This window comes from Bos javanicus, chromosome 19 (genome assembly GCF_032452875.1).
Source record: "Bos javanicus breed banteng chromosome 19, ARS-OSU_banteng_1.0, whole genome shotgun sequence".
NCBI lineage: Eukaryota > Metazoa > Chordata > Mammalia > Artiodactyla > Bovidae > Bos > Bos javanicus.
In genome coordinates, this window is record NC_083886.1 from 52,795,530 (window position 1) to 52,932,461 (window position 136,932).

The window sequence follows — 136,932 nt, forward strand, 5'->3', positions numbered from 1 at the left end:
CATCCCCCGCGGAGGAAATGAGAAAGGGGAACAGGGCATGATCAGGGCTGGCCCGGGGCAGCCCCAGAATGGATGGGCTGGCAGCGTGTGCGTGCCCCTGTGTGAATGGCTCGCAGCTCCTGACAACCCTGGGGTCACAGCCCCACTACCCACACTTCTCTGCCCTGACCTGAGCTCCCCTCATTGGGGTCCCAGTCTCAGCTGAAGGGGTCCTCCCCAGGAGGTCTTAGAGGTGGAGGGAAAACAGCGCCCCCCTAGCTAGGGTTCCTGGGGGGCCCTCAGGGCTGCAGCCTCACTGAGCAGAGCTCTCTGGAAGGGGGGCTCACACTGAGATGTACCCCTGCCCAGCATCCCCCAGGCCCTGATGGGGGCCAACCATCCATTGAACAATCAGGACTGCTGTTTGAGTGTAAGTGCTGCATAGCTGAAAATATTTGTCAAATGAGTAAATTCATGCCTTCTGTGAGGAGACAGCGTCTGCTGTCCGGTCTGCCCAGACCCCTCCCCTCCACTTTGGGGACCACCTTTTCTCCCATGCCTGTACCTTCCCCTCCTCCCTTCCAGAGGCACCCGGCCTGGCCACATGTTCAGGCTGGACATCTGACCCACCTTGGGAGAGATCTATCAAGAGAGGGACCCTTGTCCTGGCAGGGGGGTGCGTCTCAAAGCCAAGGTCACTCCAAAGCCATTTTGGTCGCATGTGTCTCTCGAAGGCCCAGCCCCCCAATTCTAGGCTGTGCTAGGCTGCTGCAGGGTAGGCCTGCCGTTGCCCTAGTCCCTTGTCTGCTGAGACCCCGGCCTCTGGGGCCTCCAGGGAGTCCCTTTGGAACACACACATTGGACACTGGGGTGCAGTTAGGATTCTGGACCACTGAAAACCTGTACAATAGTTTATATATTTATTCTTAAGCAAGTTATCAATAAAAAATTTAATACTAAAATGCCTTTACATAGAGTTTGCTGTTCATAAAACCTTTGCATTTTTTTTTGTTTGTTTGTTTTTAGTGTTTACATTGAAAAAAAAAATCAACCATCCTCTTAGTTTACACATTTACATGAGTCGTGCTTTTGCCAGGTTTAACCACGGGGCGGGGCTGCGCTGTCCGTGCGCACACGGACAGAGGGGATGGGAAAAGAAAGCAAAGGACAGAAATCCACAGACGAGGGAGAAGAACCAATGGGAAGGCGGGAGGGCCAAGAAAAGGCTGCCTGTTTTGTTCCTTCCTGCCTTGCAGACTGGGGTTGGAAGTAGCCTCAGGTTCTGGTTTCCGCGGCTGGACCTTCCCCACATGCGCCTTGGCAACTGGCCGTGTCCTCTCCAAGGCATCTTTCCACTTCCCCAGCCGCCAGCAGGACCTTGGCCGCCGTCTCCAGGACGACCACCAGGAATGAAATATTGCACTCGAGCCGAGACAAAGGGGAGAGTTGGGGTGGGAGAGGATAGCTGGGGTGCAGGGGAACCCCTCCCTGTCCCTGTACTTTCCTTGGAACCGCCAGGGCAGGGGAGGGGCCCTCTGGGTGGGCGGGGTGATTTCCTGGTTGCAAAGAAAAGGGGGCCCAGGCACCCGCCGACTTGTTTCCCAGGTACCTGGTGTGGGTCTGTGGGTCACACAAGAGCCCGTGCGAAGGAGCAGTGGCTAACTTGGGGGGCCTTCCTGGGGCTCTCAGTGAGGCCAGGGGACCCTCAGTGTGACATGGGAGCATGGAGCCCTCAGTGCGTTTCTTGTGGGGGAGGGAAGGGCTGTTGGGTCATGGGCCTGGCTTGCCCTGCCTGTCCCTCTTGGCCTCAGGAGAAGCGAAGGGTGACGTGTTCTCCGGGGTTACTGGGGTGGTGCTGAGGGTCTGGGACACCCATGCAGCACAACAGTAGTTACGGCGCTGGGCAGAGCAGCGCTCCTTGTACCCGAGGCTGGGGTGTGGGCAGGAGGAACCCTGCTCTGGGCCCCAAGCACTAGCCTGCCAGGCCATCAGCCCTGCCAAGTGGCTGCAGAAAAGGCCCGCAAACCTCCACGTGAGCTGGGGAGGGCCAGTTCCTTTCCTGCTCAGGGTGGAAGCTGGGCAAGCTGATCATTGAAACGGAAATCAGAAATTACTTGGAATATTCAGGAAATAAAATCAAAACATCACCCTTTCATATTGATAGTTTGAAACATTTGTTCATTTTTGCTTTGTTATAAACAGAGGTAAGATACATATGGCTGCAGTCACACTTTTGGGCTGGGGAGCCTGCTCCTGGCTTCCCTTCTACCCGCCGAGGGACCCTTATCATCAACCTCCCCCAATACTTTTTTCCCAGGAGATGAATTAAAAGGAAATAAACTCGAGTGTGACTTCCATCTTAGACAGTCCCCCCAAGAGGTCAGCAGGTATAATCTAGGGTTCTGTCTGATCCCTCCTGTGGCCTCTGGCCCCTTAGACCACGCCCCAGCTGCCTCTGTCGTCACAGACGCCCCAGTTGGAACTCAGCTAGGCTGAGGAAAACAGTGCATTTTCAAAGAAAACCCCCCAGAACAAAATCTCTACACACACACATACACAGACACACACACACACTCACCCACACACACCCTTGTCACGCGTGTGGGGAAAAAAAAATCCTTTTCCACTTTTTTCCATAAAACTTCCCCGCAAGGAATACAATATTTACATAGAGAAATAAATAGACAACACACCTGATTTCTGCTTTCCCTGGTGGGAGACAGTCGGAGGTACTAGGGAAAATATGGCTTGGATTCTAATCTCTCGTGAACTGCCGATGCGGGAAAACAGAGAGGGCCGGCGGGTCCCAGTTGGGGGCACGGCTGACCCTCCGCAGCAGACGGATGGGACTGGGTTCCGACGCCTAAAAGCTCTCTCGCTTTCCAGGGAAAATAATAATAATAAAAAAAAGCCTGGATCTTGCCTTGGTGGGTTTGCATATTTGCTCAGACTCGCCCCTCCGAGGTGTGGGCCAGCCTCCTACTCAGAAGCGTGGGGCTGCGTCCTCTTGTGCCTGTGGCTTGCACGCCGGGCACCGCTGGGTGGGTGGGTCACCTGTGGCCATCCGCGCAGAGTCAGCACAGAATGGGCACGCCGTCAGCTGTCACCAGGCGCCCCGTGGTGGGGTCGTAGGTGCCCGCCAGGTAGTAGAGGTCCCGTCGGTCCTGGTACTTGCGGCTCCGTGTCATCTGCTCATACTGCTCGCGCCCTACGACCTGGCACTTGTGGGAGATGGTCTGCACGTCGTTCTCGTCCTCATGGCAGGACTGGTATAGCGCGTTCTGCCGGGGAGCGGGGTAAGGAGCGCCCGGGGTCAGGTCTGGCCTGGGACAGCACACCCCACCCAACCCCAGGACCCTCAGTTCTGGATAGGATTGTAACCGTGTGGCGCGGGAGCCAGCGCCTGGAGCCCCAGCAGGCGGGCAGAGTGGGAGAAACACTTTTTTCCGCACCATCTGCAAACACGGTTCTCAGGGAAGACAGGACAGCGTGCTGGGGGTGTTTAGGGTCTTAGGTTGATTTGGGCAGGCAGGGACCAGAAGGTCTGCTGTAGGGGGCACTGCTGAGGGCAGGACCTGCTTGGTGCTACGTGCTGCCGTGGGTCACAGCCCCCCACGAGGTGAAACTGTCACCCACTCCACTAGGAGTCATAGAAGCAGTCGGGGAGGGATCCAGGTGGCCTGGCTCTAGGCCTGAGCCCTCAGCCATGTTACTCCCTGTGGGGCTCGTGTGACCCTTGGCGCCTTGAGGTGTGGGGACAGGGAGGGGGGATGTTCATTCCCCTTCTTCCCACTGGTGCTAGTTTGCTAAGATACCTCTTCCCAAGGCCCCCCACTCTGAGCCTGCCCAGACCCCCAGGACCCCAGCCCCCACCAGGCGGCCCCACCTTCCCGTCGCTCTGCCGCTTCCCCAGTTTGGTCTCCTCCGGATGGTAGAACCACTTGACCTTCACCACCATGTTGCTGCCCCACGACTCCCACATGCTCTCGATGCGGCCGATGTAGGGCAGGTTGGGCCGCCCGGCCGACAGGAAGACCGCGCAGTCCCCGATGCGAAGCGTCTCCTTGCCCCGGACGATAGCCTTGTAGAACAGCTTCCTGGCCTTCCCCTTCATGCCACGCCTCTGCAGGAGACAGCCAGGGGCACAGGGTGGGCAGGGGACACAGGCCGGAATGACAGAGAGACAGTGTGCAGGAGAGACAGATGGCATATCTTGAGGGCGCTTGCGCAGGCCAGGCCCACCTACCTGCGTGGGGTTCCCCGACCACTTCCAGAGCTGCCGGGCGGGCAGGAAGGCTGAAATCTTTGGCCGGTTTTCCACGGAGGGCAGCCGCTGCCTCCGGGACAGCTCTTTGGCTTTGGAGAAGCTCAGGGCCTCCTTGCGCTTGAGCCGGGGTCTGTTGCCGCTGGGGCCCGCGCCCGCTCCCCCACTGGCCACGGCAGCCCTGGACAGGAAGCAGCGCTGGGCATGCGGGTGAGGGCCGCCCCCCTTGGAGCGCAGGGCCTCGGGCTGGGCCAGGAGGGCGGGCACTGGGTGGGTGAGGCATGTCTGCAGCAGCAGGGTGGGGTCCTCCTCATCCGAGGTGTAGGAAGAGCCCTCGTCGTCCGAGGAGCAGAGGCTGGAGGTGGACAGGGAGCCCGAGGAGGAGGAGGTGGATGAACCCGAGGACGAGGAGGACACGGACAGGCGGGCGAGGAAGCGGGAGGGCACGCCGGGTGCCAGGCCAGGCCCGTCCTCCTCCTCGTCTGAGTAGGAGCTGTGGCAGTCGCTGTCGCAGGGCAGCGGGTACTCAGCCTGGCCTGCGAACTTGCGCAGCGCCAGCCCCATGGACAGCGGGTGGACGGGCGCCCGCCCCTTCCTGTCCTTGCCCATGAGGGCCGGGTGCCCGTAGCTGGGGCTGGGCAGGGACCTCCCTGGCCTGGGTCCCGAGTCCTTGTCGCCAGCATGTAGCGCCTTGCAGTTCTTGCTCTTGGGGGAGGTCACGCCCTCGTGGTCCAGCTTGACCAGGAACTCGCTGCCCGCCCGCCGCCGCCCGCCCTTCTCAGCCTCGGCCTTCTTGGCCCGCAACAGTTTGTGGGCACCCCCGGGCAGGCCAGGCCCAGCCCCGCCAACGAAGGGCGCGTAGGAGCTGGCCAGGCTGCTGAAGGAGTCAGCGCGGAAGCCGTTGCCGAACACGGGTGGCGCCACACTGTGCATGGGGAACAGGGCCTCGCGGGCCCGCAGCTTCTTGGCGCTGCCGTTGAGCTGGAAGAGGTTCTGCAGCATGCCCGGCCCCTTGCTGCCTGCTGCGGCCACTGCCTTCCGCTTGGTCTGCGCCACCGCTGACCAGCTCAGCAGGGGGCTGCCCCGGCGGCCCAAGAAGTGGTCTGAGGCACCGGCGGGGGGCTTGGCACCAGAGGTCAGGAGCTCTGCTTTGCCTGGGGAGAGGCCAGGTAGAGTCAGAGAAACCACCCGCCCACCCTTCCTCCCCCGCCCCCACTCCTGAGGGAGTTCCCCACCCGAGGTCCTGTGAGTACCAGCTTTGTCTTTGCCTGTGGATTTCTTCCCGGAGGTCTTTGAGGCTTCGGACCCGTCATGAGCCTTAGGAGACAGGCTGGGAGCAGTGGCCTCACTGGGCGGGGGCGCCTCACAGGAAGATTTCTTGGTCCTCCGGCAGCTGCTGGACACCAGCAGGGCTGGCGAGGGCTCCGTGCCTGCAGGGTGGACCAGGGGCCTCAGTGCTGTGCTGCTGGGGCGACCTCTTCCCCGTGAGTCTCCTCTTGGGAGACCAGGGAGCCTATGTCTGGACCCAGAAGAAGCCCGCCGAACTCCAGCTGTATGGGCTGACCCAGGAAGGAAGAACGCCACCCTAGAGGGCCCCGGGGCTCACACTGGATCTTGAAGTCCGGAGGCAACAGCCTGATGTTGGAGACGGCGATGTGGCCAGTGTCCCCATCATCAAACTCCACCACCACGGAGTCCAGGTCCTCTTCCTCATCACTGGAGGCACCTGGAGACAGAGCCCACCTAAGCATACTGCCCTCCGCTCCGTGCCCAAGAGGCTCTCCCAGGTGGCCGGGTGGCCGGGACAGGAGAATGATGGGATGGGCTCCAGAGCGCCTGACAAATGATGCTGGGACATTCTGCTCCCTGATCACATCTGACCTTGGAGCTGCCGTGGCAGCCAGGAGCAGCCCGCCTCCCCTCCTGAAGTGCCGCAGAGAGGCAATATTACCGCCATCCATCACCGGCATCCCCGGGCACACGCGCAGGGACACAGGGCCCCGACCTCCCCCTGTGCACAGGCTTACGGATGCAGACACATGCCTGGCTGAGGCCTGCCAGCCGATTTGCCCACCCACCTGTCCGACCCCAGGGTCCCCACATCCTGTGCCAGGGGAGCAGGGAGCGGAAGGATTCACCCCAGTGCCCAGGTGACCAGTTCATAACCCTCAGGTCCGGGGCTCTGGGGCCCCTCTCTGCTAGGCCTTCTGGTCAGCCAGAAGCTCCACCCTGTCCCTACCTAGGCAGCCCCTCGCCTTTTCCTGTTGACCAAGGAGCTGAGGTTATCATCTGTCTTATCCGACCCGCTTCGGCCTGGGAAGCAGGGCTGGTAGGAAGCCTTGCTTGAGAGACAGGGTTCCCCCGCCCCGGCACCCTAGGGGTCTTGGAGGGGCCTCTGGTCTGTAGCTTTGCCTGAGGGGAGGAGTTGATGGGCCTCGGTGGGGGTCCCCGGGTGGCGCTCACCTCGCACTACATTGCCTGGATACAGGCAGCGGGACTTCTGGCTCCAGTAGGCACAGACCCTTGTGCCAGGCGGGAGGTACCGGCTGGACTGTGGTCGGACATCCAGAACCTGCGGGAACAGTAGTTCGGCAGCCGTGAGCGGGCTGGCCAAGGGGTGCCCAGGAGGGGCTGGGTGCCGTCAGGCCCACCTCCCTGGGGTGGTGAGCCGAGCAGGGGCTGTCCCCTCACCGCCTCCTGCAGCAGCTGCTCCAGAGAGTAGATCCTTTGCCGGTTGCCTCTCTCTCCCTCAATGACGATGCTGTAGCTGGGGGTGGGGGGGTGCATGGCAAGAGGTGCATGAGACAGGCTTGCAGACCCCTCTGCCCACAGCCCTCCCTGCACACACGCTGGGGCCTCACATGTCGGGGGGCTGCAGGGTCCTGACGCTGCCTGCGTACAGCAGACTGTCCTCCTTGGGGATGAGCACAGGCAGCCCGTCCTGCAGGTCCTCCTTATGAATGGTGCACGAGCGTGCTGGGGAGACCAGGGCGTCAGTGCCCGGCCCCCCGCCTGCCTACCACCGCCCCTCCCTGATGCTCTGTGCCCGCTCCTGGCCGCTCACCCAGGGCGGCGCTCTGCTCGGCGCTCAGGGGGCCACTGGCCTCCTCCTCTTCCTCGTCCTCCGAGAGGCAGCTGCTGTCCTCAAACTCAAAGTCGTCCTCCACGGCAAAGCTCTCCAGCAGCCGACTTACCGCCCGGCCCTTGCCCTGGGGGCCAGAGGGGTCAGCTCCCTTGGGACGGGTTGGGGGGTGGGGGGATCAAGGCCGGTCGGTCTCCTGGGGTTGGGGCAGGGATGCTACCTGTTTGCCAACGGCCTTGGTTTTCACCTTGCCCGCCTTCCGGCCCCTCCCCAGGATGGCCTTGGCGTTGCGGGGCGACAGGGCGATGGACAGGGCCCCGTTCTTCCGCTGTTGGAGGAGAGGGGTGAGGTGAGGGTGGTACAAACCTCCTTGCCCCCAGTGTGCCCGTGGAGTGACACAGACAGACCCCGAGTATGAGTCCCAGGGTGTGACTTGGTGTAGCAAGTAGAGGAGAGTGGGGTGAGGGTCCCCAAAGGCTTTCCACATCCAGCACCCACCGCCGAGCCCAGGACCCTGGGGCGCCCGCCGGCCCTCACCCGCAGCCCCGGCTGGAGCACGGTGCTCTTGCGCGTGGCTCTCTTGAGGCGCTCGCTGGCCAGCCTGCTGCCCTCCTCGTGGCAGGTGAAGGCCCGGGCGGGGCCGCAGAGGGCTTCCCTGCCAGGCGCAGCCCCCGGCTCTGCCCGCAGGCCACCCTTGGCCTTGGGCCTCTTCTTGCCGGGCCCACCTGGGGGCCTGCGTCCCGGGGCCCGCTCCAGCTTGCTGCCCACCTTGGTCTTCACTGTCCTCCGCTTGACCTTGACCTCACTCTCGGGGCTGGACAGGCGGCAGGCCCCTGGGGAGGCGGGGAGAGCAGGCGTCGCAGGAGCCCCAGCTGCCTTCCAGGGCCCCTACCGGCCCGGCCTGCCCCAGTCCACCCCGGCCCCCTGGGTACCTAGCAAGCTCTGCCTCTCCTTCTTCTTCTTGGCCTTCTGGTTGGCCTCCATCTTGACCACGGAGGAGGGCGAGGGCCCCAGCACGGCCATGCGGGCCCCAGCGTGTAGCACCAACCCGGGCTCCTTGGGGGGTTCTTCTGTCTCCAGCAGACCATCACAGTTTTCACTGTCCGAGCCGCTGTCTGTGGGGAGGTGGATGGTCCAGGTGACTTGGCATCAGAGCAGCGCCATTTTGGGGTACGGCTAGGGGAGTGGATGGTTCATGTGTGCGGATGTGTCAGGGGCCGAGTAGATTCCGTCACTGTCCCATGGGGGCTGCTTTGGGGCAGACACCCGGGCCAGGTGTCCAGGTGAGGGTGTTTGGACCAGGAAGGAGAAGGGACGGCCTCTCTGACCTCCCTCTCTCTGTCTCAATCTCCCTTTCTTACGCCCTGGACAGTGGGGCACCCACCTTGCAGGGCTGAGGGTCCGCATCCCCGGGGGCAGCCCCTTTCCCTCCCTCGTCCTCCTGCCAGATGCCCTCTGGCTTCCTGCTTCCTCTTCCTTCCCTTTGTTCTTTCCCAGGCGGGACCTGGAGGAGGGGGCAGGGGCTGGCAGAGAGGAAGGATCTATTTTTCCAGGCCCCTGTCTCTGAACATGTGTGTCTGCTGGGGGCCAGATAACCTCTCCAGGTCACCCGGCGGGACATGGCAGGAAGGCCGGCTGGAGCAGGCAGAAGGGCTATTTTTAACCCCTCCTTCCAGGATGCATCCAGCTGTCTGCTTCCTCCCCATGGCCCCCTGCGTGGGGGTGGGACACAGAGAATCCATCCTAGGCCAGCAAGAGGGTCTCCCTGGGTCTGGCACACTCCAAGAGCTCCTGACCACCCCCTGCCCCAGCCCCTAGTGAGCGCGGAGGTCCTGGTCGCATTGCTTGGACCAACAACTTGCCTGCCTCACGAGCTGCGGCCACCGCCGGCTGGGCTGGGAACTTAGGTGCCTCCCTGCCGCCAATGCCGCCATCCGGCTGTGGGTGCCGGGCCGCCCCAGATGCCTTGGCATTCTTGGCTCGTGACAGCTTCTTCCGGATGCGACCCCCTGAAGTGGCCTCCTTCCGCCGGAAGGGGCTGAGGCCAGTGGGCAGCCCCTTGCTCTTGACCTTCGGCTTCAGCTGGGCCACCTTGTGGGCCACAGCAGATGCCAGGTCGCCCTGACTGCTGCTCTTCTTGCACCGAACCTTCTCCTGTGAACAGGCAGGTGGAGGCTGCAGTCACTGGGGACCCCGACCCTGAGCCATGGCCCTGCAACCTCCGGCCACCCTTCTACCAGTGGTAGGTAGGCTTGAGAGGTGGCCTGGCCCTCTCAAAATGACTGAGAGGGCTCTGGCCTCCCAGTGGAGTCTAAACTTGGGCCTGTCTATCCCCCATTTCACTGCCTCTCCAGGCGCCCAACCTACTCAGGTTTGGGGAGGGAGGCCAAGGACCCAAGTGCCTGTCCTGGAGACAGGGACCAGCCTCCTGCTAGGGGAGGGTCAGGCAAGGTGACAACAGGCTCAGACCCTCCTCTCGCCTGTCCCTCCCAGGACCCTATAATAGGAGTGGGGTAGGATGTATCCACTGCACTGAGAAGGAATGGGGGGCCTGGCACCCGGGGGGAGCCCGTCCCAAGGGAGGAACAGCTGTCCTTGGCCCACCCTCTACACCAGGTACGCAGCAGGTATGCATCGTCCACCTGTGACCAGGGCAGCGTGTCCTGTGACCCGCGACACCTACGCGCTCTTTTCCTCTCGCTGGAGCGAGCAGAGGAGGCGGGTGTCGTGGAGCACAACCAGCTCCTCTCATACCTTCAGGAGCCCGCCTCTGTGTGAGGCGTACGAAGCTCGCTGGGCTTCATCTGCTCATCCGAGCAAAGGGACTCCAGCTGGGTGGTGGCTAGGGGTGCGGCGGGGCGGGCGTGTTCAGCCTGGGGCTGGCCTTCTGCCTGCCCCCTGTCCTGTTTGTCTGACGTCCTGCACCTGGTCCAAGGGGAAGGCTGCAGCGGGGACTCACCACAGACGCGGGCTGCAGACCCACGTAGGTGCCCTTCTCCAGCCGGCCTCGCTTCTTCGAAGGCTCATCATCGCCGCCCCGCAGCTCAGCACACAGCAGGCTCAGGCTAGACCGCACTGCCCTGGGAGCACGGGGGCGGAGGTCACACCTGGGCACCTGGGCCTCGTGCCCATGACAGGCCCTGGGGTGGCAGCCAGGGCAGGGTGTGCGGTGCAGCTCTAAGGCTGAAGACCCACTTCTCCCTGTGAGGGCCCTGCCTCTTTCCTGGCCAAGGCTGTGTCCCTGGGCCAGGCTCCTCCAAGCACCCAGAACTGCTGGGGCGGGGGGAGCCAAGCCAGTGCTGAGCCCCTGGGGCACCTGCTACCCAGTCGGCCCCCTCTGCCCGCTGCTCAGGGGCCACGGCCCTGCAGCCAGCTGGGCCACTGTGTGACCTGGCCTGTGGCCTCCTGGGCTGTAGCCTCAGTCTTTCTACCTGGAAAGTGAGGGTGCCTTTCACTGTGCCTTTTTACAAGGTAGGGGTGGGATCGTGCCGGTCCCCGGCCTGGCCCTTAAAGAGTCCAAAGGCCAGCAGCTACTGCAATTAGGAAAAAAGAGGGAGTGAGGAAAGTCTGCTGAGAATGGGGTCCACGTGAAGCATCTCTACCACGGTCAGGAAAAGGATGGGGGGGCAGTGGCCAGAGAAACTCGTGCCCAGGCTCTGCCTCCTAGCCCCTGGGACTCCCACTGCTGGGCTCAGACCCCTCAGAACTTTGTCCCTGCCTTCAATTCCTGATCTCAAAGGAGGGACTCTGAATCTCCCCCAACCCGGCTCCCGAGCCCTGGGAGCTGCTGACTCTGAGCCTGGTTCCCTGTGTCCCACAGGTATAACGCTGAGAGCTCTGCTCTGTCCTTGGCCAAACAGGGGCTGGGGGCTGGGCCTCTCACCTGCGCTCTCCCTCCCCACATAGCATTAATGAAAATGAGTCCCAGATGGAGGCCGAGGGCCCTGACCCAGCCCTGGCCTTGTGTGGCCAGAAGTCAACTTTTACCTTCCTGCCCGGAGAGGCCAGCCAGGAAGCCGGCCCGCAGCCACGCGTGGCCCCCAGGCGTTGGCCCTCCCACTTCCTGCCTGGGCCCAACTGTCGGCAGCTACTGCAGGGTAGGGGCCCAGAAGAGGGATGGAAAGTGGAGAGGAGCCCGAGATGGGGAGAGGTGGGAGGGAACCCCAGTCCTTAGGAAGGGAGGGCCCTGGCTTTGGTTTCCTTCCCCCGCCAACCAGGGCCTGCTTTCTCAGGTCAGAGGGGAAAGTGGCCAGACGCAAGCACCAGGACCTGGCTTCCAGGCTCGGGCTGGCGCTTGGTGCCAGGTGGGTCTGAGACAAGTGTGGGGCAGCCTTGACAAGAGGATCCCTGACAGGGCCCCCTGCCAGGCCCTGGCCTTAGCCAGCAGCCCCCACAGTTCTGGCTAGTCCTCAAAGGGAGCCCCCTGGAGCCCCCTCCGGGTGACACCTGGGCAGGGTGGAGGGACAGCGCCGGGAGGCTCCCCCCAGCCATATGGTGCGTCCCCTCCCCCGCCCGCAGCCGAGGCGAATTCCCCTCCCTGTAACCTTCTCGGCATTTGCTAATGTTTTGTGACATAAAGCCCTGAGATTAATTTTTTGCCTCTGTCTTAATTGAAGGAACCATTTAGTGCCGATTTAACTATTATTACCAAATCATCAGGATTGATGCAGTGCGCACACGCCGCGCCAATCGTGTTTGGAGGAACTCGAGGATTTATGCAAATGGGCCTGCCGGGAGAGGCAATTTGTAGCCGAGAAGGACAATTATACCAGGCCCGGGAGTGCGCCAACGACTGCGCCGGGCGGGTAATGGATAATAACCGCGTGCCGGCAGCCGTGCGCAGCACCGCAGCGTGACCAACGACTCTATACGGTGCAGATAAAGAGGCTTTTACGCAACGCCGCCTCGCACTCGTGGGACCGGGCGGGGGCTGGGGCCAGGCAGGGGGTATGCCACCGCCCTGGCCATGGCCAGGTGCGTGGGGCTGGTGTGGCCACGTGCCAGGCCCAGGGGGTGGGGCTTGTATGAACTGAGCTCAGGACCCTGGACACCGCAGCACTCACCACCACGGCTGGCCTGGGGTTCTGGGTCTTCAGGAGAAGCTGTGAGGGGGGGGCTCTTGCAGCCCCGGGAGCCAGAGAGGAGCCCAGCCCCACTGGTCAGGCCTTAAGGGCACCTGGGCCAGCCCAGCCTCATTGAGTAACCTCAGCCCTAGGCACCCCACGGGACCCCTGCACCCAGGACTCACTTGACTTTCTTGCTGTCACTGGGGCGCAGGGCAGGCAGCAAACTGGAGTATTTGCGCTTCCGTGGCCGGCCAGGCCCTCGCCTGGCAGGGCTCCTCGAGCTCTCGTCTCTCCTGGGGACCGCAGGAAGGGTGGTCAGAGGTTGATGCCCTTCCTGGCTCCCTAACAAGTGTCCAGCAGAGGTCACCGCCCTTGGGGGTATGGTGGGAGCTAGCTGTCCCAAGACTGGGCCTGGGGAGCCTGGCCGCCCGTGGAGGGCATGGCTGAGCCAGGGTCCTACCATCCCTGCTTCCCAGTTCCAGCCGTCCTGTACACACCAGTCACGTAAGCTGCCACCACTGCCATGACAAATTTGGAATTTCCTCTGCCCCTCCAAGCCCAATCCTGCCCTGGCCCCTCTCTACCCTCACCCTTTGCCCCACTACCCAAGGACCAGCCTCTGTCCTGCACGAGCCTCTGCTGCGTAATTCTTCCACCCCACACTGTACCGCACCTTGGATTCTCTACTGGGTGACTGCCTCATGGTTCCACTGCCTCTGGAGACCTTCCCAGGCCCCCCGCCTTCTGGCCCCCGCTCAGCCCATCACACACAGGTTTACCCCCGGCCACAAGGCGATGGCCCTGGGCTGGGCCGTGCCCACCTCTGCCCTGAACTGGCGGCGTCTCCACAAGCCACACTCCCACCCTCTCCACCCCACTGCCAGCCTGGGCCATACTCATGGTCGTGCCTGCGCTGCAGCCGGGCCAGCTCCCGCTGCTTCTCCTTGTAGCGCCTTTGCAGCTCCGCCAGCTGCACGCGCATCTCCACCTCCTGCGTGTCCAGCCGATCGATGGCAGCCTTCAGTGGGCACACCTAGTGGGCAGGGGCACAGGGGCCTGTGAGCCCAGCTAGGGGACCACGATGGGGTGTGCGGGCAGCCAGCCTGGGCACTCGAGGCCCCGCCCACCGTCACGGCAGTGGGCAATGGGGGCGACCAGGGACCCCTACCACTCACAGGCTTGGTCTTGGGGGTCCAGGTGTCCTTGCGCCGCAGGATCTGCATGCGGGGGGTGAGGGTGGGAGCCCTGCAGGGGTCAGCAGTGGGGGGCTGGGCCGAGGAGGCGGGGCTGTCCAGGTTAGCGGCTTCGACCAGGGACCAGGCTGAGGCCAGAGTGGCCAGGCGCTGCAGGTTGAAGGCCAGCACCTCCTCCTCCTCTGCAGGGGACAGGAGGGTCAGTGTGATGACAGCAGGCCACACACTGTCCCTCAAAGAGTCTCTTGACGTCACCTTGCATCTCAGCGCAGCCCAGGCTGCCCCTCACCCCCAGCCTGCATCATGCTCCCACCCCATACCACCACCTCACCCATAGGCTGTCCGGCTCCCTGAGACACGCAGGCCAAGGACGAGGGTGAGGCGGCCGGGAACAATGAGACGGTCCCTGGTCAGACACCTAGCCCTCGCTTCAGCTCTGGGTGAGGGAGATGTCACCCTCGGCTACCGCGGGCCAGGCCAGTTGGAATGGCACAAGTCCTCAGGACAGTGACCAAACGATTTCGTTAAGGCATAGGGCTCATTGCGCTTCTAACAGCAACTGCCTTGCATTTTTGCTTTCTTCCAGATTCATGAAAACGTGGAGTGTCACAGCCCTGGTGGGTGGGGAGGGACAGCCCAGTGTGGGGTCACAGCCCGGCCAGTGGAGGGCAGTATCCATTCATGAGACAGGCCTGGAGTGAAGACTGGGGGCTGAATACAACCATGAGGAGGGGCTGGGGGCAGAGACGGGGGTGGGGGTAGGGCACACGCAGGTGGGCAGATCCTATGAGCAACAGCTGGGGAGGGACCGGCCAGGATGAGCCCTATGGGGTCAGATAGTGTCCCTAGGGCTAGAGGTGTATAGTGGGTAGTCGTGACGTCTAGAACACACAGCCAGTTCTGCCCCTGAAGAAGACCTGAGAGCCCAAACACCCCAGTGCTAATGAGCACACCTACACCCTGAACGTGGCTTCTAATATCCTCTGAAAAAAGGCATCAGCCTTCTTGGGGACATTGCCCAAGAGGGTTTGGGTATGAGCTGGGAACACAGGATGTGCTCAGAGAACGATCCAGCTGAAGGGGCCAAACCTGAGACAATTCAATCACCAGATTAAATGGTGACAGTGACACATTATAATAGATTGAAGTGAATAAATATCCGCAAGTTACACTGATATAAATAATGAGTGAATCCAACGTTTGAAAAGGAACGCGATATCACATCATTTCAAAGACACTTCCCACTGAATAACTACAATAGAGGAGGTGCCCGGTCAAAGCCTTGATGGAGCCATCAGGGTGACCCAGTCTCAGTGATAGGACAAAGCACAGGCGGACACCGGAAGTTCAACCCTCTGGATGCAGTGCTGGGCCAAGGCCAGAGGTGGGGTGCTGGGTCAAAGGTGCCCTGGGAAGACAGTGGAGGGGCTGCGGGAGCTTTCTTCTCCTACCTCAGGCTGGGGCACTGGTATCTGCAAATTCCACTTCAGCTAAAAGTTCCACAGGGTCTCCCTGTCCCTTGAGGTCACTGTAACTGCTAGGAAGCCTCCCTGTTCCTCCCTGCCTCTCACTTACTCCTCAGGCTAAGCCTGCTAAGATGGCAAAGTTTTGCAGGTGAGCTCTGGGGGGGGGCAGGTATGGGGGGCTCAAGGAGATGGCAGGGGTGCTGGTGGTGCTGGGCTCTTCTCTGGGCTCCAAACGAGACCTTGCCTTGCTCTCCAGTTCAGGGAGCTGCCTGGGCAGACAACAATAGTCCTACCTGCCAAGCCTCCAGGTCTACACCCCGTGTCCCAGGAGGGATGTGGGGCTGGGCTCTCCAGGCAGGTTGAGGCTCCACAGGTACAGAAAAGGCCCAAGACTTGGGTTTCCTCCCAACCAGCCAGGCCGGTAGAGGCTCTTGGGGCCAGGAGCAGGTGGGAGGAGGGAGTGTAGCAGATCAAAAGGGATCAAAAGGGGGGGTCTCAGCTCATCATGTAAACTGGGCGGGTCACTCAGGAAAGAAGGGGCAACCATACTCTGGGACGGGGCCTGGGCTTCACAAAATCCCTGGGTAGATGGGAAGCGCAGTGGGCACCATGGCCCCTGGTGGCCACTCCAAGTGCAGAGTGGGGCATTCTGGGCGCCTCGGGGATGGGCCCCTGCAGGCAGGCCTAAAAATCCATGGTCAGACAAGCGAATGGCCAGAGGTGTCCGACTTCCTCAACCTCAGGACTCTGTCTGGGGCCTGAGTTCCTGTCCCAGCTGGAATGGAGGTCTGTGGGCTGGGCAGCCTGCCCACTGAGCTCCCTGGACTTGAGCCCAGATGGGGGATAAGCCAGGGTCCTGGGCCAAGTCCTACTGGTGGGAGCAGTGAGGGTTCTGGAGGCCCACGCTGTTGAGAGTGGAGCTGGTTCCAGCGTGGGAGCGAACGGCCTGGGGCCCGGCTATGGAGCCGGGGGCCACGTCACCTTTCTCAGCCTGGTTGCCACCTCACTCACTTCTCAGGGGTCCCCGTCTGGCCTTTCAGCAGCTCTCCCCAGCCTGGGATGTACTTCAAGGGGATGTACTCAAGGACAAGAGGGCGAGAGGCCCTGCCGACTCTCTGGGATCTTTTCCCTCCCTCTCCCCTCCGCATCCCAGCCTGTTCCCAGGATGTTCTTCTCCCATCTTCTCCTGTGAGTCCTGCCTTTTGCTCCGAAAACAAGCTGATTTCCTAATTAATTTCAGGCAAGGCAGTCACTGAGCTTGTAAGGAACAGCTCCAGAGCAGAGAGGCTGTGCAGACCGGCCAATTAACTGGGACAGTGGGAAGGGGCGGGCCTGGGAGCGGCAGAAGGGGAGGGTGAAGTCCCGAGGGCTCTAAGAAGGGAGGGTGGGGGGCTTGGGAGAAACAAGAGGGGAGAGTGGGGGCTTGCAGGTTCCAGAAGGGGAAGGTGGGGTGGAGACCCAGCAGTGGCGGCAGGGCCTGGCCTGGACTGGCAGCTGCAACGCCCACAATGGGACACACGTGGTCTACACGTGAGCTTTCATTCAATGAATGGGCACAGGTCCAGCAGGCATTCACAGGCACAGACCGGGTGGCCATACACATGGTGCTTGGCATCGGCTCAGTGCACCCTCACGCCAGCCACACTCACAAGGTGACTTGGGCAGGAGAGCCCCCTGCCCAGGGCCACCCCACCCCACCTTTCCAGGGGTCATGACCAGCAAGGGCTCACTGGCTCACTCTCCTCACCAGGACAGTGGTGGCCCCTCTGGTCAGACAGCAGGAGGAGGGAGTGACACAGAGGCCTTCAGGGAAATTAACAAGAACTTTCGCTTATCTCCACGCAGCACAAGAGGTGCTGGCGGCTGGCTGTGGGCTGTGAGAGCTTCATTATGGTGAGAAGACGGGCAGGCCAGCTGAGGATGTTGTTGGGTTCTTTCTATAAATGTCGACTGGGTACAGTGCCTGGCTGGGGGTGCTTCCCCTTGCCCCCCTGGGGTTCCAGCTGGGAGAGCCTGGGGGGAGTCTCGGGGGGGGAACCTAAGGGCTAGAGAGGCCTAAGCAGAGGCCTGACCCTTGGGTGGGATGCAGGGAGCCCAGGAGCAACTTGCCCAGCAGGTCAGTTCTGGGGGCCTGGTGAGGCTTAGGGGGCCTCACCTCCCCAGGGCCCCTCCTCCCAGGGCCTGGGAGGCGAGGGTCACTGTGTCTTTAGCTGGACCCCATGCAGGTATCAGGTTCGGGAGCTGCAGAACCCAAGGTGGAGATAGCTTGCAGAGAGAGCGCCATCTCTCCTTCCCTTTCCTGGCTGTGAGATCATCGTAAGTGACCTGGGCCCCCCACCCCCCGACCTGTGGGCCTTGGCATCCTTGTGCATAAAATGGGGACAACCTTGAGCACACCCCCTGCCTCCCAGGGCATCGTGAGAATCCCAGGGGTCTTCCTGACACCACCATCGGGGCCACAGGCCTGGCCCTGAGGCCTTGCCCCCATGGCCCAACCTGCAGGTGGGGCTGGACGTGATGCTGGAGGTGTGGGCGCACCTGCCTGGTTTCCTGACCCAGGGACACACTGTGGGGACAACTGAGTGGGGCTGAAGGTTGACCCTGAGTCTGTGCCTGAGGGTCCAGCTCCCGGGGCTCTGGAGGGATAGGGCTCACCTTGCAGGGCTGGCTCAGTCCTCTGCTGCTGGATCTCCAGGTCGGCCAGCTCGCTGAGCAGGGCAATTCCATGAATCCCTGAGCTACGGGGCAGGGGAGCTGTTCTGGGTGGCCCAGGGACAGCGGGGGGCGGAGAGTCCAGTGGGCCGATGCCAGGCAGGTCCCCCAGGTTGATGGTGGCTGCCACCAGAGCGTCCAGCCCGGGCAGCTCCCTGGGCAGCTGGCTGTTGTCAGGAGTTGAACCCCAGTCCTGCTCCTCTTCCTCCTCTTCTAGCTCGGCTTCCTCGAACTCGGCCACCTCCTCCGCCTCTGCTTCTGTAGGGGCTTGCTGTTTGCCCGGCTCGGCCTGATCCAGGGCGCCCAGGCTCCTCGCCGGCTGCTCCACGGCCTGGGGACCGGCCCCCAACGAGGGCCCCAGCTCTCCCTCCTCCCGCCCCTCCTCCGTGGTCCTTGCCTCTTGGGCCCCTCCTCCCTGAGTAGAATCAGCCTGGCCAGAGGCCTCAGGGCCCCCTCCCTCGAGGAGAGCCCCGCACCGCAGTTCTCGCAGCCCCTCCAGTGGACTGGGGTCTGCTGCCTTCCCCGGGGGTCCCCGCTCGGCAGGGTGGGGCGTGGTGGCAAGGTCCTGGGTGGCCTCCCTGGTCCCTGAGGGCAGCCCAGGCTCCTCCAGTTTCTGGGGGCTGCGGAGGCAGAGCTCCCCAGGCGGGAACGTCCTGGCCAGCTCAGGCTGGGGCCCCAGGGGGGCGGTTTGCATAGTTTCGGGGTCCGAGAGGTCAGATGAGTGCACGCTGCGGGGCAGGGAGAAGCCCGAGCTGGCCGCCGCGGGGCACGTGTATCCGGGAGGCAGGTCTGCAAGAGAGGAGCGCGGTCAGGAGAGCAGCTGGGGACAAGGGTGGCCTCCAATGCCCCAGTTCCACTGGTGGGGAGGGTCCCCAGCCAACCCTCTGCCTGTGAAACGTGCCAGGCAGGAATGGGGACACGGTGTGTTGAAAGGGGCAGAAGAAGAGCACCGGGGGCAGGAGGGGCGATTTCCCAGGCCCCCCTCCTCGATCAGGATGGTTGTGAGCTCCCCAGTTCCTGCCGCAGCCTTGGCGGGATGGGGGGATTCCTGGGGGGGTCCCTAGAGGCCACCTCTGGCATGTGTGGTGTGGCTAACCAGAAAAGGGGGGATTTTAAAACAAGATACTTGAATCAGAGTTTTCCCTGAACCAGAACGAGCTGGCAGCCTGTCGGAGGCATTACGCCCCATTAACTACAATAAAAAAAAAGAAAGCAAAAAAGTCTAAAACACACACACACACACACACACACACACACACAACCACCTCGGCTGGCTCAGCCTCCTTATTGTGGAACTGGGACGGGTTTTATGTTTGCCACATGGGCTTCCACTGTAAACTCTTAGCCTAATTCAGAGAGAATCAAATAGCTGTGGGGAGTTGGCGGGCAGTGGGTGGGAGGGCAGTTGCAGAGGCCGGGCTGGGCCTGGACCCTTCACCGCAGGCTGCTGCTCCTTGCCTCGGGCCCAAGCCGTGGCATTTCGGGCCCCCACAGTGAGAATGAGCTCCATGTTGCCCAGCTTCATGGCTGCTGCCCCGTGGTCCTGCCACCATCCCCGGCAGGCCAGGCGCTTTCTCATCCTTGAGGCTCCAGTGCAGGCTGCCTGGGCCTGACCTTCACCCTGCCCCATCTGCCAGGGGCAGGGACCCTAAGTGCTTTCCCTATGGGTCCCTCAGAAGGACACGGAGAGGGAGGAAGGGAAAGAGCAGGGGGACAGGCCACCTTGTCCCAGGCCCCATCAGGGGGACAGGGAAGGTGAGGCCAGCCCTGCAGGGGCCAAGCCAGGTAGCCTGGTCCCCACTCAGCTCAGCCCACCAGGCAGGTGACAGGCCTGAGTGGAGGGGGGCAGGCCAAGGCCAGCCTAGTGCGCCCGCACTCACCTGGTTCCAACGTGTTGAGGTCGGCTCTGGGGCGCTGGCCCTCCCCACTCTTGTCTTCGGTGCCGGGCAGCTTGGAGCCTAGCCCAGAGCTGCCAGTGGGGCAGACGGATAAAGTGCACGGGGCGCCAGGATGCGGTGGTGGTGTAGGGCAGCTGGCAGGGGGGGGCTTCGGGGCGGGAGAGTGGCAGCAGGGTGACAGCTTGGCAGGGCCTGCGGTGGCGGGTGAGGGGGTGCCCTTGGCCGTGGGGGTTAAGGCAACTGGCTTGTGGGTGGACTTCAAGGCCTTCTCCTGGGCGGGCTCCTCCAGCTCCAGGTGGTGGTCCTCAGGCTTCTGCTGTTGGGGTGGGGCAGAGGCTCAGCCCAGCCGGGGTCCCCAATGCTCAGGGCATTGTGGTGCAGGGCAGAGGCGGGGGGGGTGGTGGGCAGTGGGGACTCCTGGACTGGACCAGGTTGAAGCACAGAGGGAGCCGGTGGTGCCCTGGATCCTGGCTGGGCATGGCCAGGGGGTGGGTACCTGGAATTGGCTGGCCCGCTGCAGCTCCAGGGCCTGAGTGGCCCGCTGCTGCTGCTGCTGCTGTTGTTGCTGCTGCAGGGCATACAGCTCCTGTTGCCGCAGGAACTGGGACCGCGAGTAGACGGGGAGCTGGCCCGGGTGCTGCATGTGGGAGGCGGGGCCCCGACCCCCGTACATGGGGGGCCACAGCGAAGCCTGGTCCATGACATCAGCTGTAGGCAGGGCCAGAAGAGTGGTCAGCTTCGGTGGAGACAGGATGACCGGGCCACATCCCAGCCACCGAGCGGGCCTCCTCCAGCCCTCGCTTCTCACCTCACACCTGTCTCTCGGACCCTGGCTGGGTGCCTGCCTCGCTGCCCGTTCCCCAGCACCCAAGGGGGCTGCTCCCTTCCTCATACCCACTTCTGATCCCCCCCAAAACATGCAAATAGCCTGGCCCGAGAGGCCCTTACCAAGCGCATGGGGGGCCGTGTGGGGTGTGGGCTCAGAGGGCAGGATGACTAGTTGTGTGGGGGTTTCCTGGGAGAGGGGGAAGACGGGGGGCATGGAGCCGGGCACGGATGCAGGGAAGCCGGGGGGCAGATTCTGGTGCAGGGCAGGGTGCCCAAGGCCTGTGGAGACACGGCACTGAGGTCAGACAGAGCAGAGCAGGAAACAGGGCCCTGGGCCGGCACTGACCACCACGCCCACCAGGATTCTTGTCCTGCCCCGTGCCCTACCTGCCCTCAGACACTGACCGTAGGAATGTCCTCCCATCCACAAGGAGGGGCTGCGGGTGCGGGGCAGCCAGGGAGGGTGGGCAGGGTGGGGATGGGGGGCCGGGTCCCCGGCCAGCTGGCTGCTCTGCAGGGAGGATCCCCCGGTGATCATGAGATGGGGGGCCAGGTCCCCGGGACAGCCGCCTGATGGGTGGATCCGGGCGAATTCCACAAGGTCCTTGTTGTCCCTGTCCATCATGGGGGTGGGTTAAGGCTCCGCATAACCAGCCACCCCAGCCCAGCTCTTCCACCCCACCCTGTGGGGTCACGCTCAGTACCAGCACTGGTCCCCTAGCCAAGGGGAAGTTAGCAGAACTCCCTTCAAAGTGGGCAGAAACCCCAGCACAGCCTGGGGGTGGGTGCACAGCTGTGCCCGGAGACAAGTCACAAAACCTGACATTGTGGCCACTTAATCCCATGTGGCACCACTGGGCACCCCCAGGGCCGTGGCCCAGTCCCCAGCCCAAAGGTGCAGCCTGATTCTTACTGCAGCAGCAGTTCACGGCCGGCGAGCCCCAGGCGGTCCTCACACAGGCGGGCCCTCTCCTCCTCGGCCTCCAGGTCCAGCGGGTGGGCGGAGCGGGGCCCACCGCCAGCTGCACGGGTGGGAGATGGCAGAAGGGGTGAGGGTTGGGTCGGCTGGGGAGCCACAGCTAAAGCAAGCAGGAACCCCACTTCGAGCCAGGAGACTGATGAACTGAGGGGGTCTCCTGCCCTGTGAGCCTCACGGGAAAGGTGCAGGGCAGGTCAGCTCAGCCCTAGGGAAAACTGCAGATGTGGGGAGGTGATGGGCGTGAAAGCCTGGGGTCTAGCCCTGGGAGCCCTAGGTGAGTGGACTGGGGCAAGTCAGTGACACCCCCACCCCCTGCCTCCCTCTCCGTGGAGGGTCCGTACCTTTGAAGGTGGGGGCTGCCCGGCCCTGCCGCCCTGTGTTGGCACCGTAGGCTGACTCCGACCGGCTCACCGTGTCCTTCTGCCTGGCCAAGGCTACCGCAATGCCCACGGGCGGCTGCCGCACCTCCCCATCACTGTGGGTGGCATCATGCTCCCGGCTTCGGGCACAGTCAGGCCTTTCCACCTCGCCCGGGGCCTGGCCTGCACCCTTGGAGGCTGGGAACTTCCCGTCCTGCTGGGCACAGCTGGCCTTCAGGCCCCCGAGGCCCACGAAGGGCGCCTTCTGGCCAATGACCAGAGCTTGGTTGCTGTACTTGAGCAGGTTCTTCATGGCCGAGACCTCGTCGGGCGGGGTGGGCAGGTCCTGTGGCAGGAGGGCAGCCTGCTGCAGGGTGCCACCAAAGGGGTCCAGATAGGTGCCTGCCTTGCGCTCCTCGCCAATGGCCATGGTGGCCCCCTGGCCTGACTGGACATTCCACGGGGGCGGGGGCGGCCCGCCATAGCCCAGAGACGCCAGCTCCAGAGACTTGCGCTTGGCCTCAGCCCCGCTGCCCCCCGGTTCTACCTCAGGGGCCACCAAGTGCTGCTGATGCCGGATGCGAGCCACCTTCTGGGCCCCGGGGGCACCCACAGGAGTCTCCTTGCTGGCAGCCTTGTCTAAAGTGCAGCAGGCCTGGGTGACCTTCCCGCCCAGTGGGTCCTGGTGATTAGGCCGGGCGCAGTCTTGCGAGGGAGCAGGCAACTCAAAGTAGCCGCTTTTGTCCAGACCCGCTTTGGGGAGCCCGGGGAAGGGGGCCTCGGGGCCGGCACTATCCAGGTACTCCAGGCCCTTCAGTCGGGGGTTGAGGGCTGCCTCGAAGCTCCCGGACCGCCGCTCACCCTTGCCCTCGGCCTTCAGGTGGGCATAGGAGACCCCGTAAGGCGCAGCATGGTCAGGTGCGGCAGCCACCTCCAGGTGCCGGTCCTTGCTCTCACCCACCACGGCACAGGCCTCGGCCGCCTGAAAGGGGCGGCTCTTGTCGGCCAGGTGTCCCACGGAAGGCACGAAGGTGGGCCCGCTGGCCTTCAGGTCCCGGGGGACTTTGTCCTGCAAGGGGCAGAGCCCATCCGGGCCCCCATGCAGCTGCAGGCAGGGGAAGGGGCCGGCTGCGGCCGTGCTGAGGGGAGGGGGCGGCCCTGCGGGCAGGCCGGACGGCACTGTGTACGACACGGCGTGGTGCAGCATCTGCCTCCGCTCCAGGCACTCGCTGAAGGCTGGCCCGGGCTCTGCGGGGCCCGCCGCCTCCTTGGCGCAGCGTCCAGAGGCCGGCACGCCCACACCCGGCCGCCCCAGCACGGCCCCCGCGCAGCTGGCCAGCGCAGATCGGCCCAGCTCGCCGTCGAGCACCTTGGTGTTGAGAAGGCAGGAGGCCAGGTGCTTGGGGCGGCCTTCACAAGCTCCCCGGGCCATGCTGCCCTCCTTGCAATGAGAGTCCCCTGGCACGGGCAGCACCAGCTTGTGCCGCCCCCGGGCGACGTCCTCCTCCGCTGCCGGCCGCTCCTTGCCCTCCACCGCCTTGCCGGCTTTCTCTTTGCCCATGAGGAAGCGGTCAAACTCCTTGGTGCCCTTCTGCAGGTGGCTGGCCTCGCCCCGGTCGCGGCTGCAGGAGCCGATGGGGTGGCCGGGGGCAGCCCGGGCCACACTGGGGAAGTTGTGGTTGGCGGGCAGAAGCGTGGGCTGGGGGGGCAGGTTGCGCAGGTAGAAGTTATCTGCGTGCCAAGAGAGCTGAGGTCAACAGGAAGCCCAAGGCAGGGGCCAGAGGGCTTAGTGCCCCCAAGACACTGCTCCAGGTGCCTCCCCACCATCACCAGCTGACCCTGACCCACTGGCACTTTCCGGGGAAGGTTTATAACTGTCGAAAACATGTTAACATAAACATCACCACTTTAGCCATTTTAAAGCTTGCCATTCAGTGGCTACTGTGCTCATGGTGTGCAACCTTCGGCCCTATCCATTTCCGGAATTTTTCATCGTCCCAATCTGAAGCTCTCTGTCCCCGTTCAATACCGACTCCCCATGCCCCAGAGGTTCTGACTTACGTTCACCCCTAGGAGATGAACGCTGAAAAGAGCACAGCTCCCATGCCCAGCTGGACCCTGTGGACTAGGGGAGGAAGGGCGGGAGCGGGTGGCAGTGTGTCCTCGCTGGACTCAGCGGGGTGGAGTCTGGGGCTGCAGCATCTCCCCCAGCCCCACACGATGCTGGAGGAGTGCAAACTGATCAGGTCTTTACCAACAGCCATCAGAACCCTAAAGGCTAAGGAGGCTGTGGGCTTATAGTTGTATGCTTAGTCGCTCAGTCGTGTCTGACTCTTTGCGACCCCATGGACTGTAGCCCACCAGACTCCTCTGTCCGTGGGATTTTCCCAGGCAAGAATACTGGAGTGGGTTTCCATTTCTTTCTCCAGGGGCTTATAGTTGGGGGATGGCTAAAAGTGGACAGCATGTGCTATGATGTGGCCACTACACAGCTCAGGATGCCCAGCCACATGGGGAGTTATCTGAGGCAGGCCCCTGAAAGCAGGATAGCACACTGTGGACAGCAAAATGGATGGCCTTTAGTAGCCCCCTGTAAGTGCCAAGATACCCCCGCCCAGGAGGAAGTAAGGCCCTGGGCGGACGTGCATCTGAGAAGGGGCCAGGAGTGAAGGACCCAGCCTACCTACTTTCTGAATACTCTGAGAGGCCCCCAACCCTTGTGCACCAGGGGCTAGGGTGATCCTTTAAGGAAGGAAGAAAGGAGAATGGTCCAGACGGCCACCCCTACCTAGTCCATTCTGGGCTCTCGATGTCTCTGCAGCTCTGGCCCATCCTGCGTGAGTGGCTGGGGGGTGTTCCCCCAGCTCCCTGTATGGGGCCAGCCTGGGGCCCCCCTAACCTGGGGTGCCTTGCTCTCTACCTGGGTCCCTGGCCAGCCCTGCAGACACCCACTGCTCCCTAAGCTGGGGCTGGGTTACTGGGGACCTGGACGGGCTGCCCCTCTCTACACCCAGCTGGGGTGGCGGATGGGCAGCCTGGATGGCCTGGAGCCTAGAGAGGGAACAAAAGAAACATTTGGAACTTGTAAAACTGTCCTCAGTCGTGTAAATTCCTTGTCAATTTCCTGCTAATTAAAGCAAGGGGGAAGAGGGTAGCCTGGGCTAAACCTAATTAGCTCAATTTCCAAAACCAAAGTGTTCTTGGGTGAGGCTCGGCCACAACACTGTGAGAGCCAAGGAGGCCGCCAGAGCTCCTGGAAGCCAGCGGCCCACACCCTGGAGGGGGTCCCTAGCTCTGGGTCGGATTTATGGGGCTGGGACCACCTGCCTGCTCTTGACAAGCGCTGTCAAAACAGCAGCACATGCGGGGGCTGATGTGGGAGGTGGAGGGACTCAGGCCACGGCCTGTGCGGGGTTCTCCTCTGGGCAAGAGCACCTGGGCTCCAACCCCGAGGAGACTGGCTCCCTGGGCATCCAGTGTCTGTCTGAACCCTTCATGGGGCCGGGGAGTGCTCCTGGCCCGTCTGCAGGCAGGGTCTCATCCACCCCGACCCAACCTGGCCAGCTCTGGGCTGGGCCAAGTGAGAGTAAGGCCTTCCACAACCTCAGCTGCCCCGCCTGGACAAAGATGCCAGGTGGGCTCCAGGACACAGACACCCCAATGTCACAGAGTGGGAGGCTGTGAGGAAACGAGGGGACGGTGGCGGGAGGGCAGGAGGACTGGCCACAGGGCCCACCCCCAACCTGCCTCATGGGGTCACCACTCTGGGGTCCCCTTCCTTCTCTGAGACCCTTCAGGACTCTCTCCTCCTTAGCTGCTGCTGCTTGAAGCCTGCCAGGTACGTTGTGGGCCCCTCCCCTGCCCCCACTCAGAGCCCCACTCTTAGGGTTCCCTGGAGCTGGATCTGTCCTTATTTACACTCTTCACCCGGGTGGCCCCTCTCCTTGAGCCAGATCAATCTTTCAACCCACCCTTCTGGCACTGACCTGCACCATGAGTGTGCAGTCACCCCCTGGGAAGGTGGCCCCACCCCCCAGCCCCTCAGCATGGAAGCTGAACTCACCCCTCCCCTCTGAACTGCTCCTCTGCAGGTACACCCCTTCCTGTAGCCTGGGCCATAAATGGGGGTCATCTGGGGCCCCCTGACCCTTGTGCTCCATCCAGGCTCCGCATGGGATCCCATGGTCCAGTTCAAGTCCAGATCACTTGTCATCTAAACACGGTAAGCAACCCCAGCCTCCTGGGCTTCACCCCTGGAAGATCTTTCTAAAATGCAGATGAAGTGTCACCCCACCCAAGAAAAATCCTGGACACCGGGCATCAAGGTCTCAGGCCACCCCCTACACCTGTCTCCTCTCCAGGTGGCTACATCTCCCATGGGCTCCCTGATGGGATCTGCGCCCTGAAGGCTGGGCCTTACACACACACGTGTGCGTGTGCATGTGGTATGAACACACTCTCCTTACGGAATGCCCTCCTGACCCCACCAGCCCTATGCTCCTATCAGCAAAGCTCCAACCTCAGCGTACCCACTCCAGCGACATCTCCTGCCAATGGGGTAGGAGTCCCTCCATCTGCTAGGGGCACACCGTTGCCCCTGTCCCCTGCTGCTGCCTCCACCCCCTACCCCCCACCTCTGACCCCTCTGACCTCAAGCCCTGGTGTGGGTTGGGGCCTGGGCCTTGTGCTGTCTAGCTCGATGAGGCAAGAGGTATAGGCTTCTGGGGGGCTCCCCTACCCCCATCAGATGGTATTCTCCCCTCCACTGCCCCTGGGACCCCTGAGCTGCTTGGGTGGGTCGGGGCGGAGGTGCCACAGGGTAAGGCCAGGTGCTGAGGGAGCTGGGTGCCTCTCCTTCAGGGCCGTGGTTGTTTGAGATGCTTCCACTTGGGTGATGAGAGCTCATGGAGCATGGCTGTGTTTTCAGCATGCTCCCCTGACCCCGGCATGCAACCAGCTGCTTGGCCGTGGTCCTGGGCCCCGCACTTTAAATTCTCTGGGGGCCTGAGAAGCACGCCCATCCTCTTCCAGCCCCTGTCCCTACAGTGTGGCCTGAGACCTGGAGAGAAGGGTTCATCCAGGCTGGCCACCTTCATCTGGCACCCCAAAAGCCCCCGGCCCTGCCCTCCACCCCTCCAGGATTCACTGTGTCCCAGGCCCCATGCAATCCCTCACAGACCCACGCCAGCACTTGCCTTTTTGGGTTCCATAGAAACGATGTTGCCCATAGAGAACATTGCTGTTTCCATGGTGATCCAAGTGGCTCATGGGTAGGAAGGTGGATGCCAGACTCCCCGAAAATCTGGGGTACCCTGGAGCTAGAGAAGCAAGGAGACTGTGGTAGAGGCGCCTCTGGGCCACAGGCTTGCACCTGCCCTGACCCCAGCGAGGTGAGAAGCCGGCGGGTGGCCCAGGAGTGACGCCCCGCGGAGCCCGGCGTGCAGCCCGCCGGTGGGAAATCAACCCATCAATACATCATATTAACTCTGACTCGACTAATACCATCCCTCCGGTGTGGCACAAATTGAATTGCTGATGGGCTGGGGAGAGAGGGGAGGATGGAGGAGGGAGGCTTTGATTTCTCTCCCAGCAGCACTTAGCAGTGCGCGAGCTTCAAGGCAGGCCAACAAAAGGGGCTCTGGAGAGGTGTCTGGGGAGGAGGGAGATGTGGCGGTCACATGCAGTGGACAGGGAGGCCCTCACAGCTCAGGCCAAGAGGAGAGAGGCGGGGCCGGACACCACCTTGGCCTGTACCATCCATAGCTGCCAGGTAAGCAAGCCACTCTGGGCTCAGTGACCCGCACCCTGAGGCTGACTTGGTTGGGTGTGGCCAGCTTCTGCCTGGCTGGAGGCCATGGGCACCGGGCTCTCCACTGGCTGGGCCTCCTCAGTGCTCTGAGATCTGCAAAATGAGCTGGTCCCCAGCCATGACGGCATCGCCCCCAGAAGAGTTTCCTGCGTTGGTCTCCAGCCCCAGACCCTCACTGGAGCCTCCAAGTCAGATCAAGCAGGCCCCTCTCTGTCCCTTTGAGGGGCCTGGACTGTCTTCTTGGACTGGCCCTGCCCAGCAGAGGACCACCAGCTACACCCCGGACTTCGTTCTGGCCACCTGGGACACACACCCTGCCTCCCAGAAGTGATGAAGAGCGAAACATTTGGCCAAGGAGGCCCCTTAGGCACTGGCACCTTGAGACCAGGCACAGCCGTGGCAGGCGTGTCTGTTGGATGCCCAGAGCCACCAGCCACCTGCAATGTGGCTCCTCACAGCTGGTCCTTCCCCACCAGGCCCAGCGGCGAGGGGGCGGGGGCGGGTGGAGGCCTGCAGCTGGGATGGCTGAGCCGGCTGGGCTGGGCTGGACAGGATGCTGTCTTGCTCCAAAATTCCTGCTTTGAGCTAATGCTCTTAACATTTTCCCCATGGAAAATGAGTCCCAGAGGAGCTTCTCCTGGGGACCCCATGGCTGTCCCAAGAGTGAATGGCTGCTGGGAACAGCTTCCCACCTGACTTCTGAGGCGCCTGGGCTGTGACAAGGGAGTGGGAAGGAATCCCAGGGTCTCCCCAGGGAGCAGTGGCCACGCTGGCTCAGGGTCCCGAGGCATCGGGCCCTGAGGGGAGGGTGGCGGGTCCCAGGGCGAGTGTTCCAGCCAGGTCATAGCCGTGCCTTGATACAAGGGAGCTGTGAGCCCCACTTCCTGGGGATCAGGGGTGCCAACTTCTGTCTCAGTGCATCACAACAAAGTTCAGACAAGTCTGAAGCAGGTAGCTAGCTCCGTGTGACCTGCTCGTTTACTGTTTTCTAAATTCCTCTTAGGACAGAAGCCCTTTGCTGTTTCATTGGAACTCCTGTGGCAACTCATGGCCGCATGCTCCTTGGAACACATGAGACCAACACCTTTCCAGAAGGAGGGGCTCAGAGCTACAGGACAGGCCTCCAGGCCCCAGGTCCTCAGAGGCCCTGAGGCTGGCCTGCCTGGGTGCTGAGGCTGTTGAGATGGAGGGTGGAGGCTGGCTTGATCTCTGGGTGCACGGGGGTAAGCCCTGGAATACCTGGAGCTTGCTGTGAGTATGAGGGGCCCAGGAGCAGCCCCTTGGCAGGCCTGAGGTTGGGGAGCGGGGAGCCATGCCAGTGTGGGTCGGGCTGTGGAACCCAGCTAAGAGGTAGGGATGGACAAGGAGCATTGAGAGAATGGGAAACACATGGGCATCAAATACTCTGGGAGCCCCCAGGGTCAAGGCCCCCAGTCCAAAGGGTGCACCCTGCACCCTGGTCCTGGTGGCCCCCTCGACATAGCGACCATCCTGCCCCTAATGATGCAGGAGAATGGTCTCTGGATCAGGAGATCTGAGGTCAAGCCGTGGCACCCATTCTCAAGAGGAGCTCCCCGCAGAACGCTCCCATACCAGTCCCGTTTGGAGGTTCCCCTTGAGCACATGTGTTGCAAAAGCTCTGAGAAGTCCCTGGGCGTCTCCCCACGGAGGGGCTCACATCCCTGGGCCCGTGGGAGGACACAGGGGAGGTGCCCACTGCCCCCCAGGCCTATCCCTCTGCAGCGCCCTCCTGCTGAGGGCACGGCTGAGTCTGGGGAGCCTGGCCGCCTCGCCTGGTTTGTGAGTGGAGACACATCTGGAGCAGATGTTTCCAAGATGAAATGCAGCTCCTAGAAGACCTGACAAAAGCTGGGCGAGCCCGACAGGGGTGGGGGCGGGCCAGGGCAGGGGAGGGCAGAGGCCTGTGTGTGTAGTAGGGGGAGCGGTTAAAGCGCCACAGCTGTCCCCCTTTAATTGGCTGCTGTTAAATGTTTTACGGGGCCTCGTTTTGGTAAACAGAAGTCTGTAAATTCCTCCTTCCCAGACGCCCGTTTCCCAGGCACAGACCCCCCTGTGACCCCTCGGGAGGTCTGGGCCTCCTGCCCACCCGCCCTCGGCCTTCAGCTGGCCGAGTGGTGGGCTCCTTCCTGCCGCACCCTTCGGGGGACAGTGGGAGGGTGATGGCCATGCCTGTCCCTCCACTTCTGACCCTGAGCTGGTGGCCAGGGATCAGGGGACAGGAATCTATGGGGGCTCCTCCCCCCATCTCCAGTTTGCATAAAGTCCCACCCTCTGGGACCCCAGAAGGGGAGTTAGGACTGGGGGAGTAAGGATGGGGAGATGGAAGAAGAAACGGAGTAGGCAAGGGCCGGAGCTGAGTGGGGTGGCCAGGGAGGGGGAGTGTGAAGAGCGGGTGGGCATCTGGGGTGGGGGGCAGAGAGGGAGGAAGGAGAAAAGTCCTCCCAGTTCAGCCACAGAAAGGACCCTTTCTTCTTCCCAACAAGACCCTACTCTCTGAATTGAAGAGGAAAATAAAAAATGATTTTTATGAATCAGAGCAGCTGTTCTGTGACCAGAAGCCAGGGCTGCTGTAGCTGGTCTGGGAAATGCCTCAGGTCCTCAAAGGGGCTTCTGCAGAGGAGAATGTGGTGGTGGTGGGCTCTGAAGAGGGCTCCGGGAGCCGAGGATGGGGGTCGGATACCTTGGAACCCAGGGCCAGAGACCCTCGACCCTGCACTCCTTCGGGGTGGCGTGGTCCAGAACCCCAGGCTCTCACACCCCCCGAGGTTGGCTACTGCGATTGCCCCAGTTGACAGGTGAGCCCACGCTGTGTCCTTGGGCCCCCGCTGCCCCCAGAGCCCTGGAAGCCCCTGCTGAGTTCTAGGGAGAAGCCCTGGGCCTCAGCCACCACCCCACTGAAATTCCCCCCATTCTGGCCCCACGCTCTGTGTTGCCAGGAGACTTAACCCCACCCTGTGACGTGAGCGTTAACAGGGTCAAAAAGGTGACACCATCAGCACCTAATGGGGTTCAGTGACATGGAGGCAGTCTCAAGCTGGGCGGGGGCAGCAGACCAGGTCCTTGGTATCCTGGGACACCCAGCCCCTGCCAGCATCCCCCGGGGCCCTTGCTGGCCACATCCAGGAAGGTCAGGGGTGTTTGTGGGGAGTGTGCTAAGTGGGCTAAGGAGGAGAGAAGCCAGCGGGCAGCCCACCCCTGGTGGGGGCTGCCCAGAGGGCAAGGTCTGAAGATGGAAGAGTGAGAGGGAGGGTGGGGACACTTTACAGGGGAAATAAGTGAGGGGTGCCATGGGGTAGGAGAAGACAATGGCACCCCACTCCAGTACTCTTGCCTGGAAAATCCCATGGACGGAGGAGCCTGGTGGGCTGCAGTCCAGGGGGTCGCTAAGAGTCGGACACGACTGAGCGACTTCACTTTCACTTTTTACTTTCATGCACTGGAGAAGGAAATGGCAACCCACTCCAGTGTTCTTGCCTGGAGAATCCCAGGGACGGGGAGCCTGGTGGGCTGCCGTCTGTGGGGTCGCACAGAGTCGGACACGACTGAAGCGACTCAGCAGCCGCCATGGGGTAGGAGGCTCCTCTTGTCACCCCACCAGAGAAGGTGCCTGGGAGGACCCCAGGCCTGCTGCCAGGTCTCTCAGCTGGAGAGGAAAGAGGGGTAGCCCTGGCCCCCCACATGTGCCCTCCTTGCCTGGTGGGGTCAGTTCCCACCCGATCTGCACGGCACCTCACCTCTCCTGGGTTCTGCTGTAGAACTTGCCCAGCAGCCCAAGGTGCCCCACCTGCCCCCGGCCAGACCCAAAGGCTGGGGAGGCGACAATACCTCCCCGTGGTCCTTGCAGGGCCCGCCGTCCTAGGAGGGGACCGGCTCTTGTGTCTCAGAAGGCTGACTGTCTCCTGGCCAGGTCTGGGCATGGGGTGGTGTGTGGCCTGTGACCAGCCAACCAGTGAACCAGAATTCCTTGTGGGGTGGGTCAGGGGACTCCCACCACAGGGTCCCTGAGACCCCCACCCCCAGGCCCACAGAGCTCAGTGCAGACCCTGCAGGCTTAGCAAACTGCCAGCGGCCTGACACACAGGGCTCTAATCACCCCCATGCCACCAGAGTCCTGCCCCGGCTCCCTGCTGGCTTCCTGCACACCCATGAGGGCAAGGCCTTCTGCAATAGACGCCCCCCGCCCCCCATGACGCCTTGACAAAAACATGGCCACCTCCCTGGAGGCTTGAGTTGCTAGAAAGTTCTCCCCACCACTGAGCCCTGAGCTGTGGCCAGGGGCTGCCAGCAGGGTCTGACATCAAGTCCCAAGGGCAGTTCCCCACAACGTGACTGGCTGAGTCCCTAATCAATGGGGCCAAGAATCACGCTTTTATACAGCCGGCCACACTGGGGGAAAACCCGAGCTGAACCATCTCAACTGCCCATCTCATGGGTCAAGCCCACACTCCAGGGCTCAGCAGAGGATAAAAGCCCCTCTGGATAGAGCCCCCACCAGACCACTCCACCTTCGACCAGTGTCCCGCCAACCCTGACAAGTCCCATCTTTACCCATGACAATCCCCACAGACACCTAGGCAAAGAGCCCTTGTTCCTGGAGCCCCGCACACGTCTATCCCTCTGAATTCTGCCATGCCGACATTAACTGGGTGCTGGCTCTCTTCCTGTGACATCCTTTTCATGCAGGGTGTCAGTGGATTTCCACTGTGGTACACAAGACTACTGACCACCTTAATGGGCTGAAGACGGCTTTGGAAGCTGGGCCTCTCAGGGAGTGCCCAGACCTCAGCCTCTTGCAGCTGGGGGCTGGGGCTGGGGCCTAAGGCTGGCACAAGATGATTTCTGTGCCACTGTGGCCCGTTAAAGTTGGCCCAGGCACACACACTGACCCCCGGTCGCCCCAGGTTTGGGGCCTAGCTGCCTGGTCTGTTCCCAGGCTGAGTGGAGTGGCTCAGAGCCAGGGGAAGGTGCCAGGCTCCCACGGACACCTCTGGAACAAAAGCAGCAGGCAGCTAGCCCAGGAGCCAGGCGGTCATGGACAGTCCCGGGCTCCTGGCGAGTGCTGTGCAGGGAGGAGCTGGGTTCAGGCCGTACAGAGCTGAGATGCAGGCCTTAGCAGCAGCCCCTCCAGGGGAGCAGGACCTGTGACCCGGGGAGGGCTGGGGACCAAGGCTTGCTGCAGGACTAAAGCTGGGGGAGAGACAGAGTCTCAGAGCTTGGAGCTGGGAACAAACTGGCATGATCCCCCAAACCCTCACAATACCCCACCCAACACCTCTGTCTGTCAGGGAGCTCGGCTGGAGAGAGCCCTGTGCTACTCCTGATCACATCCCTTGCACCCTGTCTTCCTGGGTGGATGCTCTAAGACCCCCCTACCCCATCCTGGGGTATCTAAGATACACATAGATCATAGTGCTTGGGGGATCCTGGGGGCTTGGGGCCACAGGAACAGTGCAAGCCAGCCCGACACCCAGATGTGACACTGGGCCTCTCTCCCCAGCCCTGTCAGACCCAGTGTAGCTCACACACCCCGCCAGCTGCAAACAGCAGCCCAGGAAGGCCCCCAGGCTCCCAGCATAACAGTGGACAGTTGCTACATGGGACATGCAAGGACAGAGGGGCCCTGGAGGTTGGGACCCGGATGGGGAGGTGGGCAGAGGCAAAGCGTGGTGAGGGACCAAGGTCACAGGGAGCAGGGCGGGGGGTGGGGCAGGACTGGCCATGCAAAGCCCTGAGAAAGCTCTGGAGGGGGTCAGAGGTCCAGATGGGACAGGCCTCCCTCTGGCTACGATGAAGCTGGCAGGAGAAGGCCTGTCTGGCAGGGGAGCCCTGATCCCCCACGTCTGGATCTGGGGAGTTCGGTCCCTTCCCCTACACTGTCCCCAGATCACAGGGTGGTCAGCTGCCCCCAATGACTCAGCCCTGCCCTTTGGCACTGGCAGGACCAGGTGGGCAGGATGGGAATGCTGCCTACATGTAGGGCATCTTTACTGAGCTGGGTGGGGAGGGGAGGTGACCATCAGTGGTCCCATGCGGGCAGATTCAGAGACCATTTTGGCCACCGAGAAAACTGAGGCCAGGAGAAGGGGCTGGAGCGTCCAGCGTCCAAGGGAGAAGGACAAGGTCCAGGGCAGGTGGAGGGCTCCTCTCGACAGCGTCACCACACCGAGACAGTGACACCAGCTGGGACCTTTGTCCCCCACACAGATGTGCCCCCAGAAGCCCTGGTGAACCCTGAAGTCTTAGAGGGGGACAGAAGGACAGCTGAGGGGCTCAGGGAAGCCAGGAGGGGGGTTGGGAAATGGTAGGGAGTGCCCAGTGGCTCTTGGGTGCGACCCCTGCCCCAGTGGAGGCGAGCCCAGCCCCAGAAGGAGAAATAGCCTCTGGGGCGGGTGCAACTGACAAAGAGGCCGGCCCGGCTAACGGCCAGCGCTAGCACATGTGCCCGCTGCCTCCGGAGGCTCTCCCTCCAGGTGGCACAAGAGACCACGAGTGGCCTGGGCTGTGGGAACCCAGCAGCCCTGTTCCTCCCCAGCTGAGCCCCCAGGAACAGAATCCCCTTTCATGGCCCTGTGGGTGGTCCCACCAGGCAGCGGGGGCGGGGGGTGGGGGGGGGGGCGCGGTGGAGGAGGGAGGGAGGGGGCCCGGCCTGCTGACAATAGGGCCAGCTGTGCTGCACCCCACCCCCCCGGGGACCCACCCAGGGCGGGCCAGTACACTGGCTCACCCCTTTGCCTCAGGTCAGTTCCGCCGCCCACCCTGACCCTAGGCCCCGGAAGGGAAAGTCTCATCTCTGGCAGGACCCTTTACTTGGTGAGCCTGGGGTGGGGGGTTGGGGGGTGGGGTGGAGCAAGAGGCCCTGGATAGACAAGCTCTGCCCCAGGCCAGATGTTCTGGGGCGGCTCCTCTGTTCTGGGGTACTTGCCCTGCACCCCAGCTGCTCCACCAGGGAAGCAGGAAGCCCTGGTCCCGGCTCTGGTGGCTGTCCCCCAGATGGTGGGTTGGGTCCACCCACGGAGAGCTGAGGGCCCTGCCTGGAGTAGAAGGACCCATCATCTCTCCTGGCCCCCACTGACATCCCTCCCCCATCCCTGCCCCCGCCTCCCACCCCAGCGCCATCCTGGCCTCCTTGCTCTTAATCTAAGAACTCCTTTAGGGGCCCAGCCCTGACCATCCCCAGGCTGGAGGGGGCGCGTAGCAAGCCTGCTTTGCCAGGCACCTGTCTCCCCACCCATCCTGGGGGCAGCGAGAGAACGAGGGTGGGGCCAGACCACGGAGCAGCCCGCCCAGGCAGCCCACCCTGCCCGTCAGCCCCCCCCTTCGCTCTCCGGCCATGTCGCGTGCCCCCCGCCCCACCTCGGCCCCCCTTCCCCCTGAACACACACGGCAGAGAAACAGGCCCCAGCACGCGGGCAGCCAGCTGGCACCCAGTCAAACTAGCAGCCAGGCACGCTGCCAGGGCAGCCAGCCAGCCAGCGCTGCCACTCGCCCCGGCCCCGCCCGCCCGCCGGCCTTTACGCTGGGAGCTCACAGCTAGGCGGCTGCACCACGTGGCCTGTCAGAGCGAGGCTGCAAGGAGAGGAGGGCAGGGGAACCCCGTAGGAAGGGGATCCCAGGCCGGGCAGCGCAACTGCAGGCAGAGAAGGGGAGACTGGGGCACAGGCCTGGGAGGTGGTAGGGTCCCCAGGACAGACGCACGAGCTACCCTCAGGCGGGACCTGGCAGATTGGGGGTGCGCTCCCCAGGGGCTGCTGCTCCCCTAAACTCATCTTTAGCCCCAGGTGGGCCTTGCCCTCCCCCCCTACTCTGGGTTCTGGAGCCTTTGTTCCAGGTGGGCGACTCAGAGGCCTCCTCGCTTCCCCTTGTCCTATACCCACCTGCATTTGCCCATGGAACCCACCGCCTCAACATGCACACCCTCCCCCAAGAGACCATGGGTGCCCTCAGCCCGAGGAGGCGCCAGGGCTGGTTCGGGGCTGCTCCAACTGTCCTTGCCTTGGAGCAGCTGCCTCCCCGGCATGCACAGTGGGTAAGGGGTGGGTTGGGGGGCTGGCACTCTCCCACACCCTGTCCCCTCACAATGGGTGGTGGGAACTGCAACTTGCCAGGTGGCTCTGGGGCTGCGGCTGCGGGTGGCGGGGTGCCCCGCAGGCCGCGAGCAACTCCTCGGAGGCAGCCGTTGGCTGGGGGAAGTGAGTGTCTGGAGGCCGTTGAGGGCGCTATCTGTGGGCTGCCTCCCACCCGCCCACCCCCGCCTCTCCGGCAGCCCCCAGAGAGGCAGGACAGGGCGCCTTCTCCCTGGGCCCCAGGGCTGGTGGCACTGCCCACAAACTGCCCTTCTTGCCCGCAGGGTCCTCAAGGGTAGGCCGGAGAGGCAGGGGGATATGTACCTTCTTACGCAGAGCTCTGCCATCCTGACCCTGACCAGGGATCACCGTGGCAGCCAGCCTGGCCACACCCATGCCCCCGAGGCCAGGTCAGGGCAGGGCAGAGGCCTGGGGCGGCCGTGGGTTCAGTGGAAGCAGTTCTACATGGCTGCCGTGAGTATGCCCTGCCCGCCCCACGGCACTCGGCCCTCTCCTCCCTCCCATAGACGTTTTGGGAGCCAGAAGCTCCTGCCAGGTTCAGGAGTTCGCCCAGCAAATGCCGAAGGCAGAAGAGCTGGGAGGAGCAGGGGAGCAAGGGGTGCCAGGCATGGCCATCCCGGGAAGCCCCGATCCGGAGCCTGACACCATTGCACCAGGTGTCCCCTGGGGAGGCTGCGAGAGGCAGGGGTGGGAAGCAGGCGGCAGAGGGGTCTGGGCCAGGTGTCTGCTCTGCCCACCTGGGTCTTCAGGGCTGGCCTGGTTCCCCTTCCAGGGTAAGGGAGCTGCTCCTTATCGCCTACCCAACATGTGCGCTCTGCACGGCGCTTAAAGCCCAGATTATTTTAACAACTGTCCCTCACTCGTCACCTGTCCTGTTTGGAAAACAGCCCCTTTCTTGTTGCACAAAGAGAGGTTTCTCTCGCTCTCCGGCAGCACTGGGCGCTAATCTCCCCGCCTGGAACGCGGGCGGCAGCGGGCGCGGTGTGTGGGTCCGCGTGCTCTGCAAACACAACGCCCGCCGCTCAGCAGTCATTGAGTTACGGCGGTGCTGGTGCCAGGAGCGCAGAGCCCTCTGTGCCCGCTGCCAACTGCAATTACCTCTCCGCGTGCCAGCCGCCGTCGGGCTTAACCCTTCCTACACTGTGGCGGCCGACTGGATATCAGCAACCTCGGGCTGGGGACACTGGGGCTCAGGGTCACCGCCCACATCACGGTGCCCAGGGGCTGAGCAGACAGTGCGGAGCTGGGTGGGGGTGGTGACCTTCCCTGAGAGTGCCAAGGGGAAGCTAAACATCCTAAATAGGGCCTGCAAGGGCCCTCCAGCCAGCCACAAGGCCTGAGAGTGACACGTATGAGGCACCTACTGTGTGTACAAGGCTGCAACCGAAGGGGAGGCAGGGCCAGAGAGGGACTCTGTTCTAGGGCAGGCCCCCAGGGTGGCGCCTGAGTCTGTTGACAGCTCTCTCCTCCCCTCTACTCCCTCCCAGCTGACACATCTGGAGCCCATGCCTCTCTGAGTCTGGGAGGTGGGCGCAGGCCTGCCCGGCCAGCCCAGCTGTGTTCCACATTTCCTCAGCTCCCGTGAGCCTTCCCGGCCCCACCCCTTTTCCCTCTCTGCCCATCTCTGCTGCACATCTGGCCAAGAGTTACCACCTCCCCCATGACGGCATCCTCAACAGGGAGGCAGCCCCTTGCCCCAGTGCTTGGCATGGTCTGCCAGACACAGCAGTGGAGCCCTTTGCTTCACCACAGGCCCTGGGCACCACGATCAGTGGCTCTAGCCACAGGGTACGGCTGGGAGCCTGGGCCTCTGACTTACCTTCATGGGAGTGGGAGAACCAGATCTGGGAGGTGGCAGGGTGTGAGCCCCGGTAGGCCTGCTCCGAGGGGGACGGGGTGGGGCCACTGGGGTGCGCAGAGGCCGCCGAGCCCAGGCTGCTGGTAAGGAAACTGCCCATGAAAGAGGAGGCCGGAGAGTTCCCCATCAGGCGGCTGCTGGCTGTGGACACAGTGGGCGAGAATGAGTCTGGGCAGGGACAAGCACTAAGGAGCCCTTCCCCAGGGCTGACTCTCAGGCCCCAAGTTTCCAGGGCTTTTGTCTTCAAATAGCCAAGAAGCCAAGGTGGGAGAAGCTGCCTGCTCGGGCCCTGGAGGCCTGGACACCCTCCTGTTCTTGCAAAACCCTGAAGATTGGCACTTCAGCTGAGTTGTCCTCCTTCACCCCGCCCACCACCCCCAGCAACCAGGTGCCAGGTACTGTGGGAATAAACATTCAGGGACCCAGGGCTTGAGGGAAATATCAACCCTATGGGCAGGTCTCCACTTCGGAGGCTGACTCCCCCAGGCCTCAGCTGCCGGCAGACCTGCCAGAGTGCAGCTCCCGGAAAGGCCCAGGGTCAGCAGGTCTCAGCCGTCTCTGTCCTACCCCCAGGTGGCACTAGGGCTCTGGCCTTCCCCCCAGCACCCAGCAGGGTCTTCAACCTTCTCCCCAGGTCCAGTTAACCACCTCATCACACTGGATGCCCTCTACCAGGTGAGCAAGAGAAGAAACGGAGGCAGAGCAAGAGAGAACCACAGGAGGAGCCCGAGAATGGACATGGCAGGATCTGCTTTAATGTCCCCAGGGTTTCTCAGGGTCAGGCCCTCCCGGTGGCACTGAGACACAGTCAGCCATTTATGTTTCAGGATACTCGGCATTTCGCCCAGCAGCTAGCCTCCATGGCCTGCCTACCTGCACCTTTGACACTGTGTCCCCCTCTCTGCCCTGTCCAGCGGCCAAGGCCAGGCTGATCGAGTCTCTCCGGGTTACCATGGCAACCAGTGGACTGCCTAGGAATGGTGTACCCAGTGCACTCTGCGCAGTGCAGCCCCCGCTGCCAAGTGGGTGGTCTGGGCTGCACCGCTCAGCCCCTACCCCGTCAGGGACCCCTGGCACCTTGTCACCTCCATTTCATGGGCAGTGAGCCTGGCTTGGGACCATCCTAGGGGATGGGGAACAAGGTTCTGGGGGTTCACCATCCCATTAGGCTGAAAGCAGCAGCCTGGCAGGGTTTGCAAGGGTTCTGGGGGCTCCAGGAGGCTGCAGGCCCGGCCCAAGGTGAGTCAGGGCAGCTGTTTCCCTACCCGGGAGGCAGGGGGAATTTGCAAATTTGTGATGCCTCATCCAGCCTGGCTGGGCCCTGGGAGCTTCCCAGACGTGAGGTGACTCAGCAGAGAGGCGGCAAGGCCCTGGAGCGGGGGAGAGGGAGGGGCTGCCCCACCGGGACCCTGGCAGCTCCCCTCCACTTCCCTTCACTCCCATTCAAGGATGAGACTTGTGGATGAGAAAGGCCTCTCCCAGGAACTGGCCTCAGCGGAAGAGTCTGTGAGTGCTGGCCGGGTGCTAGGGTGTGAGCTGACCTCTGTGGTGGGTATCAGGCCAAAGGGAGACCCTGAAAGGACCAGAGGACCCAGGGGCAGGGGGCGAAGGTGTCCAAGAGCCAGGGACTTCCCAGACCACAGGGCTGGGACTGCCATGGGCCCCGGCCAGACCACAGGCACGTCCAGCCAGGGGAGGAGACTCTGGGCTGGGAAGGGAAGTACTGGCCTCCCGGGCGGGCGGGCAGAGCAGGCAGGAGATGGAGGGCGGTTCCTGCTGGGCTCCAGGGACCCTGGCGGGGGGCCATGCTTGTGGGATGAGTGAGGCCTCTTCCTGCCTCGCCCAGGCCCACCCCATGTCCCCCAGGCCTTCCCACCCCCGCACCCTCCCAGGGAAGTCCCTCCACCCTGCTCTTCCTGGGGACAGTGGGAAGCAACCGAGTCCAGAAGTTGGTCTGGATAAAGGATTTCTCTGGGAGCTTGGCCTGAGAACCTTGAGTTCTCCCACAGCCCAGCGGGTGGGGGCGGTGGGCGGGCCTGAGGCTGGGCGGGAGGAGTGGCCTGGCATCCCATAGGGCCCCTCCAGTCTGGATGCAGGGAAACTGAGGCTCAGAGGTGGCCCCCCTCACAGGGTCTCCCACACCGAGGCACCCTGCAGGGGCAGCAGACCACCTCTGCAGACCCACTACCCACAGCCCCAGGGACCACCTACCAGGGGCAGGGGCTGGTGGGGAGCATCCCTGAGGCCCAGAGGGGGATGTTCGACTAGTCTTCTAAGCTGGAACTGGGGTGGGGATGAAGGAGATGTGGGACTTCCTGTCCCCCTCTCCCAGGAGACTGGTCCTGGCCCTGGCTGGGCACTCTTAAGGGTGCCTGTTTTGACACCATCCCAGAAGGGGATGTCCCACTGCATGGTCACTTTGGAGGGGAGCGGCACTGCAGCTCAGCAGCCCCGGTCCCAGCTCCACGAGGCAGGGGACACACCGACAGGCTGAGCTTCCTGCTGTGTGCCCACCTTGTCCAGGCCAGCCACTCTCCCAATTTGGGGGACCCTCTTGGAGACTTTCCTGAGTCCATAAGAAAGGAACCCTTGCTCCTGAGTGTGGGAAGTGAGTGGCTGGGACGGCACTCCAGTCTTGCCCTTTGACCTTGGTCCAAGGCTCCCCGGGGCCCTCCTTTGCTCCAAGCCTTTTGGGGATGCCCCTGCTTCTCCATCTTCCCCAGCCTTGTGGGCAGTTTGTGGCCCCAGTGTCCGGTCTCAGGCTGGACCATTTATCTCGCGGGTGGGGGTGTCTTTTCCCTCCTTTTTCCTTTCACACTGAAAACGGAAGAGGCTTATCACATGAATGTTATGTCTTTATATCTTCACTGTAAGACATTCATATGACAGATACAACAAGGAAGGAAACAGAGATATCAGGGACCCCGCTGTTCTTGGGCACAGCCACACGCATTCCAGGGACCACTTTCCAGGCACTCGCCCTGGTGGGCCACCTGCGGGTTCCCAGGTGTCCTCTCCTAAGGCCCCAGCCCACAGCAGCAGGTCCCGCCAGGGGCTCTCATACTCCCTGACTGGCAGGCCAGCCCTGGGGGATGGGCGCTAGGCAGCTGGAAAGCCAAGTCCCCCGATGGGCCCCCAGCCTGGACCCTGCTCAGTTGGTGGGTTCCATGAGCCTTGCTCCAAAAGGGTCAGTCTCCTCCCGCCATCCTGGGCTAGAAGTCAGCAAGCTGCCGCAGGTCCTACAGGCTTTGCCAGGTGGGCACTGCCATGATGGGTGTCAGGGAGGGGATGGCTGGCACCCAGAGCCTCCCCTACCCCATCTGACCCCTGACCCTAGACAGAGCATCCATGCTCCCATGTCACTTCCACCTCCAAGGACTTCGGTCACGGCCCAGCCAGCAGAGGCATGGGCAGACCTGGCTGCCACCTCCCAGCCCCCGCCCGCCGACCAGTAGCCAGTCCCAGACAGAGCCTTAGCAGAGGCGGCCTGGGCCCCGGCCAAGGCTGGAGCTGCATGGCCAAGTCTGGCCGGGAACTGGGCTGGAGACTTCTTTCCTCTTGGCAAGGTCCTTGCCCAGGGAGTGTTGTGGTTAGCAACCCAGGAGGGGACAGTGGGAGCCCTGAGCAGCAGGAAGGGCCAGAGGGGCTTTCGGCTCAGAGCCCCCCGGGGGCTGGGAGCCCTGACCCTGGCACTGTCTGCCCTAGCCCTTCTCACAGCCTTGTATTAGTGTAGGTCACCGTGATCCCAGGTGGCGGGCCCACCGTGGGACTGACAAAGGGATGGGCATCATCACTGTTGGCCCCGCAGCCTCTGGGGTTTGGATGTGGCCTGTCCAGGGAGCATGGTCATGATGGCCTGTGCCCTGCGTCCTCTAGGGTCTCGCAACAGAGCCATCTGGCCAAGTTGAACATCATCTCAGGACTGAGACCTGAACAGGGCCACTGAGGCAGACAGTTCTGTAGCCACACACCAACCCCCAGCCCGTTGTCCCCACTGCCCGGCCGGCTCAGGCCAAGGTCTGCAGCCCCAGACACAGGGCTCCAGCCCCGACTCCAGCGCCGCCTCAGCTCTGCCTGGGACACCACGGAGGCCTGGCCCGGGTGCCGGGCTGGCTGAGAAAACCACTCCGGAAGCCAGAATGCCCGGGAGGGCTGGTTGACACCCCCACCCCCCGCCATGGCCCAGTTCCTCAGGCCCGGCCCTCACCCCCGGAGGCCTACTCGTTCCCACGCCCCGAGCCCAGACAACCTGGACCGGGAGACAGGCCGTACCTGGGCCCTGGCCGTGTGGCAACTTCCAGCTGCCCCAGCTGGACGGGGCTGGGCCGGAATCCCCTGACTGCCTAGCCTGCGCTCACAAGGCCATTCTGTGCTGGCCATGCCCGAGGCTGCCCCACGTGCCCCCAGGTGAAACCAGGGGGAGTGGGCCTTCCTCTGCCAACCTGTTTGCCAGGCCCACCTGCTGCAGCCAAGACATTCAACAGAAGTTGGGCAGGCCAGAGGGGTGCAGAGGGGGCCCCTGCCGTGGAGTCCAGGGGTGTCCCAAGGAGCTTCCAGTCCAGGGAGTGTCTGACGGGCAGCAAAGTCACCAGAGCTCAAAGTGCTGGCACTCCAGAGGCTGGCCCTGGGGCCCTAGATGACCCAGGGCCTGCCCACCTCCTCTGCCACCAGCCTCTACCTCCCCATCAGCCAGGCGGATGGAGGGACAGACATAGAAGGGTCTGGGAGAGCCCGGGAGCGGGAGCGGGAGCCCAGAGTACAGCAGCGGGAGCATTTGTTTTGACTTAAGTGAGCTACCTTTTCTGGAAACGGTGAAATGGGTTGTAAAAAAGCACACACACAAAAGGCCTCCCTGTGATGGCTGGCGGCCGCTCCTGAGAGTCAAGCCCTTTCCGGCTCCCCTGCCGCTGCTGGAGGCCCAGCTGATGGGCCACTGGCACGAGGCTCCCCAGGGGTGCTGTATCTGGCGGCTGTACCCACCCACCGCCCAGAACCGCTCCTGCCCTGCTGCTCACACCTGCTCAAGGCGCCCCACCGCCCCCAGCCCCTGGCAGAGCCCGCCTGGGTGCTGGGGACATCCAGCCCCCCTGGGGCCATCCCTGGATCTCCCCTAGGACCTCAGGGGCAGCTGAGACACTGCCGTGACGGGTGGCCTGCCTGGGAGGCCAAAGTGCCCCTCGGGTGCTAGAACAGGCCCCCCCACCCCGAGGGATCCAACTGGAGAGGAGGCAGGAAGGCTAACAGCCCACCATGTGGACTGTTCACATTCCTCTCATTCCAGGAGAGGGAAGGGGAGGGCGGATGTCCATCCCGGGTGTCCGTGTGGACAGAGGTGGAGAGACCTCGGTCCAGCCTGCCTGCAGGCGGGTGGGCGTCCATCTGTCTGGCCACCCAGGAGAAGAAAATGGGGAGAGAGACAGGGCTGGGGATACCAGGCCCAGGTGGGAGGGGCTGCTCTGGACTGCTCCACAGGAAACCCAAATCGCGCAGAGCAGGGGCCGGGCCGTAGAGGCTACGCTGCACTGCCGGCCACCAGACCCGCTCTGGGTGCACATGCGTTCTGGGCTTAATTGCTGATGTCACCAGTGACACTCCCCACTGGGCTGGAACCCATCAGTGGCCCAGGCATGAGATAATGTATGTGTGTGTGTATGTGTGCACGAGGGCGTAACAGGCAGTGAAGCGAGTATGTGGGCACTCAGGGTGTGTCAGTGTGTGTGCATGGCTGAGAGTGCATATGGGCAATGGTCACGCACACAGGCTACAGATGTGCATGGAGGTCTGGGGCCGGGGCTCTGAGTGTGCGCTCAGGACACGGGTGTACACACCTGGCTCTGAGTGTGTGCGAGGTGGTGACTTGTTTGCATGTGAGGGACTCACACACAGGCCGGGCCAGCCCTCAGGGACGCTGCTTCCCAGGGTCACACCCCCACCAAACCGGTCTCCTTACTGGCCCAGACTCTGAAAAAGGCTTCAGGCCTTGGATTCCATGTGACGCCCACGGTGGCAAGTGAGAGACGCCAGGACGCCCCTCTCCTTCTCCACCATCGAGGGCTCATCCAGCTTGCTCGTGGTGGAAGGGGAACTCAAGCCTTAAGGCTGTACCAAACTGTGGTCCCAAGACCCCCGACTCCCTGCTGCCTGGGAGTTGGCCCCCTCCCCAGCCCAGCGACTCAACCCATAGCCACCTGGGCCTGACACTGAATCCAGCAGTGGTGTGGGTTCTGGGGGCAGCAGGCAGGTTGCGTGGCCATCTCCCCACAGACACCTGATCCCTTTGCGGTGAAGAAGCAGCTCAGGAGCCCCCTCGGATCTGAGACCCCCTCCCAGCAGGGTCGGTCTTACTGACAGGCTCTCAGAACCCAGAAATTGTCGGGATCGGGAGCATTCCCCTCTGTCCTCGAATCGGGGGCCTCCTGTCTGGCTCCCCTCACTTGTTGGGTCTCAATGGACACAAAACCTGCCCTGCTTTCGGCCATCCTCTGCTGCCCAGCCCGAGTCCCTGAGGACGCCATCCAATAACCCCAGCTGCCGTCCACAGCCCCGCGATGATACAGGGATCAGAAGAGGAGGCAAGACAGGCCTAGGGAGGGAGGAAGGAAGGGCAGGAGAGAAGGAGGAGGCTGGAGGCGGGAACAGAGACAGCTGCAGCGGTGGGAGAGGGGGTGCTGGTGGGAGGCGGCATGTGGGGGCCAGCAGAGGGGACAGAAGGCGCGCCTCCGCCAGCCCCGCCCTGAGATGTGGGGGTAGCCCCGGTGAGGGGTGTCTGCCCAGAACATGCAGGCGTCACATGGGAAGCCCCTCTCCGCTGGTCCAGGAGAACCTTCCAGAAGACCTGGTTGGCCCAAAGGCAGCGTCTCTCAGGCCATAATAGGAAAACTCTGTGGTTGCTGAGCCACCAGGCCCACAAGTGTAGAGGCAATGATGACAGGGGACAGGCCCAACCACCAACAGCCCAGAACTAATAAAAGAAAAGGAAAACCGGATATAAGTCTGGTTCTTATTAAAAGGGTAAATTTAGCTTTCTGGCTGGAGGGGGAGGGGGGCAGCCAACACTCCCCCCTGGGGCCGCCCTCGGACTCTGGCCGAGAGAGTGACTCAGAGGGTTGCTCCCCCTCCTCCTGTTCTTCGCACCTTCTGGGGTCTCCACCTCGCTTCCCTCTCACACCCTCCCTGGCAAGCAGCCAGCACTCCCCCTCCAGGACACCTCTGAAGGCTGGGGCGGCGGGGGGTGGGGGGGGCGGCGTGGGGAGGTGACCAGCGCCACCCCCTCCAAACCCCGCCAGCCAGAGAAGGAGCCTCAGCCAAAGCATCATACCATGTTGAAATAAGCCAGCTGCAACAAGACGAATGCCCTAGGGGCTGTAGTCCAGTGTGAACATCAGGGTGCGTGCACACACACACACCCCCCGAGCCCCTGGACAGGGTCATAGGGGCCCACCCTGTTCTCCTACACTCCATCCGCTGGACCCCGGCGCTCAGCACCTTGAGCTAGTCTGGGACACCCCTCTGTCTCAGCTATGAGCAGGCAGGGCAAGAGGGGAGGAGATGGCAGGGTTGGGGGCAGGGCTGTGCCTCTCCAGGCAGAGACCTTCAGGGAGCTCACATTCTTGAATGTCTGACAGGCCACCCTCTGCAGCCCATCCCTGTCTTCTGAGACTCGCAGTAGACCTGGCCTCCCCACCCGACTCTAACGTCCGAGACCAGAAGCAGGAAAAGGCCTGGCACTGGGGCTGGGGCTGCTCCTGGCTCCAGGCAGGAGGAGCACTGTGGGGGGGCAGCTCGCTGGGCAGTGGGATCCCCCACAATGTGTTCCTGGGGGCAGCGCGACCCGCCCCGCAGGAGAAGGGAGATGGGGCAGAGGGCAGGGTGCACCCAGGGCTCCTTATCCTTATAGCTTCTTCTAACAGCACTGCTCTGACAAACCACCCCACTCCCTTCAAAGTACAGAGATAGAGTATTTTAATTTCTAAAGACGGCGAGTGTAAGTAGAGAGAAAACCTCAATTCTCTGGTGTACAACTACAATATTTCTGGGAACTGTCCAAATGAGCAGGGCAAGGAGAGCTGTTTCTGGGGTGGAGAAGGGCACCCCACTGATTGAGGGTCCCAAATAGGGATGGAGTGCCAGCCAGCCCTGGGGAGCCGGTAGGGGAAACAGGCTCAGGGCAGCCCCACAGGAGCTCCCAACGGAGAGAAGACCCCCGGCACACGCAGCTAGCCCACAGCCTGTGCACCCAGCCCCACTGCAGGGCGTGCGGGGCAGGGGATGGGGGGAGCTCAGGCAGAGAACCAGCCTTGGATCTCCAGCCCAGAAGCCTGCGCTCCTGTCTCCTGATGCGACCACAGGGCAAGCAAGTTGGCTTGCTGAGTCTCCACCACCTGGATCCCACCTGCTTCAGGGGCAGGAGGCAGCAGGGAACTCAGCCCTGAGACTGAGGACTGACTCCCTCGCCTGATTCACAAGCTGGGCTTGAAGCAAGTGTCATTGGCAAAGGCTCTGCTGCCAGAGCAGAGGAGGGGGCTCTGTGCTGGGCTGCCAGAGTGGTTCAAGGTCTCCAAAGGGTGCCCCCCACTCCAGTCTAGAGACCACAAGATGCACCATGACCCTCCTAGCCACCTCGTCCAGCAGCCGGTACCCGGGCCAGCTGCCCACTCCCCAGGAGGGCCCAGGGCATGGTTGGGCTGCCCTGAATCTCCATTGGCTCCAGGTAGTCCAGTGCAAGTGCCCAGGGAAGCTCGGGGCACATGCTGACCTCGCTGGGGCAGGCAGCTGATGTGGGAATATGGGGAGAAAGTGCTGCCCAGACCAGACAGCATGAACGTCCTTGTCACCCAAGCCACAGACTGGGTCCGGAGTTCCGGCCGGAGAACGAAATCCTAACCCAGCTCATTCCTTAGACAGTCACTGAGCGGCCGCGGTGTGCAGGGTCACCAACCCTCACCCTGGCATCCAAGGAAGCCGCAGGCTGCCCAGGCACCCGGGCCTTCAACAATGGCCCTCTCCGTGACCCACACTGGCCTCACAGCTGCTTGGGACCATCTCACTGGCCTTTATCTTGGAGCAGACGTTTGACAGGTAGAAAGACGCCGCTGCTTGTGTGCACCTTCCAACTTTTCTTGATTTTACCTGTATTCACACTTGTTAAAGGCTTTTTAAGAGTTCGCCTAAAGATGCATTACAATTTAATTGAGCTTTAATTTTAATATTAATTTAAAACAAATTAAAAGCTTATTTTTAGGAGACCCAAAGGGATGCAAAATGTCTTGAAAAAGGGACTGGCTTCAGGCAAACTGCCCTCAAGTGACCCGCTGGCCAGGCATGTGGCAGGGCAGCTGGACAGGGCAGCTGCCCCATCGGGCAGACTGGGAAGTCCTGGGGGACCCCAGGTCCGGCTTCTTCACCTGCATTCTGTGTAGGGCGAGGAGGGCTGTGCCCACGAGCCAGGGACAGAGGGATCTGCTGGCACCCTTCCGCGTGGTGCTGCCGAGGCCAGGAGGCGCCACGGGCAGGAGCCTGGTCCTGTCCTCACTGCACCCGTGTCCGAGCCTAGGTCCTGAATCTTGCCTGCTGGCTGCCAGGACCCTATAGGGGGTGATGAGAGGAGGCATCAGGGCCCGTGCCCCACCAAGTGAGAGCTGCAAGGACGTGAGTGCTGCCTGGGCAAGGAGAAGCGACCAGGATCTGGAGTAGCAGGGCTTGTGGGAAAGAGCCTCCAGGAGACGTGCAGGCAGCGGGTCCCACTAACTGCCACCAGCCCCAAGCAGCCACGCACTCCTGCCAGGCCAGGCTGGGCGCTGAGGCTGAGAACCTGGAGCAGCTCCTAGGCCTCCTGGTGCGTAAATGCTGGAAACAGAGCGGTGTAGCATGGGGGCCCCACCTGGCTATACAACGCTCAGGTGCCCACAGCCCCCCGCCACCACACCTGCCGGCCAGGGAGGCACACGGAGCAGAGGGTGAGGGGCCACAGCCCTGCTCCCTCATCTCTCCTGAGCCCTTATTTTTGTCTTGTTGGTTGACCCCTAGTTCTTGCCTACTCAGTCACCCAAACAGCCACCATAGAGGGGAGGGAAGGGCAGCTCTCCCCAGCACGTGTCCTTCCTTGCCCCCCAGGCCTTAGGGCCCAGGTGAGCCCATTGGCTTTTACCCTCTGATCCATCGTAGGTGCCCCATCACACACAGAATCTCCTGTTGATGGTGAAAGAGCCACCTGCAGAGGGTGCCAGGGCCAATCAAGAGACAGGCAGGAAGTGGCCCCACCTGTTGCCCAGATTTTGCTCCAACAGATCCCTCCTTTACTGGAGTGGGATGGGGCAGGGGAGTCTCTGCAGGGACGGTCCCCGTCCTGAGCCTTGTTCCATCCCCACCAGCCCCTTCTCTCCACAGCCCGACCTCACGTGTGCACCCAGGGGCCAGCCCTGGTGTCACACAGATGACGCTGGGCTGTACTGCCCAGCAGACCGCTCCCTGCCACGCTCTCGCCCCTGCCATCGAGTATGGAGCTAAGAAGGAGGGGATTGCCCTTCCTGCCAATCTGTTTAGCTCTGACATCTTTTTAAAACACAGTCTGGGAGCCTCTGAGGATGACAGAAGGTGCTTCTGGAAGGAGAGTAGATGCTGACCTGATCCCTGCGAGGTGGCCACGCAGGCTGGAGACACTGCCAGCAAGACTGTCTACCACATGTGGTCAGGTATGGGGCAGTTTCTAGTGTAGAGACAAGGGCCAATCCAGACCCCTGTGTTTCCTGGCCTTCTCTTCCTAACGAGGTTCTCCCAGAGCGTTATCTTCTCGATTTTCCAGTGTGGCGGCACACTGGTAGGAGAAAAACCGAACAGCCCTCTCTCTGTGTCTAAAGGCACGTGTGTGCTTTGCCTCGGTGTGCACAGACAAGCATACCCCCTCTCGCCCCAGCCGTCCTGCAGGGAGGGAGGCCTGTGATGGCCAGGCCCAGCTCCGGGGAAACAGAGGGATGGAAGGCAGAGACACCCAGACTCAGGACCCTGCCGTCCCTCAGGGAAGGTGGCTCCATGTAGAGGAGGATGGAGCTGCCGCAAGGCCTGGTGAGAGAGACTGCTGAGGGCGGTCAGGGCCGGAGGTCACAGGGATCTGAGCGTTGGTGACTGTGGGGGCTGCCCAGGTAGGAAGATTCCAAGAGGGGCAGGGGAACGGGGCAGAGAAGGTACTTGAGGCAGCAAAGAGGGGCGCAGAGGTGGCCGGAGCCTGTGGGTAGCTGGGCATAGGTGCTGAATACTGGGAAAGCTTGGGGACAGTAGAATGACAAGAGTAGGGGGTGGGAGCTGACCTAAGGTGTGTGGGGGTGAGGGGGCTTGGGGAAGGGAGACCTTGAGGGAAAGAGAAGCAGGGCTGAAGGCTCAGACAGGCTTGGGACTGACTTGCAGGTCGGGAAAGGGCGGGGAAGCTGACTAGCACCTCCTAGAGGAACTGGGCGAGGGCGTAGCAGAGACATGACTGCCAACCAAGGTCCATCTAGTCAAAGCTATGGTTTTTCCAGGAGTCATGTATGGATGTGAGAATTGGACTATAAAGAAGGCTGAGTGCCGAAGAACTGTGGTGTTGGAGAAGACTCTTGAGAGTCCCTTGGACTGCAAGGAGATCCAACCAGTCCCTCCTAAAGGAAATCTGTCCTGAGTATTCACTGGAAGGACTGATGCTGAAGCGGAAACTCCAGTACTTTGGCCACCTGATGTGAAGAACTGACTACTTGGAAAAGATCCTGACGCTGGGAAAGATTGAAGGCGGGAGGAAAAGGGGACAACAGAGGATGAGATGGTGGGATGGCATCACCGACTCAACGGACATGAGTTTGAGTAAACTCTGGGAGCTGGTGATAGACAGGGAAGCCTGGCGTGCTGCAGTCCACGGGGTGGCAAAGAATCGGACGCGACTGAGTGACGGAAATGAACTGAACAGATTCACTGGAAGAAGCCTGGGGCAGGTGCTGGGAAAGGACCAGCTCCAGTTCAGTGGAAACCAGAAGATGGGTTCCATGGTGACAGAGGGAAGGAGGGGGCTGAAGCAGGGGCAGGCAGCTCACCAGCACCGAGCCCGGCATGTCGGGCTCTGAGTCTGCCATCCAAGGTCACTGGGGACCTTTAGGCTCCACCTCTGGCAGCTGGCCAGGAGCTGCAGGATGGAGCAGGAGGTGGAAAGTGGAGACGGACCAGAACACCCATTCTGATCACTGGGCCCGCTGGCTCTCCCCCAGGCCAACTGGGATGTGATTCCTTGAAGGTCCATTGTGTCTGTGAGTGAGTGTGTGTATATGAGTGTGAGCACATGTGAGTGTAAGGACATGCCTCAGGGTATGAGAACACGTGAGCAGGTGTGATGAGTGTCCCTGCATGTGTGAGCTCGGCTAGTTAACATGCTGGTGAGACTGTGGGGACGATGACAGGGTCTGTGCCTCTGCCGCCAAAGGGGACACAGGCAGCGCCAGGCAGCAAGGCTGGTGCTAAGTTGGAGCCTGCCACGCAGAGCTGCCCTGAGGTGCTGACGGAGAGCAGCCTGGCAGTGCAGCTCCTTCCCACCCCCATCAGCACATCCCCACCCTGGGTCCCGCCCGTAGGGTCTCATCCCACTGTCCCCAACCTACCTTCTTTTCACCCCCATCCAGCTGGGCTCCCAGCACACCTGCCTTGAGGGTAGGGGGCCCTCCCTGGCCTGGCTGTGTGATATTAGGGCCATGGTGTCCTCCCCAGAGCTGCCTTTGAGAACAAAGTCCCAAGGAAGAAAGGCCCTGGCTTCCCTGAAGGAGGAGCACAGGGTTAGAGCCAAGACTGCCTCTTCCCAAGGAGATGGCAGAGGGTGGTTTAGTCCATAAACAACCACTTAAATGTGGCTGATGATTCTCTTTCACTTGGCGGGGTGCCCCAAGAAGACAGCCCCAGGCCACCCTGGGGGACCCCAGTCTGCCGCACATGGGCCTCTCTCGGCAGCCCAGGCATCCTCTGCCCCTCCCCTGCATTTCTGGTAATTTCTACTGGAAACCAAGTCCCTGCACTTGGATGGAACAGGACTGCTGTAACTTTCCTTTCGGTTCCAGGCACACAGTGGGTCCCCTTTCCCCATCATCAAACATCTTTGGATCTAAAGACACTGGACTCTTTGTTGGGGGCCCTGGGAGGAGCGGCGAGGGGGCAGGGAACCCAACCCACCTGTTCATTCCCTCCTCCTCCGCCCCGGCTCTAGGTCAGAATGAAAAAAAAAAAAAAAAGCTTCCTGGCTGATCCAATCTGGAACCTAATCGTCTGGACAGCTGCAGCAGCCCTCGGATGCCAGCCCGGCTGGCTCCCTGCTTGAGCACTGGATGCCTCCCCGCCAGGCCCTCAGCCTGCTGCAAACCCACACCAAGCCCCTATGTGGGGCTGGGGCAGCTCCCACCCTGCGCCCCACCTTTCCAATCCCACACCCAGTTCCCGACTGGTCCCCATCCTCTGGTGGCAGCTGCTGGCAGGGCCACGGGAGGCAGTAATATTATATATTACAACAAACAGGGGCGGCCCACTGACAAATAGGCCTGCGTGATCTAAACGGTATATTATCCCATAAAAACGTCAGCGGGCAGGGCGTCAAAGCCGAGATGGAGCAGCGGCCCCAGAGCACAGGCTGCAAGGCCTGAACCTTCCTTGGCACAGCCCAGAGCTGCAGGGATGTGTTCTAGACAGTGCATGCTGGTTGTGATCTTGTTTGCTTTTAATGCTGAATCTTCGGTGGGAGAAAGAAGGCCCCATCGGTTAATAGGGACCAAGGAACCCCGGGGGAGCCGTGCCCTGGCGGGTGAGGCAGGTGGAGCGCAGCAGTGCGAGTCACCTACTGCCCAACAGGGCAGGTGCTGCACCCTGAAGCCCTGGCATCAGCTCGAGAGCTCTGGGACAAGGCCCAGCAAAGATCTCCGAGGACGGCCTTTCCAAGGGGCACCCACCTTTCCAAGAGGCTGCTGGTAGTGGCCCGAGTGAGAACTTTCTCTGGATGGGTGATGACAGGCCCCCTTCCGAGAGGCTAAGGCAGCACCTCCACCCTGGGGGGATGGTTTCTAGTCATCAGAAGTCATCCAAGGTGGACGCTGGTCAATATGGCATTGACAGGGCTACTGCTGCCTGGTGACGTGCGGCTGGGAGGAGGAGCGACGCTCCAGAGGCTGTGCTGGATTTTCTTGTTGGACTCTCTAGGCAGAGATCAGCCCTGAGGCCACCCAGGTGGAGTCCCCAAATCCCTTCCATGCTGACCTCTGGCCAGTGTATCCAGGGCCCCTCTGAGAAAGCCCTGTGCAAAGGGCTGAGATCAGGGCAACTGGTGGGAATCCCCCTGAGACTCTGGCCATGCCAATCAAGGCAGCTGCCTGCCCTGCCGCACAAGGTCCCTGGGGTAGAGGGGCAGCTCCCATCTTTGGGGGCCTATATTCAGGTATTTATGGTAGGGAAGAGGGCAGGGCGGGGGCGCGGGGGCAGAGGCCACCCAGAGGCCTCTTTCAGAAGAAAGGGCAAGGGGACCCTGGGGGTGGTGACCAAGGCCCCTTTCCACCCAGAAAGCACTCATTCCCAGTGGTACTGGCTGAACTCTATTTGAGCTTGGGAATTCCCAGCTTAGGGCCGGTCCCAGGCTCAGACCCTGGAGCTAGACCAGGGGCATTCTGGGAAGTGTAGTCCTTTGGGAGTTGAGAGGGCCTGCTGGGATTTTGGGGGGTGGGGTGGGCATCCCATCAAGAGCAAGCAAATAAGCAGAGAGAGCAAAGGAGGTTACCCTGACCCTAATCCCAAGGTGGAAGTCTGACATTCCTGGGAAATGGCTGAACTTAAGACATCTGCTCCCTGAAAAGACACCAGCCAATATTGGATTCCAGCCCCAGATCACACCCGCAGTGGTTTCCCTGAGCAAACTGTCTGGAGCTCTTATTTTGGTGAGGAGATCTGGGAACTCCCCAGAGAGGAAAGACCCGGCCTGAATTCCCCAACCCTTTCCTCCTCTGGCAGCTGCCTCCAGACCGCAGGAGAGACAGGGGTGCTACCTGCCGGGCTCCCGGAGAGGCTGCAGCGCATCCCGCACACTCTCACACATTATTTATGCTCACAGCCCGCGCTGATGACATATGTAAGTTGACAGCGAACATCCTATCAACTTGCTGGAGTGTATCTTGATTGTTAAAACACACTCTTAAAGGTGTACGATCATTTATCAAATTAAAATAGCGGCGCCTTGCCTGTCCCTTTTCTGCCTTCCCTGACCACTCCCCTGTAGCCTTCCTCCTTCTCTGGCCTCCTGGGCATCCTGCCCTTGTACCCAGGCCCTGCTCCTCGGGTGGGATGGGGGGAGGAGAACCCTGCCCCTGATTCCAGGGACCCAGACTCAGCACCCCCTCCCCATCCCACCCCAGGCCAGGGCAAGCCCACTAATCGCCAAGAAGTGACAAACGCCAGAAGCCCCACCAATTAAATCTAAACTCAAGCAAAGCTCAGTGGCCAGTAAATTATTATTTTTATTAGCTTGAACCAAGTTCCCGTAAGAGAGAAAGTCAACTTGCTCCCATGAATGGCTCTTGTATAATTTATTTAACTCTGTGCTCTTTGCCAAAGCCTGGAATATTTTTAGCTCGTTCTGTTGTTGGATTTGGCTTTTTTATGTGTGTTTCTGAGGGGTATTTTTAGCTCCCTCCATGTTATTCTAACAGCCTCCTGTGCGTTTTGTCCTGTCTGTGCGGGCTGTTGAACCCAGTCTCACAGCAGACGAGGGAGATTTCTAAGAATAAACGGGAGCATTTGGGGGTGATTTGGGATCCGCACAAGGCCACTCCCTGCCTCTCTGGCTAATTTGCCTTAGTGCTCACGTGACCTGGATATTCCTATAGGAATATCCCTGTAGGAATAATCAGACAAGGGGGCACTACAAGCCCCACTGAGAAAAAACCCACATTCCAAAAATGGCTTCGCTGGGGTGGGTGAGGCGGCCGCAGCCTGGCCAGTCCACGCGGCCGCTGGATTCTGGGCTCCACACGGCGGCCGTGGCTTTGATGTTTGCTTCTGCCGCTTACAGAGCAGGACGGTAGAGTCTTCGGAAAGTAACTCTTTTCACACCTACTTAATGTTGGTAACGGTTGCCGAAACACTCCATCGTGTCATTGAGTTAATGAGGTATTTACGAAATTGTATTTTTTTTCCTATACGAAAAAATATCACATGAGAAAGGAGGGGGATCCTTTGATGGGGTCTTTTCACACCAGGAAATTATCTTCCCCATCCCATCCCCCACCACGTTTTTCTTCTTCTTTTTGAGATTGAGGATCAGAAGCACTTTTAGCAGGAGAGAAGTTTGTGGTTCTCCCACCAGAAGGAACCTGCCGCCCTGTATACTCCCAACAACAACCACAGGCCCAGGGCACCTGGCTTCCAGGCCAGGCCATTTACACGCCAAAGAAGCCAAGAGAAGGGGTGGAGAGGAGAACCCACTCGCAGTCACATTGCCCAAACCTCCGCCTTCCTTGGGTGGAGACCCAGTGATTCTCCTTTGGCCCCAAGGGTAACACACAGAGAAGGATGAAGGGCAGTAGCTGTAGCTGACCGGCTGGAAGAGGGGGCGGGGACCCGGCTTCTCCCAGGCAGGGCTGCCTCCTACTAGACGCACTCCCTCCAAGGAGAGGCGCAATCCCAATCGCTCCAGGCAGTAGCGCTGATGAAAAACCTTGGGTTGGTGTGTTGTTGATTTTCATTTTTTCCCCCCTAGATTTCACAGCTTTGCCTCCGGACCATCTGTATTAGAGACAAAATCTAACACTGCACTAAAAATAATGATTCCAAACATTCTAATTGCACCTTTTGGTGACAAGGTTACTGGAACAGCACTTTACCATAAAACCCCACAGCCCGATGATAAAGCTATCCGCACTTTCATTTTTAGAAAAACAATGGGAGAAGCCCTGGAGCCCAACATCCCATCGGGGTCCTTCAAACTGACATTTTGAAAGCGCTGGGTGGGGGCAGCACTGGAGGAGCGCAGGGAGGGAGACCTTGGCCCAGGCTGGGGGGCCAAGCCAAGACGAGGAATCCTCAGAGGCCAGGGACTCGATCTCCGGTGGCTGGATCCTACTCCCATGTTACAGCCGAACAAATAGGAAGAAGCTCAGTGCAATTTTCCTTTCAGCAGGGTAGTCAGTGGAGGGAGGGGCAGGCTGGGCTGCTACAGCCTGGCTTATGGACCTGAGGCCGTCACAGAAATGGGAAGAAAGTCCGCCAAACTGGCCATTTTGAAATCCGCACACGAGACGCAAAAAAAAAAAAAAAATTTAACTTAATTATACTTTTTCCTTTTTTAAACTGGATCATATATAGATACAGACCAAAGCAAAGTAGTCTGAGGTATAATTCTTTTTTTTTTTAATTGATGTAGCTAAATTTTAAAACCAATACAAGATCCTGGTTTTCAGCAATTTCAAAAGCCTTTCAGCAGCAGATGTTTCTAGCTGGACGCCCTCTAGGCCAGCCTTCCCATCACAAATGGGTTGAACATCTCCAGGCACAATAGGTCTCTCTGGTCCCCCAGGGAGGTAGAAGCAGCCTCCAGGAGCAGCAGATGTGTGGGCTCCCAGGTGCCCCCTCTGAGGGTGCCCTGGGGACCTCCAGTGAGCTCTAGAACACCCTGCATATGGGGAAGGTGAGTAGGGTCTGGGTCAAGGACACAGACCAGGCCAGCGCCCACCTGATTTCTCCAGTCCTTCCATGGCCTACAATCCAAGAACCACGTGGTCAAACTTGGAATGAGCCAGACAATGGTTCGGGTCACCCAGACCATGTTCCCACCTGGCCTGGGGGTGCCTACATCTGGATATAAGAGCAGAAAGCAGAAATGGCGGCTGACCAGGATCTGGCGAGGGCTGTGGGCTGTTGAATAGGGACAAGGGAGGCAGCAGTGACTTAAACTGATGGGGAATCCAGCTTGGCCAAGCCCCCCCCCCCCCCCCCCCCCGCCCCCTCCCAGCCCCCAGGAGGGCATGGCCCCAGCCTGTCAGTGCACTACTGGGACAACCTTGGTGTCAGGGGCCCTTCTGAACCCTTGCTTCTGTTACCCTCCAGGTTAGAGGGCATGGCATATGGCATGGCGGGGGTGGGGGGGGTGCATCCAGAAAGGACTAGGGACACTGTGGCACTGTCCCTAAGGCTACCACAAGCCTTCAACCACAGCCCCTCAGTGTGAGCTGAGCTGGGCAGGCAGCATCTCCAATGCAGGAGCAGGAGAGACAACCACAGGGACAGTAAGGACAGACATTTAAAATCACCGATTGCCCAGGCAAGTGCTTTTGCTCTTTTGAGTTATAAATCTATAAGAGGAAAAAAACAAGGAAGAGGGAAGAGTGAGGCAGAGGGAAAAAAGCAGCCTTGCAGAAGGCTCACACTGGAACAGGAAACGCGGGCGAAGCGCTGACTCCAGGAGAGGGCTGAGTCCAGCCCCTCCACTTCCAGCTTGCTCTAACTTTTTGAATCTCATGTGGTAAATGCTAAAAGCCCATTAGTAATTAAGCAATTTCTCGTTATTTTTTTCTTTTTAGGAAATTTATGTTTTTCTTTCTGATTGCCCTCCCTTCTGACATTTTCCCTTCTAGCCTGACTCTGCCATCCGTTTTAATCCACACACTAATTGTAATCCCATTAAAGCAGATATAATTTTATTAGTATTCACAGTTCATCAAGCTAGCAATAATAACTGTTACTGCCAAATTAACAACAACAACAAAAAAAAAAGAGTCAAACAACATTTCTAATGTTTAGAACAAACTGTAAACAAAGGCAAGCCAACCTTCCAGGGTGACCAGCGGGTCCCCAAACGCGCAGCCACTCGGCTTCCTGCAAGCTCAGCCGGCGCTGGCCAGTGACCTCCAGGGTCTCCGCGAGATTACAGCCCCCTTTGCCACCCTCTGCCTGGCCCTGCTTCTCCTCTGACCTGGCTCGACAGTAGTATCGAAGCCACCCCAGAGGGGGACCGCTCTGGAGATCTGCGTCAGCTCTGCCAAGGAACAGCTCTCTCCCGGGAGAGGTCTGGAGTGCAGGGAGGCCCCAGCTCTCTCCTCTTGGAGCAAATCTGCGGCGAACTCGCCTGCACCGAAATCCGGCGGCGGCCCCCGCGCCGCCCCCAGCCGAGCCGGCGCCGGCACTGCCCTCCCCGAGAGCGCAGGCCGAGAGGCTGGGCCACGATCTGGCCACGCTTTGTCCGGCTTTAGCAGGATACCAGAGGCACTTGTTAAAGCAAATGCATCCCCTGCAAACCCATTCTCGCCCTGACACTTCAAGGCTTTATATAGAAACAGGATTTGCTCGTCTTACACCAGCAGTCCCTATTAACGCTCACCCCGCGCACACACCGCCCTAATCCGAGAGGCCGCGGCACTCCCCTCCCCAAGTCACAACAGCCGTTTTTGTTCCCGCAGAAAGTGGCCTCGTTGTCCCAGCCCCGGAATGTCTTAAGGATGTGAATGCAGAATGCAGAAATGAGGTTTACGCGGAATTTAGTTCTTCGGCAGGAAGGGGTGGGGGAGGGTGCAGGAGGGGAAAGGCTTTATTTTAAGCCGGCTCCGGGGCTGCCCCTCCGAGACCCTGGGGGACCCCGGGGAAGGGCACTCTAAACCGCGATGATCCGGTTCGGGGAGCCCCCACAGGACGCGCGGGCCGCCACCGGTGCCGGAGCAGGGAAATGAAACCGAAGGCTTCTCCGCAAACGCTCCAAGAGAGGAGGGGCAGGCTCCCATCCGACCCTCGACCATGCCCACCTCGCGGCAGGGTCTCCTCTCCCGCGGCCGCCCGGCCGGCACTGACCTGTGTGCGAAGCCATGGGCAGCGGCGACGGGAAGTACTTTCCGGGCTGGAAGTGAGCGGGGGGCTGCGCGGCGGGCCCGGGCGGGGCGAGGCGCGCAGCGGCGGCGGCGCTGCGGTGGCCCAGGCTTCCGCGCTCCGACAGCAGATGAGGCGGCGGTGCGAAGTCGCGGCCATCCATGCCGGGCCCCGGCCCCGGCCCGCCGCCGCCTCCCGGGAGCAGCACGGCCGGGGCCCGGGGGCGGCTCGGCGCGCGGGCGGCGCGCAGGCGGCGCGGAGGAGGCGGTGTCTGGGGTCACCGGCGGCAGCGGCGGGGCCGGTCAGCACGCGGGCGGACTGGGCTCCTCGGCGGGCGGCCGCGTGCCGAGCCGGCGGCCGCCGTGCGGATCCATAGTCTGCGGAGACAAGCAGAGGAGACTAGGTGACTTGGGGGTTCAGCTCGCCGGGGGGTCCCCGCCCCCGCCCGCCCGCCTGCCACCCTTCCCACCCCGCCGGCCCGAGTCCCGCCAGGCCGGGCGGCCGGGCCCCGAGCGCCCCGCGCGTCTCCCCGCTGCACGCGCGCGCGTGGGCCACCCGGGCCGCCCCGATCCCCCCGCGCACACGCACCGTCCCGGCAACGCTCGGTCCGGAGGAGCCTGAGGGAACCCGGCCGTACCGCTGGCCGCTTCCCCTTCGCGGGTCCCTGCGGCGAGGGCGCCGCGGCGAAAGGCTGCTGGCTCCGTTGGGTGATAAAAACCCAAATCTGCGAAGCCATCACGCATACACACACACACACACACACACACTGGCACACGCACACCCTCTCCCCTCCCCCGCTGCCCAAAGGTGTCTCTGAGGAAAGGCCTGGGGTCCACGCTAGCTTTTTCCCTCTCTCTCCATTCCGAGGTCCAGCTTTTACTGCATTCTGCTTAACCGAATAACCATGCTAATTAAGCGAGTAATTTTATTGATTGTAACTCAAGAATTTTTTTTTTTTTTTTAATAACCTTCCTTTTCTCCCCTCTCCCATCCCCCTCATGCGTCTTTTGGTCCATTCTTTTGAACCCGCCGCTCCTCCCCCCCACCCCTGCCCCGCCACAGCCCTAACAGGACCAAGCCCCCATCCCGCAATGCCGAGCTTGGACCCCGGGCCAGCTCCCCGAGCCCCAGGGGCTCTACGTCCGCCGGCGGCGTCACCTGGGCCGCCACGCCGCAGTGCCCGGCCGGCCGGCCGGGAGCCGGGAGCTTCCTAGCGAGGCTCAATCTCCCCGCCCCCCGGTGAAATTCGCCCAGGATCTTCCTCTGCGGATTGGGGCTTTGGTGAGGGCCTCTTTGAGAGTCAGAAATTGTTCTTCCTCAACGCCCCAAATCGGCCACGGAATTTCTCCCTTCGGCGCCTGCCCCAGCTCGCTCGCTGAGCCAAGGCCGTTCTCCGCACGGCTCGGGGACGTGGGGTTTGCGAGGTCGGGCTCCGCCGTAGGGCTGCGGACAACGGGCCCGGCCCAGGGCAGCCTTTGCCAATGCCCAGGTCTCAGCGGACCCCTGGCCTCCGTCGTCCACCTCCACCTCTCGGCTGAGCCACTTGTAATGTCCCCCACCTCCCTTCTCTTCCACCCCCACCCAACGCGGAGAGTCCACTCCGAGGCGAAATTGGGGACAATTTCAGACGCTGAGTGTGAAACGACGAAGCAAGCAACATAAACTGAACAGCTGTGCGCCCGCGTGGACTTCTTTCATTTTGCACATCTCTCATTTCCTCAATCTGCATTGTTTTAACGTTTCATATCACTTCGAACAAAAGGGAGATGGGCAGGCTCAATATTCTTAACAGTGAACTTTGCATAAAGTCTTCGCATTTTTTTTAGTCGTCCCACCGTGACAACAAAGCGATTAAGATGTTTTCCATTTTGTGAATACCATTTTAAATTACTATATTTAATGCTACAGGTTCTACACGTCTTATTTGCAGACTGTTTTGTGTTTGATTTAATATATAACCGAAAACATAATGTATTAAGCGAATACATATTTGCTCAGCTGATAAGCTTTTTAATATTTATTCGGAGAGCTTTTGCATTGTAAATAAACGGGACCTACACAAAGAGTTCTCTTTGTCTCTCAACTTCCTACAAAGGGGTTTTGGGCTTCCTCCCCTCTAGGGATCGTCAGCTCTCTACCCCGGTCTAACAAATCTCTCGACTCGCCGCCGCTCGGGCCTACTGAGCGAACGCCTGGCCTCAGGACCGGGAGAGCGCCGGGCGAGGGGGCTGCCCGCGCTGGGGTCAGGGGAGGGAGGGGCTGCCCGCGCGGGGCTTAGGGCCTCCGGGCAGCAGCGAGCTGCGAGCCGGGGGGCACGGGGCGGGACAAAGGGAAAGAAGGAGGGGAGGGAGGTCGAGAACCTGCGGCTTCAAAGGCGCCGAAGGCCCGCGGCTGCGCGCACGGGGGGTGGGGGGCTTCCCAGCGGCCTCCGGGGAATCGCGTATACTATGCTTTTGTTTTGTGGGGTTTCTTTTTTCCAATAAGAAATTCCAAAATTGTCGAGAAAGGGAGTTGCTCTCGATTCTCGGGACGCGGGCTTGGCTACCAGCAACAGCTTTAATCTTCACCTTCTGTGGGCCGGACCGATCCTTCCCCACCAGCCCGCCAGACTGTTTACTCGGAAGGGGATGGGTTGTTGTCGCCCCTCCGTGCCGCGGAGATTCTCACCAGGTCAGAGGGGCTTTCCTTTGTGTTCTTTGCTCCGGGCAAGAGGCCGCGCCGCGCCTCCCAGTCCGCCAGAGAGCGGCTCCCGGGGGCCTGCGGAGCACAAGCCCGGCAGGGAGAGGGGCGGCGACGCGCGGCCGCCGCCGCCTGGGCCCGGAGTCTCGGATCCCAGGCGCCGCCATCCGCGAATCCCAGGGCTCCGAGCGGCCTCCCCCCAGCGCCAAGAGAGATCGCAGCTCGCGCAGGGCCAGACTCGGAAAGGACACCGAGCGAAAGCGGTGGCGTGCCGGGGGCCCCCGCGCCGGCTGGAAAATCGCTGACAAGGGTATTTTGGAGAGTCGAACCTCGAAATGCCGGGTCCTCCCCAGGACTCCGCGGCGCGATCCCAGGAGTCGCCCGTCTCTCTGAGCGTGGCTCGAGCGCTCCAGGATTGTGGGAGCGGCTCCTTCGGTTTTGCTTCGGTTTTAAACAGCGAAAACCCTCCCTTTGCTTCGGTCACCCGCATCCTCCGGCGCCGTCTCCCGGTGCGCTGGCGCTGTGGGGGCCGCAGGCTGGGCTGGGGCCCGCGCACACCCGGCGCAGCTCGGAAGCCGCCGTAGAACCCGCTCCCTGCGAAACGGTCGAGCCCGACACCCACCCTACCCCCGCCAGGAGAGGCCCGAGGCCCGTGGCCTCTCCGCGCCCCCGCACCCCAAGGCGCACCCGCCCGCAGATGCCGCCTCAGGGGTGGTGGTCTGAGCCCTGCACGCCGCCCGGAATGCGGTCGGTGAGAAAGCCACTTTGCGCTGGCCTCGCTTGGCCCCCTCCTCCACCCTCAGCCGCCCCGGAAATTTTTTTCTGAAATGTCCTGAAATGAATTAGGCTCTGGAAAGCGAACCCCCACGAACCTCGCCGTTACCCCTCTCCGCCCGATCCCTAGCCCCGCACGCCGCTGGCGGCCGGCAAGACCCTTTGGTAGGCGGCTCGGCCGCCTCGGCCAGCGCGAGCCAGCCGGTTCCCGGCGCCGTGGAGCGACCGGGCGGGGCTGACCCAAGGCTGCTCGGGGAAGAGGAGCAGCGTGGGGGGGGGGGGGTGCAAACAATTGGGGTTCATTCGTGGTGCCGCCAAAGCCAGGAGCGCGTTGGCTGCGTCGGGGACCTCGCCGACTGTCTAGCCGGAGCGGCCCGCGCGGCTTTCGCCGGACGCAGCCTGGCGGTCCCTGTCCTGTCGCGATTATTTATTTTTAATACTGGGTGTCGATCGACACAACAAGCGCTCAGAGCAAAGCAAGGACGCATTACGGGGGGAATTTTAAACCGATCGATAAGATTTTTCAGAGGGGGAAAAAAAATCGCTCTTACATATAGTCCATTAAAAAAAAAAAAGCCTGTTCGACATTATAACGGATTTTTAAAAAGGGAAGATATATACTTCTTAACATCGCAACCCTGAATTTCTCTTACTAAAAAAAAAAAATTGTAAATCCCCAAAGCCAAAATAAAAATAAAATAATAAAAATACAAAAACAAAAAAAAAAATGAAAGCAATTTCAGTTACTTACTGGAGGTTGTTTCCTGGATACAATTGAATGCAATACAATTAAACCAGTAAATGTGACTTTGTTTTGTATTCCTATTGGTATTTTCAATGTGCTGACTGTTGCACTGTAAATGCACCGCTTCCACAACAACGACTCTAGCGAGCCCATCCAGAGCGGCTCTCAAACCTGCAGCCCGGCGCGGCGAGCCACGGGCCCTGCATACTAATAAGCTCGTGCCACTCAGCCCGGAGCAGCCGGTGCGCTGATTGGCCGCGCGGCCCTCCGCGGCCGGGAGCTCGTGCCACTCATTCGGCGTAAACAGGCCTCCCAATAGGCTGGCGCCGGGCCAGGGAGCTGCCAATCAGGGAGCAGCAGGGCTACTACCAAGCCCGATGGCGCCTAATTCAAGCCCGGCGACTGCGCAGCTCCTTTGCGCAGATCGTTGCTGCTGAATGGGAATGTGTTGGCGCAGGGCGGGAGAGGGAGCAGGGGCGAGTGGGAGCGCTTATCCACGCCGAGGGGAAGGCTTTTGCTTTTTTTTTTTTTTTAATTTAACCCAGCAGGTCTAACGTTTGGCGTCCGGTGCACAGAGGCCAGATGATACAGCAATACGCGTTGAAGCAGATGCTTTTTAAAATACTTGGGATGTCTGGCAGGTGGCTAAACCCCGCACAGGTAGGCCCGAGATCCAAGCATAAAGGCCTCCTCGGGTTGCCTGGCCCTACTACCACTTCGAGGCCTCCACCTGCTCTGACCAAGCTCAGGAATGCCTGCACTCTCGAAGTCTGGGTACCACGGACTCTTGAGTCACCGGCCTTGTCCTCTCCTCCTCTTGCCCCAGGGATCAGAATCTGGGGAGAAGTTCTTGTGTCTCTGGCCACGTATCTGCCGTCCCTCAGTTTTTATTCCCCTTGGCTATATTTTTGCAACGGAGCACTGATGAAAATGAAAATCGGGGATTTAATGCCATGACAAAGATTGCCCTTTCTTCATCTGCAACTAGATTTTAAAAATACGTTCACCTTGATACCCACAGTGTGCAAACCATGCGCAGTATTTTTCAATGTCACTCTCCTGCATATCTGCTAAATTCTTGCCCTAAATAAAAAAGCCACTAAACAAATATCTTCATCGTAATCAGATGCAAACTACTTTTTAGGTTATTCTCCAAATATTTCTGTTAGAGTTTGGTTTCCCAACGATCCTATTTATGCTCGGGAGTCAAGTCTATGTCTTAGTGGCGATGGATACATTATTTTTACTCCTCCAGGTGCAGCTCTGCTTCCCCCTCAGGGGGGACAAAAATGGTATTTAAACTAGATGCCAACCACCTCAGGCACGCGCGGTAGAAATTATCCACCGGCTCATTCCGGTAGGGACCGCCGCTGCCGTCGCCGCTGCTAAGTCACTTCAGTCGTGTCCGACTCTGTGCGACCCCATAGACGGCAGCCCACCAGGCTCCTCTTTCTGGGATTCACCAGGCAAGAATACTGGAGTGGGTTGCCATTTCCTTCTCCAATGCATGCATGCCATGCTAAGTCGCTTCAGTCGTGTCCGACTCTGTGCGACCCTATGGACACAGCCCACCAGGCTCCTCCGTCCACAGGATTCTCTAGGCAAGAATACTGGAGTGGGTTGCCATTTCCTTCTCCACCGGTAGGGACAGGAACGGGTTAAGCCAGAGGCCTTCTGTTGTCACCTTTCTTTCCCCGCCCCCCCGCCCGCTCCCTGGGGACCGCCAGGATTGGCTGGCACTCGGCCAGCAGGCTGTCAATCACCGAGTGTAAACAAGGCGCTGATTGGCTGTTGTCCAGTCCGCACAGGGCCTCCTGAAAAAAGCAATTACTGGCTCCGCGGTTTCAAGGCGGCCCCAGGCCGCTTGATGAAAGGAGATAAGCTGGGGACCGTTTCCAGGACCCCCGCGGGCCGACCCTGGCAGCCTTGGAGCCGAGGTGCGGCGAAGAGCCTGCGGATCAAAGGAATCCAGAGAGAAAGGGGAAGCCGGGCGCGCGGCTCCGGCCGGCCTTCCCCCGCGGGCATCTCTGACCTGGGTAGGGGCTTGGGCCGCGGGCGGGCTCCGGAACTGGGAGCCCACTTTGGGCAGCGCGGCCGGGCAGCTCCGGAGAGTCCGGGGCTGGCAGGTAAGCGCCTAGCTCCGCGGCCCGGGCCTAGGACGCAGGACTCGGCCGGCGCGGTCCTGAGTCCCGGCTCCAGCGACACCCCTGCCAGGTGACGTGGACCCCTGTCCCCCACGGCCTGAGCCCCTCCCTGGCCAGTCCTGAAGCCCGTGCCTTCGGAAGCCACCGGGGTGGCGCGCGTCTGCAGCCGGAGAGGAGGCGGCACGTATAAATCCATAAAGTGCTCGGAGATCCGATTAGCGCACGGCTATTCATTAGGCCGGGGGCGATTGAATTAGGTCCCGGGTGCGGGCCAGAGGAGGGGTGCCGGCGCGGGTTGGGCGCAGCCGCCAATGCGGGGCGTGGGGTGGGGGGGACGGTTCTGGCGCAGACCTCCGGGCTTGGGCCGTGGCTTCCGGAGGAAGAAGTCAAAGCATCGGCTCCGGAGCGAGTTGAGGGGACGGATTCCTCCAAGTCCTGCCCCAGCGGGTGCTTGCGGGGGCGGCCGGCTTCCTATGCACACCGTGCAAAGCCAGCCTGAGCCCGGCCCGGCTGCGGAGAAATCGCGTCCTCGGAAGGGTGGGCGGGCGGGAGAGGCGGCCATGGCTCCCGGATCCAGCGCAGGGCCAGGAGCAGCCGGAGCTAGGGCTGGGAGCGGCTAGCTGTGCAGTCCCGGTCCCGGAGCACACCGGCCTCGCACCGCCTCCTCGGAACCGGTGACCTGGCACGCTGAGACTGCCTGTTCCGCACGCCCAGGGGTCCCGCCAGCTTCCCGTAGCCCTCGGAGTCCTGACCCCCAGCAGGGTGCTCCTCGCCTCCGGACGTTTGGAATCTGGGTTCCGGATTACTGTCTCTGATGAGCTTGTTTTCTGGCGCAGAAACTTTTTCTTATAACTGAAGTTTTTAAGCTCCACTTGAAATTTTTAAAAATGAGAAAAAAGTGTATGAGAGAAAAATCCTCCACCCAAGAGAAAGAATACCTTGCCTACCCTCAGTGTCCCTGTAGTTGCGCCTAGCTCCCTAAGCGCCGGCCAGCGCGGGCCCCAGGGGTGCGCTGGAGTCGGAAAGGGGCTCAGCCTTGGACCACCACGTGGGGGAAGGGCCTCCAGGCCCCCACTCTCCGTCCGAGAGTGTGAAGAAGGGCTCCCAAACCCCCATCCCCCACTGGCAAAATATTGTCTGAGGGTCCTGGAGCCTGGCTGATGGGCCCCACCCTAGGCATAATCCAAGATGTGCAGGCTGCCAGCGAGATGGAAGGACAGAGGATGGCACGGCTCGGGTCCTCCCTGCCCTCGGGAAGGCTGGTTCAGATCCTTCCAGCTCGCCACCGCCAAATTCCTAATTCAGTGGGAGAGAACTGGCTTTCAGAAAACCCACTGCTGTCCCCGGCCCCTCCCGGCCCATCCGGAGAGAGAGGCTGCTTGCCTAGGGGAGGCGAAGCACAGCCCCCTGTCCACTTGGCTTCCTCCCCTCTCCTCCTCTCCCTAGCATCACTTGAAAACAAATCTAGTGGGTTTTTTTTTTTTTTTCCTTAATACTGTTTCAAAACAGTTGTTACAGCAAATAGCTGCAGACGGGCCTGCTGGATGCGGCAGGGGCTGGCAGCTGCCCAGCTCAGGCGCCTGGCCGCTCAGCAGCTCCCGCAGTACCAAAATAAGCTCCCTGTGTTCCCCTTCAGAAGACGCGGCCTACCGAGGCTCCGGCCGGCCGGGGCATGTTTGGCTGGGCGCACTATCAGCTCAGAGGAAACCTCCCCGATTTCCTTTTTTATTCTGCCTGCTGTCCAGAGCTAACAAATGTTTTTAATTTTAGAGGAACATGGTGTAGGGATCTGCAGACCAGCTTTCCACTGGGGAGGATGAGAGAGCCAGGGAGTGGGTGGGGAAGGAGAAAGGAGAGGGGATAGAAATGTGAGATCAGGGTTGAGCTGGGGTGTCCAGGTCTCTGCAGTCGCCCACAGTTTCACAAATGAATGGGCTCCCAGTCAGGCGAGGCCCACACACCCTGCCCAGCCCACATGCCCTGCCCCAGCCTGGAACACTACCCAGGGGTGTCCTTGAACCCCCAGCTTGCTTCCTCCCTGGCAGGTACCCAAGCTTGCCCTATGGCCCCATGCAGCCAGCTGTGCCCTGACACCTGGGCATGCACCGTTGCATATCACCCATCCACACACATGTATGTGTGCACACATGTAACACAAACACATCACGGGCACACGCTTGAGCATTATACAGCACATCACACACCCACACACCGATACGTTCACAGCACACACTGGCACCAGTGCTCTGGAGAACCTGTCTTCCCTCACACAGCCTGGGGGCCCCTCTCACCCCAGAACCTAGCCCAGCTGTGGGGCCCCTCCCGGCACTTGCCCCCACTTCCCCTGAGAGCAGCTGCAAATCCAGGGCTCCTCGCTCCCCAAAGACCGCCATCCAGCTCTGTCTGAAATCATGAAATAAATAATCATTTTTTTAACGCAAGGGGGTGGAGGTGTTGGGCGAGTTACATAAAATTGTGAATTAGTCTCTGCTCCAAATAAACGCCTGCTTGGGCCAGAGAGCAGCAGAGCTGCGCGCTGGGTAATTGTGTGTCGGGTGTTTCTCCATTGTTCCCTGTGCCATTAGTCAAAGGGCAAATTAGAAACAATTTCTTGACAAAAATTGACTCTTAATTTTTCCTACCAGAGGCACAGGGGGCCAGGTCCAGAGGCTGGGCTCAGGGACAGACAGGCCTGTCCGGAGGGGTGCTGGGGTCACTGATTTGCACTTGCCCAACCTGCAGTAGGAGAAACTGGGGGCCCCGGATGTGGTTCACAGCAACCACCCCCCGACCCGCCCTCAGCTGGAGGGCAGCGTTACCCCATCTCAGCCCAGAATCTAATGCAGGGGTCAGAGGTTTGCACTCTTCCTCTCAAGTAAGTGGGGTAGGAAAAAAAAAAAAAACCACATTCCCAGAGATGCCTGGATTGGAGGAACTCAGCCTCCGCACCCCTCCAGTCCCAGGAAGCAGGGTTAGACCCCACCCCATCCCCTGAATGTGATCTTCTGCCACAGATGTGGTTCTTTTCACCAGGCCCTTTGGCTGGTGGACTGAAGGGGGCAGGGGTATGGGGGGAAGGTTCTAGGGCACCAGCCCAGCCCAGGATTCAAAAGCCCCGGGGCCCCACCCTGGCTCCACTCACTAGGCAGCCATCAGAGCAGCTTGTACCCCTACCTGCCCAGGTGCCTTCAGCTTTGGCTGTGAGTGGAGTTGAGAAGTCCCTACTCCATCCCCAAGGGTCCTCCCCAAGGTGCTGCACGGGGAATTTGTGCCTAGATTGGGAGTGGCCTTCTTTTTGGCCATCTTCTGTCTTTAGGGGCTTAAGCTTTGTTGGAGTTGGCCTATTTTGGAGGAGAAAGGAATACAAAGATCTCCCAGACTGCCCCCCCACTACCAAGGGGAGGGGGCTGCCCCCACCAAAAACAAAATCTCCAGTCACAGCCCCTTCATTATCTAGCAGGGCCTGCGGGGCCCCAGAGGGCCAGGTGGCAGGGGAGAAGGCCACTCTGAGGCCAAGGATCAAGGGGAAGGAGCCGACAGAGGATGAAGAGTTGTCAGGAGCCAGGCCAGGAGGGAGAGTCCTCTGGTCATGCCTCCCATGAGGACTTCCTCCAGCATCTCCTGAGCCCTGTGTGCTACCTTGAATCCTTCCTAGAGGTCCCAGCTCCCGCCTGAGCAAAGGGCCTGCATGCTGAGGCCTGAGCCCTGCTCAGTTGGAGCCCCTGGAATGTCAGGGAGGCACAGCTGGTCTCTGCAGACCACAGACAGGCTCCAAGACAGACTTTGGGGATGTGGCTGGAAGTTTTAAAAGGCAACAAGAGCAGCAGGGGAGCCAGACTTTGAAGTCAGATGAACAGCTTTCCTGGGACCCCTCCCTTTTTTTGGGGGGGGGGTGTAATTCTGTTGCTGGTTTGTCCAACCAGGTCAGGAGGCTGCCCAGCCCCCTCCGCTCCGGAAAGGTGCTTGTTAAACACAGTCGTAATTTGTGGCTAAATATAAGCCAGTGTGTTCACACAGAAAGTATAATTCAGGGTGCTGGTTGTGTGAGGTTATCAACCAGGAGGCCCATCTGGGTTAAATTGAAGTGATTTTCATAAACGGGTAGGAGCATCCTATTGCCAGGCTCCTCCCTGACTTTTTATTAGTGACTGCATGATTATTGTTCGTGTTAAAGGGAATAATAGGAGTGGGGGACTCCTGGGACCCCAGGGGAAGGGGGAGAGGGGAGCCTCCCCACTCTGCTCTGTCCTGCCCCTCCAGTCTCGGCCACTTTCTCATCTAGGCTGAAGGAAGGCAGGGGACCCCCCCAGGGAGTCCTGAATCAGTAGTGTTAGCTGTCCTCCCCAAATACAGCCCTGCTCTTGCCCCACAGGAAGTCTGGGAGTGACGGGGAGAGTGGGAAGCAGGTTCTCTGGGGAGAACTCTACTCCCCCTGTAAAGCCGAAATTAGAGGGGGATGCACTGGGGTGTCTTCTTGCAGGAGGATGACCCAAACTGGGCCCTCTGTTTTCCTGCTTATCAGGAAGGACACTACTGAGAGCCCCGGCTTGGCCTGCACAAATTGGTGTGGGAGATTTAGTGGGGCCCTAATGAAGGGTGGGTTACTGGTTACTTGGTGCTTCCAAGCACACCCCCCAACCAGAGCCTGACTGCTACCCTTCCTGGAAGGACACCTGCCTCCTTCCAGACGGGACCTCACAGCCCAGCCACAGGAAGTGCCGAGTAAGCAGTTGCTGCCCCAGCCGTTCTGCTCCTTCGCAGCAGTGTTTGGGTGTGTTTACACGTGTCGCTGTCAAGGTAGTCTGGACAGGGCCTCCAGGGCTGGACTTCCCGGGTCTGGTCTCACACTAGCGGGAGAGCCCTGGGAAAGGGCCGCAGGCTGGGTGTCAGGGTCTCCTCTGATGAAATCCAGCTGGCCCAGGCAGAGCCAGAGTGGTCCAGCCAGGCCAGGAGGAGAACCGAAAGGACAGGGACTGGGACTGGCAACCCTGGATCCACAGTGCCACAGCTGTCAGCAAACCACCCCCCCCCCCCACCACCACTCCTCCACCACACACGTTCAGCAAATTCCTCTGGGCATCAATTTCAGAGCCCAGGCAGCAGGAACAGCACCTGCCCCTTCCCACCGTGCCCGTGATGGGCAGGAACCTCGAAGCCAGCTTCCCCACTGGATTTCTTCCAATTCCCAGACCTAGAAAAGCCCCAGACCCTGCCAGACACCCCCCTCCCGATTCTGCCCCAGCAGAGGGCTCCAGAGGGTAAGGGGCTACCCATTCAGACTTGTTTCTGATCACAAAATAAACAGAGGCCTGGGCAGTTCTGTCTCTGGGACCACACATCCCACCATCCTATTCTCTTCCTGCTCTCAAGCTGGGCCTGCCAAGCTCCCCACTCACACACCAGCCCAGCAATCTGGGCCCCCACCCCCACAAACCCCCTCCTGCCCTTGGGTAGGGCCACAGCCCCATCCTGTCCTCTGGACTTTTTCCTGTGTCTGATGGCCAAGGGTGGGGAGGGGGCAGTCCCTCCCCAGGCTGCCTTTGGGAAGAACCCAAGGCTGGGCATGAGGCCTGGGAAAGCTACAGACACATCTTTTCCTCCTCTCTCTTATTTCTGGGGAGGGTAGGTGTTGAGTCCTTGGCCTGGTTACCTGCCACATATACAGACCAAAAATAAATTATTCCCATCAAAATTCCCACAGAGCAGCTAAGGCCTGCAGCAAAGCACTCTTCTCCCAGTCCTCAAAGGCAGGTAGCTGGGCTTGGCTACACCACCACCCATCAGGCCTGGTCTAAGCACAGCCACCGCCTCTTTTGTTAACAGGACAGTCACACCATTTAATTAAAAATCATTCAATAGGTCTGTTTTCTTCTGACCTGCACAAATACATATTCCACCTCAATTCATGACTCAAAAATACCGGCTACAGGCGGTAATGGGAGGAAGCAGGAAAGTTTCCCAAAGGATGACTCCCCAGAAAACTCCGTTTCAACGACGCTAGCCCTGACGGTCAGAGGAGCCTGCCCTGGGGTCAGCGCCACGCCGGGCCCTGAGCCGCCTGCCCCCGCCAGCCACTTCCGCTGGAGCCTTTCTGAGCACATTCCACCAGGACTGGATCTCTGATAGGCTCTGGGCCGCGGTTCCTTTCAATAAGCAAACCTCGAGCCTGGCCGGCCGATTTCTACTCTGGCGGGTGGAAGCGCAGACGCAAAGAGAGGTTTTTCTTTCCACCGGAATTTGATTTTGTTTGGTTTGCATTTGTATTTTTTTACTAGCAGGAATTTTCGATGTAAAAACCCTCCTGAGGCGGGTGGGGAAAAATCAAAGTCCCTACATCCCAGCCAGAAACAAAAGCCCTTTGGAAACGGCGCCGCAGGGCGGGCGGAGCCGGGCGCCCGGGTCCCGCGTCGGGAGAAGCGGCGCGCAGCACCTACCGCTCGGCGGCTCCAAGGCGACTCCGGCTCCGGTCCGGGCGGCCGGTGTCCGACCTGCTCGCCGGAGTCCGCCGGGTCCCTAGAACGCGGAGGCGGCCGGAGGCCCCATAATCGCAATTTATGGCCTGGGTGACGTGCTTTCCTCTCCCACAATGGGGCCGGGTGACATTAAACAGAAAATTGATGAGAGCGGAGCGAAATCTAATCTGTTCCCCCCCCCCCCCCCAACCCCAGGCCGACTCTCCGCGCCTTCGGGGAGGGGCTGGGGGACACGAGGCAGAATGGTCGTTAGTTGGTGCGCTCGTGAGCCCCGCGCCAATGCTTCCTCCCGAATTCGGGCTCCCAGCCGGCGCGCGGGAGGAGGGAGCACGACCCTCGCCCGGATCCCCATCCCTTGCGGCCCGCTGCCTCTCCGCTGGGCTTCGGGCTGAATCTGCTCTCCTTTCCATTCGCACCGGGCGGAGCGGGGAGCCAAGCATCTCTCCCTTTTCCTCGGAGGGCCCCCGGCCCGGGTAGGGGTCTCCACGCGCCCCCGGCCCTCCGTCCGCTACCCAACCTTCAGCCCCCTCCATGAGCACCCCCCTCAGGTTCCAGAGCGGAGTTCCCCGCCCCCACCAAGACGAGCCGGCGCCAGGAGAGGAGGGGAGGACCCGGGCCACCCAGCCCCCACCGCAAGCAAGTGGGGAAAAGAGGGCAAGTGACCACGCAGGGCGCGCCTGGGGCCTCTGGCCCGGAGCACCCGCGCTCCTCCGCCCGCGGCACGGCTCCCCTGGGGCGCGCCGGGCGCCTCCTGGCACCGACCCCGCCGTGCCGCGTCCTTAAAGGCGCCGGCGGCTCTGCCGGCCTTTGTCCCTTTGGCTGGGAAGGTCACGCCAGGGACTCTGGGCAGCCTCATGGGCCCCTCGAAGCGCTCGCCCTTCCTCCACTCTGTCCTCCAAAATTTACACTAGGGCACTCCCTGCCTTGCCTGCTGGCCCGGAGGAGGTCCCCACTTAGCAACCACTGGCCACGTGCTGCCTGTGACCTCCAGACTTGCACAAGATACATTGTCCTGCTGGAGCACACAGCTGGGGCCAAGGATCCACTTTTTAACAAGAGGAGGTTGAGGGGAATGCTTCTCAGAGAGAGAATGAATGAGGGAGCCCCAGTGGGGCCACAGCGGGAAAGAAGCGCTAATGCTGGCAAGAGAGAACACAACCCCACAGACCAAGGAGGCAGGCTGGCTGCCCTGAGCACTGCCTAGTAAGGGGCAGCCCCGGGGGGATGGACAGAGTCCTGGTTGGGGGTCCAGATTGGGATCCAGAGGGTAAGGCTTTGGATGAATGCACCCACAGACGGTTGCCACCAGGGCCCCATTCTCCCTGGAAAGCCCCCTCTCCAGGCTCTGCCAGCCCAGCCTGTTTGAGTCACTGGGCTGAAGGCTCTGTGAAGCAGGTCCCCAAGCATTGGTCTACACCTCTGGCCTAGATGACAACTTGTGCACCTGGGTGCCAGATGGCATCCTTAACGCTCAATCTCTGGACAGACTGGGAAGCAGATGTCATGATGATCATGCCCATTTTAGAGATGGGTAAAGCCCCAGAGACAGTGAATAACTCTATGTTCTCCCCCGAGGGCTAAGTACCTGGGCCCCAGGTTCTTCTGCAAAGCCAAGACATGGATTGGCTGCTCTTTGGTCCCCAACAGCCCCAGGGCTCATGAGGGCAGACTTGTATCCTAACTTCCACGTGCCTCCTACCCTTGGAGATGTGCTGTGCTTAGTCGCTCAGTTGTGTCTGACTCTTTGCAACCCCAGGGACTTTAGCCCGCCAGGCTCCTCTGTACATGGGGATTCTCCAGGCAAGAATACTGGAGTGGGTTGCCATTTTCTTCTCCAGGGGATCTTCCCAACCCAGGGATCAAACCCAGGTCTCCCACATTGCAAGCGGATTCCTTTCCATCTGAGCCACCAGGGAAGCCCACCCTTGTAGGTGGAGAACAGAAAAAGGTGGGCCTCGTGACCATAGTTGGGTGCTTTGGATCACAGCACCCACAGAAGGATGCTACCAGGGCCCCATTCTCCCTAGAAAGCCCCCTCTCCAGGCTCTGCCAGCCCAGCCTGTTTGAGTCACTGGGCTGAAGGCACTGCGAAGCAGGTCCCCATTGCTGCAGCTGGGAAGAACTGCTGATACACGACAAGAATCTGGAAGCCAGATTCCAGAAGGTCACATTGGACTGAAACCAACAAGATTACATTTAACAGGCTGGATGTGAATGTCCACTTTTAGGTTCAAAAATCAGTTGTAAAAAGGCAGGCAGCTTCCCACTGAAGACGTGATGAGCGACCTGCAGCTGTCTGTACCATTCAGGCAGAACGGGCTCCCCAACGCAGGCCCCTTATGCATTTCCCAGAGCCCCAGCAGCTGAGCCTGCGCCCTCCGGGGCCCTCCCGGGATGTCAGGCTCACTGGGGAGGGGCTGCAGCTGGGGATAGCAGAGAATGGGGTCCTTGTGCTGCTATCATCAAACCCGGGGCTGGATGAACACAGCTTTGTCTGCACCCACACTCCCGTGGTGACCACGGGACTAGATATCAGCGCCTGGGGCTGGGGGTGCTTCAGAACTAGAGTGGCTGCTTTTTGGCCTCTGTTAACCCTTGAGTGAGTGTTGGATGCACCGTCTTTCCCCAGCTCTGTGCCTGGGGTTCAGGGGGGCAAGCAGAGCAAGGGTTAAAAATCCGTGTCAAGTCCCAAGGTTCAAAACAGCTGTTGTTAAACTCAATGTTTTCCATATTTAAAAAGCAGCGGCCTTTGGGGGAGATGCTTTCCTCGTGGCTCAGATGGTAGAGAATCTGCCTGCAATGCAGGAGACCTGGGTTCGATCCCTGAGTTGGATCGAACAGAGAAAGGAACAGCTACCCACTCCCATATTCTGGCCATGGATAGAAGTGCCCGGCAGGCTACAGTCCATGGGGTTTCAAACGTCAGACATGACTGAGAGACTTTGACTTTCTTTTTCTTGGGGGAGATGAGAGGGTGGTCCTAGGTAAGGCAGGGGGAAGGCTGAGCAGCCTTCCCCACAGAATCCCCTCCCACACCAGGTCCAGCTGGGAACAGGGGCCAGTCATAGCAGCACCCTAGTCCTGGCCTGGCTCTAATGTGCTTTGCTTCTGCTGAGTGCTTGGTCATCCAGAGGCGGGTGCCCCATGCTAGGCATCCATTGGGCAGTCCTGGATCTCAGCCCCGGTGGGAAGAGCAGGGAGACCCACCTACAGGGGGGACAATTGCTGGAGCGCCTCCTCCCCCCGCCCCGAGCTGGAAGACGGTGCAGTGACTCCAGAGCAAGTGAACTGGTGGGTCAGGAGGGGTTTACAGGGGGCAGGACAGGCAGAGGGGGGGCACCCTGAGGGTTATTTGTGGGCCTAGTGGCTTACATTCACTGTAGTGGGTCTGGGTTAGGAAGTGAGTAAGCATTGTTCCCTCTCAGTGAACAGAGGGGGTGACAGTGGGGCCCAGAGCCACTCTGGTAGGGAGATCTGGGGCGCCTGCTCCCCTGCTGGCTGTTCTGTGAGCCTGCCTAGCTCATTGATCATGGTTCTCCTGAGACCCCAGCTTCACCTCACAGACTCCATGAGGGGTCATAGGCCCTGGGATGCCTCAGTTAGCTCCACCCCCTCCCCCAGGCCCTGTAGAGGCCACCAGCTGGACTCAGGGCAGGTGCCGTCTGCTCCGGCTCTTGTCCCTTAGTCCACAGTACCCAGGGGTCCCAGTACCCACAGCTCCCAGAAGTCCTTCCCACTCCACCAAAGCTGGGGTGTGGCTGGTGACTGAGCACATTTATCCCAGACCCCCACAGAACAGTGAGCCCTTGGTGGCCAGGCCCCTGCCCACCAGAGGCCCATACTCTGAATGTGCCATGCTAAGACCAAGGGCTCTGGATGCCCTGTGACAGTGGCTGTGTGGGGCCTGGTCTCCTAGGCTGAGGCCTGGCTCCCCCACAGGTTCAGGGGCTGCTGGAAAGGCTTACCCAGGGGTCAGGGTCCACTGCCGAGAGACATGCAGAGTTCAGTGCCCCCCAGACATCTGTTTGGGTTGGTTGCTCACCCCCAGCCCCACCCAGATGGCTGGGGGGCGCTGCACCCCCGACTCCCTCACTCCTGCTCCTAGTCACACAGGCAGGAAGGAAGGAGGGGAGCCAGGACTCAGACCCAGGTCATCCACACCAGCCTAACCTAAGTCTGCCACACACCCAGGTCCTCAAACCTTGAGAAATGCAGGATTTGGGTTCTGGTGGACGAGATTTAGAGGGAGCTGCTCCTGGCCTCTGACTCAGGACAACCAGGGTAGACAGACATCCACATGGCCAAGAAGGACTCTGAGAAGTCTTGTGGGGGCTGTCCCCCTTCTTTGCTGACTGAACCCAGCCCTCAGAAGCAGAAAAGGTGGGTCAAGGAGCCTCTCACCTTCCATCTACCTTGCCTCCAGGTGTCCTCGGCCTTCCTCACCTGGGAAGGTCTCTAGTGGGGAGGCCAAGGCTGAGTGATGGGGTCCCTGGTGAATGGGCTGAGCCAGAGGCAAGAACGCCTGGGAGAGAATAGGAGTGGGGTCCCATCCTAGGGTGGGGGGCAGGCAGCTGCCACACTTGGCAGGCCAGACCCAGCCCAGTTCCTGCTTCTTTCTCCTATTGGGTGATTTGCATTACTAATGAACCCGAGGTCCTGCGTTCAAAGGTTTGAATGGCATATCAGTGGCCAAAAGGCCGATGGCTCCCCGACCTTGTCTGCTTCATCCTGCTTCATGCTTCATCACTGCCCAAGGAGAGAGGCTGTCCCAGACCCCAGTCAACTCTGCCCTCCTCTGCGGTCCAAGAGGGCCCACGGAGACAGGACTGCAGGAGGCACCAATCCTCCTGTCCACTCTGGGCGAAGACTGGGCAGAGGGGAGCACACGCTGTCGAGGAGCGACCACCAGCCAGTCAGGGAGGACGAGGGTCCCAGAGCTGCTCCGAGGAGGAGAGGGGCTCTGAGTTGTGGTGAGGCCTGGGTTGGGGGGCAGTTCATATGGGGTTCAGGCAGCTGTTGATTTTCTCCCTGGAGAAAGGCTGTTCTTTCGTCTAATCACCTCCTCGTCCTGTCATCCTGCTACTGTCTCCTCCCTGCCACACCTTCTAGATCTGTGCCATTCAACAGAAATACTATGTGACCCACACCTAGGGAACGGGAGCATTTTCAACGGTCACAGGCCTCCACCTTCCTCTCCCCAACGTTAATTTCCAATTAATTTATTCACGCATGTGCACATATGAACACACGTGCTCACGCATGCACACTTATGCACCCATGCATGCGAACCTGCAGATTCTGGTTTCAGCCCCCCGCCTTGGCCTGGCCCTGGATCCTCAAGAGCAGAGGAATGAGACATGAGCACTCCGTACTCACACATGTGGGAATTGCCATCTGTGAGGCAGGGCTCACACGCCCATTTCACTGATGGGGAGACAGGTAGAGGGAGGTATCTGAGGTTAAGCTTTGAACAGTGGAGTCACTGACCCTGCCCCTCCTCCCCCAGGGCGCTTGGAGGCCCGAGCTGAGCGCCGAGACTGGTGTTCCCCCCAGCCCAGTTCTAGGGGCTATGATCGTCCTTACTCCACATCTGACTCCCGGTGGGGTCAGCTCCCGGAAAATCCTGGAACCAGAGTGGCTTGGTAAGAGCACTCACATTTTGGGGACAACTATTGCTATGTGATTCTCTCAGAAGGCTGTCCCAATTCTCTGTCCAGCAAACACTCAGAGAGAACCCCAATCCGGGACACTTCACAGGAAGTTTTGGAGAAGCAGAGCTCTGGAGCATGGTGGGCCATGAGATGGGGCTCTCTGGGGTATGGATGTGGCCTGGGAGTTCACACAGCTGAGCTGCCGGGGGGCTGGGCCCACGCCTGAGCTGGGGCCACATGGTAGGGAGGGGACTCCCCCGGGCCACTGCCCCAGGCGGGTTGATGGACGTGCAATTAACCTGCCTGTGGTTATGTTGGCAACTGAGCTGGAACAGGAAGTTAGTGTTATAAACCAGGGCCTTTCAAGTTATGACAAATTCATCAAACAAATGAACCCATGAGCACGGAGGGCAGGCGCCTCCATGCGCTAGGGATGAGGAATGCTCCAGCCCTTTCCAGTCCTTCCCCCAAATCCAGGCCCCAGAAAGAACTGTGTAGGGGGCAGAACCCAGGGCTGGTCCCAGTGCCTAGACTGTCAGAAGTCTCACTCTGAGCCCCAGCTCTCTGGTGAGAGCTTCCCCGCCACCCACCTCCCACCTCCAAGTGGCTCAGCATCTTCTGGTTTCCCTCTTGAATTCCAGATGCTGCTAACACCTGAAAACAATCCCAACCCACCCCCACATGTGAGAGAAAGTTCCAGAACCCCCATTCTCTCCAGGGGCTGCTGCTGCTAAGTCACTTCAGTCGTGTCCGACTCTGTGCGACCCCATAGACGGCAGCCCACCAGGCTCCCCCGTCCCCGGGATTCTCCAGGCAAGAACACTGGAGTGGGTTGCCATTTCCTTCTCCAATGCATGAAAGTGAAAAGTGAAAGTGAAGTCGCTCAGTCGTGTCCGACTCCTAGCGACCCCATGGACTGCAGCCCACCAGGCCCCTCCATCCATGGGATTTTCCAGGCAAAAGTACTGGAGTGGGTTGCCACTGTCTTCTCCGCTCCAGGGGCTAGCCAGTGCTTAGCAGCGCCTCTGGGGAACACCCCTGCTTGCCCTCCAGACATATGGCCCCCTCTTCCCCAACAGGCCTGAGCAGCCAACATATTTCTGCTCAAAGCACGTGCTCGCTGGGCTGGGGCTGTCCTTTAAGCTTTAGACTGGGGTGGGTTTCAAAATGGCCCTGATGCCATACAGAGCCTGAATGTCAGGGGAGGGGGGACATGTGGCCATCCACATTGGGAGCCTCAGCCACTCATCTTACTGGTAGGAATCAGCCAGGGAGGGTTCAGCTCTTGACCAAGGTCACTCAGCTGTCACACCTGGGAGCAGAGCTAGGACTGAGAGAACCTGTGCAGACACCCCTGGCCAGCTTGCTGCCCTCCACTCCCTCCAGCCTGAAAGAACCTCTTGGGCCTGTCTTGGCCCACCCAGACCCCAGACCTTAGGCCTCTGCAGCACCAAGGTTGAAAGAACCCCCTGGGGCTTGGGGCTCAAGGCTGGCTGCGGTGCAAAGGGTCCCCGAACCAGCAGTTCCTAGGCTCCAGGTACAGTTATCCAACATAGTCCCAAACAGGGTTCCCATGCCCTGCCCACCCTGCCCACAGCCCACCCTGTCTCCAGGGCTCCAGGTGAGTGCTGCCCGTGGCTCCTTCTATAGCCTTGCTTCAAGGCCACCGATTCTGCCCTTTGGTTCCAGGGCCTCCTCCCACTGAACTCAGACACCGAGCCCAGAGGTCTTGAGAGAGCAGTGAGCCTCTGGGGTTTTCATAAATGCAGATTCCACTGTGCTGTGGGCCGAACTGCCTGAGACCTAACCATTCACACCTATGAATGTGAAGTTACTGGGAAACAGGGCCTTTGGAGATGTGATCCAGTTAAGATTAATTGACCTCCCTGTGGTTATGTTGGCAACTGAACTAGAAGAGGAAGTCAGCGTTCTAAACCAGGGCCCTAATGCAATGACTGGTATCCTTGTAGGAAGAGGGACTTTTTCATACAGACACACAGAGGGGAGAAGCCGCACGATGATGGAGGCAGAGACTGGAGTGATGTAGCCATAAGCCAAGGAACACCAAGGGTTGTCAGTAGCCACCAGAGCTGGAAAAGGTGACAGATTCTCTCTCAAAGCCTCCAGAAGGAACAAACCCTGCTGACACCTTGATTCTGGACTTCTGGCTTCCAGACTGTGAGAGAGTAGATTCCTGTTGTCCTAAGCCACTGTTTGTGGTAATTTGTTACAGCAGCAACAGAAAAGTAATACACTCTCCTCTACTTTGCTTTTTGTTTCTTTTTTCTTTTCTTTTTTTTTTTTTTAATTTGGAGCCAAGGAACTGGCCTACTCAGGCATGTAGTTGGAGAGCTAGACACAGGGCAGGGCAATAGGTAAGTATCTGGAAGATGAGCAGTCAGGCTTCTCACCTTTGAAGAAAGGGAGTTTCAGATGTGGGCAGTAAGAAGCCTAGAATTAGTTCTATGGAGCTGGACAATTGTGGCATTGGTATGAACTCATGTTTTGTAATATAGAAACATATGTGTGGGGGGGTGTTTCTAAGTTCTGTTTGCCAAAAGGGCCCAGAAACAATGAAATCACAGTAACACCTAGTGCCCAGATCTTGCTTTCTTTTCTTATTTTGGCTGTGCTGCGTTTTCATTGCTTTGCACAGGCTTTCTCTAATTGCGGCGAGTGGGGGCTGTGCTTCATTGCAGTGCCCGCGCTTCTCATTGCAGTGGCTTCTCTTGTTGCAGACCACCCACCGGCTCTAGGCACATGGGCTTCAGAAGCTACAGTATGCTGGCTCGGTAGTTGCAGCCGGCAGGCTCTGGAACATAGGATCAGTAGTTGTGGAACACGGGCTTAGTTGCTCTGTGGCATATGGGATCTTCCCAGACCAGGGATTGAACCCATGTCTCCTGCATTGGCAGGTGGATTCTTATCCACTGTACCACCAGGGAAGTTCAGACCTTGGTTTCTAAATGCCATTTATCCACTAGACGGAACCAGGTGTTTTTGTTTTTGTTTTTGTTTTCTTTTTCTGAGAAATGACTGACCCTGTTGCTGGGAAAGACTGAGGGCAAGAGGAGAAGGGGGCGACAGAGGATGAGATGGTTAGATGGCATGAACATGGAAGCCTGGTGTGCTGCAGTTTTAAGAGTCAGACACGACTTAGCAACTAAACAATAACAACAAGAAGGGCTGGGACAAGGAATGCTCCAAATGGAATATCTGTGGTGGCAGAAAGTAAGGAAGCATTCAAAGAATGACGGGAGTGGCAAAAGGTGGGAAGTAGTTTGAAGGGGCTCCCACTGACCAAATCCAGAACAATGTGAGCAACCAAATACAAATCATAATGGATTGTTATCTTTATGATGTAAATAATTCATGATATAAATGAGTGAATGAATATATAAATGGGAAAGAAAACTGGCTCTTAAATGTAAAAGGAATAGTGGAATTAGAAAACTTCCATTTGGCGAAGAGCACAGTAATAATTGATTCAGGAAAGAATCAGTGACAGAGGCTCAAACCGCTGGTGAAAGGCTAATGGGAAACAGGGTATTTACATGGACTCTATGTGTCTCCTCATGAGTGTTTACTCATCATCCCTTGTTCACTAGTGAGTTCAAATTCTTATTAATTAGCTTTACAGTGGCGAAACCTGGCAGACATGACCTCACCTGAGTGATGAACGTTACTGCCACCAGCACTGGGACATCAGACATCACATGCCTCCAGATATGATGCGGCGAGGAGAACACAGCATCACTTCTGAGGTAGTCTTGCCAAAAGTGCAGAAGCGGAATCTAGGCACCAACCCAAACTAAGGGATATTTTACAGAGTCACTTCAAAAATATCACAGTCATGAAATGTCGTGGTCCGTGCGCGGGTTGAAAAAGGATTTCCAGACATGAAGCAAAATGAGAGGAGAATAAAGTTTATTAGAGTGGGCCGGCTCAAAGGAGAGCTGAACCCTTTCGCAGGCTAGTAGCCAATTTTTATAGCCTCAAGACAGAGACAATTCCTATTGGAATGGTGGCATTAGGTGATGGGTTAGGATGCTATAGGGTGGGTATTTTACTTAATATGGGGTCAGGGAACTGGGCTGGTTTAGATTTGGAGGCTCATGGCAACAGTTGCTATGGGGCTTGGTCGGTTCCAGAGATTTTTGTCTTATGACTTTGGTACCTGTGACCTAGGTATAGGACTCTACATGAAATATAAAGACCAATTCTAAAGATAGAGATTTTTTAAATCAGATTTTAAATTAGATTTTTCAAAAGTGATCCTCTAGCAACTTCCCTGGTGGTCCAGTGGCTAAGACTCCTCACTTCCAGGGCAGGGGGCCCAGGTTCGATCCCTGGGGGGGGAACTAGATCCTACATGCAGCAATTAAAAGATACTGCGCACGCCACAACTAAGACCCAGCACAGTCAGATAAATCAAATAAACATTTAAAAAGTGACTCTCTAGGCTTCTGAAATTCTGAGTTGTTATATCAGCTGACAGCAATGTTCAGGGTCCTAACTTGGGCTCTGTGTGGTCTTGAGAAGAGGCTAGTGAGCTTGGAACCCCCTTGTGGGTCATTTTGACTGTGCCCCTCCACTTGTTCTCCACACATGTTCTGCCTTCCTCCCTGAATTTCAAGGTGCTGACCCCAACTGTCAGACCAAAGTGTGGAACACAAGCTTTCTCAAGCCTAAGTGACAAAACCACAAAGAAAGCCTTTGATTCCAAAATTAAGTAGACTCAGGAAACTTGAAAGCTCGTTTGGAGGTTCTAGCAGGGGAGCGCGGCCACGTGTATACCCTTGCCGGAAGACCAGTCCTCCTCTATTGGCGATGGTTGTCCTCGTTGACTGAGCACGCAGCTTTGGGAGGGACATGCGTGGAGTGCTGAGGGAGGAAGGGGACACTGCCTAGCCAGTCATATCAGCTGAATCAACCCTGGCGATCAATGGGGTGACAGATGTCACAACCAGATTGCCCTCCCAATCCAACATGTGACCTTGGATTGGCTTCTGGATAAGACATTTGGGGGCAAGCTGTGAAACTCTGCTGGAGTCTGTGATAAAGGGTGTGCTCAGTCACTTCAGTCGTGTCCCCATGTGGCCCCATGGACTGTAGCCTGCCAGACTCCTCTGTCCATGGGATTCTCCAGGCAAGAATATTGAAGTGGATTGCCATGTCCTCCTCCAGTGGATCTTCCCAACCCAGGGATTGAACCTGCGTCTCTTGGGTTTCCTGCATGGCAGATGCATTCTTGACCACTGAGCCACCTGGGAAGTCCATGATAAAGGGCAGTGTCATATCAATATTAACGTCCTGATTTTGATCATTATATAGGTACTTGTTTCAGGAAATGTGCAGATGAGCACTAAGGGATAACAGGCTTCATGGCTGTAACTTGCTCCCAAATGGTTCCAAAAATTAAAAACAAAAATTAGAATAAGAAAAAGTGGTAAAATGTTAATTCTTAAGAAATCTGGGTGAGCAGTATCTAGGGACTCTTTGTACAATTCTAGCAACTTCCGTAAAGTTGGAAATTATTCAGAAGTAAAAAGTTTAAAAAAAGAAAACAAACCCCAAAACCACCCTGTTCAGAGGATGAAAAGACGAGCTCCAGACTGGGGGAAGATCCCTGCAAACCGCAAATCCGACCAAAGACTAGTATCTAAAATACGTAAAGAATTCTTAAAGCTCAGCAGCAAAAAAGCAAACAATTGAATTAGAAAATGGGTAAAAGACATGAGCAGACACTCCCTGAGGAGGCCACACAGATGGAAACAGCACAGGAGGGGATGGACCACATCATTGTCAGAGATGCAAATTAAAACCATTTGAGACACTGGTACACACCTATCAGAATGGCGAAAATAAAAAATAGTCACAAAAGAAAATGGTGGTGAGGATGTCGAGAAATTGCATCACACACACGTTACTGGTGGGAACGTGACATGTACAGCCTCCCTGGAAAATGGTCTGGCAGTTTCCTTAAAAACTGAATATACTGGGACTTCCCTGGTGGTCCAGTGGTTAAGAATCTGCCTGCTAATGCAGGGGATGTAGGTTTGATCCTTGGTCAGGGAACTAAGATCCCACATGCCACAGGGGAACTAAGACCCAACACACCCAAATAAATAAATATACTTTAAAAAACAAAAAACTAAATATACAACTACCTTAAATCCTGCACTTGCATTCCTGGATCTTTATCCCATGGAGTAAAGACTTATGCTCACACAAAATCCTGAACTTGAGCAGTTTTATTCGTAAGGGCCAAACATGGGAAACAACCCAGATGACCTTCCAGGGGTGAATGGTTAAACAAACTGATCTGTCCACACTGGGGACTGAATCCATCTCGGCAATAAAGAGGAAGAGCTGTCCACACACATAGCAACCCGGATGAATCTCTAGGGAATTGTGCTGAGTGAAAAAAGCCAGTCTCAAAGGTTACATTCTGTAGAGCCCACATACATAACATTCGTGAAAAGACAAAATTACAGAAATGGAGGAAAGAATGGTGAAGAGGGCTAAGGCGGGGGAAGAAGGGAGTGGGCGTGGCTATAAAAAGGCAACTGGGAGATTCTTGTGGTGACGGGATGTTCTGTATCTTGACGGTATCAATGCCAAAATCCTGGTTGTGATATTATAGTATAATTTTGCAAGATGTTACCATGGGAGGAAACTGGGTTGAAGGGTATGTTGGATCCCTCTGTGTGTTATTTCTGACAACTGCATATGAATCTATAATTATTTCAAAATAAAAAGCTTAACCCGAAACAATCCTGATTTTTTGTTTGTATATATGCTGTTTACATATACTATTATATAAAATAATGTGATTTTAGATAATTGCTAAATATATATTGCTGTATTTATTGCATACATTTGCATACACTTCAATAAAACTTTAAATGCTTAGAAACAAAGGCCAGTTCCCAGTCCTCCAGAGCCTCTAGACTGGAATTGCCAAAGATTTGGACTCTTGGGATTTCTCTGGTGGTCCAGTGGTTAAGACTCCCAGTTTCAAGTGCAGAGGGCACAGGTTGATCCCTGGTTTAGGAACTAAGATTCCCACATACTGTGCAGCATGGCCAAAAAAAATTTTTTAAGTAAAAAAACCCAAAGAGCTGGACTCTGTGCCAGCAATTTCCGAGGTTGATTCTGGTTCCCGCTCAGACAGAACCACAAGAGCTCAGGGTCTCTAGAGAAGAATACTGTCTTTTCAAGCCCTCAACCTCCATTAGGTCACAAGGCACCATAGCATTCCAGCGCACTCATGTTATTTGAGAATGTCCTGTGAGGAGGCACTGGGCTAGAGCTGGGGGTCCAGAGACCTTACCCATAGCACAAGGCGAGGAGGGGACAACCAGGGAGCAAGGCCAGCAGCCAGTGACCTACGGCCCTCTGCCCAGGGCCTACATCTTGCATCTCACGCCTCTGCTCAGCTCTCACAGACCCTTGGCTTATAGGCTGTTCATCAGTCCACCCTACCCAGCCAGGTCCTGGGAGCCACCTCTCAATCACTCATTTGCCCAGTACTGCATGAGGGTTGGTGTGGTGACCTGGATCACTCGCGGATTGGAAAAAGGAAAAAAAAAAAAGAAAAAATCCTGTCTCTTAAAGTGAGGTTCCTCTGGGAACCTGAATCAGGCTCACTAAAGGAGCATATTATACGAGCTTTTTGGACCCCCTCCCCCAAAATTCATAGATCAAATTTTAAATGAACTCTTCTGTGGATCCTTCTACACATAAACTGAATCTCAGCAGTTAGACTCTCCTTCCCTGGAGTTCTGACTCTTGTGCAATGATTGAAAATTGGACATTTCCCCCATGCGTTGGTTTGAAAACAAAAAACATGATCATAAATTCTCTAATACTCCTTCCATGGATCTCTGTTCCCTCAACTCCTCAAATCAGGGCTGACTCGGCAGACAGCCTTTGCTCATTCAGAAAAGCCTTGTTATTTCTATCTGGTTCTCTTGGGATACTAGCCTTTGGAGCCCTGAACTAAGATGTAGGCCACCCCTAGGCCATCATGCTGTGAGGAAGCCCCGGCCATAAGGACAGGCCACAGCCTACAGTGAGCCTCAACCACCAGATGTGTGAAGGCATTTCCAGACAGTTTCAGTCCCCAAGCCCTTCAAGTCACACCTAGCTGCTTCCTCAGCCAAGGCCTCAGATAGCACAGAAGCCATCCCCACTGTGCCCAGTCCAAGTTCCTAACTCACAGAACGCGTGGGCATCATGAAATGGTGGTTTCAGCCACTGAGCTGAGGATTGTTTGTTACGCAGCGCTACTAGCTGGAACAGAGATGATATATCCTATGGTGAAGCCCACCCAGAAGACTCATGGATTCCTGCCACTTGGATTTCAAGAGTATCCTTGCTTCCTGTCCTATTGGAATCCTGGGTGTACAGCTCTCCCCTCTTATCTACCAGCCAACCTACATCTTTCCACGTTAACGCCAAGAACTCTAATGATGCAGCCACGCTGACCGTGAGGTGCTGGCAACATCCAAGTGGGGGTGACCAATGGACCAGGTGGTACTCAAAGTGGCTAGAGTACAAATTTGGGAGTTCTCAGTGCAGAGGTGCGGTCAAAACTGCAACCTGCAATGTGCTGATCCAGAGAAAGTTTGCAGAGAAAAGAAATGGGTCCAGGGCACCACATTTCAAAGGGTGGGTGAAGGAAAAAAGACCCATGGGAGGACATCAAATGGGAAGACTGGAGAGAATGGTTCGTGAAGAAAGGGAGCCCCGGTGATCAGAGCGTTGCCTGGGGAGATAAGGGCTGAAAAGCCACAGGACGTGTTCGGAGACTTTTTCCTGAACAAGGAGGGCGGAAGCAGAAGCCAGATGGTGGTGGATTCAAGAGAGTGTGGGTGGCCTTGGATGGGCAGCACCCTCCATGTGCGACTGCAAACCAGGGCCCCATGTGAGTCACATACAAGTCAAGATAAGTACAGAAACCGAGAGGGAGCGTTTAGCAACTTCTGTAGCACTCGGACAGTAATTTATGTCTGTTGATTCTAATAATAAAAAATTAGGGCCTGCATTTGGGATGGCTTTGGGATTTTAATTTCATTTTTCTACTAATTCGTTTTATTATATTTTACAGAAGTATTAGTCTGCATAGGATTGGGAAAACAAAACAAAACAGAAGCAGTGGTGTAGACAAGTCTTGCCAGATGTTTTGCCGGGAAGAGAGAGAAAAAGCATCAGCTGAAGGGCATTCAGCATTAGAGGAGGGGTTTTTGGTTGGCTGGTTTGTTGCTGATGATGAAGTTTACTTTTAGGATGAGAGAAATCTGAGCATGTTTACATGATGAAGATAAAAAGCCGGTTGAGAAAGAAAGAGATGACAGGATATAGCAGAGAAGATATAATTGATGAAGTGAGGTCACCTCTTGAGCTAGTAGGAAGGAAAATCAAGATCACAGGTGCACACGTGCACACACAGGCACAGAATAAGAAAAGGGAGCAAAGATCCAAATGCAGAATTGGATAAAATAGGGTTGTATTTATTTTTATTATGATTATTTTTTGCCACACCACATAGCTTGTAGAACCTTAGTTCCTTGCCCAAGGAGTGAACCTGGGCCCTCAGCAGTGAAAGTATGGATCCTAACCACTGGACTGCCAGGGGAGTTCCAGAATTTTTTTTTTTTTATTATGATAATCTTAAGTACACCTCTGCACCAACAAAATAAAAAGAAATCTAGATTAGACTATTTTCTAGTGGGGGAAAAAGCTAAAACTGACTCAAGAAGAAGTAGAAACAACCACCTTTCGTGGAAAGGTAGTCATGAATTAATCCATTAAAATGTGACAACGCCCAGATAGTTGTAAAGCAAGGTCTACCAAAATGCTCAAGGCACAGGAACTTCCTTGGTGGGCCAGTGGCTAAGATTCCAGGCTCTCAATGCAGGGCCCCTACCGGGTTCGATCCCTGATCAGGGAACTAGGTCCCTCGTGCCCCAACTCTGAGTTCGCGTGCCACCACTAAACATCCTGCAAGCTGCAACAAAGATTCCGCGCGCTGCAACTAAGACCCGGTGCAACCTAGATAAATAATTAATTAAATTTCAAAAATTCTCAGGAAACAGACAATCATCATACACGTAAACTCCTCCAAAGCACAGAAGACAGGATATTTCCTGACTCTTCTACAGATCCAAAGCAGAAGCATGAAAAGAAACCTCTATTTCAACTTTCTTTATGAATGTAGACAAAAACATTCTAACTAAAATGTTGAAATTTGTTCTTTTTTTTTTTTTTTTACAAACGTCACCAGTTGAAAGCTTTGTTTATTTCTCTTCAATCTTTCTTGTTTCCCAATAAGTGTATTAAGAAGTTCATGTGTCTTAAGTCACTACAGTCATGTCCAACTCTTTGCATCCCTATGGACTGTAGTCCGCCAGGCTCCTCTGTCCATGGGATTCTCCAGGCAAGAATACTGGAGTGGGTTGCCATGCCCTCCTTCAGGGGATCTTCCCCACCCAGGGATTGAACTCGCGTCTCTTGCAGCTCCTGCGTTGCAGGCAGACTCTTTACTGCTGAGCCATCGGGGAAGTCCTATATTAAGAGGTATACATTTTCAATTCTCCCTTTGGGATATCTCATATGTTTTCGGATACAGAGTTTTCGTTTCTTCTACTTTCCCCCCACAATTTCTGTTTTGATTTTCTTCTTTAGCCAAGAGTTACCTAGAAGGGTGTCCTTCAGTCAGTTCAATTCAGTTCAGTCGCTCAGTCGTGTCCGACTCTTTGCGACCCCATGAATCGCAGCACGCCAGGCCTCCCTGTCCATCACCAACTCCGGGAGTTCACTCAGACTCACGTCCATCGAGTCAGTGATGCCATCCAGCCATCTCATCCTCTCTTGTCCCCTTCTCCTCCTGCCCCCAATCCCTCCCAGCATCAGAGTCTTTTCCAATGAGTCAACTCTTCGCATGAGGTGGCCAAAGTACTGGAGTTTCAGCTTTAGCATTATTCCTTCCAAAGAAATCCCAGGGCTGATCTCCTTCAGAATGGACTGGTTGGATCTCCTTGCAGTCCAAGGGACTCTCAAGAGCCTTCTCCAACACCACAGTTCAAAAGCATCAATTCTTTGGTGCTCAGCCTTCTTCACAGTCCAACTCTCACATCCATACATGACCACAGGAAAAACCATAGCCTTGACTAGACGGACCTTTGTTGGCAAAGTAATGTCTCTGCTTTTGAATGTGTTATCTAGGTTGGTCATAACTTTCCTTCCAAGGAGTAAGGGTCTTTTAATTTCATGGCTGCAGTCACCATCTGCAGTGATTTTGGAGCCCCCCAAAATAAATGTTTCCACTGTTTCCCCATCTATTTCCCATGAAGTGATGGGACCAGATGCCATGATCTTCGTTTTCTGAATGTTGAGCTTTAAGCCAACTTTTTCACTCTCCACTTTCACTTTCATCAAGAGGTTTTTTAGTTCCTCTTCACTTTCTGCCATAAGGGTGGTGTCATATGCATGTCTGAGGTTATTGATATTTCTCCCAGCAATCTTGATTCCAGCTTGTGCTTCTTCCAGCCCAGAGTTTCTCATGATGTACTCTGCATATAAGTTAAATAAGCAGGGTGACAATATACAAATGTGCATATTTTTTATATTATCTCCTTCCTCTTAATTTCTAAATGATTTTATTGCAGTCAAAGAATGTGAACTGTATGATTTTTGCTCTGTTAATCTATTAGATTTCCGTGGCCCCCAAAATGGTCCACTTTTTGTGACTGGTCCATATGTATGAAAATAATACAGTCTCTGTTCATTGGTCACAAAGTTCTATTATACAGATCTGTTGGATCAAGTTTGTTAACTGTGCTTTCAGAATCTGCTATATCTTATTTGTTTTTTGTTTACTTGGTCTCTCAGTTTCTGAGACTGAAGGTTAAGGTCTTCTACTAAATGTGGATTTGTTAATATAGGCATGCTGTAATTTTTTTGCTCTTTATGTTCTGAGGGTATATGTTGGTTGGTCCATAGCAGTTCACAAGTGGTGTGACAGACTATAGAAAGATGTTCACCACCTACTCCAAGCCTTTCTCTTTTGTCTGCTTCTCCTCTATCGAGAGGAAATGTTCAAGTGGTCCAGGGGTTAAGAATCGGCCTGCCAATGCAGGAGACATGGGTCGATAACCAATCCAGGAGGATTCCACATGCCATGGAGCAAATAAGCCTGTGTGCCACAACCACCGAGCCTGTGCGCCAGAGCCCAGGAGCTGCAGCTCTTGCAGCCTGCGTGCTGCAGCTACTGAAACCCAAGAGCCTAGAGCCTGTGCTTCACAAGAGAAGCCACCGTACTGTGAAGTCTGCGCACCACAACTAGAGTGTACCCCTCCCTGCAACTTGAGAAAAGCCCATGCACAGCAAAAGGACCCAGGGCACCCAAAACTAAAAATAATTTTTTTTAAAAGAAAGGAAATGAAATGCCCAGATCCCTGGTCTCCCTGGAAGACACAGGGTGACCTTATGACCTAGTCCTGGCCAAGGAGATGCAGACTGAAATCTCTGAGGGCTTTTCTTCCTAAAAATGAAGGAGAAGATTTGTGGAGATAAGGTTTAGGCTTTATCCCTTGGCCCTTACCCCTTCTTCATTTTTTGGGAACAGTACATAACCAGAGATACAGCAGCCATCTTGCAACCATGAGGACAAATCCAGATGCCACCAAAAACCAGTCGAGGTCTCTCTAATGAGTTCCTCCAACAACTGTGTTTTAATTGTGGACTCCACCTTCTGCACTTCTTCCACCAACAAACTCTGCTTGTGCCGCTCATTATATGTTGTCTGGTCTCTACAAGTGAAACTACAGAAACAGCTACTGCAGACGGACACAAATCTCTGCGATGGGGCTAAAAATGAGAAACAGTGGCGTGTTTTGGGGGGAGTTGCCTCTTTAAATATGTTTTGCTTTGTTGTTCTTTTTGTCTCTTGTTAGCATTTGTCTGATATAGCATGCTTTTTGTAATCTTACAAATTTTGTTTGCTTTTTTGGTTTTTTTTTTTAACAACTTCTACCTGAATTCTATATGAGTTCCATATGGATTCCTTTATATAAAAGAAGAATATATATTTTCCTTCCATATACGTGCATACAATTCCTTATATATGTGTGTGTGTGTGTGTTAGTCGCTCAGTTATGTCCGACTGTTTGCGACCCTATGGACTGTAGCCCGCCAGGCTTCTCTGTCTATGGGATTCTCCAGGCAAGAATATTGGAGTGGATTGCGGTTCTCTTTGCCAGAGGATCTTTCCAATCCAGGGATTGAGCCCTGGTCTCCTGCACTGCAGACTATTCTTTACGGTTTGAGCCCCGGGTAAGCCCTATATATACGTACATTTTATTGGCTGTACCAGGTCTTAGTTGCAGCAAGTAGGATCTTCAGTTGTGGCATGCAGGATCTAGTTCTCTGACCAAGGATCAAACCTAGACCCACTGTACTGGGAGAGTGGAGTCTTAGCCACTGGACCACCACGGAAGTCCCTTTTATTTGCTTTTTGTTGTGATAAAATAAATGTATGAAATTTATCATTGTAATCATTTTAAAGTATACAATGCAATGACATTCAGAACTGTCACACTGCTGCACTGATTGTGTTGAAGTACAGCATACACATAAGTAAAAATGCACCCACGTTAAACGTGTAGCCCTTTGGAGTCTGGAATAATGAACACACTGGTGCAATCAACACCCAGGCAAAGAAACAGAAGGTTCCCCTGGTATCACCTTTCCCCCTTTCTCGGTGGTGTTTTCTTTCACATCGGTGTGCAGGTAGCAGAAACTCTGACTCAAACTGGAATCGACGATAATGGAGTTGAATGTTTCTGCAGGACAGAGGTGGGCAAGTGTGACTCAGAATCCAACACTGTCTCTCAGAACCAGGGCCTTGCCTCAGCTCAGGAAGGTTGGGAGGCATTGGTTCTGCTCTGAGTCTGGGTGAGGTACCTGGAGTTGCAGGCTTACTGCCCAGACAGACAGCATCCAGGAAAGCCCCAGGGCATCTCTTCCTGCAGTGTGTGCGAAAACCAGGAGCTCGTCCTAGAGTCCCAGCGAACGTCCCCTTGCATGCATTGTGCCCCCTGCCCACCCAACTTGGCTCTGGGTCAGCAGCCTGGGCCCCTTTTGGCACCTATTGAAGCCTGTGGATCCCTACTTAGAATAAGGGCTTTTTTTAATATTTATTTTTTTTGGTCTGAGCTGGGTCTTTGTTGCTGTGCGTGGGCTTTCTCTAATTTTGGAGAACAGTGGTTACTCTCTAGTTGCAGTGCGTGGGCTTCTCATTGTGGTGAATTCGCCTGTGGCAGTGCACAGGCTCTAGGGGCTCAGGCTTCAGTAGGTGCTGCACGTGGGCTCAGTTCAGTTTAGTCGCTCAGTCGTCTCTGACTCTTTGCCACCCCATGGACTGCAGCATGCCAGGCTTCCCTGTCCAGCACCAGCTCTTGGAGCTTACTCAAACTCATGTCCATTCAGTCGGTGAAACCATCTAACCATCTCATCCTCTGTCGTCCCCTTTCTCCTTCTGCCTTCAATCTTTCCCAGCATCATGGTCTTTTCCAATGAATCAGTCCTTCGCATCAGGTGGCCAAAGTATTGGAGTTTCAGCTTCAGTATCAGTCCTTCCAATGAATATTCAGGACTGATTTCCTTTAAAATGGACTGGTTAGATCTCCTTACAGTCCAAGGGACTCTCAAGGGTCTTCTCCCAAAACCACAGTTCAAAAATATCAATTCTTTTGCATTCAGCTTTCTTTATGGTCCAACAATCACATTCATATATGACTACTGGAAAAAACATAGCTTTGACTAGACAGACCTTTGTTGGCAAAGTAATGTCTCTGCTTTTTAATATGCTGTCTAGATTGGTCATAGCTTTTCTTTCAAGGAGCAAGTGTCTTTTAATTTCATGGCTGCAGTAATCATCTGCAGTGATTTTGAAGCCCCCCAAAATAAAGTCTGTCTGTTTCCATTGTTTCACCATCTATTTGCAATGAAGTGATGGGACCAGATGCCATGATCTTGGTTTTCTGAATGTTGAGTTTTAAGCCAACTTTTTCACTCTCCTCTTTCACTTTCATCAAGAGGCTCTTTAGTTCTTCTTCGCTTTCTGTGATAAGGGTGGTGTCATCTGCATATCTGAGATTATTGATATTTCTCCCGGCAATCTTGATTCCAGCTTGCGCTTCTTCCAGCCCACCGTTTCTCATGATGTACTCTGCATAGAAGTTAAACAAGCAGGGTGACAATATACAGCCTTGACATACTCCTTTCCTGATGTGGAACCAGTCTGTTGTTCCATGTCCAGTTCTAACTGTTGCTTCCTGACCTGCATACAGATTTCTCAGGAGGTAGGTGAGGTGGTCTGGTATTCCCATCTCTTGAAGAATTTTCCACAGTTTATTATGATCCACACAGTCAAAGGCTTTGGTGTAGTCAATAAAGCAGAAGTAGATGTTCTTCTGGAACTCTCTTGCTTTTTCGATGATCCATCGGATGTTGGCAATTTGATCTCTGGTTCCTCTGCCTTTTCTAAATCCAGCTTGAACATTTGGAAATTCATGGTTCACATACAGTTGAAGCCTGGCTTGGAGAATTTTGAGCATTACTTTGCTAGCATGTGAGATGAGTGCAAATGTGTGGTGGTTTGAGCATTCTTTGGCATTGTCTTTCTTTGGGATTGGAATGAAAACTGACCTTTTCCAGTCCTGCAGCCACTACTGAGTTTTCCAAATTTGCTGGCATATTGAGTGCAGTACTTTAACAGCATCATCTTTTAGGATTTGAAGTAGCTCAACTGGAATTCCATCACCTCCACTAGCTCTGTTCATAGTGATGCTTCCTAAGGCCCACTTGACTTCACATTCCAGGATGTCTGGCTCTAGGTGACTGATCACACCATCATGATTATCTGGGTCATGAAGAGCTTTTTTGTGTAGTTCTTCTGTATACTGTTGCCACCTCTTCTTAATATCTTCTGCTTCTGTTAGGTCCATACTATTTCTATCCTTTATTGTGCTGAACTTCACATGAAATGTTCCCTTGGTATCTCTAATTTTCTTGAAGAAATCTCTAGTCTTTCCCATTCTATTGTTTTCCTCTATTTCTTTGCCTTGATCACCGAGGAAGGCTTTCTTATCTCTCCTTGCTATTCTTTGGAACTCTGCATTCAAATGGGTGTATCTTTCCTTTTCTCCTTTGCCTTTAGCTTCTCTTCTTTTCTCAGCTATTTGTAACATACACAAGTAGTTGTAGTGCACGGGCTTTATTGCCTCATGGCATGTAGCATCTTCCCGGAGCAGGGATCAACCCTGCATTGGAAGGTGGATTCTTAACCACTGGACCACCAGGGAAGCCCCCATAGAATAAGTTTTTTAAATACATAAAATGCATGGGGTTATAAAGGAAGCCATGTGATAAGACCGTAATCAAAGTTAATTTGACATGTCTTGTACACGTGTGCATGTGTGTGTGTTCAGTTGTGTCCGACTCTTTGCGACCCTGTGGACTGTATTCTGCCTGGCTCATCTGACCATGGGATTTTTCAGACAAGAATACTGGAGTAAGTTGCTATTTCCTCCTCCAGGGTATCTTCTGGAATCTCCTACATTGCAGGTGGATTCTATACCCACTGAGCCGTAGGTAAACCATGTGATAAAATAATCATCAAAGTCTTTATATGACTTGTGTATGTCTTGTGTATAATGTATTACTATATCACAAAAATTTGTGATATTTGTGCTTCCTCATAACAGATTAAATAACTACCCAGATTTTGATGTACTGATGATAGAAACAGTACTTCAAGATACCTGGAATCATTGCAGCATGATTTGAAAATAATTGTCATTTCGGTTGAGCCAGGATTCATGAAAGAAATGTCAAACTGTAGTTGGAGATCAAATAAAGGAAAGGTGTGATAATGTGGTTCCATCCAAGGCCGTGGACCCCAGCCCCCCTCATCTACCATCCATGAGTCAAGATGAGGCACCTCTGGCCCAGACTAGTCATTGTTGGGGGTCAGCTTCATTGATAGCACCCTCCAGATATCAAATTTTAATCTATCCCAAGTGTCTCTATCTTCATTTCTTTAACTTATTAGCACTTATTGTGATTATTGATATATTTAAACCTATTCCTGTGACCTGGTTTCAGGTTTTGCAAATTTCTCCCCATTTCCTACTCTTGTTAGGTAAGTCAAAATGTCTTCCTTCTTTCTTCTTATGGTTTGGAAGTTTTATTTTATATTTCTATTTACCTAGTAGTTGAAAATTTTTAACATGCATATTTGAATTTAGCTCTCCCCACCCGTGTCTGTCCCCATGAACAAGATACACCACTTTTCAGTTTTATTTCACCCCATCCTCTCCCTTCCACTGCCCAGAATGAGATCATTTGGATTTTCCTCCCAGACTGCTGAGAGTATTTTCCAGGCTTCGTCCCCTGATAAAAATAGTTTCACTGGCTCCTGGAGCCCATGTCTTCCTCTCGGGTTCATTTTTCGTTTTGCTAGAGTATCTGAGCTAGTAATTATTTTGGATGGTATTTGTTGGAAATAAACTCTCCTAACACTTGGCACGACCCAAAAAAGTGTTTATTTTTCCTCCTAACTGAATGGCTGTTAGGCCTGGTCGAGAATTATAGGCTCAAATCACTTTCCCTCCAAAATGTGAAGGTATCCCTCCATTGTTTGGAACTCGCAGCTGTCTCATGTCAGGCTTATCCTTTTCTTTTTTTTCGGAGGTAATGTGTTTTTTTTTTCCCCCACTGGGAGCTTTTCTTTGATCCCTCTCTCCTCTGTGTTCTAAAGTGTCCTCCTGTGTCCCCTTCAGCCCAAGGCTGCTCCCTCGTATTCTTTCCAGAAGCATTCCTTTCCTTCTTCTCTCTGTCCTTCGGAATTCCTTTACAATAACTGAATGCAGAGAACTGGGCTCATGTCCCGTTTCTTAACGTTTCCTTCCTACATTATAACTTTTGGTCTCTGACTCTGTGTTCTGGAGAATTCCACAGTTTGACCTTCCAGCTCACCAGTTCATCACTTAGATATGTCCACTCTACTTCTCAGCCCACCTATCAAGTAGTTTTATTTTGGCATCCAAACTTTTTTATGTCCTAAGACATTGACTTGATTTTTGGAAATATCTTTAAAATACTTTTCCCCGTTTACATTTCCCCTGGCTGTTTCCTATCACCTCCCCGGTTTTCCCAAATGTTTAGCCCTGTCATAACAAGGCAAGCACGTTATTATTTCCAGCTCACCATATTCATTTCCCTACCATCCACAAGCCAGCCACTCAGCTAACACCGCATATTTTAGAGTTTTGTCACACCAGCTCCCTGGGTGCCCATTTCTGCACTAGTTAGACTGGGCGTATTAGTCAGCTGTTGCCACAACAATGCTGCATAACAAACCACTCCAAAGCTTCTGTGTCTTAAACAACAGTCACTGATGCTCACACTCACGGCTGTGAGAGTGGATGTGGGTGGGTTCAGGACTGCTCCAGGGCTCCCTCACCCTCCTTCGACCAGTGGTGTCCCATTAGCACATGGGAAGGAATTTGGGAGGAAGGGGGCCAGGGGTGGACAGCTGCAATCTCAGCCCCACCTCGTGGGAAGTCCTTCATTTGTGGCTTGCTCTTCGTTTCCTGTTTGTCCGTCAACAAGTGGTTACTGGCCTTGAAATTGTGTTTGTGGGTCTGACCAGCTTCTGGGGGCATCAGTGACTGTTCTGGGGACATGTGGTTACCTGCTCTTCTAGGCATTGTTCATTAATGTGATTTCCCCCGTCTACTGCCTGCTGCTTATCACAGCTGGGGTGGGGCTGGTCCCAGATACCCCTGTGCATCACCCTGACAGTACCTCAGGGCCCTTCAGCTGCTGCCTGGAACCCACCCATCAACTGCCAGCAGTTTCTTCCCTGGAGGCAGAGCAACCACCCACCACCCCTAGGATTTCTTGGGATATTTGCGCTTCAAGGGAACCCTTCCTGTTCTCCTGGTTATAGTGAGTTTTTTCATTTTTCTGTCATTTCTAAGCATTGAGGGCAGAGTACAGACTGTTAGGAAGCATCTGGACCATCAACTTGATTTTTAATCTCTTTGAGGCATCTAAACCAGTCCAGTTCTCAAGCCTTGGATGCTTAGTCCCTGGGAGCAGAATTTCCAAGGATCTGCAATGGGTCTGCCGGTTACAGGACCTGGGTGTGGACCAGGGCAGACTGCTGGAAGGGGCTGCCTGCTTCCACCTGGCTGCTGCTGGCCTCCTGAGGCCTAGTTCAGGATCCCCATGACCCCTGGAGGGAGGAACCCCAAGGTGGTGCCTTAGGGGTCACTGGAAGAACCCCAAGGTGGTGCCTTGATGGTCACTGACTAATGGCTTTAGCAATAGGGAATTAGACCGTAACTTTGGTGGCAGCAGCCCAGTGATGTGGACACTGACAATTCTCAGGCCAAACCCAGCATGTCCCAGGACATCTGTGACAGGGCAGGTCCCTCTGTCATTGGCATCTTACCCACACACAAGGTTCAATTCACCCCTGGACCAACAAGATCCTGAAAAGAAGTCCCTTCCCCACCTCTATGTCCAGTGTTTTCAAGCAGAATCACTCCCAGCTCTTTTGCTCCAGTTTCTACTCTTATTTGTCATCAAAATTTGAACAGAGGTTTGGAATCCAAGGGCTTCTCTTGTAGCTCAGTTGGTAAACAATCTGCCTGCACTGCAGGAGACCCGTGTTTGATCCCTGGGTTGGGAAGATGCCATGGAGAAGGAAATGGCAACCCACTCCAATATCCTTGCTTGGAAAATCTCATGGAGAGAGGAGCCTGGTGGGCTGCAGTCCATGGGATCGCAGAGTCACGCACGACTGAGCGACTAACACTTACTTACTTACTTGGAGACCAAGAAAAGTTTAGAAAGCACCCTTCCTGAGGCCTGGGACCACAGGTTGGATTTCCTTCTCCTTTCTTTCTGGTGCTTTCAAAGAAGGTGCAGGACTGCACTGGGCTCAACTTCTCTAAAAGCAAGCCAACCTGCTTTTTACGAAAAGACGGGAACTAGTAATTTGGGATTACCTTCCTCCTTTCTGGGGCGGCAACAGGGAAGTAATTAAAGGGTCAGAACTATGCTCATCGCCATAGGGCTCAGGTGAGGACACAGGCAGAGGCCCTAACTGTGACCCCCTCCTCCACCCGTAAGCTGGGAAGAACCCCACCTCTGAGCAGAGTGCAAAGAGCAGCAGATCTGCAACCCCAGCCGTGGAGGGTCCATATCTCAGAGTCCCTGGGCGGCGTCTTTCCTCCCTTCAGTATGACCCAGCCCGGGAAGACAGGGGCCACCCCTCATTTCCGGTGACCCTGAGACAGACGCCAGGCAGGAATTGAGGCCAGGACTGGCTCCTGGGCCCCAACCCTATCCTAGTGGACAGTTCCGGGTGGCGAAGCCCCTGAGTAGCGCCCCACTCCTGGGCCCCGGGACCTCTCAGGGCATCCTCTCTTTCCCTTCCGGAGTGCTGCATTTCAAGTCCCCGGAGAGATATGCGGGCGGACCCCGGGGCAGAAAGCCATGGGCGGTTCTTAAGCAAATCCCCTTGGGACCCCTCGCTCCGGAGCTGCCAAGCGGTGTCACCCTCACCCCCTCCGCACTCCAGGACATTTTTCCGGAGAGCGGATTCGGAGGTAGAAAGCGCGGGGTCTTGGGCGGCGAGTCAGCCGTTTTCGAAGCTCCGCTTGGGCCCCGGCGTAGGCCTGCCCGACGCGGTCCTGCACCGCAGGACTCGGGGTCTGCGGCGCCTTCCTCCTCGACCCGCCGGGCCAGCCCATTGGCTCAGACGCGCGCCGCCCGCGTCTCCGCAAGATCCCATTGGCCGGCGGTCGCGGCTTAGACAAAGGGAGCGGCGGCGGCGGGCGGCGATTGGGCCGGGAACAGGATGGGGAAGGCGTGGAGGGGGCCAGAGGAGAGGGGAGAAAGAGAGCTGGGGCCGGAACCCGGGGAACACCCGCACAGGCGGGGGCGGAGGCGGGGGCGGGGGCGCGGACTGAGCAGGGGAGGGCGGGGCGGGAGGACAGCGAGTGGGGGAGGGGTGGAAGAACGAGGATGTGGAGGAAGCAGCGAGGGGCGGGGGCGCGGAGCCGAGCTGGGAGGGGAGGACAGGGGGGCTCGAGGTCGGGGGCGGGGGGTAGAGGCGAGGGGTTTAAGGCGAGGAGAGGGAAAGCGGGGGTGTTCGAGGGGGAGGACTCCAATGCCGGGTGGAGGCGGGGGCGGGGCCCCTCCGCGGGGGCGGGGCCGAGCGCTCCTGGAGGGCAGCGGCCGCAGGGCGCGGGGCGGCGGGAACCCGCCCGCCCCTCCGCGCAGCACCCCTCCCGCCCCGGGGCTCCTGCGCGGACCGCGGCCGCCGCTGCCTCCTCGTCTTCCCCGAGGGTTCCGCGACCGTCTCCGGTAGCTCGGCCGCGAACGTGGGAAAGCGGGAACCTGGGTCGAGAAGGACGCGCCCGGACCCAGGTCTGGACGTGCAACCGGAGCCGCAGCCTAGCGGCGGGACGCGCCGCCCCTTGGCCTCGGAGCCCCTCTCCAGGACTGCCGGGCCGCGGGGTTCCTCTGCTCGTCCGCTCGCAGGGAGGAGATGCGGGGCCTGGCGCTGGAAGACGTGTCCGGCGCGCGGACAGGAAGCTTGTCGCGCTTCCTGGAGAGTTGGCTCGGCGGGGTGCGTCGCCTGGGAGGGAGGGATGGGCCGTGGGGCGACCTGCCGGGCGGGGAGTGGCTTCTGGGGGCCCCCTCGCCAGCGGCGGGCCCGCGAGGCCGCCCTCGGAGCGCCGCCAGGTACGTGCGTTTTCCTTTTTCCCCGCGCGCCCAGAGCGCACTCCGGGTAGGGAACGAATAAAAACCCGGCTGGTGTGTAAGAGCCTTTCGCTGCACACGTGTCTTTCTGCAGGGCTCGGGGAGGGCCGCTGAACTCGGGGTACACATTGGCCTAGTCTGTGGCTGTGGCCTCGGTCAGAGGACTGTCCTCTACTCCACCTCGGGGCTCGGAGCAAATGTCTTCTTTGCAAAAGCCTGTCCCTTTCCTCTAGGTTGCGTTTAATTTGCCGAGGAGACCATGCGCCCTACCTCGGCCCCGGGGCTGGGGCTATGGGGCTTTGTGCAGTCTCTCCCACCCCTACCCCCTGGAACCCCAGGAATTTTCAAGCAGGGCCGCTCAGTGCTGAGAGACGATCGCTGGAAACTGTGGATGTGGAAACCCGACCTTGGTCCCGCGCTGGGCGGACAGGTCCCCTTGTCCAGTAGTTAGCCACACGAGTCCCAGACTTGCCTGTTAGGGGAGGCCTTTGGGCTTTGCTTTTTGGTGGTTTGGGGAGGCCCTTTAGCTGGCCTGGGGCGGACTCGCTCCCCTCCCCCATGCCCACTTCAAACAAAAGAAGTCTTAGGAGAATCGTTTCCTGGGGAGAACTCTAACGAATGTGAATCTCTAGTTTCCCCCGCCCCAGTTCTTAGGATGGGACAGCCTTTACAACAAAGGGGAAGGTTGGAGACAGTTGAAGGAAAGGGCGCGCTTTTATTTAGGGAGACTTTGAGAGAATGCACATTTCACTTTCTTCCCATTTTCTTACCTGATTAATGGAGTTTTAGGTGATGTTTGGATATGGGATATTTTTGTTTGGAGACTGTTTCAGGAAAAGAAGAGGGCTAGATCGATGAGAAATTGGCAATTTGGTCTCCACCCGGTGGGGAAATATATCCCATGGAGTGAAACGTATTGCTTGCCCTTTAGGGGAACACTGAAAATTAGGGATTTGATGGTTAAAAGGGAGGGGTTTATTTTGTGTCATTTTCTATGGTGCCCCCCCCACCCCCGCCATAAGTCGGAACAAAGGGGCCAGGTGAAAGGGTTCAAATCGGGCCCGCTGTAAAAACCTCTCAGTTCCCGCGCACCAGCGAATATTCCCATCGGAGCTTGGGTTGGAAAGAAAAGGAATCAACGCCCCAGAGTCCGCATGTGTACCAATACCCAGCTCGCGAGCCTCCACCGCTCTGGGGAAGCTTGGTTACCGGGCTCGGGAGCGAGGGACCCGGTGGGCGGGAAAGGCCTCTCCTGGGGATAAAACGCAGTTTCAGTTTCCACCTTCCCCGGAAGAACCGAGAGGTTCGCGGTGTCCCGGCGGCGCCTGTCCCCGCTTACCCGGCGTGGCGCTCCCGACATAGACCCGCATCCACCAAAGCCCGGGACCTCACTTCTCTCGAAATACTTAAAACTCAACAAGCCATAAAAGGCTCCCGATTCCAGTGGAAAAGGCATCGAAGATTTATGGTCCCCTGGATTCCCCACACTCTAATTATGCCTGTTTTTAGTTGACTTATGGGTCGTGACCACTAAAATCATTTTCCATTTGGATTTTTTTCTCTTAACATGAAAAATGCGAGCTTCAATTTTTCTTACCGGCTTGGGCAGGCATTTTTCCATTCGGGAAGAAAAATCCGGCCTCCTGCCTTCTCTGTGGCCTCTGGCTGGGTGTACTGGCCCTGTGGAACCCCTCCATAGCACCCTTAATTGCAATTTAGGGGAAAGTATTTTTTTTCTTCCTGCGATCGTTAACAGGTATTCTTCCCTTGAAGCACTTCCCTATAGTTTCCCTGCGGATTGCTTGGGGTTCAGAACCCTACTCCCACTAACTCTGGCCCAGCGACTAGGGGTGACCCTAGCCAGAAAGCAAGTCCCCCCATGGTCCCAGCTCCAGTAGTCACCCTCATCTGCCCTCCTGGGAGCCTGGGGCATTGAGGGGTTCCCCCCACCCACGGTCCTGAGGGATCCGGAACCGACCCCACGCCACTGTCTGGCGGCCCCATCCCCCATCTTTTTCCCTTTGTTCACCACTCCGGACTCTGAGTTGAAAGTGGCAGGAAAAAAATAATTAGATGGAAATCAAAGATTAGACGGGGCACGCTGGCTGGCGGCCTCAGTGAGGCCTGGCCGACACTCTGATGGAGCCTCATAAATCTTCACAGGCCTGACAAAAGCTGTGTCCTCTGGTTCCCTGGGAATTTGGGAACTTACCGATCTCCTTCTCAGAGAGCCCTCAGGGGCCTTAATTTCTGCCTGGCTCAGAGTTCTCAGAAATGGATGAAGGTGTGGAAGGGGAAAGGGGTGGTCTGGCCAGCGAGTGACCAGGGCCCAAGACCCCCATCCGAGGAAGGGCAGCAAATAACCCTCACCCATTTTGCTAACAAATATTACAAGGGTGCTGTATTCCCCTACCTGAACTGCCTTAGGAGGGGTGTGATGGGGAGGACAAAATATGGCATGTGTTGGGGGGCCGTTAACCCCTCACTAGCGACTCCTTTGTCTGGCCGGTCCACTGCTGAGACAAGTGGCATCCTGGCCTGTGCACTAGGTACCGAAGTCCGGAGAGCAAGCCTGGCTTCTGAGGACCCCCTCCCTGGCTCAGGTGTGCCTGCTGTGAGTGGGGACCGCTGATGTGGGTTCAGCTGAGTCTGGAGGTCTCTGCACCCTTCTCCAGAGGTCCCAGCATCCGAGGTCTTGGGGCCCATGTGCGATCCACCCGGGAGCTGTGCCCCCAACCAGCCTGGGTGGGAGAGAATGTGAAAGAAGCCCGTTTAGATCGTTTTAAAAACTCGAATTAATTGGGAAAATAGTAACCGAGCTTTCCAATGCGGGGAAGAGGCTGGGGGCGGGTCTTTTTTTTTTTTTTAACTATACCCCCTTGTGCCAGTTTTTGACCTTTTCATAGTGTTATAAGAAATGTTGCAACGTTTAATTTCTATTGCCATGAGATATGGAGAGGGTAGCCCAACATTCTGAAGTAATTTGATAAGGCTTCGAGTAGCAAATCCGAAAGGAGGGCTGGCGGCCCAGGTATAGTTTCTTTATAACCTGAATTTACAATGAAAGCATTCTCCTTTATGGATATAATAGATTAGATTTCACAACTTAATTCACCAGAATGGCTCCGTTTAAGGGAGCTCCGGCTGATTTTATTACGCCAAGCCAAATTGGATGTTTGTGGTCTTAAGGAAAAGCGATTGTGACATAAAATATGTAATTTTTAAAGTAAAAAAACAACGGGTTCGACCCTGTCCCCTTCGTTCTCCATCCTTCTTCATCACCCTCGGTTCCCCAGTTTGGGAAATCCCGAGAATTATTTGTTTGTTGATTTCTGCGGGTGAGACAGGAACTCACACTCGGGAGGGGGCGGTCAGGGGGAAGCCACTCGCGACCCGGCCGGGGGCTCCGCGAAGCAGCTGGCTTCATCGCCCCCGTGCTGGCCATCCAGCCGGCCGGCCTCGCTGGTGGCGCGCACGCGGTGCCATTTACCCGGAAAGGATTGGGGCCCCGCTCCTCGAAGTCCTTGGAAAAGTCGAAATGCCGGCCCAGGCACCACAGTCTTGGGGCCCTTGGAGCTCCCGCGGAGGGCCGAAGCCTCCGCTTGCCCCCGGCACCGGACAGCCTCCTCCGACAGCGCTGGTGAGATGGAGAAAGCGCCCCTTGGAAAGCCAGGTGCGCGTTCCCCTGGCAGAGCCCGCGGCGGGACACCGGGAATGGAACAGTCTCACGCTACTTTGTGCAAAACAACTGCACTCCCGCTGGGCCCGCTCCGCGCCCGCCTGGACCACAAGGGCTGGCCTAGGGCGACCGCAGGGGCTGGCTCCGGGACCCGCCTTGTCCCGTGGGGAGTGGGCATCACGCGCAGGACTGTCCAGGGCCCGCCAAACCCCCGCCTCCGTGCAGATCCCGGAGGCCGCCCCCTGCGCGCCCAGCAGTTGACAGTCGCTCCCTGCGGCGGAGACCGGCGCGGCCCGCCCGGCTGGCGGAGGACCGTGGGGGGATGGGGGACTCGGTGGCCCTGCCCGGGCCTGGCCCGCCAGCGCCCGCGGCCCATTCTGCTGTCACTTCTCATTACGATCGGGCTCTATTCTCCCGACCGCACCGTCCCCTTCTCCTCCTCTCTCTCCCCCCCTCCCCCATTTACTGGGTGGTTTTAGCCCAGATTTAGCCCCCACCCCCTCCCCGAGGATCGGGGCGTAAGGCAACCCTGAGTGCGGTCCACCCTTTACCAGGTCGATCTCTGACCCGAGACCCAGCCTCAGACGGGGGAGCCAGGCGCGAGCCCGTGTTCCCGGGGCCTGAAGGGCCCCCGGGCGCTCCACGTGGCGTCCTCGCGGCCGGGAACCCCGCACCCTGCGTTCCGGTGCGTGGCTGGCGGGCTGTGGGTGCGCGCCTTAAATTAAATCTCCGCAGCGTCTGACCTTGTTTTTTCCTCGGCCTGATAGCGGCAGCAGCTGTTTTTTTTTTTTTTTTTAATTCCAGAATTCCTGCTGCTGGGGGAGGGGCGTTATTATTATTATTTTTGGTTGTCGCAACCTCCTGGAAAAATTCCCTGGTCTCAGAAAGCGTAACAATAGACTGGCGGATTTCTGGAGGAAGTGCCCCCTCCCCTGTTTTCTCCTGGGACGCTTCTGCCCTCAGGATGCTAAGGAGACTTCTGTGGGGAGTGGGAACCAATTCCCCTACTCTGGCCCCAGCCCCCTCCTCGGTCTTCAGAACCTCTCAAGTCTACCTCGAGTCTGACTCTCAAATCTACCTTGGGGTCCTGCCCTTGCCCCCATCACTCCTGGGAGAGGTCACAGCTCCTTGAACTGGGGAGTAGTCTCCAGCATCCGTGGGGGTAGAGACAAGAAGTAGAGCTTTCCAGCACCTCCCCCTTCAGTGGGGGCGGGGAGGAGGGGTGTCCTGTCCCCTGGAATCCTATCCCTGTTTGCTTTGGGGGTCAGCTTTAGACCAGAGGCAGTTAAAGATTAATGGGCCTGGGCCCTGGGGGATGGGATGAGGGGGCTGGGGAGGGAGTCTGGCCCCTCCCTGGGCCATCAGTCCCCTGCTGGCCTCTGCACTCTCTGTGCTGGGCATGAAGTCCTGTTCCCTGATGCTACTCCCCCACCCTTAGGGCTGAACCTCGGCTTCAAGCAGGCAGCAGCAGCCCGGGGCCCACCTGTCTGACCCGGGAGGAGGTGTGGGGGGCAACGTAACTCTGGCTGCTAACTATACACATGACCCCAATTCCAGCTTCATTCCTAGGGACTCCCTCTACCTGGATTGGAAAGCAGAGGGGAACTCTGACCCTCCTGGCCCCCTCCCCTGCTGGGGCAAGAAGCCCAGAAAAATGGCCGAGGCCGAGCCCAGGAGGGGCCGGGGAAAGCCAGGCTGGCCAGCAGGTGTTGCAGTGTGTGTGGCTGGTCTGGGTCTCCCTGTACCAGCCTCACCGGGCTTCTCTGGCACTGGAGGTGTGGGGGTAAAGGTAGAAGGGGCTGCTGGGGGCTCTTACACAGCCCAGCCTGGGCCTGCATCCCCCCCCACCCCCGTCCTTGGATAGAAAGGGGAGGGGGTCCAGGGGAAGAGGCCTCTTCATGGCCAGTGGTCCCCAGGAACACCTGACCCCTCACTCAGGAGGGGCAGCACTGCAGAGCTCCCAGGACCTTTCTTGAAGCCCCTCATCCTGCCCGTAAATGTATTTACCCTTGTGTGACACCAGGTGCGTGGCTTCTGTGACGCAGGGTCCCCAGCCTGCATGAAGACAGGAATTGAACTTTAGTCTCCAGGCAATTAAGGTGGCAGGGACTATAGTTCATTAATGGTTGTTATGCAATAAAAACGATAAAATGGCCCTGATTTTGCAATTTAAAAATGCAATTTATTTTAATTTATGTTTCTAAGTATTTATGGGGTTTCATGGGGGGGGCAGCTCGGGTATCACTGAGGGGGTTGGGGCCGAAGCCCATCCATTTGGAGGGACATGGAGTGACTGAGATGAAATGGGACCTGGAGCAGCAGAAAATACAGAGGAGACTGAAGGAGTGGGCCCTGGCTTTAGGATGGCGAGAACTAGACATTCTGGGCTGCCTTTTACGAAGCGGTGGAAACTGACTCCAAGGCCTCGCCCTTCTGTCCCTGGCTGCTGCAGAGTGGGCCGGGGAAGCACTCCTGAGCCAAACATCCAGAAGCGTGCTGGGCAGGACTGTCTCCGGGGACCCTGGGATCTTGGACACAGAGGCTTCCCCACCCCGGCCCACTCGAGGCTGGGCAGGTTCCTCAGGTCCCGAAGTAGCCTGCCTGTTGCCTTTGGAGGCTCCTTGTGTCAGGAGTGTAGCTATGGCTCTGTCCCCCTTTCCCTAGCCTTATAAGTGGGTCAGATGTCCGTTTCCACAGCCTCTGGAGGGTCCGGCTGTCCTGTCCCAGCGCTGTGTGCCTAACCCAGACACCATATGCACTGCCAAGGCCTGAGGGCCCAGACACTCTCTGTAGGTGTGTCTCCCTGGTTTCCTTCTGCACCCCTTCACCCCCCACCCACAGACAGACCTCAGGCACTTAGAGAACCCAGGATTATGACAGCAACATTCCGAGCCCAGCCACAAACCGCAGCGGACACTTGAGAGGTGAGGACACCTGCGGGAGAGTTTGGAAGTCGGCCTCGAAGGTGGAGGGCCCTGGCTTCAGACGAAAAAAACAGGAAAGAAAGTATGGGAAGGACCATGACTGGGGACTGTTGTGCAGAACATCGGAAAGCCTGAAACCCACTCCATCCCTGGTGGTCATGGAATCCTGGGCCATGGGCCTCTGCCTTTCAGACCCAGTGTTAGACGAGTGACTTTGTTGCGAACACTGTCAAAGCCAGGGTTCCCAGCCCAGCTTGTCAACCTCCCCACCCCCAATATGCATGTGTGCGCACGCACGCACACACACACACCCCGATTTTAGCACACAGCCAGGAAGACCAGGAGAGAGGCAGCCTTGGCCCCTTCTGCTGCTCACTCCCACGGGTGGGTGCCCGGGGGCTGGGGAGCAGCCTCCTAATTCCTCCTCACCCTCCAGACTCCTAAGGCTCGTGGACTCCACCCCGCCCCGCAAGGATTGTCCCAGGCCTCTGCCTCCCTCTCCCTTTTATTCTGGGCACCTTGGCCTGCCGAGTTAATTGGCAAACTTTCCCAGAAGTAAACTTGATGGATGGAAATTAATAATTTCCCAATGATACAGTCATTGCTAATCATGCCAGCTGGGAGGAGGGGGCCTGGGTGAAGGCTGGTGGAGTGCGGGGGGCATGGCTGAAAACCACTAGCATGAATGATATCTGCTGGGGCTGGGGGGTCCCTTACGCAATTTAAGAGTTTTGCAGCCCCAGTGCTGGGTGCAGTGCTGGCAGCGGGGAGGGTGCTTGGGGAGGGTTTGAGCCTCCTCTACACTCCCACCCGAGTCTCTTGCCATGTAACCTGGGCCCCACGGGGGTGCTTCCAGCTGGGTTCTCTTACACAGCAGAGGTATGAGAAGGGGAATCCTGACTATACTTGGAGACCTGTGGGGGGAAGGGGCCCTGAAAGGAGAGAGAGGACAGAATGGCCATGGGGGCTGCAAGCAGCACCACAGCCGCCTCCCCCACTTTAGAGCTCTTCTTTTGAAGATGACCGAGGTCTTGCTGGTCCACCCAGGGCAGAGGGTGCCTCGTGCTTGGGAACCTTGCTCCCAGGACTCCTGTCCTGTAAAGAAGCACAGTCCCCATCGCTCTCATTGTAGAGCTCTGGGCCTCATCCTGTTGGGGCTGGGTGGAGAATCAGTGCTTGGACAAAACAGCCCTCTGCTCAGGACTTTGCATCCCTGGGAGCAGCGAGGAAACAGTGCCCGATGGCTGGGTCCTCAACACCACTTCACCACAGTGAGGGCTTCTCGGGGCCCTCAGCGAAAGCCTGTGCTGGACAGTGGCCTGAGAAGTGTGGGCATGACCAGCATGTACCCCAGATGATTCTGGCTCAGGCAGCCCAGCTACTGCCCAGGAAGCCTGGACAGGCTGCAGTCAGTGATATGAGGCAGGCAGGACAGGGGGCTCTTCACACGAGAAATGTTTTGTTGGATGAATGAATGATGGATGGATGGATGGATGATAATGTTTCACCAGGCACAAAGATGATTTCCTTGGCCTTTTCAGCATCCACAGCCTGTTGGTGGCAGAGCTGACTTCACTGGCTCCACCCAGAAATTTGCTTTGGAGAATCAGAAAGAGCAAACCCCTAGGGAGAAAGATGAAGTGGGGAAGGTTGAGAGGGCCACTTGGCGTCTTCCCTGCAGTGACCAAGCTCACAAGGGACAAAAGAAAGACCCTCTCCTTGACAAGGGCAGGGGCACATAGAGGGGCCTGGGATGCAGTCTACCCCCATTTACGACCACACCACCCTAGCATCTCCAGGCTGGTGAAATGGGACCAAAATGAAGCTGGAGGAACTGGGATATGATTAAGGAGAGGATAGTGTAGATAAAGGGAGCGATGAGAGGAGGAGAAGGGGGTAAGTCCCACTTGTCCAGGCTGACTGCCACAGCTGGTCAGGGCCTTTCTACCCATCTGGCAGGTGTAGACCTCTCCTTGGGGTTGGTGGGCTTGGGCTGGCCCCACACTGCCTGCCACAGGCACCCTATGGGGACTGCCAAATAACTTTGTCCCAAGGCAGCAGGGACATGGGGGAGGAAGAAGAGGAGAAGGAAGAGAAAGAAGCTGGCTCCGTTGTCACTGGACAGCCGTAGCACATTAAAGATGAAGAGGCCCAGAGAGGCTCACTATGTGCCTAAGGGCACACAGCAGGATTTGAACCAGGCCTATCTGCCTGGGAAGCCTGCCTTTGTCCAAGACAGGACATATTGCAGAGTAATTAAAGTCGTCAGCCCAGCAGGGCACCTAATGGTGCCCCCCACCCACCCCCACCTGAGCCCGTGCCTGTGGCCCAGAGCCAGACAGCTGACCCAGCTTCCCAGGCTAAGCAGCTTCTGAGGGCAAGGCGCTCATGCCTCACCACACAGCTCTGGGGCCTGGAGCCAGCCGGGGCCATGGGGGAGGGGAAAGGGGGGACGGGGTGGGGAGGGGGAGGCTCCACTTTGAGGACATCCCTAGAAAAGGGGGTACCTCCCCTCTGGGACCTTATCTCCCTCTTCACACTGACCAGCTCTCCCTGTTCACACTGACCAGCCCCCATCCAGCAGAGCCTCGCTGGGTGCCTGGGTGACATCAGCATCGGACTCACTAGTCTGATGCTTCTTTGCACCCTTATGGGAATGCAGCCCTTTGAAGCACAGATACTCTCCAGCTCCGGCATTCCAGCTCTGGTGAAGTCACGTCAGACCTGTTGTTTGCTCTCTAAGTTTTGCAGAGACCCTTTGGTCATTCCCTGGTGGCTCAGATGGTGAATCTGGCTGCGGTGCAGGAGACCTGGGTTCGATCCCTGGGCTGGGAAGATCCCCTGGAATACCGGCTACCTACTCCAGTATTCTTCCCTGGAGAATTCCATGGACAGAGGAGCCTGGCGGGCTACAGTCCATGGGGCACAAAAGAGTCAGACGTGACTGAGCGACTGACAGCCCTTTGGCCATTCGGCTCTGATATGAGTGCCCTCCTCTCCTCTCCTCCCCACTGCCAGCATGACTGGAGGCTTCAGTGCATCTGGCCTGGTCCCTGCAGGTAATGGTGTCCTGGCCTCAAGAAAGCTGAGGAGAAGTTTCCACGGACTTAAGGATATGTTGCTGATGCAGCTGTCCTGGCGTGGTCCCTGGTCCTGAGAACATCACCAGGGTGCTGAGCAAAAGCATGAAAGTGGAGGGGTGCTGGCTGTCTCAAGTTGTGGTGGCCCAGACACTTGGACCACCTTAGAGACAGTGCCGGAGAAGGCAATGGCACCCCACTCCAGTACTCTTGCCTGGAAAATCCCATGGATGGAGGAGCCTGGTAGGCTGAAGTCCATGGGGTCGCTAAGAGTCAGACATGACTGAGCGACTTCACTTTCACTTTTCACTTTCATGCATTGGAGAAGGAAATGGCAACCCACTCCAGTATTCTTGCCTGGAGAATCCCAGGGACCGGGGAACCTGTTGGGCTGCCATCTATGGGGTTGCACAGAGTCGGACACGACTGAAGGGGCTTAGCAGCAGCAGTAGCAGCAGAGACAGTGCTGTGAAGGCGCCACAGAGGCCTCAGACCCCCTAGGCCAAGCTGACAGGGCTCCCTCCTCTTTTCAGCCACACAGGTCACCTTTGGGATTATGCCTTCATTAGAGAAGACCTTGGAAAACTGGTGAAACAATCCCTGCCCTCACCCCCTTTCTGGACACTGGGGGCTACAGGGGAGGAACACAGGCTGGTCCCAGCTAGATGGCAGGCCCACCCTATATCCCAGGGGCCTCATCCTGGGCCCTTTGCATCCTTCTTGAGTCTCTTCTTAGGAAAAAGATGTGCTGATTCTAGTCTGGACTTTTCCTGGCTCTGCTCTGCCCACAGTCCTCCAAGATCTGGCTTGAGCCCCACACACGTCTTGGTCTGAGATTCAGGCACCCTGGGGACACCCTCGACAAGCTCCTTGGGGACCCTACCCTTTGCTGCCAGCCATCCTGCATCCTCTCTGCTCCCTGCTGGCTCCTGGCCAACTCAGAGGTGAAGCAAAAGGCAGGTGCCACCTCAAGGAGCCCCCAGTCCTCAAAAGAGAGAGATCCTTGAGCAGACGGCTGCTGCTGCAAGGGGAAGCCTTGCCATCCAGACCTGCAGGTGGCGGACAGCACCCACTGGAGCCCCCGCAGCAGCAGGTGAGCGGCCAGGCCTGGTAGTGATGATCCTGCCACTCCATCTCTGAGCCTCAGTTTCCTCCAGGTGGTTCACGGTGTCACCTATGAGATGCTTTTGTCCAGGATGCTTAACCTGAGTTGACTCACAAGGGAAGAATAAAGGAAACCCAAATTGGAAGACATTTAGCAGAACAACTGCTCTGGATGCTTCAAAATGGTCCATGTTAAAAAAAAAAAAAAAAGCCTGGTATAGGATTCACCTCTGAAGTGTTTCAGACAGAAGCGGGGAATTTTGCACAGGGGCCGCATAGGATCTGAGAGATTGTGCTGGCTACGTTTCCAGGGCATGATGAAGTTAGAAAGCCCTTCTTGGAGTTGAGATGCTGAAGTATTTAGGGATGGAGTGTCACAGTGTCTGCAACTGGCTCCCAAATAGTTCAGCAGTTTTGTATAAAGGGAGAGAGAGTGAGCAAATGCAACAGTATTGCTTTAAATAGAGCTGTTAAAAAAAAGTCAATATACACAAATATATTTTATTTATATACACTTAAAAAAAGATATCTTCTGAGGTTTGGAGAGGCCAGACCCCTGGTGCTTCCCTGAGACCCCACCCCACTGTTGCCTTGCCCTGGGGACCTTGGGAGGTGCCCAGAGAGGACAGGCGAGAGCTGAGCCCAGCCCAGCGCTGTGCTGGTGTTTACACTGTTTGTGTCCAGGCAGGGAGGGGATGGGGTCTGTTTGCTCAGACGCTCCTGGAAGGAGCTCTTGAATCTCCCTGGGCTCCTGTCCTTGCACCCTGAGACACAGAGACTCCTGGGGCTCACAGGAAGGTGTTGGAAGAGGAAACTGTCGCAAAGTCCCATCTCAAACACTGACATACTGGGGCCCAGTGGCCACTGGGAGTTTGCTGTTTTTAACCCGTTTTTAAATAAAGAACTGAGGCTAAGGGAGAGTAAAACTCGGGGGAAGGGACACAGCGGCTGCCACTGGTTTAACCTTCACTATGTACAGACCTCTAGAACGTGGCCTCGTCTCACCCTCACAATAATGCTGTGAGAAAGGTGTTGAAAATGATCCCATTTCTCAGATGAGAAAGTTGAGGTATAAGGCATAAACACCGAGACCAAAGCCCCAGCCAGGGAAAAGGGAGCTGGGTGTGGCCAGTCCAAGTCCCTGCTGCACACAGACTTGGGGACATTCCCACAGTGGAGACCTGCAGACCCATGCAGGCACACACACGCCTCCAGGAGGAGATGGAGGGAGCCCTGCCCAGAGGGCCTTGCTCTGGGTCCTGCGCTGGGCCGTGTGTGTTACTGACTCGTGCGTGTGGCATCTCAAGATGGCAAAGTGCAAACCCCAGAAGAGGAAACAGGCTTGTTAGGCTGACTTGGATCCCCCAGAACCGCGGATGTCCCCTGTGCTCCGCAGCTCCAGGCCTGGGCCACTGGGGACAAGGGTTCGTCCCTGAGAGGCAGGTGCAGTGAGCCAGCTGTGGCTCGGGCAGCCTGGGCCTTCTGCACTGTCCTCAGGCCCACTGTGTGGCAGAGTCTCCTCATCACCTTTGCTCGTTAGATCCTGGCCTTCCCTTCTCCTGCTCCTCGGGATTGTGATCAGCCTGCAGAATTCCGCTCAGCCTCCCCAGGGCTACGTGAAGGCCAGGGGCCTGCTTTTGACTTGCTTTCCTATGTGTGAATGAGATCTCTGCCCCCAGCAGGTAGCTGAGGGTCCTTGTGAAGAGGACCAGGGGGAGGACGAGGATGTGGACGAGGCTGGGGCTCTGAGTCCAGCCCACTCACCCTCTGCAGTCCCTGCTCAGCCTGAGGTTGAGCCGCTCAGAAAGCCTTCCCAGGGCAGGTGAGGGGGTGGGCCTTGGCCCCAGAGTTCACATTGCAGCCTCTGCCCAGCTCCAGGCTGGTGGCTGCCCCAGGCCCTGATTCTGCTGGGCCCACCTGTACATGTGGCCGTGACTGCCCACACACGCCTCCCCCTCCTCGGCCTTCTTCCTGGTCGGGACCAACGTCCTCCCATCCCTCACTTGACATCCATTCCTGGGCACCCCAGTTCCTCAGCCCTGCCACCAGAGCAGGTGTTCCCCCCGCCCCCAGGACAGCGCTCCTGAGCTGAGCTTGCCCGGAAAACGGCCTGGATCTTGGGTTCCAGGCCTGGGGAGTGGCAGCTGCTGTGTCAGTGCGGGGACATTGCCAAACCAGGCTCAGACGCCCTGGCCCAAGGCCTGTGTGGGTGTGGGAGGGAGCCCGACGCCCAGCCACACCTGTCCCGCCGCGGGCCCTGGGGTGGGGTTTCCCATCTGTGCTGGAACCTGGTCAGGTTTCTCACTTCACCCTGAGGCAGGGTGCAGGGCACATGGGCCCCGGCCAGCCACGAGTCCCCGCCCAGACTGTGGCCTGCCTGCCAGGGCTCCTGCCAGACGGGAAAAACCTGCAGGAAGGGGCCGGGCTGGGAGCATTCTCACTGGCCCTGCGGCAGTGGTGGGGTGGGGGGGCGGGGGCCCCCTCCCACCCAGCCTAGCATCTCCCTCCCTTCTCTAGCTGGGCCAGGAGCCGAGGGCTGCCCAGGGCTCTGCGTGGTGGGAAGGGTGGACCTCCCAAACCTGAGTCAGTCTGGGCCTGACCATCCCCAGACCCCATCCCATTGCTTATTTAACCGAGTTCTGAAATTTCACGGCTCCTTTTTCACCTGATCTTGTCCCAGGCATCATTAAGATCTGTGAAATCGCAGGCTTGATCTGTTGATTTTGTTTCTTCTGACAGATGCTAAAAGACATCATGCGTTTCCAAAAGTTTCTTGGGACCATCTGTGGATCAAGTCAGGCACAACTGGCCTGGGGGAAGGCCAACCCTTCCTTTGGAAGCTGCAGAGCCAGAAGGGGTCCGGCTGCAGCTGAGACGATCTGGGAAGGGGGTCTCCCCAGGGCAGCCCCAGAGCATGGAGACTGTGGCTTTGAGTCCAGTCCAGAGCCCCCTCAACCCTGTCTTCAACAGGCCTGGACCCTAGAAGCAGCCTCTGCAGGCAGCCTGGAGTCCCCTCTCCATTGGAAACAGTGTGAAAGGCCAGGGGCACCCCAAGGGAGACCCAGTCGGTCTCACACCTGACCATACCTCCCTTGGGCTCATCTCTTTGGGCTGCATCTCCAAGCCCCTCCATTCCAGGGGCCTCCCCCCGGGCAGGCCTCAGCCCTTGAGAACCCTGCAGCTACGAGAGCCCCATGTTGGCCAGGCCCCCCAGGGCCTGCCCCAGGCCACCACCAGCTGTCCATCACTGGACCAGGAAAGGGTCACTGCAACCCCTCAGGAAAAGCAAGGGAGAGGCAGAAATGCAGAGGACACCCCCTACTGGAGAGAACCTACATGGCATGCAGCTCCCCCAACCCCTGACCCCAGCCCTGATGCCAGGCAGGTAGCGGAGGACAGAGGAGGCCCCGTCTCCTCTGCTCATGACATTGCCCCTAAGGTCTCTCCTCCAGGCAGCTGGTAGGTCTTCCTTCAAGGGGGCTGTGAGCTCAGTCCCTGCCCTGGGGCCCTTGGGAACAGTTTGGAGGGAGGAGATGAGCTGATAGGGTCCTTGAGATATGGGCCAGGTGCAGGGTGGGCTAGGACAGCCCACCTTGGCCTATCTCCCCCAGAGTAAGGCTGTGGGCATTGAGGGCTGATATTCCTGAGTGCTTCCGACACACTAATGCTGGCCTGCACACTGTACCTGCCTCCCTGCTCAGAGCCTCTTAAGAGGTAGGTGTCGTTCTATCCATCTTTGACAGACAAGGAAAGCAAGGCACCGAGCGATGGAACCACCCACTCAGGCCCTGCAGCAGCCCCAGAGCTTCAGAGCTGAGACTCAGAGCTGCGACCTTCAGGGCCCAGGCTGCCGGGGTCCGTCTGTTGGTTTGGGTCCTGGCCATACAGCTTTCTAGGCCCCCTCACCCACTGCAGCAGCTCCCCGGGCATTTCTCACCCTCACACATTCCCCTCTGGCTCTGGGGAGGGAATGGAGACAAAACCTTTTCCTGTGAAAGATTAAAATCTGAGTTGAAAAAGGAAGGGGTATCTGTCAGTTCTCCAAACATAGAATCACCTGGTGGTCCAGTGGTTAGGGATCCGTGTGTTCACTGCAGGGGGCACAGCTTCGATCCTGGGTTGGGGAACTAAGATCCTGCAAGCTGTGCAGTGTGGTTGAAAGGAAAAGAATCACCACATGACGCAGTAGTGCCATTTGCACACTGGCTTTCAGAGCAGCTGAAAGGTGGAAGCAATCCAAGTGTCTACTGACTGATGAAGGGTAAACAAAATGTGCTCTGTCCATGCAGAGGAATAAAAAGGAAAGGAGTTCTGATACATGCTGCTGCTGCTGCTGCTGCTAAGTCGCTTCAGTCGTGTCCGACTCTGTGCAACCCCAGAGACGGCGGCCCACCAGGCTCCCCGTCCCTGGGATTCTCCAGGCAAGAACACTGGAGTGGGTTGCCATTTCCTTCTCCAATGCATGAAAGTGAAAAGTGAAAGTGAAGTCGCTCAGTCGTGTCTGACTCTTCGCGACCCCATGGACTGCAGCCCACCAGTCTCCTCCATCCATGGGATTTTCCAGGCAAGAGTACTGGAGTGGGGTGCCATACATGCTACAACATGGGTAATTGAAGACATTATGCTAACTATTCAGACAAAAAGGACAAATATTGTTTGACCCCACTTATATGGGTTCTTGGGCTTCCCAGGTGGCGTTAGTGGTATAGAACCCGCCAGCCAAAGCAGAAGACATGAGACGCAGTTTCGATCCCTGGGTCAGGAAGATCCCCTGGAGGAGAGTGTGGCAGCCCACTCCAGTATTCTTGCCTGGAGAATCCCCATAGACAGAGGAGCCTGGCGGGCCATAGTCCATAGGGTCGCAAAGAGTCGGACACAACTGAAGAGGCTTAGCATGCATGCACGCATATGAGGTTCTTAGAATGGGCGAGAAAGAATGGGCTACTTTCCTACAGAAAGTAGATTAGAGGTTACCAAGGGCTGCGGGAGGGAGGAAAGGGGAGTTATTGCTTAATGAGTAGATTTTCTGTTTGGGATGATGAAAGTTTTAGAATTTGATAGTGGCGATGGCTGCACAGCATGGTGAATGTAACTAAAGGCACTGAATTGCGCACTTTAAAAGAATACTTAAAATAGCTACTTTTATGTTATAGGTATTTTTCCACAATAAAAATATTTTGTTAGGGGAGGGGCCCAGAGAGAGACATGTAGGGGGCCCCCTGGGGCCTCCCCGTCCCTCTGAGGGTCAGAGTCCACCTCCTTGCCTGCTCCCCTGGCAGATAGGCCCAGCTTCAGGTCAGTTCAGTCGCTCAGTCGTGTCCGACTCTTTGCGACCCCATGAATCGCAGCACGCCAGGCCTCCCTGTCCATCACCAACTCCCAGAGTTTACCCAGACTCACGTCCATCGAGTCAGTGATGCCATCCAGCCATCTCATCCTCTGTCGTCCCCTTCTCCTCCTGCCCCCAATCCCTCCCAGCATCACAGTCTTTTCCAATGAGTCAACTCTTTGCATGAGGTGGCCAAAGTACTGGAGTTTCAGCTTTAGCATCATTCCTTCCAAAGAAATCCCAGGGCTGATCTCCTTCAGAATGGACTGGGTGGATCTCCTTGCAGTCCAAGGGACTCTCAAGAGCCTTCTCCAACACCACAGTTCAAAAGCATCAATTCTTTGGTGCTCAGCCTTCTTCACAGTCCAACTCTCACATCCATACATGACCACAGGAAAAACCATAGCCTTGACTAGACGCCCAGCTTAACAGGAGATAAACAGCAATTCTGTCTACTTTGCTTCTTATCCAAAGATGGGTGGGGGAGAAGTTGATACCATCAGCACATATGTGGTGTGGGGATCTGTGGGGATCTTGTGTGGGGTTCTCACGTCCTGCACCCATGGCAGGAGGAGCTACCAGGAGCCGGGGTTGATGCTGCCATCCTCTATGCCTGGTTTCGAGGGGCAGTATCCTCTCTACCAGTGCTCCCCTCCCCGCCCCCTGCTGCCGGGAAAACCTGTCCTGGGAGGGGGGGGGGTCCCCTGCCTCCCTGCTGCTAGGCTCAGTGTGCACCTGAGTTAAGACTACTTCTGCAGCTGCCGGCTGTGTGGCATTGGGAATACCTGTGGCTTCTGTGGGCTGCTGATTCTACATGGAGTCACCCACGAGACGTGCAAGGAACAGTCAGTCATCTCCCCACATGAGCAGGAGCCGCCAGCTCATGGTGGTGCGTGGTAGTCCTCCCGGTGGTGGTGCTCCCTGTGGTGGTGCTCTGGTTGGTGCTCCTCCTTGAGGGGCATTTCGGTGCGTGTTTGGCTGTCACGAGGCCTTATTGCCATTTTTCAGGTTTTATTCTATAAGAGAGCACAGTGTCCTGTAGGAAGAGCCCAGGTGTTGTTAGAATGGGCTCCACTGTTTCCAAGCTGTGCCACTTCTGGGAGGCTGCTTAACATCTCTGAGCCTCATTTTTCTTACCTATAAAGTAGGATAATAACATCCGCATCCCAGAAATGTTGTGAAAATGAATGTGGGCAAATCCTTATTTACATGGTAACTAGTACAGACTGTGCTCTCAAGGGTAGATAGGGGTGAGGCTCTCACCGTGTCAGGGGTCAGATGGTAACAACCCCCGCCTCTGAGAAAAAAAGATACGCCTACCTGAAACCCATGACTGTGACCTTATTTGGAAAGAAAGTCTTTGCCAGCCTCCCCTGCAATACCCCACTGAGGGTGGGTTCCTGGAGCTCACTCTTGCGCCATCTTTCCTGCCCTTGGACACACTGTTTGCCCTCAAGGCTGGGCTCAAGGGCTGCCCTGGGGGCCTTCCAGGCTCCGGAAGGGGTCAGAGCCGCCTGCTACTCCAGCACTCAGATTGTGCTCTGTCCCGTCCCATGGTGCTCAGGGCCCAGGCCCATCCCAGAGGGCTTGTGTCCAGTCCAACTGGCTGGCGGTGTGCAAAGTGTCAGCTGGGAGCGAGGATCTCAGGAAGAACAAAGCGAGGGTGCCGGTGCCCCAGCCCTCCAGCTGTGGGCCCTGGCACATCAGGGGTCCTCTGTGAGCTTGGGTTTCCTGGCCAGCTAAATGGAGAGTGTCCTTCGCTCTCATGGGTGCTGCAGAAATCTCTCAATCATATTTACCAAAAGGCCTCAGTGCCTTAGGAGGCAGTTGTGTCATTATCGCGATGGGCCTGACAGTATTTCCCAGAGGAGTGAAGTCCCCAAGGCCCCGGTCTCGAGATGGGATGGTCAGGGCAGAGAGAGGGAGTTGGGGACTTGCTGGGCCCTCCGACCCTGGTAAGACCTTGACTGACCTGGCTTTAGCCCCAGCTCCTTGTTGACATTCTGAGACCTGAACCGGCGTGATGGGAGGGCCTGGGCCTTCCAGCTTCGCCCTCCAGAGTGCCGTGGGGGTCACAGATAGAGGAGGAGGCCCTTGATGGTTCTCACCCGCCACAGGAAGCAGGCCCTGGCGGCGGTGGCCTTGGCCTGGGTGCCTGGGTTCACGCGCTGGGCTGCCTGGCCCCACGGGTGTGGAACCGATTTATTCGGTAGCTTTGCCGCTGATTAGTTGCAGGTGAGTGGATGGCACGTGGTTTGTGTTGTAACAATATTTTGGGACAATTAGATTGAAACCACATTGTCTTGGCCCTGCTGGCGGCTCGCCCCAGCGCTGCACTCTCCATGCCCTTTGCGGCTCCCGGGCTGGCCGGGCCACCCCAGCCTTCCTGGGGCCCTGGGGCGCAAGGCAAGGGGGAGGGGGCCCTCCTACAGGGGGCAGGGCCTCCCATTCTCAGCCCTACCAGGGCTCTCCCCACTGGCCTCCTGCTGACCGCAGCCTCTAGTTGTTCCAGAAAACAGTTGCCGGGAGATTCCCCGGGTCTGGTGGGGGCGGTGCCTGGGGGACCCGGAGTGGGACTTCTAGGCTGCAAGGCCACCCCCTTCCCCTCAACATTATCTCAGTGCATCCCTTTCCTACCCCGCAAAGAAGTGCTCTGAGCACCCCCATGCCCCCACAAACAGTTAGCACCCTCCAGACTGCATGATCCAGGAACAGAACCCAAGGCCAGGTCTGCCCAGCTGCTGGGTGGGGGAATCTCTTGTCCTGACCACCCCTCTTGCCCCACACCATGGGCAGAGGCCTGGATGCCAGGTTATATCTCTCATGTTGAGGGGAACATGTTCCTTACCCACCCTCCTGGGAAATGCTGAGGGCTCAGGGCCCATCATTTGAGGGGTGAGGGGCTTCAAGGGGGCCCCTGGGGCCAGGCTCAGGCTCAGGAAGTGGGTGGTTGACAAGGCCCAAGCACGTGGGAGCAGAGTGGGACCCAAGAACCTGCCCACCTCCCAAACAGCCAGCAGCACCCCAGAGCAGGGGGCTTCCCCAGTGGCTCAGCATTAAAGAATCTGCCCACAATGCAGGAGCCACAGGAGACACAGGTTCTATCCCTGGGTTGGGAAGATCCCCTGGAGGAGGGCAGGGCAACCCACTCCAGTATTCTTGCCTGGAGAATCCCATGGACAGAAGAGCCTGGCGGGCTATACAGTCCCTGGGGTCACAAAGAGTTGGACTCGACTGCAGTAACTTAGCAAGCGCGCATGCACCCCTGGACAGGGCCATATAGCAGGGCTGGTGTCTGCAGATATTTCAACTCAGATGTTACCCCAAACCCTTGTGAGTCTGGGGACTTGTGCAGAGTCGGGGGTGGGGGTGGAGTGGAGGTGTGATGTCTCCCCCTCTTCTGGGGAAGCTCAGGCCACACTTCAGGCAATAGTCCTGGCCCAAAGCATTCTGGGACAGCCTCTGGGGTGGGGGTGGAGCCAGGCTGGTGGCAGGGCCACCCCAGGTGGATGGGCAAATGTCTCTGGGGCTCCACTTCTCAGTCTCCCCAGCCCTCAGACAGCCTGCTGGAGGTCTGACCACTTCCCCTTCCTGCCTGCATCTTTGTCTGGGACCTGTGTTGAGACGGGGGTGCGGTAGCCCCCACACCAGGGAACTGAATTAAGGGGAGGACTTGCTTTCTGCAATAGGATCACAGAGTCTGTGGGGTTTCCAGTTTAATTTGAATAAAGATCGTTAGCAGTTGCAATGAATCTAATGCTTTCTGAACACTTGAGGGAAATGTTTCCGAATGGGATTTTCCTGGAGTTCGGCTCACTTTCCCCCTTCAGCCCGTGCTGTTCCTTCCCTGGACCTGAGGCTGTCTGCACGGCCTCTGCTCCAGCCTGGGGTGGCTTCATGCTTCCCAGTGACTCTTAACTTATGACACAAAACAGATGGGAATACAGGTCCAGGGGCTGAAACGTCAGGTGTGTCTGGCGTCTGTGAGGTGAACTGGCCAGCCCGGGAGCTGGTGAGTGGGCCCCAACCAGGGCACAGGGCGTGGAAAGCCAGGTTTCTCCTTCCCCGCATACCTGCTCCTTCACACGCACACACACATACCCACCACTGCAGCCTCCTCAATCCATCCTGGGAGGCCTGGCACAGGGACACTGGCCCTCTGCTCTCCCAGCCTCCGGTCCCATGCGGACCAGAGCCCTCCCTGGGACAGGATTGCGGAGGGGGCATGAGGGCCAGGGAGTGGCCTCTGATCCTGTCCTACTCAGCCCTTGTTCGCACCAGGCAGGGGCTTAGAGTCTTCCTGCCTGAGGGTCTCTGCTCAGTACAGTAAGGACGACGGCCGGTGGTCGTGTGCCTGTGTCCCTGGTCAAACCCTGTTGTTCTAGATGAGGACCCAAGGCAGGCTTGGTTTTGGGGAGATGGGGAGTTTGTGAACCTGGGTATAGGTTCCATTGCTTTGGAAACCCCTAAAAATAAGGAGGGTCACCCTGAGGGAACCATTTCTGGGGGCTGAAGCCATCACGCTTGGGGTATAAAAGGAAACTGTGACAAAACTCCAAAACCACAAACAGAAAGAGAAATGTATTACACAAAATGTTTGAAATTTCTCCACAATAAAAAACATCGTTATTAACAAATGCCAAACACAGCAGAACTGACCCGGGAAATAGCAAGTTACAGCCACAAAGAGATGCCACTGCACACCTCCCCGTGGGACTGAACGCAACAGGCAGTCGTGTCGGACGCTGGAGAGGATGCAGAAGGCCTCTTGCTCTGCCTGGGGGAATGGAAAGCAGGGCAGCCTGGGGATAGGGGTCAGGAAATAGGAGACAGGTCAGCAAAGGTCTTGTCCACTTGCCCTGTGACCAAGTTCTGCACTCAGGTGTTTGCCCAGGAGTTGAAACACGTTCACACACTTGTACTTGAGTGTTCACAGCAGCCTGGCTCATTAATACACTAAACCGGACCGGCCCAAGTGTCTAGGCCACAGGTGAATGGTGCAGACGCGGCCCCCAGGCAGTGGGCCCTAGCTGGCAGCGCACAGGACACATGTGACAACGGTCTGGAGGAATCTCAAAGTGGTTTGCTGAGCAAAACGACGGGTGCGTTTCACATGGTTCCATTTATGCGAAATCCTAGAAAAGGCAAAACTATTCTACAGGGACAGAAAGAGCGGGTCATGGTGGCCCGAGGCTGGGCGGGAGATGAGGATTGATCAGGGGCCTGAAGGAACTTTCCCAGGGCTGCTAGGGATGTTCTGCATCTTGACTTTGGGAGTGGTTACACAACTGTACCGATTTGTCAAAGCTCATCAAACTGGACGCTTAGAATTAGCGCTTTTATTGTTATCTAAGTCTTATAGCCGATTTCTAAAAAAATCCTACCAGACACTATTTGTCACCTATCAAATGACAGAGGCCTAAACAATTGATTGTCTCCAGCTTTATCAAGGACAGAGGGAAGCATGAGCTTTCCCACTTACTGCAAGTGTGTCTATTGGCACACACTTGCCCAGTGGTTTGGCAATAGCAATCAAAATTTGAAATATGCGTGCTTTTCACCTAGCAGTTTCTCTTCGATGAATTTTATCTTCTAGACACATGTGCATAAGGGCACAAAGATATGTGAACAGAAATGTCCTTTGTCAGGTTGAGAAACTAGCAGCGACTGAAATATCTATCCAACAGTAGCCGCTGGCCGGATACATGGAAGCTGACCCATCCTAACTGTCTCAGTTTCCCTGGGACCATTCTGGCGTTAGCACTGACATTGCCGCATCCTGGGATCCCATGCCCCCTCAGACTGGGAAACACCACAGTATAGACAGGCAAGGGAGTACTAGGAAGTCAGGAAAAACGACCGGCGGGTTTACTAGGGCCAACAGGCAAGATGCCCAAGACATTGAGTGAGATCAAATAATTAAGTTGCAGGAGGCATAGGGCAGTCCACAGACGTTGCCTCTGGAGATTGAGGCTCTGGAAGATGCTACTTTCTCTTTGTGACCCTTTGCGCTTGGAACCCATTGGCCTCCTTTATTCTGTGTGTGTATGGGTTTTGTGCTGGAGAAGGCAATCCGCTCCAGTATTCTTGCCTGGAAAAGTCCATGGACAGGGAACCCTGACAGGCTATAGTCTGTGGGGTTGCAAAGAGTCGGACACAACTGAGTGACTAACACTCGTGGGTTTTGTAATTTAAAAAACATATTCCAGAGGATATCCCTGGTGGTCCAGTGGTTAAGATTTGGCTTTCCAATGCAGGGGGTACAAGTTTGATCCCTGATCTGGGAGCTAAGATCCCACATACCTTGCAGCCAAAAAACCAAAACATAAAACACTATTGTAACAAATTCAATAAAGACTTTAAATATATATATGTATATATATTCTAAAGGACAGGTGACCTTGGTCTGTGTGTGTGACCTTGATCCAAAGTCAAAGGCAGGTAGGTGGGGCCTCTGAATTACAGTCACAAGAAGGCAGGTGCAGGTCAAGGGAGGGGACCAAGGCCCTGGGCAGCCAGGGAAAAAAACCAGAAGGGGAGAGGCGAAAGGGGCACCCTTAGATCAGGGCTTAGGAGATCCCTTCAGTCCTCTAGGCCCCTCACCCAAGACCCACCTTCCGGAAACTGACTCAGCCCCTCTTGCTGCCTTTGAATCCCTTGCTATTAGCAAGCAGCCCCTGGGCCCCAGCCGAAACCTGGCAGCTCAGGATTGTTACGCAAATTGACTGGTGGGGCCCTGAGCCTGGCTAATTCCTGTGTCTTAATGAGTGGGAAGATGAGGTTTTTATTCATCACTGGGGCTTTAAAAATTGCAGTAAAGTGGCCCACTTTATAAAGAAAAAAATCAATAGCTAAAAGAAAACAGGAGTATGTAAATGGACAGAGTGACAAAAAGCAGGCCAATTACCCCCCCAAAATGAGACACAGTTATGGCTCCATTAACTCAATTATATTTTCAAAAGGATTTCTTACGAGGCCCCCACCCCACCCCACCCTCACACGCCTGTAATTTTTACATCAACTTCAAGCCATTAAGTTGCATTAAATTATTTTGTGGGAGAGAGAGGTGTGTTCGGGAGAGGGGAGCCGCGGTCCTTCCCGGCTAGCCTGGGGGCCTGGGCTCAGGTGTGAACAGGCAGGGGGCCCCGGGTGGTCAAGTCGAGTCTCTCAGGGAGGGAGTCCTGAAAGATAATGAAGAGGAACCACAGAGCTCGACACATGCAGCGGGGCCAGCTGGGCTCCCCAGCCCCAAGGTCCCCAGTGCACGTCCCCCTCTTGAATTTTTATTCCCAAATGATTCACGGCTCTGTAAGCCCCACTCCGGACGGTGGGTGGCCCAGCGCATGCCAATCCAGATGTGAGCACCTAACCTCTCCTTGGCTTCGTGAATTTTCTCTTTATCTCATTAGAGTTAAGAAACTTAATTTTTTTCTTTTTTAAGAAACAATTTTTCGAAGACATGGAAAAATTAAGTATATTAAAAGGAACCATGCCAGCAAAATGGGGGCCTAAATGGGAATATATTTGATGCCTGCTCTTTCTGCAGCCCTTTGCAGGCCCAGAGCCCCCACATGCGAGGATCCTAAATGACATTGGCAATCGTTTACTTAGCCACTGCCTTCCAGCTGCCCCCGAGATGCAGGGGAGGCCCTGGAGGCCTGCAGTGCCCACTCGCGTTTCCTGATGCTTCTTAAGAACGTGCGGGCCCTGAGGCTCGCTGGCTGTAACCTGCTTTTCTGAATCTGTCACCCCCGGGGAGCCGGAGCCTGTCCTACATAAGCCTGTGTGTCTGGGCCGCCCGGGACCCAGCACTTAATATGGAGGATTTCAGGCGGGACGAGGAAGAGGAGGAGGAAGGGGTGGGACCCGAGGGGCAGTCAGACAGGCTGCTGCTGGGCAGGATGTCCAGAGTCACTGGGCCAGGTTACTGGCCAGAAAATATAAAACCAGTCAGTGGTGGACAGATAATAGGGTAGAGACTCAGGCTGAGCAAGGGATGGGGGGTGGGGAGGGCAACCCTAAGGCACAGCCAGGGCCCCCCACTTCCAGGGCTGGCACAGTGAAGAGTGAAACCACAATACAGATTAAAAAACAAACAAACAAAGAGAATTAACCCCTCTCTGCCCTGTGGCAGACCAACCTGGGTCCTAGCGGACCCAGAACAAGCTGAAGAGAGGGCCAACCTGGGCAGGCTGTACAGAGGGGTCCTCAGAGGTTCCCAAGGACTGTGGGAGGAACAGAGATGAGTCAGGGAGTTCCCCCCAGCCTGGAGAGGGGCCATCGCAGGGTGACCTAAGGGGAAGATGGCACCTCGGGGTGTGTGCACGAACTTTACCCTCTCATAACCTTCATTACCCCACCAGCACCCCAACCTTGCTGTGCCTGTTGCAGCTGGGAGACAAGCCCTCACTCCCTGGGACTATCATCCCCTTCAAGAGCCTGGAGCCAGAGACTGACAGGGTGGGTGGGAAAGGGCCACGTGCGTGGATACCAGTGTGTGCACACTGGTGTGAGTATGTGCGTGCACGTACTATCCACGGACAGGATCCATGCCAACTCCCACTGTCTGCCACCATGTCCTTGGGAGCCTGAGGCACGTGCTCCCAGACCCTGGAGTGTGTGTGCAAGTGATGGGTAAGGCTGCTTGGAAATGGATCACCACCTCCATTCAGGATATGATCTTTTGTGTTCAGTCTCTCAGTCGTGTCCGACTCTTTGCGACCCCATGCACTGCTGCCAGCCAGGCTTCTCTGTCCATAGGATTCTCCAGGCAAGAATACTGGAGTGGGTTGCCATTTCCTCCTCCAGGAGATCTTCCTGACCTGGGGATCGAACCCTCATCTCCTGCGTCTCCTGCATTGGCAGGCAGATTCTTGACCACCGAGCCACCTGGGAAGCCCCAAGGGTGTGATCTTGGGTCTTCAGCAATAGCAGGAAGGAATCCCAGGGTGGGAGAGTAGGTGCAATGGCTGGGGCCACAGCAAGCCTGGAAGATCCCAGGAGAGGGAGACACAAGGCTGGGAAGGTAGCTGAAAGTGCAGAGGCCAGCAAGAGGAGAGCTGGGCAGTGGCTGGGAGCCAGAGCCTCAGCCTGGGGAAGTGAGGAGAGGGCTGGCGGGCGATGGGCCGCCTGGGTGCCGGGGAGGGTCTTGCAAAGAGGGCACACCCCCTCCCACAGCTCTGCCCTGCACCAGTACTCCCCAGCTTTTGCCTTTTTACCACTACACCAGGCCCCTCAGGCTCACCAACCCTCCTGACCTTCAGGGAGCCCCTTCCAGTCCCCCAAATCTTGAGAATGGAGTGCAGCTCAGAGGGAGCAGCTGAGTCCCGCCCCCCTTAGCTGCCTTCCAACCTCCAGGTGTCTGCCATCCCAGGGATCTAGGGGACCAGGGGACCCCACCTTCCTTGGGACTAGCCGGTATCTTCTTATTCTCTCTCCTGCCTTATCAGTCATCCGCCTGCTCACCGACAGGCCACAGGGCCAGCCCCCGGGACCCCAGCCAGGCCTGCCTCTGCCAGCCAGTGGCCTCTTGCCCACGCGCTAAAAGAGTCATTGTTCCAGAGGGGATGAAGGAGAAGGGCACGGGGACACAGGAGCCTTTGGCCAGTCGGTCAGGGTCAGACTTGGGTGCCTGGGCTGGGCCACACTCAGGATACTCCCCAGGGCCACCTGTGCCTGGGGGGCCAGCGGGGACCCTGGGGCAGTGCTTAGAGTGAGGCCTGAATTCAGGGGCCCCCTCCCCTGTTGTCTGCTGGAGGGAGAGTTGGCTGCTACAAGTCTCAAGTTGAGAGCCCAAGCCCCCTGGAGCCTCTGGCCCAGCTGAGACCCTGGAAAATGACATCAGATTATTGACTTCCCCGGCAGCCTGGGACCAGGATGGGGCTGGGATGGTTTCTGCCTTGCTCTGCTCAGCACACAGCCGTTCGCCTCTGCCCTCTGCCCTGGCTGGCCTTTGTCCTCCTGGTCTCTCCTTCCTGTCTGTCTGTCTCTGGGTATCTCTCCATCCTTGTACCCCCCTTTCCACCCTGCCCCCAAAAGCACATCCCCCAGGGCAGTCAGTCTGCTGGAGGGACTGAAGGAACGCACTGTGTAGAGGTCTGTGCCCTAGGCGACAGTCTCCCACAGGAGGCCTGGCCCCCGATCCTCGGCCTGTGTTGCCACCTTGCTCAGGCATGCCCATCCCTGGCACCCTAACCTGCTTCCTGGCCTTCAGGTCTCTGTGCCCATCCCACCATCCCATCTCCCAGCGCCTTCCGGAGATCCTTGAAGGCTGGTGCTCACCTGGACCCTTAGCCCCAGAGGATGGGGATGTTTGTACCTTTTCCTGCACCTTGTTGCAGAAGGACGTGTGTGGTTCTCCCGCTGTCTTCTGCCCAGTCCTGTGGGCCAGAGGAGTGGCTCAGGACCAGCGAGAATGGGAGGCCCCAGGAGCCGTACAAGGACTGCCTGAGACCAGTGGCTACAGACTGGTGTGTGGAGGAGGCCAGAGTGCCCCCCGCGTGAGCAGACGGCAGACGGGCTCCTGCCCTTCCCCTTGAGCTGGCAGCCGCAGGGGCCCACGTCCTGCATCAGCCCAGGGCTGCTGGAGTTGCAGGTGGCGGGGTGACCTTGGAGCCCAGCTTGCTCCCCCCACCCCCACCTGCTGGCTGGCCGGCGTGCTCTTGGCAGCACAGAAAGCTCCTCAAGGTGAAGAGGGCGTCCTTGAGGGCTCCAGCGGCCCCACACAAAGGTCCAGGCTCCAAGGTCACTGCCAGTCCGCAGGAAGGGAGAGGGGTGACCGGGAGGTTACGGGTATGGAGGGAGGAGGGGGCCGGGGGAAGGGAAATAAAAAGAGATTACATTTTTTAAAAGGTACTCTAGCTGTCTGCTGACACCATCTCTGGTCTCCATCCGTTTTATAGCCTGCCGGTTCAGGCAGCTGGGCTTAGCTGTCAGGCCGTGTGAGGGGTGTGTGTGTGTGTGTGTGTATGTTGGGGGTGGTGAGGAGCCAGATCCCCCCAGGGGAGCCTTATAGACGCACCTCCTCCCCCCTCCCTCCCCAGCTGACTTCTGCTCCAGGGCTGCTCAGGCCATGGACACCCAACCCTTGGCAGGGCTGGGTTGCGGGGGTTCGAGGGGGAACCCGGCACAGGTGGGATCCTGAGGGTGGAGGGGGATCTGGCCCCCGGCTGGCGGCCACTATCACTGCCCATCTATCCCCCTGACAGGTCAATTTTCTCCCGTGTTTTACAGGACCTTTCAGAGCAGGAAATGTGATCCGGTGGCTGATTTATGTCCTTACCTGGTCTTTGCTCACAAGCCGGCTCAGTCCCGTGCTCTGCAGGGCTGAGCCTGTCCAAGTGTCCAGGCCCCCCGTGCTCCTCCCTGGGGGACCCCACAGTCGGCTCCTCCTGGGTACCGGGACTGACCCAGCCTGAGTTCACCTCTGACTCTGGCCAGAGGGTCCCAACCGGCGTTTCCTGAGAGGGGGATGGTCTCAGGGCACTTCAAATTGCCTGGCAGAGGGGCTGCCTCCCCATCAGCCTCCTACCACCTGCAGTGTGGGGAGTGGCGTCCTGGGGAGAAGGATGGGGACCCGCATCTGGACTTGGACAGGAGGGCTGTATCCCCTAGCAGCACTTCCAGGTTTGGAAGGGAGGGACGGTTTGGGTAACTGTGCTCTTTACACGTTAAGTTGACTTCTGTTTCTCAAACTGAGCTCTTCCCTGGTGTCTCAGCATGCATGGAGACAAGGGGAGATGGGGGCCTCTCCCCTGGTCTCCTCTGGGGGAGGCAGCAGTTGGAGGATTTTTTAGCAGCCAACTTCTGAAATAACAAAAATCTTTTGTGTACCATTGACGAGTTCTCAGTCTTTTATAAAATGACACGGCCTGTTTAGAAGAATGTTAATGGACATTCCGAGTGCAAACAGCTCTTGGCTCCTGCCTCGCCCCCTCCTCTGCCAGGTGCCACCCCCCCATCCCTCCCCAGGAGGAGTCTGGGAACCTGGATTGAGGCATCTTCCTCCATATGGCCCTCGGGTTCTATGTGATTTTGTCACGTGCTCCAGGTGCTAACCGAGGTGACCATGGCTAACATACAGGCTGGACGCTGCCCTCCTGTTCCCACTGATGCCCGGGGCTCACCCCCAACACACTGCCACCTTGCCCCCAGGGGCCCACGACCACTTGACTGTGATCAAACAAGTAAGTGGGTCAAGAACCTTAAGCCCAGGTCTGTGTGGGCATCTTGAAGAAGAGAGGGGGTCCTGCCTTGCCCACCAGGGGTCCCCAAAGTGGGGAGATGCAAAGACGGCATACTGGGAGGCCAGCATGAGCAGACGGCCTCCCAGTGGACCCCGCTCCTGAGCAGTGGGCTCTCCCTGGAGACTAGCAGGGGCCACGCGTGATTCTTGCTGAGGAAGGACCCCCAGCCCGTGTGGTCTCTGCCCCCACAGGAAGCCCAGACACTGGGCACCCTTTCTCTGGTAGCCAGGACCTGTGTGTGACCCAGATCTTAACTAGCAGACTCTCCCTGGCTCTGGAGCTTGACCCCTGAACAAGTCACCTGCCCGCCCAAAGGTGGGTAACATTCTTCCCGCTTCTTGCCTCCCCAGGAGGCCCAGTTTCCCGGCTCCACTTTCCAGCCACCTGTTTCGGCTGTGGGATCCCATTATCCTTCCAACCTTATCCTGTTTAATGGTGAGACCAGTGCTGGTTTTTGTATCCAAAAACTGACTGAAAGCATTTGGCTGATTTAAGACCCACCACGGTGAAACTAATAGGGTTGGGACTTGAGGCTCCTCCCAGAGAGGACTGTAGTCCAGACCGTGCCCACCAACCCATCCTTTTATCCACCCCTCACATGTACATTTACTCATTCATCTGTCACTCACTCACCAATTGACCAACTCCCCCGATTCATCCACCCATCTACCCATCATCCACTTATTCGTTTACTTGTTCAGCAACCCACCCATCCAAGTGTCCATTCATCCGCGCATCCATCCTTTATCTAACTATTCCCCCTCCAGCAAGCCACTTTCTTGTGAGGAGCACTCACAGTATTCCAGGCCTGGTACCAGGTACCAGGGCCACAGCAGTACATGAGAGCTTGCGTTAGTTCCCATCTGGTAGAAGAGATGGCATGTAAATCCAGGGGGGTCTGGGGACATGAGCCCACTTAGGGGAAGGAGAGGGCCTGGCAGGCTTCCAGGAGGAGGAGTCTATGGAGTTTCACGATGGGTAGTGAGGAAGGGCCTGCTGGGCAGAGGCCAGGAAAGGTGGGTGGCTCTAGGAGACTGGAGACTGTAGGGGTAGGGGGCTGGGAGCCAGGCAGGAAGTGAGCCACAGCTGCAGAGCTGAGGTGACGGGCCTCATTCCCAGGCCATTTGGGAAGGGGGGAGGCGTGACCACCGACCAAGGAACCCGTCACGTCTTTTCTTCCTGGTGCTCCCTCCAGTATCAGCCCAAAGTCCTGCTGGAAATGATGATATGGAAGGAAGCGGGGGACAAGGCCCCTCTTCCCGCCCTTCCCCCATCAGGCACAGCAGGAAGTGAAATAAAAACAGTGGAGTTAGTTTTGTGGTCTGTCTGTACTGTGTTTGTGACAATAGAAAACGAGAGCAGGTACCAGCTATAAAATATGAGTTGCGTGATTTCAGGGATTCTGCCTATGTTTGTGTTTCAAACGGGCATCACCTGTTATAAACATGAATGTAAAATGCGTGCTAACGATTTAAATTTTTCTTTACTGAGAGTGACATTAAATAACAAATAAAAAGAAACACCAGGACAAGTGGAGAGACCATGGAAGAAAGGGAAAAGGTTTATACTTTCCTACCATTCGTGGAATTTCCCCTGACTTTTGAGCAGGCCCCACACTCTCTTTTAACCAGGCCTCACAGGTTATGTAGCAGGACCTGCAGATCATAGAGGGGGCTCACTCTTCCCTGGGCGTTGGGGGTACAGTGTTAGAAAGGTCTGGCCCTCTGGGGTAACTCCTCCCACCATAGCCTTGAACATGGGTGACTTCAGTTCCTGTCAGCTGGGAATTGAGGTGATCTTATGGCCCAGGCCCCAGAGAGGGGCTCACCACACAAAGGGGTCCTTTCAAGATCCCTGCTGGGGGCTAGGGGCCCTCAGGAAGGGTGGGGGAAGCATGCTGCGGGTCTGTCCTGTGACTGCCTTCCCAGGGGACTGGAGGATGGAATGGGGCCAGGGGCTTCTTGCCTGCTTGGACCTCACCCCTACTTGCCCCCTCCACTCTCCCCAGCTTGGCTGCCTCCACCACCAGAGATGTGGAGCACAAGAGGGTCGTCTGTGTGGAGCCTGGACGGGCTGGGAGCTGGGGCGATGTGTGACGGAAGGCTGTGTGCTCTGAACCCTCCAAGAGCTGTACTCGGCCAGTCTGACTGCCCGCCCTGCACTGAGGGAAGAGGTCACACCCCTCGGTAGTGTAGGGACAGCTGGAGGAGCCCGGCTGGAATCTGAGCCTGGTGGCCCTTGTCATCAGTGCCAGTCTCTGATGGGCCCTGGACTTGCAACAGGTGCCAAGCTTGGGGCTCAGCACCCTCTAGCCTGGGATTTCATTAGCTCCTCTTTTACCTGAAAACCCTGCCTGTGTTTGGGCACCTAAGCAGCAGTACCAACACCAGCTGGCGGTGACGGTGCCCACGTCCCACACGCACCTGCTGCTTCCCACACGCAGGACCCGCTCCTCCTCCATGGCACCTGACGCAGCAGGTGTGCTGACCGCCCTCCTGTCCCTGGGGCCGAGGTCCTGTGAGCTGCCAAGTGCCCACAAGCAGAGGCTGGCCTTTTTCCTGCAGAGACGGCAGCAGGGCCCGCCGTGGCTGCTTCCAGAGGAACGGACGGGCAGGGCTGGGGGAAGGGGACTGGAGTTCCTGCTGTGGACCAGGCCCTATGCGGACCTCCGTGATTTAACTGGGGCTTCCCTGGTGGCTCAGAGAGTAAAGAATCTGCCTGCAGTGCAGGGGATCTAGGTTTGATCCCTGGGTCAGGAAGATCCCCTGTAGAAGGGAATGGCAACCCACTCCAGTATTCTTGCCTGGAAAATACAATGGACAGAGGAGACTTGTGGGCTACAGTCCATGGGGTCGCAAAGAGTAGGATACGACTGAGCTGCTAATACATGATTAACTTACATGGCCGTGGAGAGGTGTGTGTGTGTGTTTGTGTGTGTAACAGTATATTTCAGGTGAGGAAACCGAGGCTGGGTGAAGATGCCCAGCCCACTGGCTGGAAGATGGGGAAGGGATTTGAACGTTGCCTGGTGCCTACAGCCCTTCCAGCAGCCGCAGCTCCTCTGAAGGAGAGTTGAAGACTGAGTCTACTCTGGCCGAGGGCCAGGTCAGGGTCCCCCAGCTCCTGTGGGAGCAGAAACTGCTCCTTATCACACGGGGGGTGCTGAGGATTAGACAAAGCCTGGGCTTGGATCCGGAGGGCCCAGACAGATCCACTGCTCTCTGCCCTTCCCGCCACTGCCCGGGACCCCTGTGTCCATAAAGGCTGCGCTCTGCACCCACCCCCAGCTCTGGCCCTCTGCCTGAGTGGAGGGGCCTGGCTTCCCAGCAGGGCCTATCCTAGAACCTCCACCTGCCTTGTCTTTATCAGCCCTCGGCTGTCACTGGCTCTGATTACCCAGGCTCCATCTGCCGGGCCTCTGCACAGCTGGGGAAGCTCTCAGAAGCCTAGCCCCATGCCTGGGCATGTCACATTCCTGCATCCCACCCCACAGCCCACTGTCCTGTTGACTGCAGGGCAGCCACGGGCGCAGGGAGCCTGGGGGGCTGCAGCTGTTCGATGAGGGAGCTGGATACAGCCCAACTGTGCCCCAGGACTCCCAGCTGTGTCTCTCTCACCTCCTATCATTCCAGTTCTGTCCCCCAACCCAGCAAAGAGAAGTCAGAAACGTATCCCTCCAGGTCCGCTGGGGCCACCTGGAGGAGCTCAGTGTTCTAATGACGAGGGCAAGGGACTTCCCCCACTTGAAGGGGGCCACTTGACTTTCCCTTGTCACCTCCCACCCCGTGGGTCACAGCCTTCCCTGGAGCCTGAGTGGGGACCCCAGGCTCTGTGGTGCCTGGGCAAGCCCTGTTTGGGGCACACCTTTTAGGGGAGAGAAGTGACATTTTTGATCCTAGGGCCGCTGTCCTGGAAGGGGTTTGATCCCTGGGAGATCTCCCTGCTTTTATGGCCTGGGAGGCCAGATGCAGAAGGGGCTGAAGACGAAGGCCGGCAGGTCTCCCAGGCCCTTCCCTGCCCCTGAAGGGTGCATTTGCCAGGCTTCGGCCACCACTACTGGCCTTCCCTTTTCTGGAGCATGAAATGGCAGTTTCCTACTGGCTCACAAAGCCTCTGAGGCCTCTCACCCTGGCAAGCCTGGGGCTCGTACATCTGCAACCAGAACATCCTACCCTTTGTCCCCACTCCTGAGATGCAGCCTGGGGAGCAGGGGTGAGGCCTCATGTGCCTCACTGGCCTGCCGCACAGAGGATCCATGGCGCAAGGAGGAGGGTGGGCTGAGTGCATGCTGGGGTCTCAGCCTGACTTTGTCCCCAGCCTGCCAGACTGAGGCTGAGCGAACAGTGGCCATGGGACAGCTTGGCATCCCCGCTTAGGGAGGATGGAGGCCCAGGGCAGGCAGGGGAGCACATGGTTTGCTGGTTAAGGCTCCAGAGCTACTGGAGTCAAGTGCCAGCTCTTAACCTGCTTGGTGCTTCAGGAGAATGAACTTAGACACGCCCTTGCCTTTCCTGCACCCCCAGATCTGCCTCCAACCCCAACAGAAGAGAAATCGCTTGCAAAGTTCCCAGGGACCAAGGTGGGGAACCCACTTGCCCTGAAGGGGCTGTGGGGAGGGGGCCTGGGGCCTGTGCACGCGGCTCCCTGTGTCTGGACGTGTGATGCTGCACCTGTGGGCCCAGGCAGCTCTCGCCTCGTGTCTGGAATTTTTAGAAAAGGGTAAAAAAAAAAAAAGTAGATGAAAGCAGGTTTTCCATCTTGTCGAATTCTCAACCACCCCCTCTAATTACAAGATGATAATGAGATTCAGGGGGAGTTTTCTCCTGGTGGCCAAGATGATAATCTGCAGCTTTTGTCTGAGACCAGGGACATCACAAAGGTCATACTGTCCTTCCAGCTCACCCTGGCTGCACAGAAGGCTTTCCCTATGGAGACACACTTCCCGTTCCTGGTTGCTGGATAGGACCCGGTCAAGGGCTCCCCCGTCAGACCAGAAACAGGGGAGGCCTTGGTGGGAAACAGGTCTGCAGAGGCCACATGAGGCCCTAAAGCTGGTGTGCAGGTGAGCTTGGGGGTGGGTCTGGAGTGGTACAATTGTGTTCCTTGTGTCCTTTCTCCCCTAATGTGGCCAAAAGCGTCCCCAGGAGCCAGCCCCACAGCACGGTGCTGGACTTGACCACCAGCTAGAAGATGCTGCCTCCCTCAGCTTGGCTCAGTGGGCAGAGGCCAGTGGCCCTGAGTACAAGGAGTTATGGACCCACTATGACCTGGCTCCAGGCCATGTAACTTAGGAGTTACATGGTCTTGAGCAAATCACCTCACCTCTCTGAGCCTCAGTTCTCCCTTCTGTAAAATGGGGAGGGCAATAGTTAGGGAGTGCCATTGACTGCCTCTAGCAAGAAGTCCAGAATTTGCCCTGTGAGAAGGGTTGGAACAGATACAATCTGATGACCTGGGCCAGGGAGGATGTTCCATGGACCCTCTCTACCTGCAGGAATTAGGCAGGAATTTCACCTGGGCACACACTTTAATGGCTCCAAATCCTGTGGTTCTCTAGGGTGAGTGCTGCAAATTAGGCGGTGTGGTGAACTTGGCCCTAGAGGAGGTCATAGTCGGCTCATGCATCGAGGGGTGTCCAGATGCAAGAAGAGACAGGGCCAATGCTTGGGAGAAGCAGTGGCAAAGGGCACCAGGGGACCAGTGGCCAAGGAGGGGAAAGATGAGCATGTCAGATGGAGCAGGCGAGGCTGTGGCAGGGGCTGTGGTGTGTGGACACTGAGGGTCCTGAAACCTGAGAGTGTCTGGAAAGCGCAGTATGGTGACATTCATGCCCTGGAGCTGATGGAATAAAGTTCTTATAGATTTAACAGAAATGTATTCTCTCCCAATTCTGGGGCCAGAAGCCTGATATCAGGGTGTCAGCGTGGTCGGTTCTTTCTCAGAGAGAATCTGCTTCATGTCCCTCTCACAGCTCCTGGTGCTGACAGTGGCTCCCGGCATTCCTTGGCTTGTAGATGAGTCATACCAATCTCTGCCAGTGTTCACAGGTGTTCACTCCATGTGGGTGCTTGTGCCCAAATTCCCCGTTTTTATAAGGACACCAGTCATAATGGATCAGGGCCCCCCACATGCTGAGGGACAGGAGTTAGGAATGCACATGTGAATACTGGGGTGGCCCCACATTCACCTTAAACCTGCAAGGAGAGAAGGTGAGGGTGGTCTTGGCAGCAGTGGCCCTGAGCTTGGGCAGTGGCAGGCCCTCACTGGTGGGGCATTGAGAGGCAACTCTGTTGATGGCTGTTTCTCAGTTCCTTGTAGAAAACACCTCTTGGCCCTCTCCCTCCCCACCAGGCATCCTGGGATGGGTTGGCCCAGTGGGGTCCCCTGGGGAGGATGAAGGGAGGGCACCTGGGCCAGGCTGCCAGCTGGGAGAAAATGTAGGTGCCTCTTCCAGCACCCCATTCTGGCTTCCTACCTTCCAGGAAAGGCTGGAGGGTAGGCCTCCCTGGGAAGCCCCCGCCTGGGTCCCAGAGCCACCTGGGGTGGGGGAGGCCTGGTCCACTCTTGGCCCAGCTGGCTTCTGGTCTCCCTCAGGGCTGGGTCAGCTGGTCTGGTCTCTGCTTGCCAGGCTTCTAGCTTTCCTAGTCTCTGGGAATTTGGGGCCTGGGTCGGGGGGCGGCCCTGGAGGATTGGATAGTTAGTCTGTGGTTTTTCCAACAGAGGGTCTTAGAGCTGTCCCTGCTCAAGAGAGAGGCCCCTGAAGCAGAGGGAAGTGGTGTTAAAACTCCTGAAAGACCCTGCTGGGCCCCCTAGGATCTTCCAGGCCCACCCAGCCTAGGTGCCCAATAGCAGCTACTCTCCTGCCTTCTTCTCCTGGGCACCTGGCCCCCAGCCCTCCTCCCAGAACCTGAGCCAACAGCCCAGGGGTCACCAGTGGCTCGAGCTGCTGGAAAAACCCTTGGTCCCTGGCTTTAGGGGCTGAGGCCAAGAACGGACTCTCAGAGCTGGGCCCATTCAGTGGGGGACTAAGGGTGGCCCAGCCAGCTCCCCCTTGTCAGCCCCAGGAAAGCTCCCTTGCACCTGGGCAGCTCCCCAGGCATCTCCAACTTGGGGGGGCCCTGACAGAGGACGAGGGGACATAATCTTCCTCCAGACCACAGTGGGGCCAGCCCCACCTCCCCCTCCTCATGTTCTCCCCTCCCCCACCACAAAGGGGAGTATAATGTGGATGGAGTAAGCGCACTTTGGAAAACACCAGGGCTGACCCTCTCTCCCCTCACATTTCATTAAGGCCTGACTGCCCGTACCCAGAAAACCAAGGTCAGGGCCGTGTGTGTGTGTGTGTGTGTGTGTGTGTAGGGGGTGGGTGCAGCCCTGAATCTCCCTGTGAAGCTGGTCCTTCTGCGTAGTTTTTGCATGACCCCTTCCTCTGAGGAGGCAGCCTGGCAGTGGGGGGCTGGTGGTGGGGTTTGGTGGATTCCTCCGTAGCACGTGATCCGATGGCACCCTGCCCAGCAGATGCTAAGTAAGATCCAGTCCTGTCTGCTGGAACTGTTGTCAGTTTTATGGCTCTGGGGTTATATAAACAGCGGGGGGAGCGTGCAGGGACTCAGGGCCACCAGGCCTGGGTTCCCTCTTCCTTCCCTTGGCCACCTCCCTGGGCTCAGGACAGCCCCCAGGCTCTGCTCCTACTCAAGACAGCCTGAAAGAGTGAGGATCCAACCAGAGAGGGGTATGGAAATGGCCTTCTGGACAGTTCAGCCACTGGGCTAGCGTCAACATTTAAGTTCTGCTTGCTGGGGTGATGAAGTCTCAGGCTCCATACCAGGCAGGGTCCCTGATGCCCATCTCGTCCCAACTGCCCAGAGCCCCCCAGTGTTCATTTCCGAGGGACCATCCTGGCCCCCATCATGCCTCCAGTTTGGAAACTGGAGACTGATGGAAAAGCTGTGTGTATGCTCAGTCGCTTCAGTCCTGTCTGACTCTTTGGACCCCATGGACTGTAGCCTGCCAGACTCCTCTGTCTGTGGGAATATCCCAGCAAGAATACTGGAGTGGGTTGCCATTTCCTTCTCCAGGGGATCTTCCTGGCCCAGGGGTTGAACCCAGGTCTTCTGCATTGGCAGGCAGGTTCTTTACCACTAGCCACGCCTAGAAAGCCCCTTGGAAGAGGACATGGCAACCCACTCCAGTATTCTTGCCTGGAGAATCCCATGGACAGAAGAGCCTGGTGGGCCACAGTCCACAGGGTCACAAGGAGTTGGACACAACTGAGGTGACTTGGCACGCACGCACGCACCTGGGAAGCCCTGAAAAAGCAGAAGATCGCTAAAAAAAACAATGATGCTCTCCGGGAGAGAAGGGATTGCACCTGTGACCTCACAGAGACTCGCAGAGCAGGGTCATCAGCCCCATTTAACAACTGAAAACACTGAGGATTGACCCAGTGTTCTGGTAACCAGGTCCCAGACAGTGCCACAGCTCTGGCTCTGCCCACAGCTGCCTCCCGGGCCCAGGCCACCTTCTCCAGGAGCCCTTCTCTAAAGCAGCCACAACTGCCAGGTAGATTTAACCCAGGCTGGGTCCCTGAATGTCTTTGGTGAGGGTTGAGGTGGGGGAGAGGGAGGGAAGGGGAAGGGGTGCTAGAGGGGTTCCCTCTTGGTAAAGCAGGCACCTATGTGGGAGAAGCAGGATCTGTCACCTTAATACAGGTGTGCCAGGTGGGGTCAACATCTCCCTCTGTCTGAAGTCTTGAGTCGCCAGCATCCAGAGGTGGGACCCTAGTCCAGCCCCATCTGCCTCCTTCCCCAGATGGTGCCTATGGCTGTCACCTCCAGCAACCAAATGGAAAGTTGCTGGCTCTTCAGTGATGGATGCCCCAATAATGGGTGCTCAGAGAGGTTCTTTAACATGCACAGGGTCACACAGCCTTTGTGCTTCAGAAGGCTCCCATGGAACAGCGGTGTCACATTAGCTCTGCTGATTGAACTCACATGTGGGTAGCGAGAATGGAAGGGGTGCAGGTTCCGAAATGGCCATGCCCCTGACTCTCTCTGCTTTACACATCAGTCCTAAAACCTTTAGGTGGTGCAAGGTGAGGTGAGTGTCTGTACCAGTGGGAATTGCCGGTGGGGGAACACTCAGAACCAGAGTTGGGTGGAGAGGGAGTCTGGGATGGGGGTGGGGCAGCCCAGGGGAGGGTATGGGAGCCTAAGTGAGGTGGAGAGCATCAACTCAGGCATTACAAGTATCGAAGGGGAGAATATCAGGATGAAGACTGTGGCCCTGGACCGCCGGCAGTGTTTGGAAATACTGCTGTGAACATGTGACTTTCAATATGTACATGGACCTAGGAAGACATCTAGATGTGAGTGTGGTACACACACGTGTCTTCTAGTTCTGCCCATTGAGGAACAGTGGCCAGGATCAGTGCCCAGATCTCGGTCTCTATGACTAGTCTCCACTGAAAGGACTCCTTGGAGTTCTTGGAGAAAGGATTGATTCTTGAAAAGTACACGATGAGCTTGGAACACCTTATCATGCAAGAAAGCAAGGAAGTGCTCAGAGAATGACAGGGACCCAGCACAGGACAAAGGGGCCAGCCGAAGGGGCTCTCACTGTCCAAGTCTAGGAAATCGGCACATCAAAATAGCTTGTGATAATAATGGATGATAACCCTCTGAATACAACTGGAGTCCACAGTGCTGTCGATATAGTCATAGGTTGCAAGTTTGACAAGGACCAGGACATTTAGTTTCAAAGTACCTCCCCACAAACCACTCATTATTTACTAAGGAGAAAGACATAACTATCTAATCAAGCAATCAGAGAGAATATAGCCAGTAATGGGACAAATCAAAATCGTAGGGCATCTGATAGGATTCAATGGAAACACAGGAGCACATCCACGATATTTGTGCCAAAGAAATGTAACTTGAATTTCACCATGAGTGTGGGTAGGCAGACTACTGGCTCCCCACAAAGACGTGCACCCCTTAATCCAGGGAACCTGTGAATATGTTACCTTACATGCCAAAAGGGATTTTGCAGCTGTGATTAAGGTTACAGACCTTGAGATGGGGAGATTATCCTGGATTATCCGGATGGACTCAATCTAATCACATGAATACTTAAAATTGGAAAACTTTTCCTGGCTGGGTCAGATATGTGAAGTGAGAGGGAGTTGACCCCTTCTCCGCTGTTGCTGACTTTGAAGTTGGAGGAAGGGGGCCATGAGCCAGGGAACATGGCCTCTAGAAACTGAGAAGAGGCCTCAGTTTTCAGTTTGCAAGACAATGGGGGCCTTGGCCCTACCACCCAAACGACTTGAATTCTGCCAGCTACCCAATGAGTGGGAAATGGAATCTCCCCGAGAACTTCCATAAAGGGGGTGACCTGCTCACATCTTGATTTCAGTCCAGTGAGATGCATTCTGGACTTCTGACCCACAGAACCATAAGAACAGGTTTCTGTTGGTTAAGCTGCTAAATTTGTGGTGATTTGTTACTCTAGCTATGAAAAACTAATACAACGAGGAGGCATCAGAAAAACCCAAATTGAGGGACACAGGGTTAGTTATCAAGCACATTGAAAGAATGCAAAATTTGTGAGATCAAATAGCTAATTAGAAAAATGGGCAAAAATGAATAAGCATTTTGAGAAGAAATATGAATGGACAATAAAAATAGGAGTAGATAATTTACCTCATTTGTAACTGGGGGAACAAATTAAAAACCACAGTGAGGAACTTCCCTGGTGGTCCAGAGGCTAAGACTCTTCACTCCCAATGCAGGGGACTTGGGCTCCATCCCTGGTCAGGGAGCTA

The 136,932-nt window shown here is 57.4% G+C and overlaps 1 protein-coding gene across 5 annotated transcripts; it reads right to left on the reverse strand.

The window, feature by feature from the left end:
* Window positions 1-876: 876 nt before the first annotated feature.
* BAHCC1 (BAH domain and coiled-coil containing 1) lies at window positions 877-63,302 on the reverse strand. 5 transcript variants are annotated; one of them, XM_061392592.1, is made up of 28 exons: window positions 61,633-63,302; window positions 57,414-57,805; window positions 37,560-37,739; window positions 27,022-27,144; window positions 21,809-23,557; window positions 21,402-21,510; window positions 20,894-21,102; window positions 20,609-20,767; window positions 20,157-20,368; window positions 19,643-19,973; window positions 17,706-18,551; window positions 13,567-13,766; window positions 13,288-13,424; window positions 12,574-12,684; window positions 10,285-10,405; window positions 9,188-9,479; window positions 8,258-8,440; window positions 7,863-8,158; window positions 7,546-7,653; window positions 7,308-7,452; window positions 7,105-7,219; window positions 6,935-7,010; window positions 6,707-6,815; window positions 5,850-5,969; window positions 5,497-5,673; window positions 4,226-5,397; window positions 3,866-4,102; window positions 877-3,260 (listed from the first exon to the last, which is right to left on the reverse strand). In XM_061392592.1, the coding sequence occupies exons 2-28, from the start codon at window positions 57,589-57,591 to the stop codon at window positions 3,054-3,056; spliced, it is 7,902 nt and encodes a 2,633-aa protein (XP_061248576.1). In that variant the 5' UTR covers window positions 57,592-57,805; window positions 61,633-63,302; the 3' UTR covers window positions 877-3,053. The 5 variants fall into 5 exon arrangements, with proteins under 5 accessions (XP_061248576.1, XP_061248574.1, XP_061248573.1 ...); XM_061392590.1 differs by having other exon boundaries at window positions 19,643-19,976; XM_061392589.1 differs by having other exon boundaries at window positions 8,258-8,436; window positions 9,184-9,479; window positions 19,643-19,976.
* Window positions 63,303-136,932: the final 73,630 nt, after the last annotated feature.

Coding starts and splice junctions, on each gene's coding strand:
- BAHCC1 (XM_061392590.1), bottom strand. CDS start 57,591: ATGGATGGCCGCGACTTCGCACCGCCGCCTCATCTGCTGTCGGAGCGC. Junction 37,740..57,413: donor GCCCATGGCTTCGCACACAG/GTCAGTGCCGGC, acceptor CTGTGTCCACAG/CCAGCAGCCGCCTGATGGGG. Junction 12,685..13,287: donor CAGCGCAGGCACGACCATGA/GTATGGCCCAGG, acceptor TGCGGTCCCCAG/GAGAGACGAGAGCTCGAGGA.